General features: G+C 46.0%; 1 protein-coding gene across 1 annotated transcript; it reads left to right on the plus strand.

Annotated features, from left to right (window-relative positions):
* Positions 1-32,341: 32,341 nt before the first annotated feature.
* Positions 32,342-118,391, plus strand: cfap46 (cilia and flagella associated protein 46; the record flags this gene model as incomplete). The annotated part of the gene is made up of 64 exons (XM_079729090.1): positions 32,342-32,566; positions 32,863-33,274; positions 33,408-33,532; positions 46,330-46,650; positions 47,529-47,891; positions 48,183-48,594; positions 48,728-48,852; positions 52,232-52,283; positions 52,402-52,523; positions 53,733-53,864; positions 54,297-54,361; positions 55,362-55,530; positions 56,215-56,306; positions 58,481-58,580; positions 58,978-59,076; positions 59,234-59,433; positions 61,387-61,612; positions 62,236-62,353; positions 63,695-63,815; positions 68,057-68,169; positions 68,924-69,012; positions 69,978-70,084; positions 70,377-70,589; positions 71,163-71,355; positions 71,628-71,690; positions 74,403-74,552; positions 75,659-75,775; positions 76,116-76,288; positions 76,588-76,719; positions 77,752-77,917; positions 78,357-78,360; positions 78,808-78,949; positions 79,420-79,603; positions 80,288-80,447; positions 81,517-81,740; positions 82,026-82,175; positions 82,607-82,774; positions 83,405-83,553; positions 84,058-84,156; positions 84,274-84,334; positions 85,686-85,844; positions 86,311-86,511; positions 86,736-86,842; positions 88,034-88,234; positions 88,649-88,784; positions 92,793-92,990; positions 95,800-96,003; positions 96,670-96,768; positions 97,067-97,249; positions 98,874-99,050; positions 102,086-102,213; positions 102,565-102,641; positions 103,552-103,718; positions 103,915-104,024; positions 104,281-104,378; positions 105,158-105,331; positions 109,739-109,818; positions 110,009-110,069; positions 110,956-110,991; positions 112,858-112,963; positions 113,467-113,579; positions 117,285-117,366; positions 117,878-118,014; positions 118,249-118,391. The coding sequence occupies 64 exons, from the start codon at positions 32,342-32,344 to the stop codon at positions 118,389-118,391; spliced, it is 9,513 nt and encodes a 3,170-aa protein (XP_079585216.1).
* Positions 118,392-144,179: the final 25,788 nt, after the last annotated feature.

The following is a 144,179-nucleotide window of genomic DNA, read 5'->3' on the forward strand; positions in this document are numbered from 1 at the left end:
GCCCTGGATTGGCCAGACTATTTTAAATTGTTCTTAAAATGAAAAAGAAATTTCACCTCTATTGGCCCATAACAAGAATCCTTAAAAAAGTAAACAACTCATTCTTCAATAGCAGTGTTTTTTTAAATTAAGGCTGTCTCCATGCTTTCATACGTGGCACAAAATTATTATTTTTCTGCGTGATCAGTAAGGGGGCCTCAAACAAGTATTAGCCTAGGGGCCAATGGCCACCATGTGTGCTCCAGTTGATCTACAATGACCGTTTCCAACTTATGTTCAAATAATAATATCATAAAAGTTGATAAAAGACCAACTGATAGGCTGACTAGTCTTTCCTGTCTACCCAGTGTGTGTTTATGTACATGTTTTGGGTATAAAACATAGATCGACTTAGAAACAGCTTATGGACTTGTGTCAACCAATTTCATATTGTGACTTCGTAAATATAAGCGTGTGTAATTCAGTTTTTTGTATTAAAGTAATAGTTTTATTTTAGTCATTTGAACTTGACCTCATTATAGGCTTTTTTTAAAGAGCGTAATTGGAACAATCAGGTTGTCCGCGACAACACCACAACACCCAGCGGAACCTCCGGCAGACCATTATGACATCACAATGCCCGCTCCCCTATATAAGTCAACGCTCCTCAGTCCAGTGCTCAGTGCTGATCAGAGAGTCGAGCGTAAGCATTACCTTGTAATCACTGAGCAAGCACAGCAGCGTTTTACCCAGGTAGCGTTTGTTATTGACTATTGAGCAAGCAAACGATGGGGAGGAGACGTGTGAGGAACCGGAAGAGGAAACCCAAACCACAGGACCTCATCCAACAGGAGAGTCTCCACCAGGAGAGCCTCCACCAGGAGGGTCTCCACCAGGAGGGACTCCACCAAGAGACTCTCCACCAGGAGGGTCTCCACCAGGAGGGTCTCCACCAGGAGAGTCTCCACCAAGAGACTCTCCACCAGGAGGGTCTCCACCAAGAGACTCTCCACCAGGAGGGTCTCCACCAGGAGGGTCTCCACCAAGAGACTCTCCACCAAGAGACTCTCCACCAGGAGGGTCTCCACCAGGAGAATCTCCACCAAGAGACTCTCCACCAGGAGGGTCTCCAACAGGAGGGTCTCCACCAAGAGACTCTCCACCAAGAGACTCTCCACCAGGAGGGTCTCCACCAGGACAGTCTCCACCAGGAGGGTCTCCACCAGGAGAGTCTCCACCAAGAGACTCTCCACCAGGAGGGTCTCCACCAGGAGAGTCTCCACCAAGAGACTCTCCACCAGGAGGGTCTCCAACAGGAGGGTCTCCACCAAGAGATTCTCCACCAAGAGACTCTCCACCAGGAGGGTCTCCACCAGGAGAGTCTCCACCAAGAGACTCTCCACCAGGAGGGTATCCAACAGGAGGGTCTCCACCAGGAGAGTCTCCACCAAGAGACTCTCCACCAGGAGGGTCTCCAACAGGAGGGTCTCCACCAAGAGACTCTCCACCAGGAGGGTCTCCACCAGGAGATACTCCACCAGGAGGGTCTCCACCAGGAGTGTCTCCAACAGGAGGGTCTTCACCAGGAGGGTCTCCAACAGGAGGGTCTTCACCAGGAGGGTCTCCACCAGGAGAGACTCCAACATATGGTAATCATCGTTTACCTAAGCAGACCTTTCATCAGCAGACACCTGGTCACAGACAGCGGTGAGGGACTCCAACCAGAGGGACCCCAACCAGAGGGACTCCTACAACAGGAGGGACTCCACCAGGAGGGTCTCCAGCAGGAGGGACTCTACCAGGGCGGTCTCCAACCAGAGGGACCCCAACCAGAGGGACTCCTACAACAGGAGGGACTCCACCAGGGGGGTCTCCAGCAGGAGGGACTCTACCAGGGGGGTCCCCAACCAGAGGGACCCCAACCAGAGGGACTCCTACAACAGGAGGGACTCCACCAGGGGGGTCTCCAGCAGGAGGGACTCTACCAGGGGGGTCCCCAACCAGAGGGACCCCAACCAGAGGGACTCCTACAACAGGAGGGACTCTACCAGGGGGGTCTCCAACCGGAGGGACCACAACCAGAGGGACTACAACAGGAGGGACCTCCACAGGAGGGTCTCCAACAGAGGGGTGTCCAAAAGGAGGGACTCCAAGTGGAAGATCTCAAACTAGAGGTTCTCCGCCAGGAGGGTCTCCACCAGGAGGGACCTCACCAGGAGGGTCTCCACCAGGAGGGACCTCACCAGATGGGTCTCCACCAGGAGGGTCTCCACCAGGAGAGTCTCCACCAGGAGGGCCTCCACCAGGAGGGACCTCACCAGGAGGGTCTCCACCAGGAGAGTCTCCACCAGGAGGGTCTCCACAATGAGGGTGTCCACCATGAGGGCGTCCACCAGGAGGGACCTCACCAGGAGAGTCTCCACCAGGAGGGTCTCCACCAGGAGGGACCTCACCAGGAGGCTCTCCACCAGGAGGGTCTCCACCAGGAGGGACCTCACCAGGAGGGTCTCCACCAGGAGGGTCTCCACCAGGAGGGCCTCCATCAGGAGGGGCTCCACCAGGAGGGACCTCACCAGGAGGGTCTCCACCAGGAGAGTCTCCACCAGGAGGGCCTCCACCAGGAAGGACCTCACCAGGAGGGACCTCACCAGGAGAGTCTCCACCAAGAGGGTCTCCACCAGGAGGGACCTCACCAGGAGGGTCTCCAAGCAGAAGCCAGGCTACCTCCGAGACCGGACGGGACATCAAAGAAGAGCCTCAAACAAATGGTAATCATGGTTTACCTAAGCGGCCCTTTGATTAGCAGAAACCTGGTCACGGACAGCGGTGAGAGACTCTACCAGGAGGGTCTCCAACCAGAGGGTCTCCTACCAGAGGGACTCCAACCAGAGGGTCTCCAACCAGAGGGTCTCCACCAGGAGGGTCTCCAACCAGAGGGTCTCCAACCAGAGGGTCTCCACCAGGAGGGTCTCCAACCAGAGGGTCTCCAACCAGAGGGTCTCCAACCAGAGGGACTCCAACAGGAGGAACCCCCACATGAGGGAACCCCGCAGGAGGGTCTCCACCAGGAGGGTATAGAGCAGGAGGGACTGCTACAGGAGGGACTACTACATGAGGGACTCCACCAGGAGGGCCTCCACCAGGAGGGTCTCCACCAGGAGGGACTTCAACAAGAGGATGGTCTCCAACAGGAGGGACCTCACCAGGAGGGTCTCCACCAGGAGGGTCTCGACCAGGAGGGTCTTCAACAAGAGGATGGTCTCCAACAGGAGGGACCTCACCAGGAGGGTCTCCACCAGGAGGGTCTTCAACAAGAGGATGGTCTCCAACAGGAGGGCGAGGTGAGGAGGGAGAGGACACGTGTACGATCCGCACACACAAACTTTAAGTGTGCAGATGTACACTTTTCAAGATGTGCGCACACACACGATTGACCACCATTACTATCAGTAAAAAACATATAAATATCGTCATGTACATTTTCTTAAATGTTTCTCAATCATACAGCCGCGCCCACACACACTGACACACAAACACACTCACACACACGTATGCACGTGTGGGTTGATACGGGTGCATCCCTAATCTTCAGTGTGGTATTCTGTTTTAACATACGCTGTGATGTGTCCTAGATGGTGAGGACACCGGGGGTCTTGGAGGCTGAGGGGGATGCGTTCGAGCTGGAGATGCCAACTGACCTTGGCAACGACCACGTTGTCGTCCGTCATTATCCCATTGACGCCGTGATCTTGATCCTCAACCAGGATCAACCGGCAGCCACCGCCCTGCCAGGTGTAGTAGAGATCGAGGAGGAACCTTTTGTCGTTATGGGCTGTACAGAACCTGTGGCCCCCCCGAACAACACTGAAATCTCGGTCATACCCGACGAAGAAGGGGAGGAACCTGTACAGGAGCCCAAAGGAAAGAGCCTCTGGTGGAGATTCCTCAATTGGCTCAGTGTGGTGAAGGAGAAGGAGCCCAACCATCAGATGAACGCCAGGACCTACCTGAAGGAGGACAAGGAGGAACACCTCATCTCCAGCAGTGAGTCCTTTTGAATAACCTTGGCTAATTGTGCAATCCAACTCATTTCATGACGCCACTCAGGATGTTGTGGTGTGTGGCACATGCTCTTGCATTCTTTTAAATCTTCTTACGTGTCCATGTTGTTCCACAGAAGCTTCTAAACGTCAGGCAGCTTTGCTCAGTCCAAAGCTCTCCATGGCTGAAGGAGAGCAGATGAGGATGAAGATCTGCAGGGCTGAGCGCCGGGAGCAGAAGGAGGCTCAGAGGCTGAAGGAGGCTCAGAGGCTGAAGGAGGCTCAGAGGCTGAAGGAGGAGCAGCGCTACGAGCAGTGGGCAGCTGAAATGGGCCTTAGCGATGCAGGAGAGGGGCCAGCAGACGGGCCTAAGAAAAGGATGACCAGATTGCAGAAGGTGTCTTTGCGGTGAGTTACTGTCTATTTCCTAATATGAGAAGATATGAGGCTTCAGCGTGAACACAAATCTGATTTCTTTCCACCTTGTTTCACTTGCATTTCCAGATTGGTCTCCCTGTGCCAATAAGCCGATCCCCTCCATCCGGCCAACCCCGGTGCGGGTCACCTGTACATATATACATAGAAGCATAATAAAACTCAAAGAAACACAAAAGAATACAAAAGAACACAAGAAAATACAAAACCGGAAAGGACAACAGGCCAAGCAAAAGAGCATCTCAAGCTGGAAGAACCAACAGTATGTTTCCACTGCCTGTCGTGCTGTGTATTACACTTTTGTATTCGACTGTACTGTTTTTATTCGATGACAATAATATCCAATAAAAATTTCTTTGAGAAAGCTTGTCATCTTGTGTCAGTTTTTAGATGTATTCAAATATCTTTTGCTTAATGGCAGACACACTCTCTTTGACACACACGTGTGCGAGCGTGCACAAACATACACACAAAAGCAGGAAGGAATATGCATTTGGGCCCAACTCCAGATACTTCCAGACACACACACACACACTCCCTGTCTCCATAAGTTTGTTTATTATATGATCTTATTTTCAGTTATTCAAAATGTTTATCGTGCTGTGGGGAGATAGTGTCAATTGGCAACATTAATACAGCCTCAGTGATCCCATGAAGACAGGGCCCTTCAGTGAAACCCAAACCCCCTTTCTCTTTGTCAGGGAAGAAACTATTTTGGTTAAATAACATTTGGATACTGGGGAATATAAGGCAATAGATGGCTACAAATATTGATGAATTCACATAGATTAAAGAATTCATTATCAATCAACCAATCAATTTTCCAATCGAACATTCAATAATAAATGAGATAAAATTGCATGTATTGAAACAACCAACAGTATTTCTTAATGTGTTTATTTTTATAAAAACAAAAACATTGAATGGTTATTGATTAGTTATTAAGAAGTGGTGAATAGTCATAGGTGGTTACCTTTTGGCAATACCGTATGCTCTAGGGAAGAATCATGTTGTTATTCTATAGTTGTACTGTTGATATATCTGTTACATTATTATCATATCTGTTGAAACTGGCTTATGCTTCAAACAACATAAGCCAGCTCCAGTTCAGCATTTCTGTCATTTTTAAGGGGGTGGGATAGTCTAGAAATGGTTATGGTTATGTTAAACCCAAATGGTTCATGATTACAAACTCAATTTCATTGCGCAACAAACCTATGACGCCTGGCTGTCGCTCGTCACATGTATCTGAACATTTCAGAATGAACATGTGCTCAATGACTAAACATATTGATTAAAATAATACTCCAGTATTTGTTCCTTTTTGTGTGAATGACATTCACGCAGAAATATTGAAATAACTAGATGACATCCAGTCGGCCTCATTATAGAGTATAAATACGGTAGACAGTGAACTAAAATAATAACCAATAACCAAGGTCCACAAGGGAGTATGTTTTACACGATGGCCAAATCTGACACATTAATGAGCAACAACTGCAAACAACTAAATACTGATTCACATAATTTCTTAATTACGTAAATCAATTTTCAACACAAGTGTTGTTTTAATAGAAACAAACTTTGATTGGATTGCTGATTTATTTCGGAAAGTGTCAAACTCATTTGCTGAAACATTACAAAACATTTAGTATAGTGCCATTTTGAATCTTTTGATTTACACTGTAAACATTCAATACTAGCTTCACAACTCTGGGGCAATCCATTAATTGAATAGAGAGTGTGTCCACCTTGTACATTTGTTTTACTGATATCATTCTTGTATTATATCAGACATAGCAGTTCAGAATGGTCCTGTTGTGTTACCAATTGTCTGTTACCAATGTAACCCAGTTGAAATTCGGGTTCTGGTTATTTAAAATAATAAACAATATTATATAAGAGTTTATTATTTTTCCTAATGTTTTGTTGACGTTTGTGTAATGGTTGCAAACTTTGTTAATGTTATTTGATGTATTGTAAATGTTGTAGATATCCTTTGCTTAATTGAACTGTTATATGGCCATCCAACCAGGTGTTTGCGGGTGAATGTGGAGAAAGCGGGAAAGGGGAGGAAAGGGAAGACGTGCTGGAGGTAGGAGAAAAAAGGACGTGGGTGGACCCTGTGTCCTTTCCACGGACTTCCACAGGACTTCCACGGACTTCCTCAGGACTTTCACGGACTTCCACGGACTTTCCCAGTACTCTCACGGACTTCCACGGACCTTCAAGGACGCCCATCGCGTTTTACCTGGACGTGTGAGTAGCCGACCGAGTTCTCTTGGCTCGGAGGAGCGAAGAGGACTTCATCAACAGGCCTGCAACGGGGTTTTCTTTTGTAAAGGATTGTTTTATTTTGTTTATTTTATGTGCCGGCTTAGTTAGTAATGTTAATTACTTGTAGCCTGTATGGTAATAAGATGTCCGATATGGGATCTGTGACATGCACTTATATTGTTCTCAAATAAGTAAACGTTTTAACTACTTACCCTTTTGTTGGTTGGCTTACTAAATACGTGTAGTGTGGATATTGTTTGTGTTTAGTGGTTAATATTTAATAAGGGTGCTGGTGTTATATGGTTAGCATAATATAGGAAATCAAAACTAATAATTTAAGATTGATTGAAGAACCTAGGGCCCTGCCCTCTTTATTATAGGGGTAAAAGGGCTACATAAAATGGAGGCCCCGCTGGGATTAGTTTGGGTTTCAAGATGACCAGTACCAGTTAATTAGTGAAATTAAAGCTGCAGTATACACTTTTTTTTTTCTTTTTGTTTTTGACAAATATTTGAGAACGGAAAGTCAAGCTGAGCTTGTGTCAGAGCTAAAGGGCTGGTGCCTTGGAGAAATATTGGATGAGGATCATGCTCTTATGGTTCTCATTCGAGATTATGTGGAAGTGACTCAAATTGAAGAGACCCTGCACACAGTTAAATGTCTGGGCCGTGTTCGTGTCCAAGGTAGGAATTACAAAATGAGGCGCAACAGGTATATGATCCTGTGTGAGTGTCGGGAAGAGTTAAAGAGGGAAAATGTTCCTGCTGAAGTGATGCCTACTGATGGTAATGAGGCGTGGCCTATTGTCATAGTAGGTGGAGCCCTACATGCACCGGTAGATAACTTAAGTGAGTTGTTAGCCGGAGCACAGCAGGCTGAGGAAAGGACAGGGGAGAAACCCCAGAGCATTTCCCCTACTCCAGTTTCCCCCAGTAGCCAAACTGAGTCCATTCTGCGTGCACTTGGTGATTTGCTCGATAAGTCAAAGTCCACTATGGTTAATGGAAGCTATCGCCGCTTACATGTTTTCTCTGGAACCCTGCTGAAGAGCAGGTTGAACACTGGCTAGAGCAAGCACAGCTTATGGTCGAGGAGTGTGACTGTTCTGCTAAGGAGAAAAGGCGTAGACTAATGGAGAGTCTAAAAGGACCTGCGCTGGAAATAGTCAAAGCAGCCAAAGCCGGCAATCCGGAGGTTAGCCCTGAACAGTGCCTTGAGGCAGTTGAGCATGTGTTTGGGACAGCAGAGTCTGGAGACGATCTGTACTTCGCGTTTCGCTTAATGCAGCAGCAATCAGGTGAAAAGCTCTCCGACTTCCTGAGGCGTCTTGAGCGGTCACTAGATAAAGTGATTAAGAAAGGTGGTGTCATGCTGGACAGAGTAGATCAAGTACGCTTAGAGCAGCTGTTGAGAGGTGCTGTGGCATCTGACTTGATGTTGGTCAATCTCCGCCTAAGAGAGAGGAGAGACAGGCCGCCAACTTTTCTTCAGCTGTTAAAAGAGTTGAGGACAGAAGAGGAGTATGAGGCCTCAAGGAAAAGGCTCAACCCCGCTGTGCAAAGTGTTCATGTGAAGCCAGAGATTGATACTAAACAGGCTGAAATCCAGGGCTTAAAGGCAGAACTAAAAGAGCTCAAGGCCCTAGTAGCTGCTGTGGTGACTAGGCCAGATCAGGCCATGCTAGAACATGTTGAGAAAACGCCTTTCAATGCATCTCTGCACAGTGAGCCTGGTCCTGACTCTGAGCTAAAGGCATTGAGAAAGGAAATGAAGCAGCTACAAACAAAGTTCACCCATAAGGCAACTAACCAAGAGAGTGCGGCTGCAGTCTCAAAAGTAAAAGCATCAAAATATGACTCCCGTTCTCCCATTGGACCACCAACGGTTGCAGATGAGAATTTCTGTTACCGTTGTGGGGAGAGTGGGCATTATGCAGGAAAGTGTCAAAACTCTGAAAACCAGGCTAAGGTTATCAAGAGACTGATTCAAGCCCTCATAGTGTCAAAAGACAAGCAACAGACAAGAGATGTCGCAGCTGATGATGTGAACTGTGGGGTGAAGAAGAGTGCAGTGTCTGTGCAGAGTACAACTATCCCTGATGGTTCGGTTGGGCCACATAGGCTCGTCAAGTTGAAGGTTAGTGGTCATCCCTGCACCACCCTGTTAGGCAGTGGGTCTCAGGTGACGATTATATTTGAGCCCTGGTACCAAAAGTACTTGCCAGATATACCCCTTCAACCTGTCTCCGGTTTGGCCCTTGGGGTTTAAGTGAATCCAGCGACAGCTATCCCTACCGTGGCTACGTAGTGGTAGACCTGGAGTATCCTGCAGAAATTGTGGGTACCCCTCAAACTGTGACGGTTCTCGCCCTCATATGTCCGAGCCCCAAGACGGTAGATCAGACCTCTGTCATTGTTGGAACAAACAATCATGTCATGTTAGACACTTAGTGAAGCAATGCAGGGACAGTGGAATTGATGTAACTCAGACCCTGGGCATCAAAGCATATGAAACAGGCGACCAGGCCCCTCCAGAAGTGCTGGAGGAGGGAGGAGATGAGGTTGGCTGTGTGAGGTGGCAAGGACCCGGTCCTTTCACTATACCCCCTGGTGGTGATGTGCAGGCTGTTTGCAAAATCTAGCTCATGCTTGCTGTTGACCAGGAAATCTTGACGGTAGATTCCTCCCCAATAACCCCACTTCCAGCTGCTGTGACATTTCAGCCCATGGTTGTGTGCAGTCAGGCAATGGACATCAATAGTTTCAGAGTATGAATAAATAATGACTCTTTGAGAGAGACAGCCATACCAATGGGAACAGTGATTGGCCACATGCACCTGGTTGATTCAATCGCTACCATCCCTCCCAAAGAAACAACTTCATCAGAGTTTGATGCAAGTATGATCAACTTCAGAGACTCACTAATCTCGACAGAATGGAAGACCCGACTTTGTGAGAAGCTGTCACAAAGATCCCATGTCTTCTCAACGGAAGAGTGGGATGTCGGCCTAGCCAAAGGAGTAGAACACCATATCCGACAATCCGACGCATGACCGTTCCGTGAGCGTTCACGTCGGTTGGCACCGGCAGACATTGAAGATGTGCGCAAGCACCTTCAAGAACTTCTGCAGGCCGGTATCATATCAGAGTCCCGAAGTCCCTATGCTTCCCCTATAGTTGTCGTTAGGAAGAAAAATGGAACCATTAGGATGTGCATTGATTACAGGCTTCTGAACAGTCGTACCATCCCAGATCAATAAACAACACCTTGTATTGAAGATGCGCTTGACAGGAAGCCAATGGTTCTCCGTCCTGGACCTCAGAAGCGGCTATTACCAGATAGCAAAGACTGAAGAGGACAAGGAGAAAACGGCATTCCTCTGTCCGTTAGGTTTCTACCAATTCGAGCGAATGCCGCAGGGCATAAGTGGAGCTCCGGCGACCTTTCAGAGGTTAATGGAGAAGGCAGTAGGTGACATGAACTTGCTGCAGGTGTTGGTCTACCTCAACGACTTGATAGTTTTCGGAAGGACTCTTGAGGAGCACGAGGAAAGACTACTCAAGGTGCTGGATCGTCTTGGAGAGGTTGGACTGAAACTGTCTGTTGACAAATGCCAAGTCTGTTTGCCGAGTGTGAAATACCTTGGGCACATAGTGTCCGCTGACGGTGTTGCTCCTGATCCCGACAAAATCGAAGCGGTCACAACCTGGCCTCAACCAACAAACTTGAAGACCTTACAGTCCTTTTTAGGATTCTGCGGCTATTATCGAAGATTCATAGCCAATTATGCAGCCATTGTTCGACCCCTGACAGAGCCCGCAAAAGGTTACGCTCCAACCCAAAAGAGCAAGAAAACTGCTCATGACAGGAGTAAGATCTATCTGAAAGAGTCAGAGCCATTCGGGGACAGATGGGATCACTCTTGTACAAATTCATTCCAACAGATCATTCACTGCCTGACGCACGCACCTGTCTTGGCATTTGCAAATCCCCAAAAGCCTTACATCCTGCACGTGGATGCAAGCTTGAAGGGACTTGGTGCAGTACTTTACCAAGAGTACACAGAGGGTGGCCTTTGCAAGTAGAAAACTGAAACCGTCAGAGAGAAACTACCCTGTCCACCAGTTGGTGTTTTTAACTTTAAAATGGGCTGTAGTTGACAAACTTCATGATTATCTGTATGGGGCCAGATTAACAGTACGTACAGATAACAACCCTCTTACGTACGTGCTCTCCACTGCAAAGCTCAACGCAGTAGGGCACAGATGGCTAGCTGCCTTGTCAACGTACGAGATTGATTTACAGTATCGTCCTGGCCGTCACAACATAGATGCTGATCTATTATCAAGATTGGCACCAGACGAAGAGAGCTCAGAAGAATGGGTGACTTTATCACAGACTGGTGTGAGGGCCATATGGCAGCGTGTCTGCACCCCTGAGACTCCTACCCATCCCCTGCGGTGTGTTGATCAGTTGGGAGCATCTCCTCGGTGCATTCCAGATGTTTATGCTCATTCAACCTTCTTGGCCTCAGATACCTTGAAACAGATGTCAAGGCAGGAACTTAAGGGGGCACAGTAAGGGGACTCAGCTATAGAACCCGCCATACAGGCTATCAAAGATGGAAAATGGCCTGTAGAGAAACATGCCAGTCCAGAACTCTCACAGTTAAAGCGAGAGGTGGGGAAGTTGAGCATGAAGGATGGACTGCTGCATCGTTTGAGCAAACGATCTTCTGGGGAAATTGTCAGTCAGTTAGTCCTGCCTAAAGAATATCGAGAGATGGTTCTGAGGTCAATGCACGATGAGCTAGGATACCTGGGGGTTGAGAGAACCGTTGACCAACTGAGGAGCAGATTCTTTTGGCCAAAGATGTCTCTAGAGGTTGAGCAGTACATTAAGAATTGTGGTGAGTGTGTCACCCACAAATCTCTTCCTCAGCGAGCTTCCCCCTTGCACCAGATCGTGAGCAAAGGTCCTATGGACCTGGTGTGCATCGACTTTCTCTCGATGGAACCCGATTCGAAAGGCATCAGCAATGTGTTGGTGGTCACCGACCATTTCACACGCTATGCTCAGGCTTTCCCAACAAGAAACCAGAAAGCTCAAGTTGTAGCAAAGGTCCTAGTTGAAAGGTATTTCCTACATTATGGACTACCAGCGAGGATCCATTCGGATCAAGGAAGAGATTTCGATAGCCGACTGATAAAAGAGCTCCTGACCTTGATGGGGATTCGCAAATCGGGGACGACTCCCTAACATCCTCAGGGAGACCCTCAGCCAGAGAGGTTCAACCGAACCCTATTGTCCATGCTAGGGACTCTGGGCCGGGAGACAAACGCAACTGGAGCCAGCATGTTGGTCATCTGGTCCACGCATACAATAGCACAAAGTCTGACGCCACGGATATTTGCCATATCGGCTGATGTTCGGCAGAGAGGCCAGACTCCCTGCTGACGTGTGTTTTGGAACCTCTCCAGATGGCATTGAGGATGGTTGTCATTACCGCTATGTAGCAAAGCTAAAAGAAGACCTTAAAGAAGCCTTCAAGCTAGCATCTGCGGCTGCAGATAAAAGGCACCAGAGAAACAAGAAGGCTTATGACCAAAGAGTCGGAATACAGTCTTTGGAGATTGGCGACAGCGCTGCTCAAGAACTGGGGCCTGAGAGGGAAACACAAGTTAGAAAGCCGATGGAGCCCTGATCCTTATGTGGTGGTGGGGAAGATGCCTAATCTTCCGGTGGTCAAGATAAAACGTGAGAATGGAGGAACTGGCACAGGGACCATTCACAGAGACAATCTCCTTCCCATCGGGCAGTTTGTGAAAATCCCAAACACAGACCCGGTGGTTGATTTACCTGTCAGACCAAAAACCAGAGCTGTGACTAGCCGGAGGAGTGAAATATCCTCACCTGAAACGCAAAAAGTACAAAGGGAGTTGCAGGAAATGTCTGATTCGTCATCTGACCCTGAGTTTTATGCACCTTGCAGAACTTACCCGAGAGAGTTGTTTCACAGAGCTCTAGACAATGGTAGACACAGAGTTGCTGCTCAAGAAGAGAACCATCAGGCAGATGGAAGTGCTGCTGATGCTATATCCTCATCTGATGATGACGCAGAGCCAGAGCGCCATAGCTTGAGAGACCAAGAGTCTGATCGAGAGTTAGCTCCTGGTGACACCAGTGATACTGATTCAGAGTCTGGCCCTGAGCAAGAGACTTTCAATGTGTCCAAAGATGATGGGAGGCTAAGATCCGAGCCTAGGCCAAAGAGAGCAATAAAGCCACCAGTCAGGCTTACATATGATGAGCCGGGTAGATCCAGAGATCAGCCTTTGACCATTGTACACAGAGGTATTGTCATTAAAATTGGACATACTTAAAGCAACATTTGTAACTCTCCATTTCCCTTAGTTTGAGTCTTTTAGTGTTGTATGAGGACATACAGACCTATTAGAAGGCGGAGGGTGTAACCCAGTTGAAATTCGGGTTCTGGTTATTTAAAATAATAAACAATATTATAAAAGAGTTTATTATTTTTCATAATGTTTTGTTGACGTTTGTGTAATGGTTGCAAACTTTGTTAATGTTATTTGATGTATTGTAAATGTTGTAGATATCCTTTGCTTAATTTAAGTGTTATATGGCCATCCAACCAGAAGGGGGCGCAATGAGGTGTTTGCGGGTGAATGTGGAGAAGGCGGGAAAGGGGAGGAAAGGGAAGACGTGCTGGAGGTAGGAAAAAAAAAAGAAGTTGGTGGGACGGAGCACCTGTTTGCGATGGAGTAGTCTTGTTGAAGGCCGATGACATATCAGCAACCCATAAGATTCAAGATTGTGTCTGGTAAATGGAAGTAAAGTTCAACACGAACTTGAAAGCTCCACCGGACCGGTTTACATACGACCCGGTCAGTTAATTGAGAGAAGTAGCTGAACAGTGGCCTGCTAACTAACGCAGCTAGCGACGCTACCGCCACGGGGTTTCCGAGGGACCGCCGTGCGAGATAGAGGGTGTGACCACGCGGGTTGGCTGACAGGGCTCGGGCGAAGGAAATCACGCCACAGTGAGGAGCGCCTGTGTCTTTCCACGGACTACCTCAGGACTTCCACGGACTTCCTCAGGACTTTCACGGACTTCCACGGACTTCCTCAGGACTTTCACGGACTTTCCCAGTACTCCCACGGACTTTCCCAGTACTCTCACGGACTTCCACGGACCTTCAAGGACGCCCATCGCGTTTTACCTGGACGTGTGAGTAGCCGACCGAGTTCTCTTGGCTCGGAGGAGCGAAGAGGACTTCATCAACAGGCCTGCAACGGGGTTTTCTTTTGTAAAGGATTGTTTTATTTTGTTTATTTTATGTGCCGGCTTAGTTAGTAATGTTAATTACTTGTAGCCTGTATGGTAATAAGATGTCCGATATGGGATCTGTGACATGCACTTATATTGTTCTCAAATAAGTAAACGTTTTAACTACTTACCCGTTTGTTGGTTGGCTTACTAAATACGTGTAGTGTGGATATTGTGTGTGTTAAGTGGTTAATATTTAATAAGGGTGCTGGTGTTATATGGTTAACATAATATAGGAAATCAAAACTAATAATTTAAGATTGATTGAAGAACCTAGGGCCCTGCCCTCTTTATTATAGGGGTAAAAGGGCTACATCAAGCCATACATTCATTAGCTCTGCCATCCAGGGTGGCCTACATCATTAATCACACATGGTTGATACATTGGTACTGTGATATTTGTACCGAAAAGAAGCAGAGAATATCCAATGCCTAACCAATAAACCCTATTCCTTTCCCCACTGCAATATGCGTGACAACTATTTCAATGGTAACATTCTGAATATATGCTTGCTGATGTCTATGGGGGATAACAAAAATGGAATACATGGAAACAAATTAAACACAGATCCCACATGTCTCCTGTCCCAGTATAGCAACGGCTTCTAATCCTTTCTTCTTCGTTATTCTCATTCTCTCAATGAACCTGTGTGCGTGTGTGTGTGAGAGTGTGTGTGTGTGTGTGTGTCCTAGGGGCCCAGGTGTGCAAGGGGCCCTGGATTGGCCAGACTATTTTAAATTGTTCTTAAAATGAAAAAGAAATTTCACCTCTATTGGCCCATAACAAGAATCCTTAAAAAAGTAAACAACTCATTCTTCAATAGCAGTGTTTTTTTAAATTAAAGCTGTCTCCATGCTTTCATACGTGGCACAAAATTATTATTTTTCTGCGTGATCAGTAAGGGGGCCTCAAACAAGTATTAGCCTAGGGGCCAATGGCCACCATGTGTGCTCCAGTTGATCTACAATGACCGTTTCCAACTTATGTTCAAATAATAATATCATAAAAGTTGATAAAAGACCAACTGATAGGCTGACTAGTCTTTCCTGTCTACCCAGTGTGTGTTTATGTACATGTTTTGGGTATAAAACATAGATCGACTTAGAAACAGCTTATGGACTTGTGTCAACCAATTTCATATTGTGACTTCGTAAATATAAGCGTGTGTAATTCAGTTTTTTGTATTAAAGTAATAGTTTTATTTTAGTCATTTGAACTTGACCTCATTATAGGCTTTTTTTAAAGAGCGTAATTGGAACAATCAGGTTGTCCGCGACAACACCACAACACCCAGCGGAACCTCCGGCAGACCATTATGACATCACAATGCCCGCTCCCCTATATAAGTCAACGCTCCTCAGTCCAGTGCTCAGTGCTGATCAGAGAGTCGAGCGTAAGCATTACCTTGTAATCACTGAGCAAGCACAGCAGCGTTTTACCCAGGTAGCGTTTGTTATTGACTATTGAGCAAGCAAACGATGGGGAGGAGACGTGTGAGGAACCGGAAGAGGAAACCCAAACCACAGGACCTCATCCAACAGGAGAGTCTCCACCAGGAGAGCCTCCACCAGGAGGGTCTCCACCAGGAGGGACTCCACCAAGAGACTCTCCACCAGGAGGGTCTCCACCAGGAGGGTCTCCACCAGGAGAGTCTCCACCAAGAGACTCTCCACCAGGAGGGTCTCCACCAAGAGACTCTCCACCAGGAGGGTCTCCACCAAGAGACTCTCCACCAAGAGACTCTCCACCAGGAGGGTCTCCACCAGGAGAATCTCCACCAAGAGACTCTCCACCAGGAGGGTCTCCAACAGGAGGGTCTCCACCAAGAGACTCTCCACCAAGAGACTCTCCACCAGGAGGGTCTCCACCAGGACAGTCTCCACCAGGAGGGTCTCCACCAGGAGAGTCTCCACCAAGAGACTCTCCACCAGGAGGGTCTCCACCAGGAGAGTCTCCACCAAGAGACTCTCCACCAGGAGGGTCTCCAACAGGAGGGTCTCCACCAAGAGATTCTCCACCAAGAGACTCTCCACCAGGAGGGTCTCCACCAGGAGAGTCTCCACCAAGAGACTCTCCACCAGGAGGGTATCCAACAGGAGGGTCTCCACCAGGAGAGTCTCCACCAAGAGACTCTCCACCAGGAGGGTCTCCAACAGGAGGGTCTCCACCAAGAGACTCTCCACCAGGAGGGTCTCCACCAGGAGATACTCCACCAGGAGGGTCTCCACCAGGAGTGTCTCCAACAGGAGGGTCTTCACCAGGAGGGTCTCCAACAGGAGGGTCTTCACCAGGAGGGTCTCCACCAGGAGAGACTCCAACATATGGTAATCATCGTTTACCTAAGCAGACCTTTCATCAGCAGACACCTGGTCACAGACAGCGGTGAGGGACTCCAACCAGAGGGACCCCAACCAGAGGGACTCCTACAACAGGAGGGACTCCACCAGGAGGGTCTCCAGCAGGAGGGACTCTACCAGGGCGGTCTCCAACCAGAGGGACCCCAACCAGAGGGACTCCTACAACAGGAGGGACTCCACCAGGGGGGTCTCCAGCAGGAGGGACTCTACCAGGGGGGTCCCCAACCAGAGGGACCCCAACCAGAGGGACTCCTACAACAGGAGGGACTCTACCAGGGGGGTCTCCAACCGGAGGGACCACAACCAGAGGGACTACAACAGGAGGGACCTCCACAGGAGGGTCTCCAACAGAGGGGTGTCCAAAAGGAGGGACTCCAAGTGGAAGATCTCAAACTAGAGGTTCTCCGCCAGGAGGGTCTCCACCAGGAGGGACCTCACCAGGAGGGTCTCCACCAGGAGGGACCTCACCAGATGGGTCTCCACCAGGAGGGTCTCCACCAGGAGAGTCTCCACCAGGAGGGCCTCCACCAGGAGGGACCTCACCAGGAGGGTCTCCACCAGGAGAGTCTCCACCAGGAGGGTCTCCACAATGAGGGTGTCCACCATGAGGGCGTCCACCAGGAGGGACCTCACCAGGAGAGTCTCCACCAGGAGGGTCTCCACCAGGAGGGACCTCACCAGGAGGCTCTCCACCAGGAGGGTCTCCACCAGGAGGGACCTCACCAGGAGGGTCTCCACCAGGAGGGTCTCCACCAGGAGGGCCTCCATCAGGAGGGGCTCCACCAGGAGGGACCTCACCAGGAGGGTCTCCACCAGGAGAGTCTCCACCAGGAGGGCCTCCACCAGGAAGGACCTCACCAGGAGGGACCTCACCAGGAGAGTCTCCACCAAGAGGGTCTCCACCAGGAGGGACCTCACCAGGAGGGTCTCCAAGCAGAAGCCAGGCTACCTCCGAGACCGGACGGGACATCAAAGAAGAGCCTCAAACAAATGGTAATCATGGTTTACCTAAGCGGCCCTTTGATTAGCAGAAACCTGGTCACGGACAGCGGTGAGAGACTCCACCTGGAGGGTCTCCAACCAGAGGGTCTCCTACCAGAGGGACTCCAACCAGAGGGTCTCCAACCAGAGGGTCTCCACCAGGAGGGTCTCCAACCAGAGGGTCTCCAACCAGAGGGTCTCCACCAGGAGGGTCTCCAACCAGAGGGTCTCCAACCAGAGGGTCTCCAACCAGAGGGACTCCAACAGGAGGAACCCCCACATGAGGGAACCCCGCAGGAGGGTCTCCACCAGGAGGGTATAGAGCAGGAGGGACTGCTACAGGAGGGACTACTACATGAGGGACTCCACCAGGAGGGCCTCCACCAGGAGGGTCTCCACCAGGAGGGACTTCAACAAGAGGATGGTCTCCAACAGGAGGGACCTCACCAGGAGGGTCTCGACCAGGAGGGTCTTCAACAAGAGGATGGTCTCCAACAGGAGGGACCTCACCAGGAGGGTCTCCACCAGGAGGGTCTTCAACAAGAGGATGGTCTCCAACAGGAGGGCGAGGTGAGGAGGGAGAGGACACGTGTACGATCCGCACACACAAACTTTAAGTGTGCAGATGTACACTTTTCAAGATGTGCGCACACACACGATTGACCACCATTACTATCAGTAAAAAACATATAAATATCGTCATGTACATTTTCTTAAATGTTTCTCAATCATACAGCCGCGCCCACACACACTGACACACAAACACACTCACACACACGTATGCACGTGTGGGTTGATACGGGTGCATCCCTAATCTTCAGTGTGGTATTCTGTTTTAACATACGCTGTGATGTGTCCTAGATGGTGAGGACACCGGGGGTCTTGGAGGCTGAGGGGGATGCGTTCGAGCTGGAGATGCCAACTGACCTTGGCAACGACCACGTTGTCGTCCGTCATTATCCCATTGACGCCGTGATCTTGATCCTCAACCAGGATCAACCGGCAGCCACCGCCCTGCCAGGTGTAGTAGAGATCGAGGAGGAACCTTTTGTCGTTATGGGCTGTACAGAACCTGTGGCCCCCCCGAACAACACTGAAATCTCGGTCATACCCGACGAAGAAGGGGAGGAACCTGTACAGGAGCCCAAAGGAAAGAGCCTCTGGTGGAGATTCCTCAATTGGCTCAGTGTGGTGAAGGAGAAGGAGCCCAACCATCAGATGAACGCCAGGACCTACCTGAAGGAGGACAAGGAGGAACACCTCATCTCCAGCAGTGAGTCCTTTTGAATAACCTTGGCTAATTGTGCAATCCAACTCATTTCATGACGCCACTCAGGATGTTGTGGTGTGTGGCACATGCTCTTGCATTCTTTTAAATCTTCTTACGTGTCCATGTTGTTCCACAGAAGCTTCTAAACGTCAGGCAGCTTTGCTCAGTCCAAAGCTCTCCATGGCTGAAGGAGAGCAGATGAGGATGAAGATCTGCAGGGCTGAGCGCCGGGAGCAGAAGGAGGCTCAGAGGCTGAAGGAGGCTCAGAGGCTGAAGGAGGCTCAGAGGCTGAAGGAGGAGCAGCGCTACGAGCAGTGGGCAGCTGAAATGGGCCTTAGCGATGCAGGAGAGGGGCCAGCAGACGGGCCTAAGAAAAGGATGACCAGATTGCAGAAGGTGTCTTTGCGGTGAGTTACTGTCTATTTCCTAATATGAGAAGATATGAGGCTTCAGCGTGAACACAAATCTGATTTCTTTCCACCTTGTTTCACTTGCATTTCCAGATTGGTCTCCCTGTGCCAATAAGCCGATCCCCTCCATCCGGCCAACCCCGGTGCGGGTCACCTGTACATATATACATAGAAGCATAATAAAACTCAAAGAAACACAAAAGAATACAAAAGAACACAAGAAAATACAAAACCGGAAAGGACAACAGGCCAAGCAAAAGAGCATCTCAAGCTGGAAGAACCAACAGTATGTTTCCACTGCCTGTCGTGCTGTGTATTACACTTTTGTATTCGACTGTACTGTTTTTATTCGATGACAATAATATCCAATAAAAATTTCTTTGAGAAAGCTTGTCATCTTGTGTCAGTTTTTAGATGTATTCAAATATCTTTTGCTTAATGGCAGACACACTCTCTTTGACACACACGTGTGCGAGCGTGCACAAACATACACACAAAAGCAGGAAGGAATATGCATTTGGGCCCAACTCCAGATACTTCCAGACACACACACACACACTCCCTGTCTCCATAAGTTTGTTTATTATATGATCTTATTTTCAGTTATTCAAAATGTTTATCGTGCTGTGGGGAGATAGTGTCAATTGGCAACATTAATACAGCCTCAGTGATCCCATGAAGACAGGGCCCTTCAGTGAAACCCAAACCCCCTTTCTCTTTGTCAGGGAAGAAACTATTTTGGTTAAATAACATTTGGATACTGGGGAATATAAGGCAATAGATGGCTACAAATATTGATGAATTCACATAGATTAAAGAATTCATTATCAATCAACCAATCAATTTTCCAATCGAACATTCAATAATAAATGAGATAAAATTGCATGTATTGAAACAACCAACAGTATTTCTTAATGTGTTTATTTTTATAAAAACAAAAACATTGAATGGTTATTGATTAGTTATTAAGAAGTGGTGAATAGTCATAGGTGGTTACCTTTTGGCAATACCGTATGCTCTAGGGAAGAATCATGTTGTTATTCTATAGTTGTACTGTTGATATATCTGTTACATTATTATCATATCTGTTGAAACTGGCTTATGCTTCAAACAACATAAGCCAGCTCCAGTTCAGCATTTCTGTCATTTTTAAGGGGGTGGGATAGTCTAGAAATGGTTATGGTTATGTTAAACCCAAATGGTTCATGATTACAAACTCAATTTCATTGCGCAACAAACGTATGACGCCTGGCTGTCGCTCGTCACATGTATCTGAACATTTCAGAATGAACATGTGCTCAATGACTAAACATATTGATTAAAATAATACTCCAGTATTTGTTCCTTTTTGTGTGAATGACATTCACGCAGAAATATTGAAATAACTAGATGACATCCAGTCGGCCTCATTATAGAGTATAAATACGGTAGACAGTGAACTAAAATAATAACCAATAACCAAGGTCCACAAGGGAGTATGTTTTACACGATGGCCAAATCTGACACATTAATGAGCAACAACTGCAAACAACTAAATACTGATTCACATAATTTCTTAATTACGTAAATCAATTTTCAACACAAGTGTTGTTTTAATAGAAACAAACTTTGATTGGATTGCTGATTTATTTCGGAAAGTGTCAAACTCATTTGCTGAAACATTACAAAACATTTAGTATAGTGCCATTTTGAATCTTTTGATTTACACTGTAAACATTCAATACTAGCTTCACAACTCTGGGGCAATCCATTAATTGAATAGAGAGTGTGTCCACCTTGTACATTTGTTTTACTGATATCATTCTTGTATTATATCAGACATAGCAGTTCAGAATGGTCCTGTTGTGTTACCAATTGTCTGTTACCAATGTAACCCAGTTGAAATTCGGGTTCTGGTTATTTAAAATAATAAACAATATTATATAAGAGTTTATTATTTTTCCTAATGTTTTGTTGACGTTTGTGTAATGGTTGCAAACTTTGTTAATGTTATTTGATGTATTGTAAATGTTGTAGATATCCTTTGCTTAATTGAACTGTTATATGGCCATCCAACCAGGTGTTTGCGGGTGAATGTGGAGAAAGCGGGAAAGGGGAGGAAAGGGAAGACGTGCTGGAGGTAGGAGAAAAAAGGACGTGGGTGGACCCTGTGTCCTTTCCACGGACTTCCACAGGACTTCCACGGACTTCCTCAGGACTTTCACGGACTTCCACGGACTTTCCCAGTACTCTCACGGACTTCCACGGACCTTCAAGGACGCCCATCGCGTTTTACCTGGACGTGTGAGTAGCCGACCGAGTTCTCTTGGCTCGGAGGAGCGAAGAGGACTTCATCAACAGGCCTGCAACGGGGTTTTCTTTTGTAAAGGATTGTTTTATTTTGTTTATTTTATGTGCCGGCTTAGTTAGTAATGTTAATTACTTGTAGCCTGTATGGTAATAAGATGTCCGATATGGGATCTGTGACATGCACTTATATTGTTCTCAAATAAGTAAACGTTTTAACTACTTACCCTTTTGTTGGTTGGCTTACTAAATACGTGTAGTGTGGATATTGTTTGTGTTTAGTGGTTAATATTTAATAAGGGTGCTGGTGTTATATGGTTAGCATAATATAGGAAATCAAAACTAATAATTTAAGATTGATTGAAGAACCTAGGGCCCTGCCCTCTTTATTATAGGGGTAAAAGGGCTACATAAAATGGAGGCCCCGCTGGGATTAGTTTGGGTTTCAAGATGACCAGTACCAGTTAATTAGTGAAATTAAAGCTGCAGTATACACTTTTTTTTTTCTTTTTGTTTTTGACAAATATTTGAGAACGGAAAGTCAAGCTGAGCTTGTGTCAGAGCTAAAGGGCTGGTGCCTTGGAGAAATATTGGATGAGGATCATGCTCTTATGGTTCTCATTCGAGATTATGTGGAAGTGACTCAAATTGAAGAGACCCTGCACACAGTTAAATGTCTGGGCCGTGTTCGTGTCCAAGGTAGGAATTACAAAATGAGGCGCAACAGGTATATGATCCTGTGTGAGTGTCGGGAAGAGTTAAAGAGGGAAAATGTTCCTGCTGAAGTGATGCCTACTGATGGTAATGAGGCGTGGCCTATTGTCATAGTAGGTGGAGCCCTACATGCACCGGTAGATAACTTAAGTGAGTTGTTAACCGGAGCACAGCAGGCTGAGGAAAGGACAGGGGAGAAACCCCAGAGCATTTCCCCTACTCCAGTTTCCCCCAGTAGCCAAACTGAGTCCATTCTGCGTGCACTTGGTGATTTGCTCGATAAGTCAAAGTCCACTATGGTTAATGGAAGCTATCGCCGCTTACATGTTTTCTCTGGAACCCTGCTGAAGAGCAGGTTGAACACTGGCTAGAGCAAGCACAGCTTATGGTCGAGGAGTGTGACTGTTCTGCTAAGGAGAAAAGGCGTAGACTAATGGAGAGTCTAAAAGGACCTGCGCTGGAAATAGTCAAAGCAGCCAAAGCCGGCAATCCGGAGGTTAGCCCTGAACAGTGCCTTGAGGCAGTTGAGCATGTGTTTGGGACAGCAGAGTCTGGAGACGATCTGTACTTCGCGTTTCGCTTAATGCAGCAGCAATCAGGTGAAAAGCTCTCCGACTTCCTGAGGCGTCTTGAGCGGTCACTAGATAAAGTGATTAAGAAAGGTGGTGTCATGCTGGACAGAGTAGATCAAGTACGCTTAGAGCAGCTGTTGAGAGGTGCTGTGGCATCTGACTTGATGTTGGTCAATCTCCGCCTAAGAGAGAGGAGAGACAGGCCGCCAACTTTTCTTCAGCTGTTGAAAGAGTTGAGGACAGAAGAGGAGTATGAGGCCTCAAGGAAAAGGCTCAACCCCGCTGTGCAAAGTGTTCATGTGAAGCCAGAGATTGATACTAAACAGGCTGAAATCCAGGGCTTAAAGGCAGAACTAAAAGAGCTCAAGGCCCTAGTAGCTGCTGTGGTGACTAGGCCAGATCAGGCCATGCTAGAACATGTTGAGAAAACGCCTTTCAATGCATCTCTGCACAGTGAGCCTGGTCCTGACTCTGAGCTAAAGGCATTGAGAAAGGAAATGAAGCAGCTACAAACAAAGTTCACCCATAAGGCAACTAACCAAGAGAGTGCGGCTGCAGTCTCAAAAGTAAAAGCATCAAAATATGACTCCCGTTCTCCCATTGGACCACCAACGGTTGCAGATGAGAATTTCTGTTACCGTTGTGGGGAGAGTGGGCATTATGCAGGAAAGTGTCAAAACTCTGAAAACCAGGCTAAGGTTATCAAGAGACTGATTCAAGCCCTCATAGTGTCAAAAGACAAGCAACAGACAAGAGATGTCGCAGCTGATGATGTGAACTGTGGGGTGAAGAAGAGTGCAGTGTCTGTGCAGAGTACAACTATCCCTGATGGTTCGGTTGGGCCACATAGGCTCGTCAAGTTGAAGGTTAGTGGTCATCCCTGCACCACCCTGTTAGGCAGTGGGTCTCAGGTGACGATTATATTTGAGCCCTGGTACCAAAAGTACTTGCCAGATATACCCCTTCAACCTGTCTCCGGTTTGGCCCTTGGGGTTTAAGTGAATCCAGCGACAGCTATCCCTACCGTGGCTACGTAGTGGTAGACCTGGAGTATCCTGCAGAAATTGTGGGTACCCCTCAAACTGTGACGGTTCTCGCCCTCATATGTCCGAGCCCCAAGACGGTAGATCAGACCTCTGTCATTGTTGGAACAAACAATCATGTCATGTTAGACACTTAGTGAAGCAATGCAGGGACAGTGGAATTGATGTAACTCAGACCCTGGGCATCAAAGCATATGAAACAGGCGACCAGGCCCCTCCAGAAGTGCTGGAGGAGGGAGGAGATGAGGTTGGCTGTGTGAGGTGGCAAGGACCCGGTCCTTTCACTATACCCCCTGGTGGTGATGTGCAGGCTGTTTGCAAAATCTAGCTCATGCTTGCTGTTGACCAGGAAATCTTGACGGTAGATTCCTCCCCAATAACCCCACTTCCAGCTGCTGTGACATTTCAGCCCATGGTTGTGTGCAGTCAGGCAATGGACATCAATAGTTTCAGAGTATGGATAAATAATGACTCTTTGAGAGAGACAGCCATACCAATGGGAACAGTGATTGGCCACATGCACCTGGTTGATTCAATCGCTACCATCCCTCCCAAAGAAACAACTTCATCAGAGTTTGATGCAAGTATGATCAACTTCAGAGACTCACTAATCTCGACAGAATGGAAGACCCGACTTTGTGAGAAGCTGTCACAAAGATCCCATGTCTTCTCAACGGAAGAGTGGGATGTCGGCCTAGCCAAAGGAGTAGAACACCATATCCGACAATCCGACGCATGACCGTTCCGTGAGCGTTCACGTCGGTTGGCACCGGCAGACATTGAAGATGTGCGCAAGCACCTTCAAGAACTTCTGCAGGCCGGTATCATATCAGAGTCCCGAAGTCCCTATGCTTCCCCTATAGTTGTCGTTAGGAAGAAAAATGGAACCATTAGGATGTGCATTGATTACAGGCTTCTGAACAGTCGTACCATCCCAGATCAATAAACAACACCTTGTATTGAAGATGCGCTTGACAGGAAGCCAATGGTTCTCCGTCCTGGACCTCAGAAGCGGCTATTACCAGATAGCAAAGACTGAAGAGGACAAGGAGAAAACGGCATTCCTCTGTCCGTTAGGTTTCTACCAATTCGAGCGAATGCCGCAGGGCATAAGTGGAGCTCCGGCGACCTTTCAGAGGTTAATGGAGAAGGCAGTAGGTGACATGAACTTGCTGCAGGTGTTGGTCTACCTCAACGACTTGATAGTTTTCGGAAGGACTCTTGAGGAGCACGAGGAAAGACTACTCAAGGTGCTGGATCGTCTTGGAGAGGTTGGACTGAAACTGTCTGTTGACAAATGCCAAGTCTGTTTGCCGAGTGTGAAATACCTTGGGCACATAGTGTCCGCTGACGGTGTTGCTCCTGATCCCGACAAAATCGAAGCGGTCACAACCTGGCCTCAACCAACAAACTTGAAGACCTTACAGTCCTTTTTAGGATTCTGCGGCTATTATCGAAGATTCATAGCCAATTATGCAGCCATTGTTCGACCCCTGACAGAGCCCGCAAAAGGTTACGCTCCAACCCAAAAGAGCAAGAAAACTGCTCATGACAGGAGTAAGATCTATCTGAAAGAGTCAGAGCCATTCGGGGACAGATGGGATCACTCTTGTACAAATTCATTCCAACAGATCATTCACTGCCTGACGCACGCACCTGTCTTGGCATTTGCAAATCCCCAAAAGCCTTACATCCTGCACGTGGATGCAAGCTTGAAGGGACTTGGTGCAGTACTTTACCAAGAGTACACAGAGGGTGGCCTTTGCAAGTAGAAAACTGAAACCGTCAGAGAGAAACTACCCTGTCCACCAGTTGGTGTTTTTAACTTTAAAATGGGCTGTAGTTGACAAACTTCATGATTATCTGTATGGGGCCAGATTAACAGTACGTACAGATAACAACCCTCTTACGTACGTGCTCTCCACTGCAAAGCTCAACGCAGTAGGGCACAGATGGCTAGCTGCCTTGTCAACGTACGAGATTGATTTACAGTATCGTCCTGGCCGTCACAACATAGATGCTGATCTATTATCAAGATTGGCACCAGACGAAGAGAGCTCAGAAGAATGGGTGACTTTATCACAGACTGGTGTGAGGGCCATATGGCAGCGTGTCTGCACCCCTGAGACTCCTACCCATCCCCTGCGGTGTGTTGATCAGTTGGGAGCATCTCCTCGGTGCATTCCAGATGTTTATGCTCATTCAACCTTCTTGGCCTCAGATACCTTGAAACAGATGTCAAGGCAGGAACTTAAGGGGGCACAGTAAGGGGACTCAGCTATAGAACCCGCCATACAGGCTATCAAAGATGGAAAATGGCCTGTAGAGAAACATGCCAGTCCAGAACTCTCACAGTTAAAGCGAGAGGTGGGGAAGTTGAGCATGAAGGATGGACTGCTGCATCGTTTGAGCAAACGATCTTCTGGGGAAATTGTCAGTCAGTTAGTCCTGCCTAAAGAATATCGAGAGATGGTTCTGAGGTCAATGCACGATGAGCTAGGATACCTGGGGGTTGAGAGAACCGTTGACCAACTGAGGAGCAGATTCTTTTGGCCAAAGATGTCTCTAGAGGTTGAGCAGTACATTAAGAATTGTGGTGAGTGTGTCACCCACAAATCTCTTCCTCAGCGAGCTTCCCCCTTGCACCAGATCGTGAGCAAAGGTCCTATGGACCTGGTGTGCATCGACTTTCTCTCGATGGAACCCGATTCGAAAGGCATCAGCAATGTGTTGGTGGTCACCGACCATTTCACACGCTATGCTCAGGCTTTCCCAACAAGAAACCAGAAAGCTCAAGTTGTAGCAAAGGTCCTAGTTGAAAGGTATTTCCTACATTATGGACTACCAGCGAGGATCCATTCGGATCAAGGAAGAGATTTCGATAGCCGACTGATAAAAGAGCTCCTGACCTTGATGGGGATTCGCAAATCGGGGACGACTCCCTAACATCCTCAGGGAGACCCTCAGCCAGAGAGGTTCAACCGAACCCTATTGTCCATGCTAGGGACTCTGGGCCGGGAGACAAACGCAACTGGAGCCAGCATGTTGGTCATCTGGTCCACGCATACAATAGCACAAAGTCTGACGCCACGGATATTTGCCATATCGGCTGATGTTCGGCAGAGAGGCCAGACTCCCTGCTGACGTGTGTTTTGGAACCTCTCCAGATGGCATTGAGGATGGTTGTCATTACCGCTATGTAGCAAAGCTAAAAGAAGACCTTAAAGAAGCCTTCAAGCTAGCATCTGCGGCTGCAGATAAAAGGCACCAGAGAAACAAGAAGGCTTATGACCAAAGAGTCGGAATACAGTCTTTGGAGATTGGCGACAGCGCTGCTCAAGAACTGGGGCCTGAGAGGGAAACACAAGTTAGAAAGCCGATGGAGCCCTGATCCTTATGTGGTGGTGGGGAAGATGCCTAATCTTCCGGTGGTCAAGATAAAACGTGAGAATGGAGGAACTGGCACAGGGACCATTCACAGAGACAATCTCCTTCCCATCGGGCAGTTTGTGAAAATCCCAAACACAGACCCGGTGGTTGATTTACCTGTCAGACCAAAAACCAGAGCTGTGACTAGCCGGAGGAGTGAAATATCCTCACCTGAAACGCAAAAAGTACAAAGGGAGTTGCAGGAAATGTCTGATTCGTCATCTGACCCTGAGTTTTATGCACCTTGCAGAACTTACCCGAGAGAGTTGTTTCACAGAGCTCTAGACAATGGTAGACACAGAGTTGCTGCTCAAGAAGAGAACCATCAGGCAGATGGAAGTGCTGCTGATGCTATATCCTCATCTGATGATGACGCAGAGCCAGAGCGCCATAGCTTGAGAGACCAAGAGTCTGATCGAGAGTTAGCTCCTGGTGACACCAGTGATACTGATTCAGAGTCTGGCCCTGAGCAAGAGACTTTCAATGTGTCCAAAGATGATGGGAGGCTAAGATCCGAGCCTAGGCCAAAGAGAGCAATAAAGCCACCAGTCAGGCTTACATATGATGAGCCGGGTAGATCCAGAGATCAGCCTTTGACCATTGTACACAGAGGTATTGTCATTAAAATTGGACATACTTAAAGCAACATTTGTAACTCTCCATTTCCCTTAGTTTGAGTCTTTTAGTGTTGTATGAGGACATACAGACCTATTAGAAGGCGGAGGGTGTAACCCAGTTGAAATTCGGGTTCTGGTTATTTAAAATAATAAACAATATTATAAAAGAGTTTATTATTTTTCATAATGTTTTGTTGACGTTTGTGTAATGGTTGCAAACTTTGTTAATGTTATTTGATGTATTGTAAATGTTGTAGATATCCTTTGCTTAATTTAAGTGTTATATGGCCATCCAACCAGAAGGGGGCGCAATGAGGTGTTTGCGGGTGAATGTGGAGAAGGCGGAAAAGGGGAGGAAAGGGAAGACGTGCTGGAGGTAGGAAAAAAAAAAGAAGTTGGTGGGACGGAGCACCTGTTTGCGATGGAGTAGTCTTGTTGAAGGCCGATGACATATCAGCAACCCATAAGATTCAAGATTGTGTCTGGTAAATGGAAGTAAAGTTCAACACGAACTTGAAAGCTCCACCGGACCGGTTTACATACGACCCGGTCAGTTAATTGAGAGAAGTAGCTGAACAGTGGCCTGCTAACTAACGCAGCTAGCGACGCTACCGCCACGGGGTTTCCGAGGGACCGCCGTGCGAGATAGAGGGTGTGACCACGCGGGTTGGCTGACAGGGCTCGGGCGAAGGAAATCACGCCACAGTGAGGAGCGCCTGTGTCTTTCCACGGACTACCTCAGGACTTCCACGGACTTCCTCAGGACTTTCACGGACTTCCACGGACTTCCTCAGGACTTTCACGGACTTTCCCAGTACTCCCACGGACTTTCCCAGTACTCTCACGGACTTCCACGGACCTTTAAGGACGCCCATCGCGTTTTACCTGGACGTGTGAGTAGCCGACCGAGTTCTCTTGGCTCGGAGGAGCGAAGAGGACTTCATCAACAGGCCTGCAACGGGGTTTTCTTTTGTAAAGGATTGTTTTATTTTGTTTATTTTATGTGCCGGCTTAGTTAGTAATGTTAATTACTTGTAGCCTGTATGGTAATAAGATGTCCGATATGGGATCTGTGACATGCACTTATATTGTTCTCAAATAAGTAAACGTTTTAACTACTTACCCGTTTGTTGGTTGGCTTACTAAATACGTGTAGTGTGGATATTGTGTGTGTTAAGTGGTTAATATTTAATAAGGGTGCTGGTGTTATATGGTTAACATAATATAGGAAATCAAAACTAATAATTTAAGATTGATTGAAGAACCTAGGGCCCTGCCCTCTTTATTATAGGGGTAAAAGGGCTACATCAAGCCATACATTCATTAGCTCTGCCATCCAGGGTGGCCTACATCATTAATCACACATGGTTGATACATTGGTACTGTGATATTTGTACCGAAAAGAAGCAGAGAATATCCAATGCCTAACCAATAAACCCTATTCCTTTCCCCACTGCAATATGCGTGACAACTATTTCAATGGTAACATTCTGAATATATGCTTGCTGATGTCTATGGGGGATAACAAAAATGGAATACATGGAAACAAATTAAACACAGATCCCACATGTCTCCTGTCCCAGTATAGCAACGGCTTCTAATCCTTTCTTCTTCGTTATTCTCATTCTCTCAATGAACCTGTGTGCGTGTGTGTGTGAGAGTGTGTGTGTGTGTGTGTGTCCTAGGGGCCCAGGTGTGCAAGGGGCCCTGGATTGGCCAGACTATTTTAAATTGTTCTTAAAATGAAAAAGAAATTTCACCTCTATTGGCCCATAACAAGAATCCTTAAAAAAGTAAACAACTCATTCTTCAATAGCAGTGTTTTTTTAAATTAAGGCTGTCTCCATGCTTTCATACGTGGCACAAAATTATTATTTTTCTGCGTGATCAGTAAGGGGGCCTCAAACAAGTATTAGCCTAGGGGCCAATGGCCACCATGTGTGCTCCAGTTGATCTACAATGACCGTTTCCAACTTATGTTTAAATAATAATATCATAAAAGTTGATAAAAGACCAACTGATAGGCTGACTAGTCTTTCCTGTCTACCCAGTGTGTGTTTATGTACATGTTTTGGGTATAAAACATAGATCGACTTAGAAACAGCTTATGGACTTGTGTCAACCAATTTCATATTGTGACTTCGTAAATATAAGCGTGTGTAATTCAGTTTTTTGTATTAAAGTAATAGTTTTATTTTAGTCATTTGAACTTGACCTCATTATAGGCTTTTTTTAAAGAGCGTAATTGGAACAATCAGGTTGTCCGCGACAACACCACAACACCCAGCGGAACCTCCGGCAGACCATTATGACATCACAATGCCCGCTCCCCTATATAAGTCAACGCTCCTCAGTCCAGTGCTCAGTGCTGATCAGAGAGTCGAGCGTAAGCATTACCTTGTAATCACTGAGCAAGCACAGCAGCGTTTTACCCAGGTAGCGTTTGTTATTGACTATTGAGCAAGCAAACGATGGGGAGGAGACGTGTGAGGAACCGGAAGAGGAAACCCAAACCACAGGACCTCATCCAACAGGAGAGTCTCCACCAGGAGAGCCTCCACCAGGAGGGTCTCCACCAGGAGGGACTCCACCAAGAGACTCTCCACCAGGAGGGTCTCCACCAGGAGGGTCTCCACCAGGAGAGTCTCCACCAAGAGACTCTCCACCAGGAGGGTCTCCACCAGGAGGGTCTCCACCAAGAGACTCTCCACCAAGAGACTCTCCACCAGGAGGGTCTCCACCAGGAGAATCTCCACCAAGAGACTCTCCACCAGGAGGGTCTCCAACAGGAGGGTCTCCACCAAGAGACTCTCCACCAAGAGACTCTCCACCAGGAGGGTCTCCACCAGGACAGTCTCCACCAGGAGGGTCTCCACCAGGAGAGTCTCCACCAAGAGACTCTCCACCAGGAGGGTCTCCACCAGGAGAGTCTCCACCAAGAGACTCTCCACCAGGAGGGTCTCCAACAGGAGGGTCTCCACCAAGAGATTCTCCACCAAGAGACTCTCCACCAGGAGGGTCTCCACCAGGAGAGTCTCCACCAAGAGACTCTCCACCAGGAGGGTATCCAACAGGAGGGTCTCCACCAGGAGAGTCTCCACCAAGAGACTCTCCACCAGGAGGGTCTCCAACAGGAGGGTCTCCACCAAGAGACTCTCCACCAGGAGGGTCTCCACCAGGAGATACTCCACCAGGAGGGTCTCCACCAGGAGTGTCTCCAACAGGAGGGTCTTCACCAGGAGGGTCTCCAACAGGAGGGTCTTCACCAGGAGGGTCTCCACCAGGAGAGACTCCAACATATGGTAATCATCGTTTACCTAAGCAGACCTTTCATCAGCAGACACCTGGTCACAGACAGCGGTGAGGGACTCCAACCAGAGGGACCCCAACCAGAGGGACTCCTACAACAGGAGGGACTCTACCAGGAGGGTCTCCAGCAGGAGGGACTCTACCAGGGGGGTCCCCAACCAGAGGGACCCCAACCAGAGGGACTCCTACAACAGGAGGGACTCTACCAGGGGGGTCTCCAACCGGAGGGACCACAACCAGAGGGACTACAACAGGAGGGACCTCCACAGGAGGGTCTCCAACAGAGGGGTGTCCAAAAGGAGGGACTCCAAGTGGAAGATCTCAAACTAGAGGTTCTCCGCCAGGAGGGTCTCCACCAGGAGGGACCTCACCAGGAGGGTCTCCACCAGGAGGGACCTCACCAGATGGGTCTCCACCAGGAGGGTCTCCACCAGGAGAGTCTCCACCAGGAGGGCCTCCACCAGGAGGGACCTCACCAGGAGGGTCTCCACCAGGAGAGTCTCCACCAGGAGGGTCTCCACAATGAGGGTGTCCACCATGAGGGCGTCCACCAGGAGGGACCTCACCAGGAGAGTCTCCACCAGGAGGGTCTCCACCAGGAGGGACCTCACCAGGAGGCTCTCCACCAGGAGGGTCTCCACCAGGAGGGACCTCACCAGGAGGGTCTCCACCAGGAGGGTCTCCACCAGGAGGGCCTCCATCAGGAGGGGCTCCACCAGGAGGGACCTCACCAGGAGGGTCTCCACCAGGAGAGTCTCCACCAGGAGGGCCTCCACCAGGAGGGACCTCACCAGGAGGGACCTCACCAGGAGAGTCTCCACCAAGAGGGTCTCCACCAGGAGGGACCTCACCAGGAGGGTCTCCAAGCAGAAGCCAGGCTACCTCCGAGACCGGACGGGACATCAAAGAAGAGCCTCAAACAAATGGTAATCATGGTTTACCTAAGCGGCCCTTTGATTAGCAGAAACCTGGTCACGGACAGCGGTGAGAGACTCCACCTGGAGGGTCTCCAACCAGAGGGTCTCCTACCAGAGGGACTCCAACCAGAGGGTCTCCAACCAGAGGGTCTCCACCAGGAGGGTCTCCAACCAGAGGGTCTCCAACCAGAGGGTCTCCACCAGGAGGGTCTCCAACCAGAGGGTCTCCAACCAGAGGGTCTCCAACCAGAGGGACTCCAACAGGAGGAACCCCCACATGAGGGAACCCCGCAGGAGGGTCTCCACCAGGAGGGTATAGAGCAGGAGGGACTGCTACAGGAGGGACTACTACATGAGGGACTCCACCAGGAGGGCCTCCACCAGGAGGGTCTCCACCAGGAGGGACTTCAACAAGAGGATGGTCTCCAACAGGAGGGACCTCACCAGGAGGGTCTCCACCAGGAGGGTCTCGACCAGGAGGGTCTTCAACAAGAGGATGGTCTCCAACAGGAGGGACCTCACCAGGAGGGTCTCCACCAGGAGGGTCTTCAACAAGAGGATGGTCTCCAACAGGAGGGCGAGGTGAGGAGGGAGAGGACACGTGTACGATCCGCACACACAAACTTTAAGTGTGCAGATGTACACTTTTCAAGATGTGCGCACACACACGATTGACCACCATTACTATCAGTAAAAAACATATAAATATCGTCATGTACATTTTCTTAAATGTTTCTCAATCATACAGCCGCGCCCACACACACTGACACACAAACACACTCACACACACGTATGCACGTGTGGGTTGATACGGGTGCATCCCTAATCTTCAGTGTGGTATTCTGTTTTAACATACGCTGTGATGTGTCCTAGATGGTGAGGACACCGGGGGTCTTGGAGGCTGAGGGGGATGCGTTCGAGCTGGAGATGCCAACTGACCTTGGCAACGACCACGTTGTCGTCCGTCATTATCCCATTGACGCCGTGATCTTGATCCTCAACCAGGATCAACCGGCAGCCACCGCCCTGCCAGGTGTAGTAGAGATCGAGGAGGAACCTTTTGTCGTTATGGGCTGTACAGAACCTGTGGCCCCCCCGAACAACACTGAAATCTCGGTCATACCCGACGAAGAAGGGGAGGAACCTGTACAGGAGCCCAAAGGAAAGAGCCTCTGGTGGAGATTCCTCAATTGGCTCAGTGTGGTGAAGGAGAAGGAGCCCAACCATCAGATGAACGCCAGGACCTACCTGAAGGAGGACAAGGAGGAACACCTCATCTCCAGCAGTGAGTCCTTTTGAATAACCTTGGCTAATTGTGCAATCCAACTCATTTCATGACGCCACTCAGGATGTTGTGGTGTGTGGCACATGCTCTTGCATTCTTTTAAATCTTCTTACGTGTCCATGTTGTTCCACAGAAGCTTCTAAACGTCAGGCAGCTTTGCTCAGTCCAAAGCTCTCCATGGCTGAAGGAGAGCAGATGAGGATGAAGATCTGCAGGGCTGAGCGCCGGGAGCAGAAGGAGGCTCAGAGGCTGAAGGAGGCTCAGAGGCTGAAGGAGGCTCAGAGGCTGAAGGAGGAGCAGCGCTACGAGCAGTGGGCAGCTGAAATGGGCCTTAGCGATGCAGGAGAGGGGCCAGCAGACGGGCCTAAGAAAAGGATGACCAGATTGCAGAAGGTGTCTTTGCGGTGAGTTACTGTCTATTTCCTAATATGAGAAGATATGAGGCTTCAGCGTGAACACAAATCTGATTTCTTTCCACCTTGTTTCACTTGCATTTCCAGATTGGTCTCCCTGTGCCAATAAGCCGATCCCCTCCATCCGGCCAACCCCGGTGCGGGTCACCTGTACATATATACATAGAAGCATAATAAAACTCAAAGAAACACAAAAGAATACAAAAGAACACAAGAAAATACAAAACCGGAAAGGACAACAGGCCAAGCAAAAGAGCATCTCAAGCTGGAAGAACCAACAGTATGTTTCCACTGCCTGTCGTGCTGTGTATTACACTTTTGTATTCGACTGTACTGTTTTTATTCGATGACAATAATATCCAATAAAAATTTCTTTGAGAAAGCTTGTCATCTTGTGTCAGTTTTTAGATGTATTCAAATATCTTTTGCTTAATGGCAGACACACTCTCTTTGACACACACGTGTGCGAGCGTGCACAAACATACACACAAAAGCAGGAAGGAATATGCATTTGGGCCCAACTCCAGATACTTCCAGACACACACACACACACTCCCTGTCTCCATAAGTTTGTTTATTATATGATCTTATTTTCAGTTATTCAAAATGTTTATCGTGCTGTGGGGAGATAGTGTCAATTGGCAACATTAATACAGCCTCAGTGATCCCATGAAGACAGGGCCCTTCAGTGAAACCCAAACCCCCTTTCTCTTTGTCAGGGAAGAAACTATTTTGGTTAAATAACATTTGGATACTGGGGAATATAAGGCAATAGATGGCTACAAATATTGATGAATTCACATAGATTAAAGAATTCATTATCAATCAACCAATCAATTTTCCAATCGAACATTCAATAATAAATGAGATAAAATTGCATGTATTGAAACAACCAACAGTATTTCTTAATGTGTTTATTTTTATAAAAACAAAAACATTGAATGGTTATTGATTAGTTATTAAGAAGTGGTGAATAGTCATAGGTGGTTACCTTTTGGCAATACCGTATGCTCTAGGGAAGAATCATGTTGTTATTCTATAGTTGTACTGTTGATATATCTGTTACATTATTATCATATCTGTTGAAACTGGCTTATGCTTCAAACAACATAAGCCAGCTCCAGTTCAGCATTTCTGTCATTTTTAAGGGGGTGGGATAGTCTAGAAATGGTTATGGTTATGTTAAACCCAAATGGTTCATGATTACAAACTCAATTTCATTGCGCAACAAACCTATGACGCCTGGCTGTCGCTCGTCACATGTATCTGAACATTTCAGAATGAACATGTGCTCAATGACTAAACATATTGATTAAAATAATACTCCAGTATTTGTTACTTTTTGTGTGAATGACATTCACGCAGAAATATTGAAATAACTAGATGACATCCAGTCGGCCTCATTATAGAGTATAAATACGGTAGACAGTGAACTAAAATAATAACCAAGGTCCACAAGGGAGTATGTTTTACACGATGGCCAAATCTGACACATTAATGAGCAACAACTGCAAACAACTAAATACTGATTCACATAATTTCTTAATTACGTAAATCAATTTTCAACACAAGTGTTGTTTTAATAGAAACAAACTTTGATTGGATTGCTGATTTATTTCGGAAAGTGTCAAACTCATTTGCTGAAACATTACAAAACATTTAGTATAGTGCCATTTTGAATCTTTTGATTTACACTGTAAACATTCAATACTAGCTTCACAACTCTGGGGCAATCCATTAATTGAATAGAGAGTGTGTCCACCTTGTACATTTGTTTTACTGATATCATTCTTGTATTTTATCAGACATAGCAGTTCAGAATGGTCCTGTTGTGTTACCAATTGTCTTTTACCAATGTAACCCAGTTGAAATTCGGGTTCTGGTTATTTAAAATAATAAACAATATTATATCGTCACCCTCTTAAAGTAATGGCCTAAGTCACCTTTTTGCCAAAATGATTTTCTTGCCTAAATCAGCTCTTTGTGATGCTAGCCACCTCTGGTAAAATCCCCAACATCCTCAGTTGAACAGATCATGTGATCCTACCCGTTTAGTGTAATGGCCTGTGTCAAGAGTGTGAATTAGGCCAATTTATTTTGCCTAAGTCACTAGACAAGAGTGACTTAGGCAATTTTATGAGCGTTTCAAGATGGCGGCCACTGTTTTGCCTCACTTATTCCAGAATTAATTCGGCCCAAGTCAGGTTCAAAATTTAGTAAATCACAAAGGCATGTTCATAAATTGGCCTAAGTCATCTTATCCTCTTATGTTACACAATTGACTGACATCATTATTTGTATATCAATAGTAATCTATTGTCATAACCTTTGTGTTTGAAATGATTCATAAATATCATATACTCTATATATGGTTCAGTTTTTTCTGTTTTCTGAACAACTTGAAAATATGACTTAGGCCATTACTTTAAGAGGGTGACGATATAAGAGTTTATTATTTTTCCTAATGTTTTGTTGACGTTTGTGTAATGGTTGCAAACTTTGTTAATGTTATTTGATGTATTGTAAATGTTGTAGATATCCTTTGCTTAATTGAACTGTTATATGGCCATCCAACCAGGTGTTTGCGGGTGAATGTGGAGAAAGCGGGAAAGGGGAGGAAAGGGAAGACGTGCTGGAGGTAGGAGAAAAAAGGACGTGGGTGGACCCTGTGTCCTTTCCACGGACTTCCTCAGGACTTCCACGGACTTCCTCAGGACTTTCACGGACTTCCACGGACTTTCCCAGTACTCTCACGGACTTCCACGGACCTTCAAGGACGCCCATCGCGTTTTACCTGGACGTGTGAGTAGCCGACCGAGTTCTCTTGGCTCGGAGGAGCGAAGAGGACTTCATCAACAGGCCTGCAACGGGGTTTTCTTTTGTAAAGGATTGTTTTATTTTGTTTATTTTATGTGCCGGCTTAGTTAGTAATGTTAATTACTTGTAGCCTGTATGGTAATAAGATGTCCGATATGGGATCTGTGACATGCACTTATATTGTTCTCAAATAAGTAAACGTTTTAACTACTTACCCTTTTGTTGGTTGGCTTACTAAATACGTGTAGTGTGGATATTGTGTGTGTTTAGTGGTTAATATCTAATAAGGGTGCTGGTGTTATATGGTTAGCATAATATAGGAAATCAAAACTAATAATTTAAGATTGATTGAAGAACCTAGGGCCCTGCCCTCTTTATTATAGGGGTAAAAGGGCTACATAAAATGGAGGCCCCGCTGGGATTAGTTTGGGTTTCAAGATGACCAGTACCAGTTAATTAGTGAAATTAAAGCTGCAGTATACACTTTTTTTTTTTCTTTTTGTTTTTGACAAATATTTGAGAACGGAAAGTCAAGCTGAGCTTGTGTCAGAGCTAAAGGGCTGGTGCCTTGGAGAAATATTGGATGAGGATCATGCTCTTATGGTTCTCATTCGAGATTATGTGGAAGTGACTCAAATTGAAGAGACCCTGCACACAGTTAAATGTCTGGGCCGTGTTCGTGTCCAAGGTAGGAATTACAACATGAGGCGCAACAGGTATATGATCCTGTGTGAGTGTCGGGAAGAGTTAAAGAGGGAAAATGTTCCTGCTGAAGTGATGCCTACTGATGGTAATGAGGCGTGGGCTATTGTCATAGTAGGTGGAGCCCTACATGCACCGGTAGATAACTTAAGTGAGTTGTTAGCCGGAGCACAGCAGGCTGAGGAAAGGACAGGGGAGAAACCCCAGAGCATTTCCCCTACTCCAGTTTCCCCCAGTAGCCAAACTGAGTCCATTCTGCGTGCACTTGGTGATTTGCTCGATAAGTCAAAGTCCACTATGGTTAATGGAAGCTATCGCCGCTTACATGTTTTCTCTGGAACCCTGCTGAAGAGCAGGTTGAACACTGGCTAGAGCAAGCACAGCTTATGGTCGAGGAGTGTGACTGTTCTGCTAAGGAGAAAAGGCGTAGACTAATGGAGAGTCTAAAAGGACCTGCGCTGGAAATAGTCAAAGCAGCCAAAGCCGGCAATCCGGAGGTTAGCCCTGAACAGTGCCTTGAGGCAGTTGAGCATGTGTTTGGGACAGCAGAGTCTGGAGACGATCTGTACTTCGCATTTCGCTTAATGCAGCAGCAATCAGGTGAAAAGCTCTCCGACTTCCTGAGGCGTCTTGAGCGGTCACTAGATAAAGTGATTAAGAAAGGTGGTGTCATGCTGGACAGAGTAGATCAAGTACGCTTAGAGCAGCTGTTGAGAGGTGCTGTGGCATCTGACTTGATGTTGGTCAATCTCCGCCTAAGAGAGAGGAGAGACAGGCCGCCAACTTTTCTTCAGCTGTTGAAAGAGTTGAGGACAGAAGAGGAGTATGAGGCCTCAAGGAAAAGGCTCAACCCCGCTGTGCAAAGTGTTCATGTGAAGCCAGAGATTGATACTAAACAGGCTGAAATCCAGGGCTTAAAGGCAGAACTAAAAGAGCTCAAGGCCCTAGTAGCTGCTGTGGTGACTAGGCCAGATCAGGCCATGCTAGAACATGTTGAGAAAACGCCTTTCAATGCATCTCTGCACAGTGAGCCTGGTCCTGACTCTGAGCTAAAGGCATTGAGAAAGGAAATGAAGCAGCTACAAACAAAGTTCACCCATAAGGCAACTAACCAAGAGAGTGCGGCTGCAGTCTCAAAAGTAAAAGCATCAAAATATGACTCCCGTTCTCCCATTGGACCACCAACGGTTGCAGATGAGAATTTCTGTTACCGTTGTGGGGAGAGTGGGCATAATGCAGGAAAGTGTCAAAACTCTGAAAACCAGGCTAAGGTTATCAAGAGACTGATTCAAGCCCTCATAGTGTCAAAAGACAAGCAACAGACAAGAGATGTCGCAGCTGATGATGTGAACTGTGGGGTGAAGAAGAGTGCAGTGTCTGTGCAGAGTACAACTATCCCTGATGGTTCGGTTGGGCTACATAGGCTCGTCAAGTTGAAGGTTAGTGGTCATCCCTGCACCACCCTGTTAGGCAGTGGGTCTCAGGTGACGATTATATTTGAGCCCTGGTACCAAAAGTACTTGCCAGATATACCCCTTCAACCTGTCTCCGGTTTGGCCCTTGGGGTTTAAGTGAATCCAGCGACAGCTATCCCTACCGTGGCTACGTAGTGGTAGACCTGGAGTATCCTGCAGAAATTGTGGGTACCCCTCAAACTGTGACGGTTCTCGCCCTCATATGTCCGAGCCCCAAGACGGTAGATCAGACCTCTGTCATTGTTGGAACAAACAATCATGTCATGTTAGACACTTAGTGAAGCAATGCAGGGACAGTGGAATTGATGTAACTCAGACCCTGGGCATCAAAGCACATGAAACAGGCGACCAGGCCCCTCCAGAAGTGCTGGAGGAGGGAGGAGATGAGGTTGGCTGTGTGAGGTGGCAAGGACCCGGTCCTTTCACTATACCCCCTGGTGGTGATGTGCAGGCTGTTTGCAAAATCTAGCTCATGCTTGCTGTTGACCAGGAAATCTTGACGGTAGATTCCTCCCCAATAACCCCACTTCCAGCTGCTGTGACATTTCAGCCCATGGTTGTGTGCAGTCAGGCAATGGACATCAATAGTTTCAGAGTATGGATAAATAATGACTCTTTGAGAGAGACAGCCATACCAATGGGAACAGTGATTGGCCACATGCACCTGGTTGATTCAATCGCTACCATCCCTCCCAAAGAAACAACTTCATCAGAGTTTGATGCAAGTATGATCAACTTCAGAGACTCACTAATCTCGACAGAATGGAAGACCCGACTTTGTGAGAAGCTGTCACAAAGATCCCATGTCTTCTCAACGGAAGAGTGGGATGTCGGCCTAGCCAAAGGAGTAGAACACCATATCCGACAATCCGACGCATGACCGTTCCGTGAGCGTTCACGTCGGTTGGCACCGGCAGACATTGAAGATGTGCGCAAGCACCTTCAAGAACTTCTGCAGGCCGGTATCATATCAGAGTCCCAGTTGTCGTTAGGAAGAAAAATGGAACCATTAGGATGTGCATTGATTACAGGCTTCTGAACAGTCGTACCATCCCAGATCAATAAACAACACCTTGTATTGAAGATGCGCTTGACAGGAAGCCAATGGTTCTCCGTCCTGGACCTCAGAAGCGGCTATTACCAGATAGCAAAGACTGAAGAGGACAAGGAGAAAACGGCATTCCTCTGTCCGTTAGGTTTCTACCAATTCGAGCGAATGCCGCAGGGCATAAGTGGAGCTCCGGCGACCTTTCAGAGGTTAATGGAGAAGGCAGTAGGTGACATGAACTTGCTGCAGGTGTTGGTCTACCTCAACGACTTGATAGTTTTCGGAAGGACTCTTGAGGAGCACGAGGAAAGACTACTCAAGGTGCTGGATCGTCTTGGAGAGGTTGGACTGAAACTGTCTGTTGACAAATGCCAAGTCTGTTTGCCGAGTGTGAAATACCTTGGGCACATAGTGTCCGCTGACGGTGTTGCTCCTGATCCCGACAAAATCGAAGCGGTCACAACCTGGCCTCAACCAACAAACTTGAAGACCTTACAGTCCTTTTTAGGATTCTGCGGCTATTATCGAAGATTCATAGCCAATTATGCAGCCATTGTTCGACCCCTGACAGAGCCCGCAAAAGGTTACGCTCCAACCCAAAAGAGCAAGAAAACTGCTCATGACAGGAGTAAGATCTATCTGAAAGAGTCAGAGCCATTCGGGGACAGATGGGATCACTCTTGTACAAATTCATTCCAACAGATCATTCACTGCCTGACGCACGCACCTGTCTTGGCATTTGCAAATCCCCAAAAGCCTTACATCCTGCACGTGGATGCAAGCTTGAAGGGACTTGGTGCAGTACTTTACCAAGAGTACACAGAGGGTGGCCTTTGCAAGTAGAAAACTGAAACCGTCAGAGAGAAACTACCCTGTCCACCAGTTGGTGTTTTTAACTTTAAAATGGGCTGTAGTTGACAAACTTCATGATTATCTGTATGGGGCCAGATTAACAGTACGTACAGATAACAACCCTCTTACGTACGTGCTCTCCACTGCAAAGCTCAACGCAGTAGGGCACAGATGGCTAGCTGCCTTGTCAACGTACGAGATTGATTTACAGTATCGTCCTGGCCGTCACAACATAGATGCTGATCTATTATCAAGATTGGCACCAGACGAAGAGAGCTCAGAAGAATGGGTGACTTTATCACAGACTGGTGTGAGGGCCATATGGCAGCGTGTCTGCACCCCTGAGACTCCTACCCATCCCCTGCGGTGTGTTGATCAGTTGGGAGCATCTCCTCGGTGCATTCCAGATGTTTATGCTCATTCAACCTTCTTGGCCTCAGATACCTTGAAACAGATGTCAAGGCAGGAACTTAAGGGGGCACAGTAAGGGGACTCAGCTATAGAACCCGCCATACAGGCTATCAAAGATGGAAAATGGCCTGTAGAGAAACATGCCAGTCCAGAACTCTCACAGTTAAAGCGAGAGGTGGGGAAGTTGAGCATGAAGGATGGACTGCTGCATCGTTTGAGCAAACGATCTTCTGGGGAAATTGTCAGTCAGTTAGTCCTGCCTAAAGAATATCGAGAGATGGTTCTGAGGTCAATGCACGATGAGCTAGGATACCTGGGGGTTGAGAGAACCGTTGACCAACTGAGGAGCAGATTCTTTTGGCCAAAGATGTCTCTAGAGGTTGAGCAGTACATTAAGAATTGTGGTGAGTGTGTCACCCACAAATCTCTTCCTCAGCGAGCTTCCCCCTTGCACCAGATCGTGAGCAAAGGTCCTATGGACCTGGTGTGCATCGACTTTCTCTCGATGGAACCCGATTCGAAAGGCATCAGCAATGTGTTGGTGGTCACCGACCATTTCACACGCTATGCTCAGGCTTTCCCAACAAGAAACCAGAAAGCTCAAGTTGTAGCAAAGGTCCTAGTTGAAAGGTATTTCCTACATTATGGACTACCAGCGAGGATCCATTCGGATCAAGGAAGAGATTTCGATAGCCGACTGATAAAAGAGCTCCTGACCTTGATGGGGATTCGCAAATCGGGGACGACTCCCTAACATCCTCAGGGAGACCCTCAGCCAGAGAGGTTCAACCGAACCCTATTGTCCATGCTAGGGACTCTGGGCCGGGAGACAAACGCAACTGGAGCCAGCATGTTGGTCATCTGGTCCACACATACAATAGCACAAAGTCTGACGCCACCGGATATTTGCCATATCGGCTGATGTTCGGCAGAGAGGCCAGACTCCCTGCTGACGTGTGTTTTGGAACCTCTCCAGATGGCATTGAGGATGGTTGTCATTACCGCTATGTAGCAAAGCTAAAAGAAGACCTTAAAGAAGCCTTCAAGCTAGCATCTGCGGCTGCAGATAAAAGGCACCAGAGAAACAAGATGGCTTATGACCAAAGAGTCGGAATACAGTCTTTGGAGATTGGCGACAGCGCTGCTCAAGAACTGGGGCCTGAGAGGGAAACACAAGTTAGAAAGCCGATGGAGCCCTGATCCTTATGTGGTGGTGGGGAAGATGCCTAATCTTCCGGTGGTCAAGATAAAACGTGAGAATGGAGGAACTGGCACAGGGACCATTCACAGAGACAATCTCCTTCCCATCGGGCAGTTTGTGAAAATCCCAAACACAGACCCGGTGGTTGATTTACCTGTCAGACCAAAAACCAGAGCTGTGACTAGCCGGAGGAGTGAAATATCCTCACCTGAAACGCAAAAAGTACAAAGGGAGTTGCAGGAAATGTCTGATTCGTCATCTGACCCTGAGTTTTATGCACCTTGCAGAACTTACCCGAGAGAGTTGTTTCACAGAGCTCTAGACAATGGTAGACACAGAGTTGCTGCTCAAGAAGAGAACCATCAGGCAGATGGAAGTGCTGCTGATGCTATATCCTCATCTGATGATGACGCAGAGCCAGAGCGCCATAGCTTGAGAGACCAAGAGTCTGATCGAGAGTTAGCTCCTGGTGACACCAGTGATACTGATTCAGAGTCTGGCCCTGAGCAAGAGACTTTCAATGTGTCCAAAGATGATGGGAGGCTAAGATCCGAGCCTAGGCCAAAGAGAGCAATAAAGCCACCAGTCAGGCTTACATATGATGAGCCGGGTAGATCCAGAGATCAGCCTTTGACCATTGTACACAGAGGTATTGTCATTAAAATTGGACATACTTAAAGCAACATTTGTAACTCTCCATTTCCCTTAGTTTGAGTCTTTTAGTGTTGTATGAGGACATACAGACCTATTAGAAGGCGGAGGGTGTAACCCAGTTGAAATTCGGGTTCTGGTTATTTAAAATAATAAACAATATTATATAAGAGTTTATTATTTTTCATAATGTTTTGTTGACGTTTGTGTAATGGTTGCAAACTTTGTTAATGTTATTTGATGTATTGTAAATGTTGTAGATATCCTTTGCTTAATTTAAGTGTTATATGGCCATCCAACCAGAAGGGGGCGCAATGAGGTGTTTGCGGGTGAATGTGGAGAAGGCGGGAAAGGGGAGGAAAGGGAAGACGTGCTGGAGGTAGGAAAAAAAAAAAAGACGTTGGTGGGACGGAGCAACTGTTTGCGATGGAGTAGTCTTGTTGAAGGCCGATGACATATCAGCAACCCATAAGATTCAAGATTGTGTCTGGTAAATGGAAGTAAAGTTCAACACGAACTTGAAAGCTCCACCGGACCGGTTTACATACGACCCGGTCAGTTAATTGAGAGAAGTAGCTGAACAGTGGCCTGCTAACTAACGCAGCTAGCGACGCTACCGCCACGGGGTTTCCGAGGGACCGCCGTGCGAGATAGAGGGTGTGACCACGCGGGTTGGCTGACAGGGCTCGGGCGAAGGAAATCACGCCACAGTGAGGAGCGCCTGTGTCTTTCCACGGACTACCTCAGGACTTCCACGGACTACCTCAGGACTTCCACGGACTTCCTCAGGACTTTCACGGACTTCCACGGACTTCCTCAGGACTTTCACGGACTTTCCCAGTACTCCCACGGACTTTCCCAGTACTCTCACGGACTTCCACGGACCTTCAAGGACGCCCATCGCGTTTTACCTGGACGTGTGAGTAGCCGACCGAGTTCTCTTGGCTCGGAGGAGCGAAGAGGACTTCATCAACAGGCCTGCAACGGGGTTTTCTTTTGTAAAGGATTGTTTTATTTTGTTTATTTTATGTGCCGGCTTAGTTAGTAATGTTAATTACTTGTAGCCTGTATGGTAATAAGATGTCCGATATGGGATCTGTGACATGCACTTATATTGTTCTCAAATAAGTAAACGTTTTAACTACTTACCCGTTTGTTGGTTGGCTTACTAAATACGTGTAGTCTGGATATTGTGTGTGTTTAGTGGTTAATATTTAATAAGGGTGCTGGTGTTATATGGTTAACATAATATAGGAAATCAAAACTAATAATTTAAGATTGATTGAAGAACCTAGGGCCCTGCCCTCTTTATTATAGGGGTAAAAGGGCTACATCAAGCCATACATTCATTAGCTCTGCCATCCAGGGTGGCCTACATCATTAATCACACATGGTTGATACATTGGTACTGTGATATTTGTACCGAAAAGAAGCAGAGAATATCCAATGCCTAACCAATAAACCCTATTCCTTTCCCCACTGCAATATGCGTGACAACTATTTCAATGGTAACATTCTGAATATATGCTTGCTGATGTCTATGGGGGATAACAAAAATGGAATACATGGAAACAAATTAAACACAGATCCCACATGTCTCCTGTCCCAGTATAGCAACGGCTTCTAATCCTTTCTTCTTCGTTATTCTCATTCTCTCAATGAACCTGTGTGCGTGTGTGTGTGAGAGTGTGTGTGTGTGTGTGTGTCCTAGGGGCCCAGGTGTGCAAGGGGCCCTGGATTGGCCAGACTATTTTAAATTGTTCTTAAAATGAAAAAGAAATTTCACCTCTATTGGCCCATAACAAGAATCCTTAAAAAAGTAAACAACTCATTCTTCAATAGCAGTGTTTTTTTAAATTAAGGCTGTCTCCATGCTTTCATACGTGGCACAAAATTATTATTTTTCTGCGTGATCAGTAAGGGGGCCTCAAACAAGTATTAGCCTAGGGGCCAATGGCCACCATGTGTGCTCCAGTTGATCTACAATGACCGTTTCCAACTTATGTTTAAATAATAATATCATAAAAGTTGATAAAAGACCAACTGATAGGCTGACTAGTCTTTCCTGGCTACCCAGTGTGTGTTTATTTACATGTTTTGGGTATAAAACATAGATCGACTTAGAAACAGCTTATGGACTTGTGTCAACCGATTTCATATTGTGACTTCGTAAATATAAGCGTGTGTAATTCAGTTTTTTGTATTAAAGTAATAGTTTTATTTTAGTCATTTGAACTTGACCTCATTATAGGCTTTTTTTAAAGAGCGTAATTGGAACAATCAGGTTGTCCGCGACAACACCACAACACCCAGCGGAACCTCCGGCAGACCATTATGACATCACAATGCCCGCTCCCCTATATAAGTCAACGCTCCTCAGTCCAGTGCTCAGTGCTGATCAGAGAGTCGAGCGTAAGCATTACCTTGTAATCACTGAGCAAGCACAGCAGCGTTTTACCCAGGTAGCGTTTGTTATTGACTATTGAGCAAGCAAACGATGGGGAGGAGACGTGTGAGGAACCGGAAGAGGAAACCCAAACCACAGGACCTCATCCAACAGGAGAGTCTCCACCAGGAGAGCCTCCACCAGGAGGGTCTCCACCAGGAGGGACTCCACCAAGAGACTCTCCACCAGGAGGGTCTCCACCAGGAGGGTCTCCACCAGGAGAGTCTCCACCAAGAGACTCTCCACCAGGAGGGTCTCCACCAAGAGACTCTCCACCAGGAGGGTCTCCACCAGGAGGGTCTCCACCAAGAGACTCTCCACCAAGAGACTCTCCACCAGGAGGGTCTCCACCAGGAGAATCTCCACCAAGAGACTCTCCACCAGGAGGGTCTCCAACAGGAGGGTCTCCACCAAGAGACTCTCCACCAAGAGACTCTCCACCAGGAGGGTCTCCACCAGGACAGTCTCCACCAGGAGGGTCTCCACCAGGAGACTCTCCACCAAGAGACTCTCCACCAGGAGGGTCTCCACCAGGACAGTCTCCACCAGGAGGGTCTCCACCAGGAGAGTCTCCACCAAGAGACTCTCCACCAGGAGGGTCTCCACCAGGAGAGTCTCCACCAAGAGACTCTCCACCAGGAGGGTCTCCAACAGGAGGGTCTCCACCAAGAGATTCTCCACCAAGAGACTCTCCACCAGGAGGGTCTCCACCAGGAGAGTCTCCACCAAGAGACTCTCCACCAGGAGGGTATCCAACAGGAGGGTCTCCACCAGGAGAGTCTCCACCAAGAGACTCTCCACCAGGAGGGTCTCCAACAGGAGGGTCTCCACCAAGAGACTCTCCACCAGGAGGGTCTCCACCAGGAGATACTCCACCAGGAGGGTCTCCACCAGGAGTGTCTCCAACAGGAGGGTCTTCACCAGGAGGGTCTCCAACAGGAGGGTCTTCACCAGGAGGGTCTCCACCAGGAGAGACTCCAACATATGGTAATCATCGTTTACCTAAGCAGACCTTTCATCAGCAGACACCTGGTCACAGACAGCGGTGAGGGACTCCAACCAGAGGGACCCCAACCAGAGGGACTCCTACAACAGGAGGGACTCCACCAGGAGGGTCTCCAGCAGGAGGGACTCTACCAGGGCGGTCTCCAACCAGAGGGACCCCAACCAGAGGGACTCCTACAACAGGAGGGACTCCACCAGGGGGGTCTCCAGCAGGAGGGACTCTACCAGGGGGGTCCCCAACCAGAGGGACCCCAACCAGAGGGACTCCTACAACAGGAGGGACTCTACCAGGGGGGTCTCCAACCGGAGGGACCACAACCAGAGGGACTACAACAGGAGGGACCTCCACAGGAGGGTCTCCAACAGAGGGGTGTCCAAAAGGAGGGACTCCAAGTGGAAGATCTCAAACTAGAGGTTCTCCGCCAGGAGGGTCTCCACCAGGAGGGACCTCACCAGGAGGGTCTCCACCAGGAGGGACCTCACCAGATGGGTCTCCACCAGGAGGGTCTCCACCAGGAGAGTCTCCACCAGGAGGGCCTCCACCAGGAGGGACCTCACCAGGAGGGTCTCCACCAGGAGAGTCTCCACCAGGAGGGTCTCCACAATGAGGGTGTCTACCATGAGGGCGTCCACCAGGAGGGACCTCACCAGGAGAGTCTCCACCAGGAGGGTCTCCACCAGGAGGGACCTCACCAGGAGGCTCTCCACCAGGAGGGTCTCCACCAGGAGGGTCTCCACCAGGAGGGTCTCCACCAGGAGGGACCTCACCAGGAGGGTCTCCACCAGGAGGGTCTCCACCAGGAGGGCCTCCATCAGGAGGGGCTCCACCAGGAGGGACCTCACCAGGAGGGTCTCCACCAGGAGAGTCTCCACCAGGAGGGCCTCCACCAGGAAGGACCTCACCAGGAGGGACCTCACCAGGAGAGTCTCCACCAAGAGGGTCTCCACCAGGAGGGACCTCACCAGGAGGGTCTCCAAGCAGAAGCCAGGCTACCTCCGAGACCGGACGGGACATCAAAGAAGAGCCTCAAACAAATGGTAATCATGGTTTACCTAAGCGGCCCTTTGATTAGCAGAAACCTGGTCACGGACAGCGGTGAGAGACTCTACCAGGAGGGTCTCCAACCAGAGGGTCTCCTACCAGAGGGACTCCAACCAGAGGGTCTCCAACCAGAGGGTCTCCACCAGGAGGGTCTCCAACCAGAGGGTCTCCAACCAGAGGGTCTCCACCAGGAGGGTCTCCAACCAGAGGGTCTCCAACCAGAGGGACTCCAACAGGAGGAACCCCCACATGAGGGAACCCCGCAGGAGGGTCTCCACCAGGAGGGTATAGAGCAGGAGGGACTGCTACAGGAGGGACTACTACAGGAGGGACTCCACCAGGAGGGCCTCCACCAGGAGGGTCTCCACCAGGAGGGACTTCAACAAGAGGATGGTCTCCAACAGGAGGGACCTCACCAGGAGGGTCTCCACCAGGAGGGTCTCGACCAGGAGGGTCTTCAACAAGAGGATGGTCTCCAACAGGAGGGACCTCACCAGGAGGGTCTCCACCAGGAGGGTCTTCAACAAGAGGATGGTCTCCAACAGGAGGGCGAGGTGAGGAGGGAGAGGACACGTGTACGATCCGCACACACAAACTTTAAGTGTGCAGATGTACACTTTTCAAGATGTGCGCACACACACGATTGACCACATTTACTATCAGTAAAAAACATATAAATATCGTCATGTACATTTTCTTAAATGTTTCTCAATCATACAGCCGCGCCCACACACACTGACACACAAACACACTCACACACACGTATGCACGTGTGGGTTGATACGGGTGCATCCCTAATCTTCAGTGTGGTATTCTGTTTTAACATACGCTGTGATGTGTCCTAGATGGTGAGGACACCGGGGGTCTTGGAGGCTGAGGGGGATGCGTTCGAGCTGGAGATGCCAACTGACCTTGGCAACGACCACGTTGTCGTCCGTCATTATCCCATTGACGCCGTGATCTTGATCCTCAACCAGGATCAACCGGCAGCCACCGCCATGCCAGGTGTAGTAGAGATCGAGGAGGAACCTTTTGTCGTTATGGGCTGTACAGAACCTGTGGCCCCCCCGAACAACACTGAAATCTCGGTCATACCCGACGAAGAAGGGGAGGAACCTGTACAGGAGCCCAAAGGAAAGAGCCTCTGGTGGAGATTCCTCAATTGGCTCAGTGTGGTGAAGGAGAAGGAGCCCAACCATCAGATGAACGCCATGACCTACCTGAAGGAGGACAAGGAGGAACACCTCATCTCCAGCAGTGAGTCCTTTTGAATAACCTTGGCTAATTGTGCAATCCAACTCATTTCATGACGCCACTCAGGATGTTGTGGTGTGTGGCACATGCTCTTGCATTCTTTTAAATCTTCTTACGTGTCCATGTTGTTCCACAGAAGCTTCTAAACGTCAGGCAGCTTTGCTCAGTCCAAAGCTCTCCATGGCTGAAGGAGAGCAGATGAGGATGAAGATCTGCAGGGCTGAGCGCCGGGAGCAGAAGGAGGCTCAGAGGCTGAAGGAGGCTCAGAGGCTGAAGGAGGCTCAGAGGCTGAAGGAGGAGCAGCGCTACGAGCAGTGGGCAGCTGAAATGGGCCTTAGCGATGCAGGAGAGGGGCCAGCAGACGGGCCTAAGAAAAGGATGACCAGATTGCAGAAGGTGTCTTTGCGGTGAGTTACTGTCTATTTCCTAATATGAGAAGATATGAGGCTTCAGCGTGAACACAAATCTGATTTCTTTCCACCTTGTTTCACTTGCATTTCCAGATTGGTCTCCCTGTGCCAATAAGCCGATCCCCTCCATCCGGCCAACCCCGGTGCGGGTCACCTGTACATATATACATAGAAGCATAATAAAACTCAAAGAAACACAAAAGAATACAAAAGAACACAAGAAAATACAAAACCGGAAAGGACAACAGGCCAAGCAAAAGAGCATCTCAAGCTGGAAGAACCAACAGTATGTTTCCACTGCCTGTCGTGCTGTGTATTACACTTTTGTATTCGACTGTACTGTTTTTATTCGATGACAATAATATCCAATAAAAATTTCTTTGAGAAAGCTTGTCATCTTGTGTCAGTTTTTAGATGTATTCAAATATCTTTTGCTTAATGGCAGACACACTCTCTTTGACACACACGTGTGCGAGCGTGCACAAACATACACACAAAAGCAGGAAGGAATATGCATTTGGGCCCAACTCCAGATACTTCCAAACACACACACACACACTCCCTGTCTCCATAAGTTTGTTTATTATATGATCTTATTTTCAGTTATTCAAAATGTTTATCGTGCTGTGGGGAGATAGTGTCAATTGGCAACATTAATACAGCCTCAGTGATCCCATGAAGACAGGGCCCTTCAGTGAAACCCAAACTGCTGGCTGTTCTCTCAAACCAGTGCTTCATCCATCAGAAGATCAAAGAGATCCATTATCATCATAATAATCATAATACAACAATAACATCAATTTGAAACTTGTGACTTTGACAGACAAAAAAAAGATGCTGAAGTAAGGAACAAACAGATTGAACAGGACAAACAGTATAGATTATTAAGTGGCCCTGTGCCAGTACTTCGCAGTATTTCAACACAATGTAAAAAATAAATAAAACAAGTGGCCCAGTGATCACGGACATATACACACTATACACACACATAGACACACGCACACACACAAACTAACCCACACAGTAGTCTATCACTGTTTCCTGGATGAGACACGTTAATCTTGTTAGCATATGCACACATCTCCCACTTTATTTGTGCTCTAATCTCTAAATACAAGAATGGATCCACTTTACACAAATAGCAAATAGTAGCCCCTAATTAGCATTACACAGTGAAAACATTACTCCTGGAGGCAATAATTGCCAAATATTCCCTCCGCAGTATGCACGCTAACTAGGTTCAGATTTGAACCCCTGGCATGTGTGCAAGTGAGTGTTAGGACTAGACCTGCACATTGGGGCCTTGACCTGAATTTCTAGTAAGCTTAACCAGAGAGGTGAGTGTAAACCTGCGCTGCAAACCTTATGAGTGTCTGAATGTCAAACCCGAATGGCTGCAGTAATTTTGCTGAGAGCTTGAAAGCTCTTCACTTTGAATTCAGTCCAAGAGTTGGAAGGACAGGTGCTTTTCTGTGTGGGCCATGTAGCCGGCAGGTAACCACTGTTATGAAACGATATGAAAGTAAAAAATCACTGAACTATCTACTAAACCAGGGGTTGGCAACCCTAGGCACGTGTGCCACCACTGGCACGGGGCAGCATAATCATTGGCACACTTAAAAAAAAAACTAAAAAAAACGTATTTTTAATTTTTATTTTATTATTCTTAAAAAAAATCACAGCACAATGCGGCAGTATAATCATTACTACCGATTTTTTTTGCACTTTATTCTGTTTCAGGCATTTCTTCCCAGTGCAAATATGTTTAAATTAGTTACAGAAACCAGTGTTCTGAAATGGGATCAATTAATAGTTTTTAAACCTATTTTGCGAGTAATAGAGAAGAAAATATTTAAAATATTGTTGCAAGTGGCTTTTATGCATCGCCTTCACATGGTTTTGCAAAGTTGTACATGTCTTAAAGATATTGATGTGAATGGTTCCAACATTCTCATATATTCTCGTTTTTTGGATTTATCACAGTGCAAATATGTTTTTGAATGAGTTTCTGAAAATGGTGTTTTAAGATGGGACATATGTAATTATAATTTGTAAGCCCATGTTGCAAATATAACAACCAAAAAAACATTTAAAATGTTGATGCATGACTGTGGACTATATGGAAATAGTTCAATTCCAGGTCTTCTGGAAATGTTTTTGGTCGCTGTGTCATAATTCATCTTAATTTTTTATATATTGTTGCTTAAGGCACACTCATTAACGAGAAAATGTAAAACTGGCACTGCAAGTTGAAAAGGTTGCTGACCCCTGTACTAAACAGATGGGGGCAGGGCCTCTGCAATCATTATTTGGTTAAAACTTATGCTGCAAGAGTTCCCAATCGTTTGTGAATATTGATCAATACTAAATTAATTGAACATATTTTGTCTTCCAGATAGGCTAATGCAACAGTATGCTACCCTATCCCAGTATGCTAGTCTATTGCATTCTTTGCATCTCGTTTGGGTGAGTCGTTAGCATTGCTGACACTCTGTGAAGGACGTTTAGGTGATTCATGTGTTGTGGTGTCAGGTGCAAAGTTACCTTTGCTCTCCTACAAGTGCTCCCATGCGGCGGGCAATGATCTGGATTAGAACGAATATTAGATGTGTTATTAATAAGAACAGTATTATATAATATTGAAATATATTTCAATTTTTAAAGAAAAAGATTGTGCGGCTACACATATGATTTTCTATTTGAACAATGTATACTAATAATAGCCAGAAATAACATATATGCTTGTCTATAATCCAGGGGAAAGGGTTTGAATGTGTTGACTAGAAACATTTTAGTGTCACCAATAAATCTGGTTGTGTTATAGCCTGTAAATGGATCATTGGAACTAAATTTATGACTGAGATTACCAATATGACCAATATGTTGTGAAGTATTTCTTTATAACACATTGAAGATAATACGGAAGTGTCAGACGTACAAATCTGGTACCAAAGTTGAACCTTTCTGCCTGCCGTAGTTTGCTGCCCGTTGCTAAGTAACGCTAACCATGACAAACTTGAGGTCTGTTTAATAGCTATGTGAATGTGCCCGATGTCTAAACGTGTTTGAGGATATATTCCAAGACCAGTCAACATTGTGCGGGTAGTCAAAAGTTCGCTATGTCAAGAAAAGTAGCTTAATAACCCTACCTGAATAAGAGTCGTTCAAATACAGGTAGAAACACCTTTAAACAGCAAGAACGAACTATTATCAAACTTTCCACGGCACAGGACATGGATCTGGATATTAGAAAGTATCTGAACAGGGCGAGGGAACACAAAGGTATGTCAATTTCACGTTTTGATGAACATGTAGTGTAGTTTAAAACACGTCGATACTGGTTTAAAAGCTGTTTTTGAAAGCATGACCAGACGTAGACGGCAGTGTTATGTGTTGGTAGATGTTGAGGCGGTGCGGCTAGCATACCAGCTGATCACGGACGCGCTCCCAGATGGAGGAAGCGCGCGCCGGCCCTGCTGCGCCGCGGAGCTGCTCGTGCTGTGTGCAGAGGAGGCTCTACAGGTGAGCCGGCGGACTCACGGAGATAACCGTGTAAACCGTATCATCACCTTGGGTTTTATCACGGCGTTGAATCAGCCGAACAAAGTTAACTTGGTGAACTGAACTTCATTGCTAGACCATGAACGTGAACTGTATACCAATGATTAGAGAAAGAGAGTGATGGCATTCAAGGCATAACAACCTCGATTTGGTAGGTTGTTATCCCTTTAATGAGTGATGTGATTCAGTGAATGTGTTACTATTGCTATCATAGCCTACATATAACGAGTAACACATTCACTGAATAACGTGGAGAATCACAATTAGACTACTAGATATTTAATCAATTGATCCCAGCGACACAGTTATATCATAGATGAGGTAGTGAAAAGCTGCCAGTGAAGGGATTTGAGGAATGCTGTGGTCTGGTGTGATATTTTAAAGGGGACATATTATACCACCAGGTGTGAATGTGATTAGCCGCGTTCACACCAAAAGACACATTTGTCGCCCGTTCGCGTTGTCGCCCAAGTTTTGTCACGCGACAAATCATAATCTGTCGCTGTGCAAGTTTTGTGCAAGTTTTGCAGTTTCGAAAATCTGCCCTATATGACATCACTAGTGGGCGTGTCCACCTAGATCTATGCTGGATAGATCAGTCTACCAGCCTACCCAGTGGACTGAAGTAAACCTTGCTCATCTTTGCAGCACAGATCTAGGTGGACACTGACTGTACGGCCTCTGTATGAGACTATTTAGATTTTAGACCGCTCTTGCCACAATTCGGGCCAATTAGGGAATCTTTTGGGTTTGGAGTATCCCTCTTGCTTGTCAATCACAGGTGTGTGAATGCAACACTTCTAAATTATTGAGAAACATATTGACTTTTGCTCTTTTCTGCCCCCTCTCTCTTTACGACTCTCAAATCGTACTAACATCAGCTTTTAGCAATATAATTATGATCACTATTATCATTTACTGACACAATTTCTTCGACATGATATAGTTTTGAGACACATTGAAAGAGTTGTTTCCTTGTTGATTAAAAGCATAGAGAGAAGAAACCACGGCAAATAACAAGGTACACAAAGAAAGATGAAAACAGACACACACCATGTCTTTCCCAAACATTTGTATAATGTGTTTTGCCTCATGGCAAACTAGGACTACAAAGAGTTGAAGGTGGAGAGTTGAAATTTAGATTTTGTCACATGTGCTATGGCTTTTCAGTTGGGTTGCTTGGAGATAAGTGTGGCGTGTCTAAAGTCGTACTTTGAAGGGAACCCGGCGACTAATCAGTTCCTGTGTCGAGCCTACCTCTGCAAGGGCCAGCTGAGGTCTTCAGCAACCAGCGGGAATGCGGTAAAGACAGCAAATTGATCTCAAGAGCTCACAACACTTTCAAGTGTGTGTGTGTGTGTGTGCGTGTGTGTGTGTGTGTGTGTGTGCGTGTGTGTTTGTGTGTGTGAGTGTGTGTGTGTGTGTGTGTGTGTGTGTGTGCGCTTGAGCGAAAGAGTGTGTACTCAGTCCGTCACAACAAACAAATACACCAAAAAAACGGCTGTAGAGATATATCTATTTCACACCTGTTATAGATAGACTCACCCAGCTTCATAGACAACCACTAGCTATTTGACATTTGCCAATAATGACTGGGTAACGGCACCCTCGTCCACCATCATTAGCTGTAGGCATAATACACTTGATCACTCATGAAATAGTAGCCTGGATTGATTTCCATGTTGGCCTTCATCATCTTCCCCACTGTCTCCTTTAACATTCCTTTACTTTCAGGACGACTTTGAAAGTGCGCTGCTGTATTTTCAGAAGGCCATTGAGATTTCGAAGAACAATCCGAGGTATGAAATCAGTCTTAAGTTTGCCCCCGTGATCCCACCCGCTTTCAGTTTGCTTTTCTTAAAGTGGCGTGGAATGGGAATCATTTATGATTATGTATATCCTCATTGATATTGTCTGGCAGTAGGCACAATAGTACCAATGCCAGCCTGTAACCAGCCAATATAAAAGGGAAATATTAAGGCTTAGGAGGCGCTGCATCATGGCACTCAGTAGGAGCTTATGCCGGGTTGTATCCCAAAAATACTCATGATCTTCTTCTAAAAATGTGGTGTATGGCAACGACACTGGAGGCGTAATTCATATTGGATCGGCCCACTCACCTAGTCCACCCCAAGCACCCCTCGCAATTCCCTCGCGTTGTTCCCCCCACACTGATTATGCCCCCTGAGTGTTAGACTGCACAAAGGAGTCTCATTGGGGGGAAAAGGGTATGGCATGTAGATGATAAACAAAGGATCAGAAAGGCTGTCTCTTTCTCTTCGGCGGCTTACGCTCTTAAGAAGACGCGTCTGGAGACTTGGCTCTCCCTGTGTCGCTTATGATCTCATAAGCGCTCCATCAAGGAGCACAAATCAATGGTCCCAGTAAACACCAAAGACTTAGCCCATCGAGTAGCGCCAAGCTCAGACAAGTACACGGTCTCTGGTTAATAAAAGCAGCACTGCGCTGTAATACCACCCCCCCCCCTCCGATTCCTAAACACTTTTTCTCGTACAGAAATGCATCCTATTCCCCTGTGATGCACTATTAATATGTTCTCATTAAACGCACACTCATTAGCAAGTCATAGGTTTCCATGGATCCATATTTTGGCGTGAATTCCCTCCCCACTCGACAGAGGGCCTTAATCTAGACGTTGTGCGAGACGGAAGATATACGAACATGCCGTGTGAATTATTCATGTCTCTTTTCGTCCTCTTTCTGCTCTCGCTGTTGGGGCCCCCTGGTGGCCCCTCATTGTCTTTAATTAATCCTCTGACAGATTTTTTTTGTGACCAGATACCACTTCCTGGTGTTCAACACTTCGCTGCGCTTCCTCCAGGCCATGCGTCCGCTGCTGCGGCCGGGTCTGCGGGGCCGCCTAGCGCCCTCGCTGGCGCTGTTGGTCTCAGCGTTGGAAGAGGCAGCGGAGCCCGACCACAGCTGGAGGGCCGAGCTCATGATGCAAGCACACACACACACACACACACACACACACACACACACACACACACACACACACACACACACACACACACACACACACACACACACACACGCGTTTGCACAGGCACACACACACACGAGTACACTACAAACACAAATGCATGCAAACGTGCGCACACAAACACATGCAGACACACACACGTGCACATGCACACACCAACACAGATACACACACACACACACATCAGACTCTATCTCTATCGCGCTGTCATCCCCGTCTCCACCTTAAGCCAAAAGATTTAAGGGGATGACTGCAATCGAAACTGTCCCCCTCCACACCAACGAAATACAATGCCTCAAAAACCAACACAGCACCCATCCCAACCCAGTCGCCTCAATGCTCTTTCACCCTACCCTGTCCTCTCCCTCCAACCACCCATAATGTAATTCTTCTTCAAGCATTGACATTTACATATGACCTCATGCCGCTAGGTCTCTGTCCACAGACATCTGGTGGAGTGCCTTGTGGATGCTGGGAGGAGGGAGGATGCTTGCAGATATTCCACCGTTACATCAGAATTTGTCGCGTCACACGCCCCTCATCTGTATCCAAAAGTCCTCACCCTCATGGTAACATAAAGCCTTGAACCATGTGACTGTAGTGAGTGACATTGGCGGTGTGCTAATGCTTTTCTGCTCTCCATAGGTTCGGTACCAGCTGCTGGGGGACAGTAGCCCAGATATGACCACACACGCTCCCAGTGGGGCAGTTCTTCAGAAAATACTCAAGCTTAAAAAGTAAGTTATTTTTAATGTGACGTTTAAAAAAGAAAACAATATCTATTTAAACTCATTTTAGATGCATTTCTATTGCTTACAAAAAGATGAAAGATGCTTTAAAATGTTTGAAGGATTGTGAGAACCTCTTACGTAGACCTCTTCCACCCAGCATTCCAAAACAAGCCGTACTTCAATCAATATCTTGTTTCCCAAAGCAGTCTTCGGATGGGGGGGAGAAGAGCTTGATCAGCTTTCGTTAATGTTTGCTCTTTCAGCAAGTGCTTCAACTGTTTTGAGGGTTTTAAAATACAGTTTTGAAAAGTTAGACAAATAAAGTTGGCTTTCATTCCAAACGCAACGCGGTCATTGCTGATGATTGATAGCGATTATTGTGATGTGATTACTGTGATGGCATTGGAGCACTTTCTCCAATGCCATCACAGTTTATTTTTACCAAGTGCATTTGTACTTTCATGCCTATACTGAACCTGTTTGATCCGGCTTAATCTCAGACTCTCCACCCTGAGTCATGGTAGGTCCTCTATTACAGAGAGTAGTAGTACCAACACACAGTTATACACATTACCACACTGCTCGTGTGTAAGGCTCATCACTCCCTGCTTCTCTTGATCCTAAAGCTTATATTATTGTGTCCTCACTGGACTTTGGGGGACACCATTCTGAAACCCACTAGCTAGACCCAGATCACTGGGTCAACGACCTACTGGCGCCTGGCCCAGCAACAAGCTGGGGGGTCAGGAAGTCATTCCGTCCCGGGCGGGTTAGCTGGTCGGGGGCATTAGCTTGCAGTCTCGGCAGATGGTCGGATGACCCACAATGCGATCATGTACCCGATGTGTCACAGCTAATTATGGCGCAGTAGCTCTGCTATAGGCCGCAGCAGCAAAGGCAGGGTGATTCACCCCGAGCCCCCAGCTGTGTTGTCCTTATCTTTATAAGTTGTACCAACCCGGGTCCGTCCAATGTTTGCTGTGTGTGCGTGTGCACAGAGCAAGGGCGGGCAATAGGGTTGTTAGGATGGATGGGTGGAGGGAGGAATGGAGAGTGGATCTATGCACGGTTCCTGATGGATCTTCTCTAACTCGCTTTCATTTTTACACACACACACACACACACACACACACACACACACACACACACACACACACACACACACACACACACAAACACAGACACACTTTTCACTTCTTCATCGTCATCAGCAGGGTGGAGGGAGGAGAGAGAGAGTCGTGTCTTCTCAGCCAGGAGGATGTTGTGGAACTCAAAGAGGTTTTCAGTCTGCTGGCTGAACACGCAGTAGGACCCCATGCTGTGATGCCGGGGGAGACTCCAACTAACAGAAGCCAGACCTCTGCACCCATCCCCCCTGCTGAGAGGTGGGTGCCCCCCCCGCCCCTTGCTGCCCAGCAATCCCTGATCCATAAAAAGCAAAGGCACCATTCTATGTTGCTTCTCAAACTTCTCAATAAATAAACCCCCACAAAGATTTTATGCATATTCTGTGCCAGAGCACATACCCAATAGAATGGAGACCATCCTGGTGGATGTGGGCCGGAGTAGTTGCCTTGACAGACAAACTGCTTCAGCCAATCAGCGATGCAGGATGTGATGTCATGTGATAAGGATGGTCTCCAGGCTAATGCCAGCTTCAGAATTATATTCCAGAGAATAATACCATGAATAATTTCTGATCATTGCCCCTAGGGCAACGATTTCATCCATAGTAAACATATGACTCACACGAAAACCCTTTTAAACAAGTATTTCTGTCTGCACTGCAGGCTCTGAGAGACTTGAGGATCCCATAGTCTATGTTGCATGACCCGTGCAAGAATAATTGCTGTGGGCCTAATTTTTATTTAAGTTTACACGTCATGCATTTTAATAACGTTGTTGCCAACAAACTAGAGATACAGGGGTAAATAATGTAATAGGTTTATACTGAAGCGTAATCCAGGATCAGTAGGTGAAATAATGTCTTCTGTGTTTGTAATGATTTAAAGTATGCATCTGTGTTTTTATGTTTTAATTAATATTGTCAGTGACAATGCTTGGATGTAAGAAACATGTCAGACATGTCGGACAATAAAGCATTATCCTATCGTATCGTGACGGTGAATACTATAAATACTCTGCCGGAATCTCAGACAGTTTGAATCTGTGCTCTGCAGAGTTGTGTTGCTGCTGGAGCTGGCTCTGCTGGGCCTGCAGTGGAAGCAACAGGAGGTGGTCGCCGGCTGCTTAAAGGAGCTGAGATCAGCCAAAGAAACAGTGAGATATCCAGGAATAAAATATGCACACCAGCACCGCACTTCTCCGCACGCCAATTGGCATGGCCCTGCGTGATAAAGAATTACATGCATGCGATCTGAAGAGCTTGTGCTCAGTGGGGCACATGCTGGGAAACCGCCGGGTGCATATTCGTTGAAGATGATGCATTAGCTGAATTAATTAAGGGATTCGTCTATGATTTGCCCGCAGTGATGAGCTCCTATAGAATTTCACAGCTATACTTAAGATAAAAAGCATCCATGACTTACCTGAAAATCATTCTAAACTCTTTTGGTAATGCATCATCAGCGCCCGTGTGTAACGCTGATACGAGTATTACCTTGATGCATGTACCATGACCCAGGGCTGAGATCATGTCTGTGCTTCTCAACGCTAGACGGCCAGCCAACACGTCATGCTGGAGTGCTTCCAGTGTGAACTCAACGTTCTGAGGAAGCAAGAGAAGATGAGCGTCTATTCCAAAGCCGGCATCGAGGTGCTTTATCACACACCACCAGAATCTCATCCATGACCCCCATTATGTTACACAGTCCCTATCTCTAACCACACCCCACCCCAATCTACATTCAGCTTCCTGTCACGGTTTACTGCGGGATAGCTTATCTGGTTCTGCCCCGTCTTTGTCCTTACAGGCGCGACTAAAGGAGATAGGGAAGCTGGATCGGTTGCTGAGGTGCGTGGCGGCGGCGGCGGGCGAGGCAGACCCCAGAGCGGTGCAGGCGGTGTGTGCCACCCAGTGGAGCGTCTGCCTGCCCCTGCTGCAGCGCAACCTCAGGAAACGCGTCCGGGCGGAGCTGCAGAGGGTGGCCCAGGCCCTGGAGGACATCCACAGGTGCCCCAAATGCCCCGCAGGGTTTTGAGTTTGTGGTGTGAAAAAGCAGGAGCAGGAGGTTTGTTTAGAAAGAGAAAGTATGGGGAAATTAAAGGTGACATTTTATACCACCAGGTGTGATTGTGATTAGCCTCTAATACCGTTTTGAAAATAGGCCTCTTCTGATTTCACGAGAGGGCGTTTCCACCTAGATGTATGACGGATAGATGAGCAACGTTTGCTGCACTTCACTGGGTAGGCTGGTAGACTGATCTACCCAGCACACATATAGGTTTACCTGCCCACTTGTGATATAAGAAGAGGCTGATTTTCAAAATGTCTCGTAACGACTAATCACAGTTACACCTGGTGTTATAATACGTCACTTTTAATGCACAACAGTATAAATAATTTTAGGTCAGAAAGGTTAATGGGGAAACAGATGACTTGCCACTAACATATGAGGTAGCGGGTACATGCGATCACTGCGTCACCGTGACAGCAAATAGCAGCTCTCTGGCGGTGTCTCCACGCTTGTCATTTTAACTGCTTTGCTAATGAGGAGATTGTTATCAGCTGGCCCAAGAGGCTCTGCGTGTGTAATTAGACCAGCTGTGCATGATTAGGGTTTGGCACTCTGGCACCACTGGCACTCCTGTGTAGACCCTATTAGGATCTCACAAACCTGCCTGACTGATATCAGTACAGAACTGAAAGTATTTTTTCGGTTGTGTTGAATGCTGTCCCTTACAAATGACACGTCTTCATCTTCTCTTCTTTCTCACAATGGCATTTCCAAAGTGGACCCCCCGATTTGAGGGTTCATTGTTTTTTGTTGCCGTCCCATCAAAAGCTTTGTGTGTGTGTGTGTGTGTGTGTGTGTGTGTGTGTGTGTGTGTGTGTGTGTGTGTGTGTGTGTGTGTGTGTGTGTGTTTGTATGTGTGGTGTTGGGGGGCCCATGTTACCATGTTGCCCACAGAGGAGGCTTTTGTCAGAATTTGTCTTAAAATTGCCATTGAAAAATGTAGATCACAAGCAGTCTTGATCATCACAGCAACAGCAGGCAATCTGCAGCCAGATGGTAATCTCTGACTCGATAGTCCATCATTTAACAGAAATTAAGATCATCACAACAAAGATCCCTAGAGTTGTTCTAAATGGTTGCTTCTAAAACTCATTACAGCTTTTTTGATTAAATAATTCCTCACTGTATTTATTATCCATCTTCCAGCGATTGGCCTGATTTAAGTTTTTCCACTGTTGATGTGCGTGAGGGTGGTCTCAAGCCTCCACTCACTTCTTCTAACAAGCTCCTGTAGCGATTACCTGAATTCTCATTGACTTGAACACATTAGCCTCAACCGAGAGGCTAATGTGCTAATGTGAGAAAAGGAAATTGGCAACATTCCCTCAATTCTTCAACCCACTTTCCTGTCTTTCTTCATTTTCCTGTCCTTAAAAAAAGAGCCCATCAAATATATTAAAACAAAAAAGGAAAGACAGTGAATTAAAGTCTTCCATTAAGGAAAAATAGTGTAAACGCTCTGTTCACTACAGAGTTTGCTACATGTATCTCAAACTGTGAAATCTCCAGTTATTTTGCCACTTGGGTAAAGTTGGTTTGACCAAAATACAAATGCAATGTTTTCTACATTTTACCTGTTGAATCCCAGCTACTTACAACATGGAATACAATTCAATTGCATTGATTTACAATTTGGTAAACTACCTATTGCTCACTATGATAGCCTGGGAACAGTTATCTGTAACGGTGATGAGTGTTGGTCATATAACTCAGGCTTCTACTCAACGTCATCATAATTCTTACATCATAACTGAGCGTTTTTCAGACTAGAGACCAAGACCAGACCAAAACCAGACCAGACCAAAACCTCCTTGGGTGGGGGGTGGATATCCCTGCGTGGGCACCGCCTTGTAACCCGATTTAACATATAACCTGCCTCCCTGCCCCAGCATGCTGCTGGAGACCCGCTGTGAGGTCCACCAGGAGCTAGCCTTCCTGGAGGAGGAGGAGGGCTGTCTGGAGGCCTCCCTGGGGCACCTGGAGAGAGCCGTGCTGCTGGCCGACGGGCCGCGCAGGGAGCGCCTGTTGACCACGGTCCACCGGCTGCGCCTCAGAGCCACCCTGTACAGCGCCCCCAGCAGGCCGGAGGACAGGGCCGCCATGCTGCTCCAACAGGTTCCTTTGTCCAGTTTTATTCTTTCCAATGATTAACCAAGATGAGTTTCTTGGTTTGGTACTTTTCCCGTGTGTGGTACCTTGATGGTGGATCCATGGTTCTACCCCGAGCCAAACCAGCTGGAGAATAACTAACCCGTGTTCGGAAAACCAATCAGAACCTGACTGAACAGAACTGACTGACTAACCTCTTTATTCTGTCTAGTTGGAGCACTTTTTGGAAGTTATGGTGTTTTTTCTTTTCACCGTGTTAATGTTTCCTATGATGTTCCGTGTCAGCAGCCAATCTACTGGAAATGTGCCCATGACACGTTTCATGGACATGGCATTGCCTTTAGGCCGTGCTTAATACATTAGTTCCATGGAGATATCCAGACAAACCCTCCATAATCAGTGTATTATGTCTTCATGTAACAAGAACAAGAACATACGGCTCAAACGTATGTTCTCATTAACAAACCGTGGCTGCTTGTCTCTGGGATGGGTTGTTGGGGAAGCAGGGGTCAAAGGTTGCACCGTCTGAACCACCGGGTGGTACAGCCTGAACCACCGGGTGGTTCAGGCTGTACTAGAAGAATTGAATAATATCTCTCTCTCTTGCTCTTTTCCATCTCTTTTTGCAGGCAAAGGACAAGTCCCCAAAGGACAGCACTGATATTCGTTCCACACTGGTCCAAGCTGGTCTCCTCCTGGCCCCTGATGCTTTCCAGATAGTGCTGGATGCGGACTGCACGCCTGAGAGTACGACTTCCACTCTACTTCCTATTCTTTCTGACCAAACACCTCCCGAACACGTCGTTTTGTTCTTAACAAATAGACCTTGATGTCCCCGGCCGGGTCACGGGGAAGTCTGGATTGAAATGGAAGGGACGTGGGTCTCAGATATCTTTTATGGTTAACATACGACACTTGGGTGGGGTTGGGTAGGCTGGGGTGGAGGCCAGGGTGTATATTTTAATAACAACACCAACGGTAGAGGACAGGGCAGCCTTCTGGCGACGCGGGGGGGGGGGGGGTAGTTGGCTTTTTTGGTAGTGGCTCCTGTCTTTGATGTGCGTGAGCCCCTCCAGTGCTCTCTGCTGCTCCGGATTAAATGAGCGTTCAGCGCTAGCGGCCCGCCGACGCATTCGCCTGCTTATGCAGGACGAGGGGTTCATGAGGACAATGCCATAACTCACCAGGGACCGGGGCAAAAAATCCATTTAGGTTCCTTCGCGGCAGGGGCAAAACACATGCATGCCCGGCTTTGCCCATGTACCTTTGTCAACGGGGAGTGAATGTTTCCGAGGGGGAAATGTATTCCTTTCTCTGCTCTCAAAAGGACCATGGTGATTGGTGAAGAGCCCTTCTCATCATCTCATGATCTCAGAGAGGACATGTCCTGCTCCCTCTGGAGCAGCGATTGGCAGCTGTTCAGCAATAAGGAACATGGCATATGTACGTTATATCCTGTGCCGCCATTGTTTATATAACCAGATTAGGTGGCTTTGCATTCATGCATTAAAAGGGTTGGAACAAATTTTTGTGTCACTGGAAAATACCTTTTTTTTATGTTCAATGCCTCTGGTTGGCATAATAGGGGTGGTTGCATAAGCATCCCTGACCCAAATGGATACCCCTTCCCAGGGTTCCTGTGCACATGAGTGGACATTCCTACCATGTTGCATACATTATAGAGGCGTACTCTCAATTGGTTTGGGAACATTACTAAACTGACCGCTTTTAATCTTGAAAGTTAATGTGGGTTATTTATGGGGATGGAGTATATTGTCCATCCCCACAATATACGGCTTAGCTTGGGTCGGCTTAGCTCAGGAGGTAGAGTAGTTGTCTCGTAACCGAAAGGTTGCTAGTTCGATCCCCAGCTCCTCCTAGCTGAGTGTTGATGTGTCCCTGAGCAAGACACTTAAAACTAACTGCTCCTGACGAGCTGGCTGTCGCCTTGCATTGTTGACTCTGCCGTCGGTGTGTCAATGTGTGTATTAACCAATGTAAGTCGCTTTGGATGAAAGCGTCTGCTAAATGCCCTAATTCATATTGTGTGAATATTATTATCTGTGGTTGATCTTGTCATTTGTTTAGGCAGTGATGGGACTGTTCCTGCACTTCAGCTGTCTGCCAAAGCCCAGCATCACTCTTGGTCGGTCCAGGGGGTTAAGGGACATCTGGAGAGACTGGCAGATGACAACAACGCCACAGAGAGGTGCGCATGGGGGGTCCAGTTGTCTACTACTTTGTTCTAGCATAACTTCTGGCGGTTCTGAGATGGCACAGAGTCTGGGCCGGAAACCATAAACTGAATGGGGCAGAGGTACGCCTTGTTTCATTACAGAGATATTCAAAAAAGTAAAACTACTTTGCACAAGTGGAGGAAGCTTTCAGAAGGAGAAGTTTATTTTGAAAGGGCCAGTCTGCACGGTGTTGATTTTAAAACTTCATAGGGCTTCTTTAACATTCACTACTGTTGGCCAAGTTGCATGATTGGTTGGAAAAAATATGCAGCGAAAGTGGTGTGAAACGCCCCGTGCTCCAAGCTCGTCGGCCATCAGTCTTTAGATGCTCTTATCTGAAATCTGAATAATAAATCGATTTTACTGATCAGCTAAGTGCTTCAGGTCCTGTCTATGAGCCTTAGACGCTGCTGTGTTCTATCTACGCCTTTTAGTTTCCCCTCAAGGTCTCTCAATCCTCCCTCTCAGCTTCTCCCTGGTCCACGAAGGATCACCCAGCCGTGTGTATTATGAGCTGCTTATACGCCGATGTCACAAGTGAGGCACCAATCAGTGTTTGTAGAGGCACCAGTGCTTCTTCTTCCGTCTCTTTCACTCTTATTCGTCTGTACTCCACGCCGGAGCTCACCCGGTCCATCCGAAACTGATTTACTCCAGGATACATAAATAAAAGAGAGAGTTGAGGGATAGGCCGCATTCATGATAGGGAGGGAAAACATCGCTTTTACTGCTGAAAGGCCTTCCAAACGGTACCATTTATTATTTATGTCCACCCAAACAAAATAACATTTTCAGTGTGTCTTCAACTGTATGCTTTACTACACAGCTTTCACCGCTAAGGAAAGCCACAATCTCAGCGTGCATTTTGTTATTTTCATTATTAATCCTAAAGGTACGATATGCAACAACAACAAAACACTCAAACACTTCCTGTTATGTAGACATAACTTTAAGGCTACAGGGACCAAGGTGAAGTCTATGACTCTGCAGCATTGAGAGACATCTCATGTAAAAGGTCCCATTGCATGCTACTTTATGGATGCTTTAATATAGACTAAAGTTTTTGCGCGTGCGTTGCGCACACTCAACCTCTAGTTTTAATTAAACCTATAGCAATAATATGGAAACCCCAGTCGATAATGTAACAAATTTCTGAGCGCACAATATAATAACATTTTGCCTATAATTGTACAATGTATAACATTTGTTCACCACAAATGACTCTTAAAAGCAGTGCCAACATTTTAATATTTTTTAACCATTCAGCGAACAAAAGGCAACAGGCTGATTATCATTTAGGGGGCAACTCAATGACATGCAGAACTGTCATCAACACGCCCACTGAAGTGGTGTGAGAAATACAGACTTTCTACTCTTCATTCACATATAAGGTAATTTACATTTCCTACAGAGAAAATACTACCTCAGGGGTAGTATTTTTCAGGGTAAAAATGTCAGGATATGCTGTTCACACATACGGCCCATCAGGAGAATATCAGGACTTACACGTGTGTCTGACAGCAGCTAGTGTGTGAGCATTTGATCACATTATAAAATTGGTCAATTTATGGTAACAGGGTTAATTGTTCAATGGAAAGTGTAGTATACTATGCATGCAAATCAATTATTAAATAGCTTTTACTGTTATTCAAGGCTGAAAAGTGCATTGACTTTTTAAAATGCAAAGCAACTTCTATTGGTTAGTTGAAAAATAATAATCATCATCATTGTGATTAAACATCTCTTCCAGTATCCTGGCCAAGACAGGCAGCAGTAGCCTACAGTCACACATAGCATACACACAAAACATAAGAAAAATGAAACAACTAAAACAGTCCACGTGGGGGGGGGGGATCGCAAGACATTTGGGGAAGCTCAAGGAGGGGAGTAATTTTAAGTTTGAGCAACAAAGTGTAAAGACATTTTGGGAGGCTAAAGGAGGACAGTAATATTACATTTGAGCAACAAAGTGTAGTCTTGTGGTGGACTCTTTAGACATAATTCACCATATTGTGTTATTGACATGTTTTCGTTCCGTGTTATACGGACGCTGTCTCTTTAAGAATCACGTGACTTCTGTGTTGATATGCCGGTCGGTCCGATGTTTGAATTTAACAGTTTTTATATGACAAAATGAACGACCCGCCGTTGCTTGTCGAGGTGAGAAATTGTCTCTTCCCTTATTTTATCGCGATTTCTAGTCTATAGACAAACGTGTTACCTGGCAGAGTTTGTCGACATGTTTAAAAAACGAATGTCTTACCTGGGCGAGGATCGCTTCGGTGTGTGCGCGTGCGTGTGTGTTCTTACCTGCGCGTGTGCTGATGGCGGAACCGTTAAACGTCTTTACCTGTGCGTGCGTGCGTGCGTGCGTGCGTGTGTGTGTGTGCGCTTACGTGTATGTTTCGCTGCCTTTGTGTTGACGTGCGGTGTGTGCATGTGCTTGTGTGTAGTATGTGCGCATGTGTGTGCGTTTCCGTGTATGTTCATATGCATTCGCGCTCGGCACATGCGCACTTGAGTAACTTGAGTAACTGGTGCGACAGGCCTGCTATTATAGTAGTAAGATATTAGTGGGCCCCTAACACAGTATTTGAAGAAGTTCCCGAAATTCAGCCGTGGTGCAGAATTACAGCCAATACTAGCCAGTCGCACATTGAGCTTTCCCAAAATGCGCCGTTTCGGTGTCTGTATTTTTAATGCAAATGAGGAGGAGAGAGGCAGATCAAGGAGGAGGGTGGGGGTTTGGCCCTGAGCAGCTTGCGGCCACGGTACCATGCGCTGTTTACAGTAGTTGTATCGTGTTCTGTAAATATTCTAGAACACTCTGGGTGCTCCAGCGGGAGTCCTAGAGCTCTATATCTAAATAATATCATATAATACATATATATCTATATCATATAATGTATATTATCACGGCCAAAAGCTGTGTGCGCCTCCAGACGATATTATGAATCACAAACGACTGCGTTGGGTTCTCCGATGTCTCTGGTTCTACCACTTCCACATCAATCTGAAGTAGACTGAACCGCGCGCAATCGTTTGTGATTCATAATATCGCCCGCTGGCAACAATCCCTTTCTCCTCCATGTCGCAGTTCATGTACTTCAGGGAGTCAAAGCCAAAGTTCCTTTCCCCCAATTCCTTCTCAACCATTGCTGAGATAACCCCAACTACAGTCTCGTTGAAATACCAGAGACGCCAAAGAACCGACGTGTTATGCGCCATAACACCAATAGCAGAACAGTTATCCAAATAACAAAGAAGTGTACAACACTTGCGTTACAGTGTGTGTAGTCACACACAAGCATGTGGCGCTCGCACGGTCATAGCTCATTGTCTCATTGGCGGGCCAAATTCTCTGGTTGGCAAGGCAGAGAAAGGGGAGGTACTTGGCCCCTTATGACGACATATAGGCCACATTCCAAATCAGCGCGCCTGAGCTTCCATTTTTTCAAAGGCGAGCAGAACACCTAGTGCTCGTTTTACAACGAACGCAAGTTTTAGCCAGGGGGGGACGATAGGCAGGCTAGGGGAAATCATATTAATGTTAGAAAACCTCATAAAGTGAGATTTTCATGCCATGGGACCTTTAAATCTCTCAAAGCGTGCCTTTTTTTTTGAGGCTCGACAGGTATTGAAGAGAGTAGGGAGAGGTGAAAAACAGAGTGTCTGGATGGATTGAAATCGCAAATCTTGCATATTGTACCTTGCATAGGCCTGTCACGATAACAAATTTTGACCGGCAACGTTCTATACATTATCCTGCTTATTACACGGCCACTTGCCAAAACGAAAAAATTAATTCACATGGTGTGTCTTTTTACAATTCATTCGTTAGCAGCATTCGTAGTGTTGATCAGCAGAGAAATAATCCGCCAAAGACGTTGACGTTGCTTAGCATCCGAAGACGCAGGGGTTGACAAGTTACCAGACTACTACCCATGCAAGTGAACGGAGCGTTCCAAGGCATTGAGAAGACCCGTGTAATAAAGGCCTATAATATTTCTGTTTATGGCATAGATTTCTTCTCAGATTAGGCCAATAAAGCAATGATTTAAAATGATTGATCAATTAATTGATTTATTGCTTATCGCGACAGGCCTAACTTTGCATCCTATTATTATCATCTTAATTAGTATTTTTAGCAAAAGTAGCGCTACTTTGACTATTATTGTCACTGTGGTTCATAATTCCTACTCTGTGTTTCCAGGGTGCATGTGTGGGCAGTGCTGGTGAAGGCTGCCAGGGGACATGAGGTGTGGGACGTATGCAGAGCTGCTTGCCGCTTCTGTCTGCTCTACGACGATGGCAGATGGACTGAGAGTAGGTCTTGGAAGTCATGGGAAAGGGATCCTGAGGGCTTTCTAATTAGCTGTCCGGTAGGGCCAGCATGGCAAAAGACCATTTTCTTTCCTGTCAAGAAACAGACCACACTCAAAATGATAATCCTAACTTTGGATATTAACTGTTTTAATGTGGAGATAATGGTTTGTGTGCTTGGCCGAATGCTTATTACATGTGTTATAGAATGTTGCCTCGAGAAAGTGTTAATAAACTGCATTTATTCATATTATTTTATTATTATCATTATTTTTTAATCGCCTAGTTTCTCCTCATATATACAAAGTGTTCAGATTGAATAGAAGGATTATGACAGATATAACTGCTATAACTGCTACCAGTGAACGCCACGAAAGGTTTTTAAATGAGTTGAGTAGAATTACCTTCCGTGCATCACTCCCACTCCCTCAAAGGGAATGATGTAGTGTATTCTGACAGTTTCCCTTCTAGCTGTCAGGTAACACAATTAACCTCAAATTCATGGTTCATTGTCTAAATCGGTTTGATTTGCTGTAATGTCCTGTGCAGGTATATTGCTTCACCAATTGGCTTTAGGGGTGTCACATTTCCCTCTGTGCAGAGCCACATGATAGCGATGGCATTTACATTTTAAATGAGTTGTTTTCTAATTATGCGTAATTTGTCATCGATATAAGATAAATTGGAACCCTGTGGAAAATGAAAGGGACGTTGACTTCTGTCATCGCTTTAAAATGGGTGATGTTCTCTGTTCCAGAGGGTCCAGAGCAAGGTTCTCTCCAGGTCAACGCCTCCTCCAGGGACGTGCTTCTTCTCCTGGCCGAAATCTGCTTCATCAATGCTGAGGTGTGTGCTCTTCATCTTTAGGCCTTCACCCCATACACACACACATACTCGAAATACAAACAACAGAGTGGAAAACATACTTTATTTTAATTGGTCTGTGGACTCATCCTAGGCGAAGCTAATCACAAGCTATTAACTGAATATGGACGTTGAATCAGCAATGAACAGAGAAACATACTGTGCTTGAGACTCTCAGATATTCTCAGATATATTCTCATATTTTTCTGGGATTCTGGGACCCTGTTTATGTCATGGTTTCATCTATAAGTTGTTTACTTTTATGCAAAACCTTCTTGAACTGTTTCAAAGAAAGCTTGTTAAAAGTTAATGGAGATTGTATGTGAGAATTTTTTCAACGTATACTAATTTTTGATCCAGGTAGACTTGTCTTATTGAGATAGGAGTTAAAACAATTACAAAGCTCTCCGCCGTCAGCATCAGAAGATGAGCTTCATAGGATTTTCTTAACAAGCGGCCATGGGGGAGGAAGCTGATTGGGTGGAGTCCTGGGCTTGTTTGCTGTGCTGTGTAATCCACCTCCCATCAAGCTTTTATTAACCCCCCCCCCCCCCCCCAGACCGAAGGAGATTAGCTCGATAGCACTTTGAAGAAAAGCGGTGACAACAGATCCTCACCGCGTGACCTTGCAGGAGCCGTGGAGGCGCCTCTGTCTCCAGTGTGTTACTTCCTTTGTTCTGTGACAGTCGGCTTCCCTTCAGTTTGATCACAAGTCAAGGAAATCAAAAGGGATGAACGAAATTGTGGAAAAAAATAATGCTAAAATGTTATTTCAGAATCTCGGAAGTCAATGAAAAAGCAAAAGCCGTTGCCAACGTTTCCTCAACAACCTTTGATGTGCCATAGCTAAACTAATTTAAACTACTAATACCCCTTTGTTTTTATAACTTCCTCTGAAGGTTAAAAGCCTTCTTTATGTGATGGAGAGATTTCCCTTTCCCTCATAGGCCACCGTCCAGAAGCTGCAATCGGAAGGGGTGGAGCTTAACAGTCCCGCTGTCCTGCCCCAGGACAGAGGAGGCCCCGCCTCTGAGGACCACTGGGTGGTCTACAGGTACCACAAACACACATACACACACGCACGCACGCACGCACGCACGCACTAAACAATGCAACGATGTTGGAGGCAATGCGAACTGAGCGTATGGGTTGCTGGGTTCCAATCGCCTTCCAATTGCAAATTTTCTGCCCCCCAGCTGTTAAAAAGTGTTATGTAACCCCTTAAAGTGTTTCCGAGCATCTTTCTAAGTATAAAGTTAAATCATTTAAACTGGATGTTTCCATTAAATTCTCTCTCTCTCGATCTCGCTCCCTCTTTCTTTGTCTCTATCTCTTTTGCTCTACAGGGACTGGATCCAGTCTCTGTCGGCCTATGCCACCGCTGGCTTCCTGCGGGGGGGGGAGCTGGGGGCGGAGCTTGGCGAGTGGTGGATGGTGGACAATGCGGCCGTTTACCTGTGGAACTACAGCCGGCCCCTGCTGGCGGCCTGCGAGTATCGCACCCTCCTGCCCACCTTCCAAACGCTAGTAGACACGCTTAGACGAACTGGACACTGTGGGTAGGTTCTGGAGAGAGTTGGGAAAGAGCATGTGACGAAGTCTTGCAATACATTGCAATATTTATAATTGTAATGAATTAATGATTTGCATCTAATTAATATAATATATAACTCACTTTTATTTAAGTTTATATATAAGAAGTTCTGAAGAAAAATTCCCTTTCGTCAGTTTACTGCAATACGAACCATGCTTTTAAACTCAGGATACTGGGTCATTAAGTCCCCAGTAGATACATGGATCATTAAAGAAATTAAAGGATTTATATTCATGTTTTTAACAACATTTGACTTTAATACCGTGGTGTGTTTCCTAGTCCAAACCAACAGCAACTTTAGAATGGCCAGAAACAAACGTACTTTTAAAATGATTTGGCAAGCACTTGTGGAGTGGAGTATTCACCACAAAAAAAGATTAAATGATCCTTGGGCTCCGGTGTTTTCCCCAAAAACGCAGCGACAACAACAATAACAACAGCTCAAACTCTCGGTCCCTGGGCCAGAGTTTCACTTTAACTTTCACTACGAGTTCCACCACCAGATAGTGGGTTACATCTGCTGTGTTGTGTTGCACAGGGATCAGGCGCTGTTGGTGCTGCTGTGTGACTGCGTGGCCCGCGGGCTGCTGCAACCTCTGCTTGGCCGAGACGGAGTAAGGACCAAGAAGGGAGTGGGGAGGACCCCGGACAAGGCAGGCTCCACCACCCATGTTGGGGGAACCCTGGCGATGGAGCCGGCCGCCCTGAAGGACCTGAACAAGGCTCTGGAGGTGTGGGTGTGTGTGTGTGTGTGTGTGTGCGATGCATCTGGGCGTGTGATGCGTCTGTGCAGTAGTGTTGGAGTAGTAGTGCTTGTAGTTAGTGCATGCTGCTTGCTACTCTCTGCTTTCAGCTACTGCCACCGGATAGCCCTTTGTTATCAGGAGCGAAAAGAGGAGCCGAGTGTGTAAGTCTCCTCAGTCGGTACATAGCCTCTCCACTGCCAAGATCTCGTACACGCCTCCCCGTGGCACACATGGTAACTGGTCCCTTGTGGTCCCAGGCTAAGTTGTACAGGATCTCGGAGCAGCAGTGGGCCCCAGAGACGTGGCATGCAGGCCCAATGGTGAGTGGAAATGCGCTGTTGCCCGTCAACCGCTGTCCCAGTTATGGGTAAATAGCCCCAGCTTGAGTAAATAGTGAAGACCCCAACCGCGGAGCAGGCGGAAAATGGTCGGTGTGAGAACCACCACAACGGCTGGGAAGGCGGAAGAAGGCAATCCCATAGCCACGTGGGTTAACTCGGGAGGTTACAGTGGCTAAGGGAGCTAACCCGAAAAACAAACCTGCACCTGGGGACAGGCTAAGGCGGAGTCCAACTGACCGGACCACCGGCAGCCCCCTGAAACTCCTGCCAGAAGAAGGTCGTCATGGGTTCCCTCATGCCACTGGAGGTCCATCTGGTAGGAGTGAAGATGGTGGGAGTGAGGTCTGCGCACCCACACCTTCACCTAAATCCTCCCCTATGCGCAAGCTTCTTGCAAAAAAAAAAGAAGTCCTGTGGCGTTGTGGAATGGGGGTGGGTACAGGCCAAGGATGTGGCTGGGAGTGTCTAGCTAAACCATGCACACTGGCGGCAATAGAGTGATGGTCGTTAACATTGTGAGATTGAGCAGCGCGTCTTATCAGCAGCTTTCATTGCGACTGAGCAGCCCCACACTGCTCACCCCTGAGATGGGGAAGGACCTAGAAAAGGTGGTCCAAAAATTGTCTGCTCCCCATGCTCTGGACGTTAAGCCGCAACCGTCGGAGCATCCCCCCTCGTGGTCAAAAAATAAAAGATAAAAATAAGCTAAGCATTGCTTCGTGGAACTTTCGCACACTGCTGGACCTGGCTTGAACTCCTGACAGGTCCCACCGCAGGACAGCACCCCCGCCCCCACCCCCCCGAGTTTCCACATACACGGTATTCCACTTAAAACAGTGGATCACTTCACTTACCTTGGCTCCACTTTGTCTTCATGCTGCTCCCTTGACACAGAAATACACACCCGGGTCAATAAAGCCTCATCATCATTTGGACACCTACGCAGCAGGGTTTTTGAAAACCGTAACCTGAAGGTCAGTACCAAGGTTGCTGTTTACAACGCGCTAGGTCTCGCCACTCTGCTTTATGGGGCAGAGTCATGGACCCCATACCGCCAGCAAATCAGCAACCTAGAGGCCTTCCATATCCGCTGCCTACAGAAGATCCTCGGTCTGTCCTGGGAAGATCGAATCCCCCGTACAGACATCCTCAGCAACACCGGCTCAATCTGTATGGAAGCAGCTGTGGCCAAAAAACATCTGCGCTGGATAGGGCACACCATACGCATGCCTGAACACCGCCTGCCCCGCCAAGTCCTCTACAGCCAACTAATGGTCGCAAAGCGCTCCGCTGGAGGGCAAAAGTGGCGCTTTAAGGACTACACCAGGGACCTCCTAAAGCGAGCGAACATCCCCCTCACACATCTTGAAACTCAACAGATCAGCCTGGCAGGTAACTTTGGCCACTGCAGTTTCTGAAATACACCAAACCAACCAAGACCGTCGTTCCGAGAGGTGCATCCAGAGACACCAGCTGGCGGCTGGTACCTTCCTGGCATCTGGTTTCCCTTGCTCCATCCGCGGACGAATGTGCGGCTCAAGGATCGGACTCTACTACGCCCATGAGAAGTGGCACCAGCGGTGTTTGGTCTGGCTCGAGCTGTAAGCCTCTACCATGGCAGCCCGCTGAGTCTTACATAGCATGCTGAGGATGTTGTCATGTTGTCGTGGTTGTGCTGAGGTGACTGGCGGGTGGGTGGTCTGCAGGCTAACATGAGGAGACGCAAGAGAACACAACATGCTGGGCTCACATTCACGTTTTTTTTCAAAAGACACTTTTATCCAAAGCGACTTTAGATAAGTGACCTCAAGAACACACGGGTTATACGGGTAACGGGTTGGTGTTAGGCATCTGAAAGATGCACACAGGTAGGCTGCGGACATGGGGGATTGAACATAGGACCTTCCGGCTTAAGGTTTAGCGGACCAATCATAGCCCTTGCTGCTGCGTTGCCTCGACGTAAGGTTTCAATTTTTTGGAGGCGCACGTCAGGCCAATGCGGTGGACACAAGAAGAGTCCGCAAGGACGTAATGGGTCCGTAAACGCCCTTGCGCTGCGTTAACGTAAAACCATAACTATGCCTTTAGAGTTGCCGCCCTTATCAGCGGTATAGCCCAGCTCAGTTATGGCTCCCATTCCCACCGCAGACAGTACCCTTATGGTAGGGCGGGGTTTAAGCCGTATGGCAATAGCCACGGCATCTACGTTATCGTGGTCTCATAGCAGCCCCACACAGTGTAGCCTGCTAATAAATCAAGGAAAGAAAAAAACAGAAGAATGCGCACAACGAACAAAGAGCAACTATGTAGGACGTCCAAGAAGGACGGCAAACTTTTGTGCGACATTTTCTTCAATAAACAAAGCTTTCGCCGTTGTCGAGAAATACCTTGCAGGTAATGTGTTTGTTTGTTATTATCCCCTTTGCACGCAAGTGTGATTCTGTCGACCAATCAACTGACGGTGTGTGTAGCTCCAACTTGCCGGCACCCTTTCAGGCGTCTCAGTACCCCAACAGAGGAGTACTGTGGGACGAGTACGGCTAAATAGGGCTCGGTCCGGATCACACCCACTTTTGGCTGTGGAAACGTGACCCTTGCCGCACCTCTGCAGACTGAACCGACCCACACCCTCCGGTGGAAATGGGCCATAAGTAAGGGAATCTTGTCTTCCATTCCATCGTGTCTTTTCAGGTGTGTGAATTCGCCCTGCGTCTGTCAAGCGTGGCCGTCCCTGGAGGGACCGTATCCATGGCGACCAGGAAACAGGTGCTGGCCACCTGGGTTCAGATCAAGAGGCTCTTGCAGCAGCCCGTCAGCCAGACGAAGGACATTGAGGTAGAGGTACCCACCGCCCACCGCCCATCTTTACTTGTCGTTGGCCGATGGTTTATTTTGCTCTAGGACACCCCCCTAAGTGACAATGAATAGGATGTACCGAGTTCTAGAGGGGGAATGGTTATTGTACACAATCATCAGCTATTCATGTACAGGGTAATCTGTGCATGAGATTCAATCTGCAACACATTAACTCACTAACACATTACTGATTTCCATATTCAATTTGTCACATGTCCATACATAACTATGAATCTGTATTCCACGATATTGTGAACATATATCCTTCTACACAAATGAGTTCTTCTGTCACAAAATAATATAATACGGGGGAAAGCCCTGCTGGAATCCCTTTAATCGCCCGCCGGAGGGAGCAGAAAATACTGCCCGGTCACGGGGAAACCTCTGTGACTCAGTGTCGCGGCGACATGGGCTTTTAATGGGCTGTAACGTGTTGTCAGGCTAACGGTGCAGTCACTTGGGGCGTGGCCTGCACACTCATCAGGCCATGACATTTTTTAAATAGACATTCTCCTGCTGCAGGTTATTCTCCAGTAGAGAGAGTTGTCATAATAATGAGAACATATGTAAGGCAAAACCCCGGGCTCTGCCTTTCGATAAGAGCACAATCCTTTAAGCCTTTAGATTACTTATTTCCTGTCCACTTTAGGAAATAATAACAATTGTTATGCATACACACACGCAAATGCTCACCGGCCCCCTGCCTTAACAAGGCCTCAGTTAATATGGCTATGACTTATATCTCATTAGGATCACTAAATCATTCATCATCTCATTTCCTTCATAATGGAAAGTCATTTATTATCGAGGAGAGAATCTAAGCTGTAACTGGAGCGCACAAACATACATGCTTTGTGCTGATTAAACATTACAAGAGCTATATGCATGATTAACTAGATAGTAAATCATTACAACAACAGCTTTCTGCCTCCAATAACGCCGCACCCTGCAGTGAAGGGACGATGAAATATTTAACGCAGGTGATTTTAGCACCACAGGCTATTTGCCATCCCATGATTACATAAGTTTGTGTGTGTGTCGGTGTCGGTGTGTGTTTGTATTTACGATCCTCCAACTGTGTCCACCGACAGTGTAAGGGAGACGAGTCCGCTGCGGCCATGACACGCGTGCTGGTTGCCGTGGAGATGCACCTGTGTTGCCACAGAGACGGTGTGCAGGTGGAGCCCGCGGTGCCTGGCCTCTCGTCAGTGAGTACCTCCGCCAGACACCCCCCTAAACCCACAACTCCTCCCTGCTCCACCTGCGTACGGACATAACAAAAGATAAAAACAGACTAACCAAGTTTACCAGTGCAATGATGGAAGGCTCACCGCGCCGCAGATGAAGTTTCTTGCGACAAACATTTCTTCTTACTTTCACTTAAAAGTATGGTTTGCCTTCAGTGCTCTCCAATTCCCTCCATAGCCTCATCTCTCACCATCTGCACAGCGCCTCACTCCATCCCTTCTGTTGTTCATCATCTTCTGTCCCCCTCTCCCCTGTCGTATCTTTATTTACTCCCCCCCCCGACCAACGTCTTGCTCCTAGCTCGTGCGCGCCGCGTCCGACTGTGCGTGGAGCGACGCGGCAGCGGAGCTGCAGGTGTGGAGCCAGCTGGCGTCGCTCTGTCACCACGGCGACGACCACGACCTGGTGCTCCACTGCACCCAGGCTGCAATGCTGCTGGAGGGCGCCGCGTCGAGGGGCGGCAGTGGTTCCCTGTGAGTGTGTGTCTGTGTGTATGCGTGCTTGTGTATGTCCGTGTCGGTGTATGTGCACTCTCGCCATCTTTGTTTGCCATCTTTGGCGGAGCCCAAATTATTTATGTCGTACCTTGACTTTTTTAAGCTATGTAAGAAACTGCTGACATCTAGTGGCGACCCTTAAGTATTACAGTTAATGCAAAGCTACGTAGGCTTAGCTTCAGTAGATCCTACCCCTCATGTGATTTTGATTTTGATTTTTTTGTATACTAATTGATTGATTGAGTCGATCTGCTGTCTGATTCTACTCTTTACAGTTATGGGCCCAATGCAGTGAATGAGATGCTGAGCAGCGTGGCCTGTCTGAGGGGCCTGAGCCTGGCACACCAGTCCAGCGGAGACCTCCACAAATACAAAGAGGCCCTGCAGGTCCTGCTGTCCAGTGTCAGGTACTCCCCCTGAATCATCATCATCAGCATCATCATCATCATCATCATCATCATCATCATCATCATGTTTGGAAGAAAAAGCGCCACAGTTCAGGAAATTGTTATAGGAAAACTCAATCTTCCTCTCTGTTACCTCAGCTATCTCTTACCTCTTTCATGCCCTTTGCTATTCAATAATTTAGCAGACACTTTTATGAGAAGCGTCTCACATACGAGGGGGAATGGAACACAGTACCCTCATGCTGGGAGTCAAACAATTTGTACTTTCCTCCCTCTTTTTATTTCTTTATTTCTTATTTCTTTATTTCAAGCATAGCCCCTTGAGATGTACCATCTCATTTTTGAGGGGGTCCTTACAATAATGACAGATAATAAAAAGATAGTACAGAGTAAGTACTAAACATAAATCCAAACACATAAGCACAAGGACAAACACACACACTCACACACCCACGCACACTCCCAACAATGCTCCCCAAAGATAGCCCCCCCCTCATCACCCCCCACCAGCCAGTATTACACACAGAATTACACATTCGATTGAGTACAATCAAATACATTACATTAAATACATTTTCTTGCATGCACAACTAAAGTATACAGTACATATTTGTACCCAGATACACACATATATATACAGTATAGTGGACAAAAGGAAAGCAGGTATGAGTAGAATGAGTCCTAGAGAGAAAAAGGTAAGATAGATCAGAAACAATAGCAGGATGTTTTATAATGTGTAACTAAAGATGATTTGAAGATATGGAAAGAAGTGATAGACGTAAGTGAGGAAGGAAGGTTGTTCCAATCTGATGGAGCTTTGAATTTGAATGCCCGACGACCAATTTATTTTCTGATTCTAGGTGTAACTAGAAACAGGTGGTCCATGTGCCGTAGCCTGTATTGAGAAGTAAAAGGGATTAAGAGTTGTTTCAAATATGAAAGGGAGTTGAGATAGATAAATTTTTATTTCAGGTGAACATCTGTCTGGAGTCTTCATGGCTCTTGTCTCTGTCTCTGTTGTTTTCGACACAGCCTTGCAGAGAAGGCTCAGAGTCTGACCCTGTGCAGGGCAGCGGCCAGACATTACTGGAACACCTGCCTGCCACTGACCCGGGCCCCCGCAGACCGACAGCAGCTCCAGGGACCCCTGGAGAGGATCTTGAGTGCCCTGTGTCGCACCGGGCCCCGACAGACTAAGGTGCTGATTTTAATTAGGGAAGATAAAAGCTCCTTTTATTTTATTTTTTTACTAAATGTTTGAGAAATATAAAATAGATCACAAAAATCAGTTGTGCAAAAATGTTCTATGTCCTAACAATAATCAATATCAATTGTACTATTGATTCTGGTGTCGCACTGCATTGTTGTTATACTATACTATATACATTATTCATACGTTATTTTACTTAAGCTCGAGGAAGAAGGATGCATATGTATACATTATAATTTTGCAAAGTATGGCCATATATTCCATCATAATCTGTGTTCTGTGGTACGAATGGTCCTGGAAGAGTGTGAGCACTGCTTGGCCAAAGGACCTTCTGTAGCCTCCTCTCCTTCTTATGTTGCCTGCACACCATGCTATTGTTGACCTGTACAAGCCTTCTCCTTTTCTTCCTTTCTTCTTTGCCTTAAAGCAAGGTGAGGCAAAGGGTAGGGTTGCTGCGACAACCACGGCTAAATCGGAAGAACTGACAAGTGAGTTCTGGAACAGAGAATAAATAATCCCCTTTCTCTCTTTCCCTTCTGCAAACTTTTCAATGAAAATGTTTAAAGAGTCATTTCAACGGATGTGGAAAGTGATCCCTGTGTCCAAGCTAAGCTGTGTATAAGAAAAGAACGTACATGAAACAATGACTTAGTCTTCTCCCTTGGATGAGACCCCCTTAGATCAGAACCAAGGAGTGCTTTGCTGTCCCATATTCATGGCGTTAATCTCACATCCTCTCTGCTCACACAGGCTTTATGTATGTGAAATATTCATCATCAACTCTATGCCCCACGGCTTTATGTGTTTTACCCATCTTGTTTTGCGTGTGTGTGTGGTAAGGTTGTGAAAGTGTGTTCTATGTGTTTGTGCGTGCTTAGACGATGGAGATGATGAAATAGGCCTACGAGCGGGCATGTACCAGATGCTGTTTCGTATCCACGGTGATCAAGGCGATTGGGACAGAGCTCTGCAGGTGCTGGACAAGGGTGTCAGAGAGCTGCCTCGGACCCAACACAGGCTGTGAGTGTTAAGTCTCGATGTAGGGGCGAGAAGGAGGGTCTGTTAGAGGGAGAGAGGAGGCTGGGGAGGAGGAGGATGGGTAGTGGTCATAGCAATGGGTAATGAAGGAAGGGAGGGGGAGGAAAGAATTAAAAGAGACATGTAGGAGAGAAGGGAATTAGAAAGCAGAATAAGGAAAAAAAAAACGATGGTGGAAGGAAGGAATGAATGACGGAAGGAAGGTGGGAGGGAGGAACAGAGAGGGTGAGAGGGAGTCATGGAGGAAGTAAGGGAAGAATGATTATCGACAGAGCTAGTTACCTTCCAGCCTGCTGATAGTAAACCACTCTTTTTAAAGTGCTGCTCCATGACTCAGTTTGTAGTCATTATCCCTATTCGCACTCTGCAGGGGGTTGCACTCCACATCCTCAATGTTTTACTCACACTCTCTATATAAGTGTCTGAGAACGTGCGCTTTAACTGCCCCCTAGGCTCCTGTTGCAGCAGCGCACGCTGGTCCGTGCACGGCTGGGCCAGAGCGTTGGGACGGACATGCAGAGGTTCCAGGAGGAGGGGGAGCATGTCTGTTCCACTGTGTGGCACCATGTGGCGCTGTGTTCCCCCGACACCCAGCAGCAGCTGGCCGGCTTCCAGAGCTCGGTGGCCAGTCTCTCAGTAATACCACTCACATCTCACATCTTCAGCCGCTTATCCGGGGTCGGGTCGCGGGGGCAGCTGCTCGAGCAGTAATACCACTGTTTATTGTTACTCTTTAGTCATTTAGGTTTAGGAGAGGCTCCCTGATCCATGGCCACTCTCTCAGTAATACCACTATTTATTATTACGCTTAAATTAATTGAGTTTAGGAGATTCTCTTGTCCAAGGTTGTGCAACGTCATTGCTTCAACCCATACTCTATTCTTTAAATAGGACATGTGTCAAATATGATCAAGATTAGGCTACTTCTTGCGGTTGTTACTTGTTTTTGACAACAATTATAGCAACTGTAGCACCATCTTTTGGATGAACCGGTTTATTACAGCTATATTTTCCATTGGCTGAATGTTTTTATTACATGATGCAAACAGAATAATGCATTTGTGCGTGTGTACATGCATGTGCCTTTGCCTGGCGGACACAGCATTTCATTGCTTTCACTTCATATTTGTTTTGACCAATTATATTGGTGCTGGCTTGGATGTGTAAGCTCGTAATTGGCAAACAAAAACTTAGGTTTGTGTTTGGTATAATTGATGACCGCGGCCCTTTCAGATTTTGGTTTCCGGGCAGAAGTTCTGCTATAACCCAGTAGGACTACCGGACCCCGGATCACGCTGCGTGTGACTCCTGTGTGTACAGGAGCAGGGTGCAGAGGGCCGGTGGCAGAAAGCAGACCTCCTACTGGAGTTTGCAGAGTGGCTGTACGGTCAGAACCATCCTCTCCAGACGACCCAGCACCACATCCACTGGGCCATAGACCTGCTGCTGCAGCTGGACCCTGGATCGGCCCAGGAGACAGGTACCCCTGGCACTAATCTGTATCACACTGTCCCCTCGTGTTCAACGGTGAAGGGAAAATATTCACCCTGTGTCCTTCACACTCTTTTCAACAGCTTTGTTCGGAAAGAATGTTGGCACGGACCAAACACTTGTTTTACATATTTTAATTAGGTATTTATTTTTTGTTCATCATATTGTTTAATCCTGGCACATTGCCCCATTTGCTCTTGTGTCGGAACATGCAATCCATTAGTTAACTCCAGGCTAGCGAGCAGCGCTGCCTTTGATCATAATTGCTCTGTGTTGTACAGGGGGAGGGGAAGTGTTTTAGACTTAGACGGCCCGACACCATCAATGAACCCCATTGTCTCTCACGGTAACCCCGCTGTGCTAAACAACACGCGCCTCGTTGCTCAGGGGAACTAGTACCCCACCACGGCCATGACACCAAAACAAGGGGTTCTAAGTAGGTGATCAGGGAGCAACCTGCTGAGGGCTCAGACAGTAATGTTGCTTTTGTTGTTGTCGTTTTCTGAAAATACTGTGCGCTGTACTGTACTCATGTTTCTGGGGGACGAACCACCTCAGTTAACACACCGGTGCCAAGTCAAAGAAGCATGTGTCCTCCTGAGCTGTTCTAGGAGGGTTCGGGTTAGTCAGGCAGGGCATGAACTAGCATCCCTCCTCCTCTCCTTTGAGAGTTACAGCCTGACTCTTTGACCGGCTGCTGGTTTGATTCCTGGGCTTCTCCTGGTGTGTACGTGTATAGATTGTGAGCTTGAGCACAAATGGGTGAGGTAATGAATCCAATTAGTTCAAAGCCAAAATAATGCAAATGCTGTATCAGCCATCCAATTAATATTAAAATGTAAATCAACATTTAATAGTGGCAATTAATGCTTCCATTTAAAAACATGAGCAGTTCTGCTTGGTTAGCGATAGCTACATAAATAATCACCTCCATCTCAATATAGTCATTGTTACCTCATACAAAGACATCAGACTCATCAGCGCGGCCAGCTGTATCCTACACCACACAGTAAAACCAACCTTGTGGTTAAATCATTGTATGTGTTTTGCTCCTCTAGAGGAGCCATCCAAGGACAGTGGCCCCGCTGACCCGTTGGGGCCGGATCTCCCCCAACAGGCGGTGGTCAGGGGGGCCTCCAGTCTATCGGCGCTGCGGGAGGTGAGGCGTCTGGACGGGCTGATCAGAGCGCACACCCTGCTGGGCTTCATGGAGCCCAGGACCTCCCCGGGCCACCAGGAGAACCTGCTCCGGGCCTACGTCTTCGTCCTGCGCACCTGGAACGTAATGACGCGAGCTCTTGACTCTTCCACTCTCTACCGGCCGTCGGCTTTCTAATCATTCTATTCTATTCATTATAGAATAGAAAAAAAAAGAATTGCCCTACATTTGATTTTAAGGCTCACCGCTTTTCAGCAGAATTTTTAATTAGTGGTGCGTGTAAGAAGAAGGCATGCTGTACAGAGTAGAGGCAGGGGGTGCTATCTCCACACACAAACCAAGTCAGCTTAAACACGCTGCCTGTGTGTGTGTGTGGGGGTGGGTGTGGGTGTCTATGTGTCACCACAGGTGTCCATGGCAACGGTGCGTGAGGTCCTCAACGAGATGGCGAAGGCTCCCCCGGTGGAGCCCCCCAGCTCTGCTGCCTCCAGGAAGGAGAAGAGTGTGGTGCGAGATAAGGGCAAGGGGAAGAAGACCAAAGAGGCACAGCAGACCCCCGTACGTTTCCACCCGCCTCTGACCACGCCTGCTCTGTATACGCCACAACACACAACACACAAACACGTCCCTCTGCCCTTCCAAAGTACCCTCATATTGTAGTTTCCAGGTAGGCAGAGATGTTTTTTCCCAACTTTTAGTCGAAATGAAAGCTTATGCCTTCATACATAGACAATGAGGCATTTCAAAAGACAGATCTAATCTCTATATTTAAATCTCACTAAATTTTTGTATTAGCCTCAACATTAGCATTAGTAGCCCAGCCACATTTGACATTTCTTCATTTTTAGACATTTTACAATGTAAATCATTATATTACAATAATTAAAATAAGAAAGGACTTTACTTTTACATTACTTGATAATTATCACCTGACCAAAGTAGGCTTGATTCCATAATGATTCATATTTTCCTCCTCTGGACGTTACCAGCACCCCCCCACCGAGGAGAAGCCTAAACAACTGTTCCAGGAGGAGGAGCTCACCCTCCCTTCCACGCCTACAGAGTGGGCGCGCTACGTCTGTCCCCACGCGGTGCGGGAAACCTTCCGGACCAGTGGCGCCCACCACTGCATCAGCAAACACAGCTTCCCCAAACAGGCAAGGCTGGGACAATGTAGAAACAAGTGCTCTGCCTGCCGATTGCCCTATCTCTCCTAACCCCCGTGTTTATCGGATGTACGTTAGGTGTACACAAATTATTCAGTGTTGTTTCAAAGCTTTCAGGTAACCTTGTGTCTGTGCTAATTAGCACAGACATATGGATATTAGGTCATAATAACAACTCAGTTCAGTCAGTCAGAAACATGACAGGACATGCACACTTGACAGCTGACCTTGAATTACCAATGCTTTCGATGAACTTGCGAGGGCGGGGCGAAGGACGGAATCAGATTATGAATCAATTGGATCGGTATTCATTTATGTCGCGAGCACCTCGGCATTATGGGAAACTTAATTTGATGTAATTAGTTAGTCCTGTTTCAAAAGCCTTGGAAGTCAGGAAAGCAGGGCGAGGAAATAGGCCAATTTGAGCGCTGCACACCACCAATTCAAGATCATTCTGTCATTAACTCAAAAGCAGTCCCTAGGCCACTACCATAATAATGATTATTACAGTTTATTTTAAAACCGTATCAAGAGTTTCTTGCTCTCTTCTCAACTGACGTGTGTGTGTGTGTGTGTGTGTGTGTGTGTGTGTGTGTGTGTGTGTGTGTGTGGTCGTTGCAGGCGCAGAGTCTGTTCTACCTGGATCTCCTGGTCAGTGAGCTGACCTCCCTCTCCCTCCCCCATCTGAGCCTCCCTGTGCTGCACCTTGCCGAGACCATCGCCCATGACCTCCTGGGCAGGAAGGGCGTGTCCGACCTCTACCGCCTCAGGTGCTCCTCAGCAGCAGTCCTTTGGTCTCTGTCTGCCTCACTTTGTTGTGTCACTAGTCTTTCGTTCTGTCTCACTCCTCTGACACACTCCCCCGTCTCATTCCTTGCACTCATGCATTCGTCTCTCTCCTCTGTGTCACTGTTGTATCTCACTCATCTGTAGCTCTACTCCTCTCAATCATCTGTCTCACTCTTTGGTCTCATTCCTAAATGAAACTCTGACAGCTCACTCTTACATCTCACTCCCACAGCTCCCTTCTTCATCTTGCTTTTTTTTTTGTCATACACCAACATAGATGTCAGATTTGATGCAGGCCTGAAAGATGGTTTTGTTTTGGACATCCCCACAATGATAATCCAATACCCAGAGTCATATCTAGATGAAGGGGTTGATTAATGAGCAGGCATTCAAATATAATGCTCAATAAGGGAATGAATGACAGTAAAAGGAATGATAACATGAAGCCTTCCCATGTGTCATCTACAATGTCCCCACACATCCAGGATTGTGAGGACCTGTTGTCAACTGGGTATGGAGACCCATTCTCCTTACCACGACGAGCTGTTGGACCTCAGTAGCCTCCGGGAACAGGAACTAATTGAGTAAGTTCGGCCCCATGATAATGCAGAGAACGTAGATACGTTCTCTTTATTATTAGACGTAGCTACGTTTTGTTTTGAAGCTATTTATATAACAGTTATGATTCTACATTCTTCCAGGTCTCGAAAGGCAATTTTTATAGCAAGGCAGAGGAGGAGCCAAAACATGCTTCCAAAACAGGTCAGTACACAAAACGTCTTTATTATTATTATAGAGAAAACATAAAAGCTACATTTATAGTTTCTTCATGGCTGAATGCTTAGATTGTTCTGTGCCTCTTATTAAGTTGCCGTGGCATCTAGAACCAGTCGATCATCTGTAAATTGGGAGAGGAAAGGGGGTGGACATTTAAATATGAGACCCGATCAAATGTAAGTCAACTGGAAATATTGCCTCAGCTCAAGAAGAAGAATTTGTATTGCGTTTTGATAGACCATCTGGATTACTCATTGTTGGAAGACTTTGTCTCTAAATACATTCAGAGAGCGAATGTCATCTTAGAAGGAGAGGAAAAGCTTGGCTAACATTGATCCATGTCCCAAACTGAAACTAAATGGGTTTTTGCTTTTTTATATAAATATAGTATATATTTATATAAATATAATAATACTGTAAAATATATAAACTAATGTTACATAAAATACAAAATAAAATATTTACTGCTTTTGATCTGACAAAACAAATCAACTTAAAAACAAGCAATATGATGCCAGCCAACAGCCATATTCACGGAAGACGCCTGTCGAATGAGGACACCAACATCTGTCTACAAGAGACTGACTTTGTTTGAATACTGTGTACCAGGGTTTTATTAGATGTAGCCCGGCAGAGGAATGAATGACCCCTTTTCTTTCTTTCTCTTGAAGTGATGATTGCAAAGCGCTGTATTGGTGAATTGCATCATGCATTGGACTTCAAACCATTTGTGTGCACGCATTCCTGACAAGACGTCCATATCTTTGTGTTCTTCTTGGTTCAAAAGAGCTTGATAACTTTTGATTATTTGATGGTGACATCAGTGACTCTGCATAGCAATGATTCATGTTATTCACTGTGAAACTTTCTCATATTTACTTTTTTCCTCCATTTTGTGTTGAAATCAGTTTAGCTCACATGGATTTCAACACAGGGATGTACGTGCAGGAGAAGTTTCAAAGCATGTTTAAATTCTGTTTAAATTACCAATATCTCAACGTTACCACAGCACAAAGATATGTAGTTTTCTTCACATTGATATCAGATGTAAATTCTAACCCCATTACAACCAATTCACTATTAAGGTCCCCTGCAGACAGCCGACATACACATTTATTTTCATAATAACCAATATCGGCAAACACTTATGTGCCTGGGTTGCAAAAATTAGGGTTAGGGTTAGGCATTTAATGGCAAGTTAATTGAACCAATCAGAAGCTGCCACTACAATAGTTGATTTAATCAAGGCAGTGCCATCCCTGAAGTATTTAGTTACTCTTTAAACCACAAGCTATATCTCAAATGAAAGCCATACGACACAATCCTTTCTTTTCAGGGTTCCTCAGCGGAGCCCAGGCCGAAGGTACGGGTCCACCAGCGGAGAGCAGAGCTGAGCTCTGAGGGCATATGGCTGGACAAGGCCGAGGTGTGCCTCAGCATTGGGCTCTATCCATCAGCCAGATGGCTTCTGGTCGAGGGCCACCTGCTGGCCAAGGTACCTCCACAACAGGCTGTAGACAGGGAGGAAAAAGCCATTTTTCAGCCTGGTCCAGAAGGGGATGCCTTGTCCAAGGGGTTCTGCACCTGAAACCATTTTAAACTTGTGCTAATTACTTTGAGGAATTCATTTACTTATTGGTCTTCTCGGTGGGGTGATGAAGAGAAAGGGTTAGAGCTGCACTGAGCATATGTGTTATTTCTAGTAATAAACTTTTGTTTCTTAATTTCATCATTTACTTTCAGTTCATATATTATAGGTCTTAATAATAATTTAGAAAAAACAAACTTAAATCTTAATCTCAAGCAATCTTAAAGATTGCACAGTTATATGTGTATAATACTTAACACATATGTTGTAATATCATGCTTACAATCTAACAATGATGTGAAACATGACAAAAGTTCTTCTTCTATTTTCGACCCCCTTGTGCTGACAGTATCTTGTCTCTTTCCCCCCCCAGGAAGTGGGTCAGCAGGAGGCCGAGGCCAGGGCTCTACTGGGTCTGGCGGGTTTGGCCTGTGCGGAGGGTGACCATGGCCAGGCCCTGGAACTCCTGGACCGGGCTCAGGACCTGGGAGGGGACGAGGAGTTCTGGTACAAGCTCACACTGACCCGGGTCCAAGCCGCGGCCAGCCTGGGAGACCAGGAGGCGGGTGTGAAGGTCTGGAATAATCCCCTTTAAAAGACATTGACATTACGCCAGGCTTAATCAAAGGCATCTTACGAGTTAGGGACGATCAGAACATACAATCAGAATCAAAGTAGCACAACTGGGCAGAATAGCAATATGATATGTGATTGTGATGTAGGTGCTATTGTTTATTCTTCCCCCCTTGATAGATTGTTCCCCATCCCATCATAGTAACACCAGGCTTTCCTCCGTAGGTTGATTTGGTTATACAGCAGGGCTGTGCAGTTCTCCGCTCCGTTCTGGGCCAGCGACCCAACCGCGCTCTAAGGCTGCGCCTCTGGATCGCATCCCTGGAGACGAGGTACCACACGTCTCCTTTGGGGGGGGGGGGGGGGGGGGGGGGGGGGGGGGGGGGGGCGGGCGGGGGGGAAGGGTTTAGAAGGGTCTCACACTCAAACCCCTTTTAAACTTTTAAAGTGGAAACAGACTGTTATTTTGAAAACATGTCTTGTAACACTATCAAGATTCGTTTATGCGTTCTCCAATTTTTTCCTACACAATGAGAAACGCATTTGACCCAAAGGTCAGTCAGGGTTCTGTATGTCTAACAACCCAGCTCAATATACCTTTTAAACAGAGGCATCATTGTAGGATAAACACAGTTGTCGCTCTTAAAACAAATTATTGATCTATTCTTTTGAATGTACAAGGGTAAGGTTAATATTCTAATCTTTACTAGTTCAGTCTACTCATGGCTCCTGGTATACACAAGGAGCAGACCCATAATAAGTGTTATGACACCTGTATTTGTCCTCAAGTGACTCTGTGAAAAGGGATCCATGACTGGACAGCAAAGGGGGATGGATGATACAATGAAATTAACCTTTAATTTAAGGGCAGCGTATTTTTCAGTACACCAGAAAAAAAGTGTGGAGGTATGTCGCATGTATAGCCAAACCTCAGTCGAAACCAAAGCAATAGCAGCCCAAAAAATACTATTTCATCCATTGAGATTAGTTTGCTCCTTGCTCCTCTTCAGTAGCAGGTGTGGACATTTAACCTAATGGCCTTCCACACTCATGACGCAGCAAAGCAACCAGAGGTGGCTAGAGGGATGTCATGAAAAAGCAAAGCCTCACAAACTCAATCAATTACCAATTCGCTGTAAGGCCTTTTATCATCCAGCGATGCCATGGCACGTAAGACCCGCGTTCTTTAGCCATGGGTCTCAAGAAGTGTCGGTGAACACAGCTATTTTTACCAAAAAAGCATAATGTTTTTAAACAGAGTAAATTCTATATAAAATACCATTGTTCGCCACTTCCAACTAACCCTCAACACCTGGTTGTAGTTTCCTATTGGCTGCGCATCCTTACTCGAGCAAGTGTGGTGTGAATTTTTGAACCACTTGACAATGCCCCTCGCACTTGCCCATGTGAAAGAAACCTCTTCAACCTTTTTTTTAATCGACTGTTGGCATGTTTTCCTGCTAAACCTTTACCCTGCAAAGGCCTTGTGTCTCATGTGTGGGTGCTGTGCCTCCTGCTCCCAGACGTGCAGCGGAATGCATCCGCCTCGTGAGCCACCGGGGGCCCGGAGAGACCCTCTCAGCCGGGGAAGCCCTCAGGCTGACCCAGGCCTGCCACGCTCTCAGAGACGCTGCCCGGGAGAGCACTCAACTGGGCCACGAGGAGCAGGCTGCGCAGGCCCATCTGGAGCACGCCACGGGACTCAGGTTGCTACTCAGTGGACTGTAATGCATCTGTACATACGCTGGCAGGAGGAGAGCTGACGTTGACTTACTGCCCGTGATTGATTGTTTGGACTGATGTTCTGACCAGTGAGGAACATTCTCACCGTTCAACGGCATGGACAATTTTTGTAATGTTAATATTTTTAGCTGTAAATAAAGATGTGTACTTTATTCTTGAAACCCTTAATTTATTTATTAATGTTGCTTTTGTTATTTATTTCTTCTTTCTTTCTTAAGTTTCATGTATTTTTTTCTCATGACCTCTGGCAAAGTTCTATGTCATAGTATCACTTTAACCGATGTAAGTCGCTTTGGATAAAAGCGTCTGCTAAATGCCCTAATTGTAATTGTAATTGTAATTGTATCACAAACTGTTACATATATATAAATACATATATCGTTCTTTTCTCTCAGAGTCTTGGCCAGGCACGCTGGCAGTGTTGACGAGGAGAAGCGCCACCTGCTGGACGGTGTGTGCAGGCTGCAGGAGGCAGTGTCCTTGCAGGAGCATGCCCTGCTGAGAGCCTGGAGCTGGGCCCCCTCGCAGGAGGTAGGTCAGACACACATCCGTCTACAGAATCCCCCCCTGTGGAGCGCGTGAAAACTGAAGCGAAGGCCCCAGGGGCCCATGTCCTCATCTGTGTGTGTGTGTGTGTGTGTGTGTGTGTGTGTGTGTGTGTGTGTGTGTGTGTGTGTGTGCGCACATGTACGTGGGTAAACTGGGACCGGCTGTGTTCTGCTGTCTATCATTCACACTGGTATTTCAACCGTAACCCAATTACCCAAAGAACTGCATTTCGTTGCAAAGTCAATACACAGCTATGGTCTACAGCAGGGGTCAGCAACCTTTTCAACATGCAGTTTGACATTTTCTCGTTAATGAGTGTGCCTTAAGCAACAATATATTAAAAACTAAGCTGAACTATGACACAGCGACCAAAAAGATTTCCAGAAGACCTGGAATTGTATTATTTCGATATAGTCCACAATCATGCATCAACATTTTAAATGTTTTTTTGGTTGTTGTATTTGCAACATGGGCTTACATTTTATTCATATTATTATTATAATTACCTATGTCCCATCTTAAAACACCATTTTGAGAAACTCATTCAAAAACATATTTGCACCGTGAGAAATGTAAAAATCGAGAGTATATGAGAATGTTGGAACCATCTACATCAACATCTTTAAGGCAAAACCATGTGAAGGTAATGCATACAGGCCACTTGCAACAACATTTTAATATTTTCTTCTCTTTTACTCACAACATAGGTTTAAAAACTATTAATTGATCCCATATCAGAACACTGCTTTCTGTAACTAATTTAAACATATTTGCACTGGGACAAAATGCCCAAAACAGAATAAAGTGCAAAAAAAAAACGGTAGCAATGATTATGCTGCTGCATTGTGCGGTGAAACTCTTTAATAATAATAATAAAATAAAAAATACGTTTTTTTTTTAAGTGTGCCAATGATTATGCTGCCCCGTGCCAGTGGTGTCACGCGTGCCTAGGGTTGCCGACCCCTGGTCTACAGTTACAAAAAACACATCTGGTTCTCCTCATGAAGGAATCCCTGTTCGGCCAGTGTGGAAATTGTGTTATCGGGGTCTTTAACTCCCCCCAACCTCCCGTCTCCCATCATTGGGCAGGACCGGTCAAGTAGGACTGGTATTGGCAGCACGGCATTGAACCGCGGCCCAGGATGTGAGTGAGTGACAGACAGCCGTAAACCCTGCTAGTTCCACAGAGGGCACCCAACACCGACGTTGTTTACCTGCGCACGTTTGTTCTCTTCAGCCATGTGTGCAATCGCTCTGTTTTGCCATTTTGTTCCCCCCTCAAACAATCATATTAAAGGCTTAATTTGGATGCCACCGCCAAAAATAGTGAACAGCTGAGGATTAAGTGGGTTCATGAGGTTTTGCATGTACTCTGCCAGTGTTATAATCAGACTGCCTCTAATTGAATGCAGGGGAGTAAGCCAAATTGATGTTTTGTTTGTGACAGTGTGTATGTGTGCGTGTTTATGTTTGTTTTGCATGTGTGCATGTGTGTATGTGTTGTTGTGTGTGTGAGTGTGTATGTGTTTTTGTGGGTGTGTGTGTATATGTGTGCGTGCGCACGTGTGTCTGTCCGTGTGAATCAATTGTGCCTTTCTTTCCCCGATCTCTACACTGTTCTGACAGAGCCAGATAAAGCCATGATTAACCTGTCAACAGCAGATGGTTAGATTTCACACGCGCACGCACACACACACACCTTCTCGACGCACTCTAGAACATTATGCAAACCACAGGCTGAGAGACCATGGCGAGCCCGGAGAGCAAGCCCCTGGCCCATTTAACGTGCAGTAGCTTCATCGTCTAATCTGTGTGTCCACTAGTGATGGGTCGGTCGCGAACGATTCCGTCAGCATTAACAAATCCTGAAGGTGAACGACGAGAACATATTCCCAAAACAAGAGAACTGATTATTTTTTCTTTTTTTTAAAACATATAACAAAAATATGGTCACGTAAATAAAATATACAAACGAACAGAGCTTTGTCTCCCCGCGACCTTATATTGATTGAGTCTAAAACGTTCTCATCAATTCAGCCAATGAGAGCAGATAGCAATCGCGTTGCCATGGCCAGGGGCGTAGGAATGAGTTTAACATTTGGGGGGACACATATCGTAAACCTGACAGATCCGGTATAATTTTTAGGTGGGACAAATGCGCCTGTCTCCGATATTGGAGGGGACACGTCCCCTCCGTCCCCCCTGGTTTCTACGCCCTTGGCCATGGCCCATGGGTAAACAAATGATAAGGCACCACCACACAAGTTAACGATCGCTGTAGGCTTCAATATCATGCAAGCACTTTATGTTTTCTTTTCATTTTGTTCTACCTTACAATTACATGATTTAATAAAGTATTGTTTTTACCTACCACTACGAGTCTCGTTTGGTCTAGTTGCTAACGTGCTTCTCTGCTTATTAGCGCTACTTGGAAGACGCCATATAATTCTTACTGCACCCTATTATTTATTAAGGATATTTATGAAAAAAAAGGCACGTATGTGCTTTATATACGCTTAATATTTACACTTAACCTGGGTAATTTCGCCAGAACATTAGAAAGTAGTAGGCTACATGCATGTTGATTAACATTTATTCCATGATTTCCAATTCCCTGGCAAATGACGTAACAGACCATGTGACTTAACGAACGAATCAAACGAACGAATCGTGATAGCGTACGGAACTGAAAGAACGGATTCCCGGAAAATAATCGTTTTGCCCATCCCTAGTGTCCACTGAGCATACGCTCCCCATGGTTCATGTATGTTAGCAGCTAGAGACAGAACCAACGGACGGTGTGATACCCAGGGACAGTCTGGTGACTCTGGGGTCTGGTTGTTACTGCCAGGCTCTGGCTTTTCGACCGTCACATTCTTTTCTTGAATCCGTCTGAACCCCGTCTGACTTCTCTGATGAGATTGCTTTGAAGGAAGCGGTGTTACGCCGCGCTGCCACTTGGCAAGCCGTCAGAGGGCATGCATCTGTAACCTCGTCATCTCAGCAGATGGTGCTGCTGCCCTGTTAGTTAGGGAGCTAGCCAGGGTACCGCAGTAGTCCAACACATGCCTCCCCTCCCTTGCCCTTCCCTGTCTGTCGCCTGCCTGTTTTATTTTGGACTGGTCTCTTTAATTTAACATTCAAATGACTGACGGCAGGAGTTGGCCAATCTGGGTGAACAGGGCATTTCAGTTTCTTCTGCTTCTAATCATTTTTGTTGTCAAACCAAGTGGCTAGAGGCAGGGATCTGTAAGCATGTGGTTGGCGAACACAAACTCGGCCAGCAGTACTACACTATATAAAAAAAAGTGAATGTAAAGTTTCAAGTCGGCACTGTATAGACCAGTGTAGAAATACACTTCTTAAAATCCCCTTCTCCACAACAAAACATGAAACGAGTCCTTGGCACATTGCAGGTTCTGGTTCCAGCCCAGGCTCCTTACTGTCTCCTCTTAGAGGTTCTGCCAGAGTGTATTAGGATCACTGGATCCCAGATTAAATTTGGCTTTGCTGGGCTACCTTTCCTCCCATACTATACTATCCATTAATTATTAGGGTTAGGTTGTTTTTTTTTTGTCAATTAGGAGGTGATGACCACAAACATTTCTGACTGTTAATTCAGTCGCATGTAAGTAGTGGCCAGGCATCTAGGCTTTGGACATGGAGGATAAAACATATCTCAAAGTTACAAACCGAGACACTGCTCCTGCTATAAATATTCATACTATTGCTTAAAATGTCCCAAACGTCTGACCCACAGAAACTCTTACTTGACTTTCTTGTTCTCTGTGTTTGTGGTGGAATGTGTGGGTATGGATGACAAGCTCCGTTATGGCATGGATGTCTTCGCGTTCACATGCATGTCTTTGTGTGCGTGTATCTTAATGCGTGTGTGTGTGCGTGAGTGTGTGCGTGTGTGTGTGTGTGTGCGTGTGTGTATGTGCGTGTGTGTGTGTGTTTGCTTTAAACCGTGCTCTCTGCCCTTCCCAGAGTCCCGGCCTGACATTGGTGTCCATGCGACGGCTGGGGCGCCTGCGGCTATCTCTGGCAGAGCTGTGTCTGGCCACGCTGGAGCAGCTGCACACGGAGGAGGAGGTCCAGGCCCACGCCCGCCGAGCCAAGACCTCCGCACAGAGAGCGCTGGAGGACTACACCTGTCACACACCGGAGCCGGGCTGCCTAGACCAGGTCAGACTTCCCAGACCCCCGGATCCACGCTGAACTCGCCCAGACTGTGACGTAGTCTCGCACGCACGCACGCACGCACGCACGTGCGGGCGCCCACACACACACGCGGGCGCCCACACACACACGCGGGCGCCCACACACACACGCGGGCGCCCACACACACACGCGGGCGCCCACACACACACGCGGGCGCCCACACAGCATTGGTTCTGTACGGAGGCCAACTGTTTGTACCACTGACAATGTGCTGTAAGGTCAGCCACCCCACAAAGAGGATGAAACAGCATCTTGATTAACTCATTGAATATTCAATGTTCAATGTTCAATGGAGGATATTTTACATCGAGCTTAACCATACGTTATGCTCGGATATGCATTCTCTCTCTGATAATGGATTAGTTGATTATTATGTTGTTGTTTTTTTAAGGTTTTGACTTTGATGACTTTATTAACTAATATGAACCCCCAACTCTCGCCCATTCGGGCTGTTTTGTGGTGGTATATTTCAGGCTATGTGAGTTAGAGTTTACACTCTTTTAAAAGCAGACAATTGCAATATAAAATTGTATAAATTAGGAAGGACAGAGTCAGATAAATAAGTATATCTTGTTCAGGAACCTCTACAGAGGTTAGAGTAATTTTAGTTGATTAAGTGTTGTGCTGAATGGACAATTTAAACGAGATAAAGCTGTTTGATGATCTGGCAGGATTTGAATAATCTCATTTATTTTTTTAAATCAACTATAGCTGCAAGAAAACCAGATAAAAAAAACAAAGGTAATTTCACAATGGTTTCTTTCATTTTCAGCGGGCGTATTGCAAGTAGACCCGTGTTTGGATAGAAACATCTATAATGGTGACTTGAGCGATTCCCTCGCTCTGTGAATTTGAAATGTGCTCATCTAATATGGATGGGGCTCTATGATGAAGGGGGAAATGCGCTTTCTTTTGTACAGGGCTTGGAGAACACCACAACCCATCATGCCTCACAACCCCATCACCAGTGGTTTAATCATGTATCGCAGACGGCTAACGGTCTGAAAGCAAGATGTCTTTCCATCTGTTCTCATGATCCCTTTTCCTCTTTGGAAACTTCTTGCTCCTCGCTCCACACATTTCCCTTGCGTCTTGTCACCTGCTCCTCCTCCACCTCCACCTTGTTTAAGCCTTCAACTGTCACTTCTTCCACTCAATCGCCTATGGAACTTTCTGGATCTTTGTGTTACACCTGTACGTGCCATTCTATGACCTACTTCTGTATCTTCCCCCCATCTCTCTAGCTCGCTATCTCGCTCTCTTGCTTTCTCCCTCTCTCTCTCTCTCTCTCTGTCTCTCGATTTTTCTCTGTCTTTCTCCTGTCTCTCTTTCTCTCGCTCTCTCTATCCCCGTCGCTGACTTTTTCCCTTTTTTCTGTATAAATCGAATGCACATGGAAGGGCTGATACAGGTTTCACAATGTAGATGTTAACAAGCAATGATTGGCTTAAAACGAAAACCTTGAAGTATTGAAGGAACACCCCTTGAGTTGAACCATTTCGTTATTCGAGGGGGTCCAGAAATATGTGTCTTTCCACGAAAATAAATGCGTGCAAAAAAACACCTAGGATGTTGCATCAAACAATGTAAAAGAAACATGATCGTCAGGGGCACTTTCTCCTTATTTCTCTCTCAGTAGTTTCCTCCCTTTCCCTTACCATATTCAATCTTTCAGAGCCACGCTGAAGAGATCGATACTTGAGCCGATGCAACATGAACCCAAGTCCTGTCTTTTTGTTGTTACCTGTGATTTACCCCTGCCATCTGCCCATACCTCCATCCGTTATTACGGACAGGAAATACTTTGCCCTACAAACAGAAGAAAACAACCGGATCTGCCATTACTTTATTTGTCACCCCTGGCACCGTTGGGCTTATGTCATTAAATCATGTTCTTCTCTATGAGCTCGGATATCAATCGACGCTGCGTCCAATTGTTCAAAGCGAAAGATGTAGACTCAATCGACAAACTTGTTTGCAAGTTGAGGGAGGTGGGGGAGCTGATCCCTTTTGATGTCACTTATCAGGTCCATTGTGAGCTGATGGATGTTTTATCTAGAAAATAATATCTGATGTCACCCATCCATTTGGCACAGTGTGTTTGGCCAGGGATGAAAGACATGCTCTGGCAAACAAACGGAGAGATTGCATGGGCGAATAAAGGAGGAATATCTCCTGTACACAAAAACACAATTCTATGTTTCTATATTTGTTTCAACCGCTCGATGCTGAGATTAAAATTGAATTTCCAGAGAGAATCTATAAAAACTGCATCAGGCAACTCTTGACGATATCACGACCAGTAAGAATTGGATGCATCATTCAAAAGTAAGTGAGGTACGTTGTGCATCTCTTATTGATCCTCACGAGGAGGTTTCCCCTCTCACTCATCCATGGCAAGAGTATTTAGCTAACAGACACAGTGCACAGGAACTGCGGTGAGACAGTAGTGCAGACCACCACCATGCCAATCCCATCCTGTCGGGTTTCTCATGACACATCTCTGCCTCTAGGCCTCTTCTAGCCTGGGAACCTGACATATCTGAGAGCCCATGTTTATTTGTTTTGCCAGCAGACAAAACACAGATGTATCTTGTTCTATGCCTGTTGCTAACACACCTTGGAAATCGAGAAATTAACTTAGAGGCTCCGGCCTAAAACGCATATGCAAATGTATCAGGAGATGTCCCTCCTTGCCGCTGCATATCCAACTCTTTCTCTTCTTCCTCTCCTATCAACCTCATTGGATCCACCCTTCCCCTGCTGCTTCTAGGAATGGGCCAGTTCAGGGCCTGCCCTTGCGCAGGTGGCCCTGGGTCAGCTGGCAGCCGTCCACACTCAGTGCGCTGGCACCAGAGCCGGCGGTGACGGGGCCGACGGGGCCCTCTGCTCGGCCCTGACGGGGAAATGCCTGAGGCTGCTGGCCGCCCGGAAACACCCCCTCTACCCCTCCGACCGATGGGATCCAACGGGACAGGCAAGTCGGTGCCACACCACATACGCCGGAGCTAGGGACAAGATTAAGGGACTCGGTGGCACACATTACTGTGGTGTGTAGTGTAGGGCTGCAACTAACAATTACTTCCATAGATGCTTTTCGTAATCATTTAGTCCATAAAATGTCCAAAATATTTTGAAATGCCATCACAAGATCTGATGTTTTGAATGTGCCTGCTTTATCTGACAAGCAGCCCAGAAAACCTTAATTATTTATTTATTATCTTCTATAGTAATCCATGAACCAAATATGGATTGCTTGTTTTGTTATATGTACTTGATAAATGACTAAAACTATTAATTAATAATCCAAATCAGATTTGATCCATTTTCTGCCGTTCATCTGATCGATGAATCGACTAACCATTTCAGCCCTGTTGTAGCATACACCTGGCAGCCCCCACCACATGATAAGGAAGTCCCAGCACGGACGGGGAAAGCCGCCGGAATGTATTAGCGATTAGAGAGGGCTGATTGGATTCAAAGAGCGAGAGGCTGGTTTTCTTCACGGTCGGCGATCACAGTGATGGTGGGGGTGGGTTAGGCGGGGGGATTTCCAGGAAATCATGTTCATTACTCTGTGATCTTGCAGGCAAACCCCTACGTGCAGATGGAGGGAGAGCAGCGAGGAGGGCGGTCAGGCAGAGAGGGAGAGGAGAAGGAGGACAGTAAAGCCACCTCCACGAAGAGGGGAGATTTGAAGGGAGGCAGAGGAGGGCGGTCTGCCAGCAGCAGCGATCTGCAGGTATGTGCTCCCCACTCCCGCCCCCAAGCTTGTACAGATCCAGGCTCTGATGGCTTAACATCATGGGGAAACAACATAATATCTCCAGGAAAGAAAGACTGTCTCAGCCCACCCTCTGAGCATGCTGTTGTTCACCCCTTCCAATGTTGGATCAATGGATCAAATGTCCTTGGAACAGTATCCGGACAAACATCCTATTTTTTTTGTATGTGTGTCTGTGTGTGTCTGTGTGTCTGTGTGTGCATGCATACGCACGGTTCTCCTGGTGACCATGTTGTGCTGTGTTATTACTACGCAGCGGAAGCATACTGGATCCGTGCAGGTGTTTTCCCAGGCCAGTGAGGCGCTGGCCCGGGCCATAGGCCTTTGTCTGCAGCACGGCCTGCCCTCCCCCATCCTCGCCGAAGCCTCCCTCAACATGCTGGAGTGTCACGGCAAGCTGGACCCAGCCATGACGGGTCAATACCTAGCGCTCTACCAGGTATGCACAGTCGCTCATCATGTCTTCGGTTCGGCGTCGCATAGTAACAGTAGAGTAATCAGAGATCACTCTTGCTTTCCACTGACATAAGATTACGGTCATCGGTTCACATTCTCCCTCTATCCGATATCTCTTCTAAGGGGAGGGACTCAAGGTGTGTGCTACCTTTTATTCTATCATCTTTGGCACCGAAAAAAATTATATCTGTTTTTTCCTATAGTCTGTAATTCTGGAACATCTGGTCCTTGGCCGGCTCTATGAACTGGCAAAGCAGATCTATAGGACAATAGTCAGTTGGGGATAGGGCTATATAGATTTAACAGCGGTAAGAAATGTTGTTATTTTGCCTTATTAGGCCTAGGGGGAGCATTTAGAGATTGAAAAAAGATGGTCCTAGGATTGAACCTTGGGGACTCCACACGTCACCTTAGTTAGTTCAGATACATAGTTACCAATGGAGACAAAGTAGTCCCTGCCAGAACCAGTTTCAGACTGTGACGGAGAGCCAAACCCAATTTTTCAATCTGGCCAAAAGCATGGAGTGGACACAGTGTCGAATGCAGCACCAAGGTCCAAAGCATCTATATAACAATTTTGCCAGAGTCTTTGTGATGGTTTACAACTTTATTATCAGCAGTTTCCGTGCTTTGAAGGGTTGAAATCCTGAGTGGAAGTTGTTGAGTCCACAAAATCATTGCTGGAGGACAACTTTCTCTATGATTATACTTATGAACGGTTGATTTGATATTGTTTTTTAATTGTTCCGCTTTTTTAAAAGGGGTTTAATAGTCCATTTTTCAGGCTCTTGGAAAGTTGCATGATTGGAGAGAGCTGTTCACTTTTTGTATTATGTCCTGTGCCAGGGAGTGAAGGACGCTCTTAATGAAGCTGGTAGGTTAACCAGAATGAAGTTTATTTCCTATGGTAAAGATGAGGTCTATTTCTTATTTTACCTTTGTGGCGTGTTTGTTGGGTATGGCTACTTTAGCGACGGTGGGTTAGCTCAGGAGGAACCAGTAATGACTTTAAATAAAAGCCCTTTGGAGACTGGATATATTTATTTGAATAACAGTATAAAATCAATTCGAAAAATGTACAGATGTTTTTACAGAGTCTTATGGAGAAGCAAAGAGAAGATCCTCCAACAGTTTATCTTCTGATGGAGGGAGCTTGCAGCACGCCTTCTTTGTCCTTTCTTCCTTCATTGGAAAATCACTCCCAATCAATGATTCCTTAGATTCACCAGCTTTTATAGGGAAACGCAAGAGCATATTCCAACATATAAATATCAATAAGTCTACATTTTCCATTGTTATAACTGTTTGCTCAGCCGAAGTGGTGGTTCCTAGTGTGGGCGTGTGTTGTTCCAGGCCGGGAGCCTCCCTCTAGGACCCCATGCATGATGTGAAACCGTATTCCATTACACTTCCTTTGGGTAGTCTGTGTGATAACCAAACTCCATTCTGGAGTCCTCTAACATGGTCTATATCTTCTAACATCGACTCAGGGAGTTTCTGCTATTTTCTTTGTGTTCCTGTTGTGGTTCTATCCATGTAAACACTTGGTATCGTGGTTTGGCAGGTAAAAGTGATAAATAAAGCTTGTTGGGCTCTGTGTTTCCCAGAGTTGCCGCAGCAGTGCTGCAATGGCTGAGGTCCTGGGCTCAGCGTCTTCCGGGGCCTCTGGGGCCTCATGTCTCTCCTCCTTCCTGGGGCTCCTGGATGACCTGCAGCACTCCCAGGAGGAGACCCCCAGCAGCAGGCTGAGAGCACTGAAGGATCATCTCACCACTCTCTCCCAGGTATGCTCCCTCTCCCACGATGCACAAACCTCCTTTTAGAGCACTCTGTATTAATGAATATTATTGAGCCACCAATTGAACCTTTTGTAGGACTGTGTGTGATTTGCTAGAGTTCTGGGTAAATTCTGGCATTTAACTCCCCTGTGAGTGTAGGTTAGCCATTGAAAAAACTAGAATGCAATCACACTTCTTTAGCTTTAGCTTGTTTTTTCAGGTAACCACTTAGATATCTGATTTGTGTTGGATTCTTGTGGACATAGAACACATATGTCTAACCATATTTTACAGGCAAATCACACAAATGTGGTCACACAATTAGTACATTCTAAAACATAATTAGTGCCCTTTAAACCCTTACCCTGAACAACCATTACCTACACGCACACCTAACCCTAATAAGTAATTAGCCTAATAATCTGAAATTTCTTACCTAACTCTAGATGTAATCACGTAATACCACAAACTCGACCTTGCATATGATGCTCTGAAAATTATAACAAGATTAGGTTGTGTTATGACGTTTTATAGCATCATGACCTTTATGTTTAAAGGGATACTTCACTGGTGGAGATATGAAGGTTATATGAAGTAAATAATTCTATGTATTATAAATGTGCAAAAAAAATTGAAATCGGTTGATCCTAGCCTGAGAAAAGGCAGAAAGTGTATCTCTGACTCAAAAGTAAGAAATCCTCTAACTACCACAGTGCATTGCGCTCGCTGCACCACCCGCCTGTTTCAGTTTGGAGGGGGAAGGACCCATGGTCCTAGCACGGGTGGTAGCGCGAGCAAACTTTGTGTAAACATATCCCTGTGATACATTGACTAGTTAAGACTTCTGCCCTCGTTTTTGTATATTACTCTACAGCATAAAAAAATTTGCTAATTACGGTAGCTCAGCATATCAAGTATTTGTACTCAACCTTTTCTCCCCAGTTGATATAAGTGTTTATCTTATACAGTAGGCCTACTTTAGTATAACAGCACTTAGGTTAGTAAACAAATCACAACAATCAACATGAATTTGAAGTTTTATTCATGAAAACATATGAACTATTTGCAAAAAGAAAACGTGTAGGGTGCGTTTGCTAGAGTCAAAATAGGTCAAAGCTCATCTTGAGCATCTACTGTCTCCTGGTAGCCATGGTACTTCCCATCTTGTGCTGGGTAATTAGGTCTGATGGCCTGGACAACACAGAAAGCCGATACTGTCTAAGAAAGAAAGAGAACAACATTAGCAAAGCAAGATCAATTATGCCTTGAATAGCCTATACAGCATTACACGGACTTCAAGCTAACGTAACGTAGCCTATGCTTTGCCAATAAGATCGGCTACTTTCGGATAACTACATTATCACGTTCCCCAGGACTCAAAACTATTGTAGCCAATGTGTTAGTAAAAAAAAACAAACACTTACTTTATGCTCAGACGTCTGTTTCTCCCGGCGGGCTTTGGCTGGCGTTTCCAGTTCACTTTCTGGGTCCGGAAATATGTATCCAATACCCAACTGTTCAGATGAGGCGTGAAGCCTGGGTGAGAGGTTACACACATGGCCCCATCCTCGCCAGATTCAGCCATTTATTCTAGAAGAAACTGGCGTCGCTGAAATTCGCTGCAGCACAGGGACTCTGTGTTAGTGTCTATAGGTGACCAGAGCAAACCGGCGCGCTCCGGCTGCTCGTCCTCGGCAACAGGCATGGCTTGTTCAGCTGCAGCCGCAGCAGCCACCTCTATTTGTGTCAATTCTTCCTGGCTGTATTCTGGCTCGTACTAATAGCCCTGAATGTCCAAATCCAACAATAGATTTTCTAAAATCACTTTGGTTGTTTCACATTGCAAATTTGTTCGCTAGCTAAGTGGTGAAGAAACATGGCGGACATTGTGTTAACATCTCGTACGCGAGCTCCCGCCCCCCCTCATTCCTTATTGGTGGGCTCACAAATTTGCGGTACCAGTGGTTTGTAGTCCTCGGCCCTTCTAGCAGGCAAGCAAAGAGAAAAATAGATCAGGAAAGCTGGGCCAAGGGAAGACTGGGTTAGACTGAGGGAAAAAAAAACTTTTTTTTATATTACAATAGCGATTTTATAATGATAGAACGCCGGTTCTGAATGGGTGAAGTATCCCTTTAAGAGCCAGGGGGCCCACTGTTTCAGATGGAATTCAAACACTATGAGTTCCCCTAGCCTGCCTATGGTCCCCCAGTAGCTAGAAATGGCGTTAGGTGAAAAACAAGCACTAGGTACCCTGCTCTGCCTTTGAAAAATGAAATCCGATTTCGAATTTGGCCCCATATGTCGTCATAAGGGGCAAAGTTACCTCTCCTTTATCTGCCTTGGCTGCCCAGAGAATTTAGCCTGCCAATGAGACAATGAGCTACAACCGTGCGAGCGCCACGTGTGTGTGTGTGTGAATTCACACACTGTAACGCAAGTGCTTTACACACTTTGTTATTTGGAAAGCCGTTCTGCTGTTGGTGTTATGGAGCATAACACGTCGGGTCAAAAGCTGTGTGCGCCTCGCCATTGCGATACATCCACTCTAAACACTAGCGCATGGTATCGTGGCCGCAAGCTACTCAGGGCCACACCCCCATCCTCCATCTTGACCCGCCTCTAGAAAACTGTAAGTTTGTAGAAAGCTCATTGTGGGACTGGCTCGTAGTGACTGAAATTCTGCACTAAGGCTGAATTTCTTAAACGTCTTCAAGTAATGTATTAGGGGCCCGCTAACAGCTATATAAAAGCATTCATAAAGTAGCATGCCATGGGATCTTTAAGCAATAAGCAATATTGTCTATGAAATCCAGCACATACCGTAGCGTTAAACTATAGGTGTCTGAGAACCTTACTCTCGGACGCGGATATTAAACAAATTGCTTCTCAGACGGAGCTTCCCCATCCACAAACACTGTAGCATTAGACTATAGGTGTCTCAAAAGCCCTAACTACAGCACAACTGTTACGATTGTGGTAAAAGATTGTGATGTAATATTAGATCAGAAATGTATTTCCCTGACCATTGCTATTGTGCACAGGCGTACCGCCACCTGGCCATTAACCCAAACCACCTTAGCATTCTGGGAGAGCTGCCGCCAAACCTCACTCTCCTGCTGCTGCAGCACAACCAGGACGGGTACTGTCCGGCTCACTCCCTCACCCTAGCTGAGACGCACACACTCTTTCTCTCTCTCTCTCGTCCTCCACACATATAAACACAGCACACACTCTCTCTCTTGCTCGCTCTCTCTTGCTCGCTCTCTTTCTCTCTCATTCTCTCGCTCTTTCTCTCTCTCGCTCAGACTCTTTCTCTTTGGCCCTCCATACGCATTAACAAACACATAGTCCTCACAGACACATCTGTTTCTCTTTCATACACACTATAGAGCTGATAGCTACACTGGTACAGACATCATTAGGCAGCCCTGCACTGTGCAACTGTATTTGGAATTAATCATGAAACAATGAACTTGTGTGTGTATAGTCAAAAAGTCCTCTGTGTTTTAATGTGTTTGAGGTCCAAACTTTATGGAGCACTGTATGAAAAGGTCGAGCCTATGGATCATCAAAAAGGCAAGGCAGCGCAATCTACAGGTGAGACATCACACATTACATCATTCTCTCTGTGGCGTTGGCCTGGAAGTTGCCCCTATGAACTGCAAAGCAGCCCTTTAAGGAGCACTCCCATCCATCTTTGTATGTGTGCATATGGTTCAAATTGTTAGTTCACTTTTGTGACCACAAACAAATGAATGCCCTGCATGCGAAAGCTGTTTACAGCATTGGAATAGAACGAGGGGAGATTAGCATGCCCTGCTTTTCTGCCTGACTGAGATGTGTGAGGTAAGTAAGGGGAGAGTTCACTCCTAATGAAGACACAAGGTCCTGGGGATGAACTGTGCGAGCACCAAGGCATGCCGTTCTCTGTAGCACCTTGCGCTGTACCACCAAATTGCCTGTCCATGGAATCCAATAAGCAGTCTACTGGTACTCCCTGAGTTGCAGATCTGCTGATTTATTCAGTGTTATGCTCTGAAACAGAAGGATAAAATAATGAATGCAGTGCCGAATGTGGACATGCACATCTTTTCACGTTTTCCACTTGTTTTTGATTCCGCTGAAATCGAGTGCCACTCTGGACAGGTGCTCGTATGTCATTTCCTCTTAAATGAGGATCCATTTGTGCTTTCAAATTAGGATCTCCTTAGTTAGGTCCTCATACGACAGGTGCTTATAAGACAGATGCTTAACATGCTCAGTGCGAGAGCTACACAAATTCAGACCACATTTTCTGATGTGGTCCCCTTTATCTCTGTTCTTTGGGCGAGTTTCAATTAAGAACAGCAATATAATCTTGAATTGTTGGATCACAAGTAGAATATGGGTAGTGATAAATAGAAGAAAGCAATGGCGAGAAAAGAGAGAATCTTGAGGGACAATTACAAGGTCTGTTTGTGTGTGTGTGTGTGTTTGTGTTTGTGTGTGCATACTGTTGTCACAGCAGCGGTGCTAACATGCACTAGTGTGGCTAAGGTGCAGGTCAGCCCAGGGATGCTGCTGGCTTTGCGGGGAAATATTCGGACCTTCGCCAGACAGACTGGGGAGGTCCTCTTGGACGAGGCCCGTCGGCACCGCAATGAGACAGGGCACGGCCCCCAGTCTTCCAGAGCAGTAGGGTTATTTTATTTCTTTAAAGAAAACTCTGGCGCCCTTGCGATCTTTTTTTGCAATGGCCATGGGTAAGGTTTCGGAAATATCTCTTTCACTGTCTCTCTCTTTCTACTTACTTTTCTCTCTCTCTTGCTATCAGAAGCCTTTTTGAAGCGAATCCTTGCTCTTCATGCTGTCCATCTCTGTGACACCACAGAAAACCCTGAGTGAAGAACAGGAGCAGGTGGCTCAGTTCAGAGCTGGCGTGGAGGCGATGGAGAACTATCTGCATCCCGTCATCTCTCAGTTGGACTGTTCCCGCTTCAGGTGCGTGATGTAGTCAGTAGACACAACTACCCTGGCTGGCTGACCCATGTCTGTTCTGAAAAAGAATCCATGCAAAACAAAGCACGACTCTTCAATGTGTCACTAAGTGTATTTTTTTTTTACTTGAGTAATTTAAATTGGATGTTTTAAGATTGTCATCTGAAAACCTAATCTTTACTGTTTTCATGCCTTGCAACATGGGGGACCCCCTATCCCCTAGTCTTTCTGTCCTTAATGTCCCCCTCTCTTACCCCAGTAACCCCAGGAAGAAGTCTCCTCCTTGGCCCGCCCAGGAGTCAGAGAGACTAGGAGAGAAGGTGGAGAAACAGAAGGGATTGGCTAAAGATCAACCTGGTATATGTTCCTCCATGGCAGGAAGGTCACATGGCCATGAACACAGATACGCATATTCATACACACACACACACACACACACACACACACACACACACACACACACACACACACACACACACACACACACATACACTTTCAATCACATTGACATAAACACACACACACACACACACACACACACAATATCATGTACAAATACATCAACAATGACAACACACACACACACACACACACCCACACACACACAAACACACACACCCGTCGAACAACCCCTCTCCATTCCGTTGAGACTCTGCAGCAATCTATACCTCATACACCGTATAGATCAGGAAGGTAACCCCCACCTCCCTTAACCACCCAATCTTTGCATATCAAAGTCAATGCGTCATACAGAAAATTTATTCCAAGGTTTTCTTTGCCGTTCGATGCCACCATTATAATTTCCGGACCACTTCCATACAAACCCCCATAGCTTAAAGCCTGTGTTGCTGTCAGTCAGTCATAAACATTACATGTTATCCGTTCTCAGGGAACATGGTATGACCGCCGTCAGCTGTTGGGTTACCTGCATTTTCTTCGAAAGACTATTATCAGGCATGGGAAGTACTCCAATAAGTCTACAATCACAAATCTGGCATAAAAGGGAAGTGTGTGTGTGTGTGTGTGTGTGTGTGTGTGTGTGTGTGTGTGTGTGTGTGTGTGTGTGTGTGTGTGTGTGTGTGTGTGTGTGTGTGTGTGTGTGTGTGTGTGTGTGTGTGTGTGTGTGTTGTTGGCAGCCTGCCCTCCCCAGGACCCGGGGGAGTATGTGGTGCTCCTGGCTGACCAGTGGCTGCAGGAACTGCCGCTGGAGGCCCTGTCCGTCCTGCAGGGCCGGGGGGTCGGCTCCGTGTCCCGGGACTTCTCCCTGCAGCTCCTCCACGCTCGGCTGCACCGGGACCAGCCCGAGAAAGGTAATTTAGGCACATACACACACAGGGTCATGTACACACAAAGCACACATACACCAATAAACACAAATGCACTCGACCAACAGTCACACTTTATTGAGACTGACACATAAACAATCATATATTCACAGATAGTTCAGCCTCTCTCTCTCTCTCTCTCTCTCTCTCTCTATCTCTCTCTCTCTGTCTCTCTCTCTCACTCTCTCATATACATGCTTACTCTCTAAACTCACTATAGACACACAGATAGATAGATCAACACAGGTCAACACAGCTACTAACCTCAGGGGCACACACACATGCATGCACACACAAACAAACAGATATTAAAAAAACATCAGTGTATCTCTAATTTGGTCAACACAGCCACTAACTATAGGCAGCACACACACACAGAAACACATCTAAAATCATTGACAAACAAGCTCAAAGTAGCTTTGAGCATGAATTAGAATGCTCATGTGACTAGGAGCCTATTACGTGTGCAATGTTTGTAAACTCTAAAATGTGGGAGAGCAAATAAGCTCTCCAAATTGCTTGGCTGTCGGCCATGGGGTATTTATGTCACATTAAAAACGTTTGAGTGCGCTTGCTGCCCTAAATTTATTTGACCTTATTTCTCCTTATTTCAATCATTCTCATATTCATCGCTTACTCAAAGAATAATATACTTGAATTATTGCTTAAAGACTTATTTCGCAGCCTTTAGTCTGAGAAATGCTTATTTGAACAGCTTTGTTATGGTTGAGATTCACTTGTTTTGGACTCCTTTAATCCACATGAAAGGATTGGGCTGTTCCATTTGTATCTACTCCATATCCAACTTCACAAGTTACATTAATTTGTTCCTGATCCTTCGGCTTGGTTTGGGAAGAAATCTAATTTCGTATAGATTATATTATATTATAGGCAATGAAACAAGTCCAAGAGCTGTCCTGTTGCCTTGATCAGCATAATTGATTCACTTTATTCACTTGGCTATTGTACTTCTGATGTCCTATAACAGTGATTCTTAAACTAGGGGTCGCGACCCCAAATGGGGTCTCCAAAAACCTCTGTGGGGTCGCCAATTATTTTCTGTATTCAGTCTGAAATTATTATTATGCCAGGTGAAACAAAGGAAAATAATATTGGGGAAAATCTGCCTTTTTCTTATTTACACACAGTTAAGAGAAGAGGGAAAATGTGTTTTCGTCTTTCAACGAGATCTGGTTCAGCCTATAGGCTACTCCGCTGATAGAAACAATGTTACTATCTGCCCCCACTATATGCAAACTCAACTTGTTCCCGCTATTTCAAGTAAAACAAAATAAAAAGACATAGGTAGCCTACTAGCCAAAATGGAGAGGTGGCTGCTTAAAAAATCGAACAAAAGCTCGGAAGTGCCAGCTACCAGTGCGTCTACTCCTCCGCGATCCTCAGATGGGACAAGTCTACAGGCCGGTGAGAATAAAAAGGAACAAACGAGGCGTCGGCATTATCAGAAAGAATTTCTGAAATATGGATTCACTTGCCAAGTAAAAGATAACCTCGACCACCCACAATGTGTGATTTGTGGCATTGTTCTGGCGAGAGCTTAAAACCTGTCAAAATGAAACGACATCTCGAAACCCGCCATCCCGAGGACGCTACGAAACCAATGACTTTCTTTCTGCGAAACGAAGCTGCCCTGCAAGGGCAGTAGACCGTAGTGCATGGGCAAGCTACCTTGCCCACCAAAGCCTTGGCAGCTTCCTACAAAGTGGCCCACCTTGTGGCAAAAGCACAGAAGCCACCCACAATTTCCGAAAGCCTCATCCTCCCTGCAGCAATTGCGATGACCACCGCAATGCATGGTGAAAAGAATGCAAGTGCGCTCAAGCAAATCCCCCTCTCCAATGATACAGTGTCCAAGCGCATTATCAAGATCGCTAATGACATGAAATGTCAGATAATCGAGAGAGTAAAAAACTGCAGGTTTTCTTTACAGTTAGATGAGTCTACTGACGTGGCAAGTGTCGCGCAATTATTGGTGTTTTTTTCGCTACAGTTATGAAGGAAAACTTCCCGAGGACATGCTGTTCTGCTCTCCGATGGAAGGAAGGTGTACCGGCAGTGACATTTTTAATTGTCTCAATGGTTGGATGGAAGACGCAGGGCTGCAATGGGCCAACTACCTAAGCATATGCACAGACGGTGCGGCAGCTATGTTGGGGAAAAATAAAGGGCTGAAAGCAAAGGTCCTTAGCGTTGCACCACATGCCAAGTTCACCCATTACATTATCCACAGAGAGGCCCTGGCATTCAAGCACAGCCCGAGCTTAACAATGTTCTCCAGACAGCAATTTAAATGGTGAATTTCATCAAATCTCGCCCACTCAATACTAGACTTTTCACCCTTCTCTGTCAGGAAATGGGGTCTACACACAAATCCCTTCTTTTCCATTCTGAAGTTAGGTGGCTTTCACGGGGCAAGGTCCTTACACGCCTGTTTGAGTTGCGAAGCGAGGTGCGCACCTTCCTCTCAGACGCAAACTCCGCTTTTGTGCACCATCTCACTGACTCGGAATGGATAGCCCTTGCTTATTTGTCATGCATATTCCACAAATTAAATATGCTCAACCTGTCACTACAAGGCCTCAACACTAACATCCTCACCCTCTCGGACAAAGTGAATGCTTTCACAAAAAAGCTGCAGCGTTGGGCAGTCCGTGCGGAGAGTGGGGATTTTGAGATGTTTTCGGAGCTGCATGACTTTTTGGAGGAGGATGACGTGTGTGTGTGTGTGTGTCTGTGTGTGTGTGTGTGTGTGTGTGTGTGTGTGTGTGTGTGTGTGTGCTTGTGTGTGTGTGCGCGCCACGCACATAGCGTTCGGATCTGATAGCGGCAGCCTACACTTCTACTTTTCTACTTTTTCTACTTCTACTTTTTCTTAAAGTGTTTCTACAACTCCCCTGATGGATTGAGTAGTACACCTCATATAGTAGTGAACACCAATACGTGAACGGAGAGAGTATAGCGCAAAATAATCATGTCATCGTGTTTCACCAACCCACCTGCGGCCAACTTTAACTACCCTCAAAGTCCATGCAGACCTCAGTGAAGCATAGCCACCATAAGCCTCAGCGACTTGATTTAAGAAAATGCATGTTCCTCTAGCATATCGTTATTACAGCATGGAGCTGTGGAATGACAAAGTCATGTAAAGGCTTCTTGCGCATTTACATGAATCACTGCCCCCTACTTACAGTGTATCTGGTCGTCTATTAAACAGCAGATTACCATTCTCAATAAATGACGACATGTACTCGTTTCCGCGTCTATGGCAATTACCAAGTCCACTTGATGACTTGATTAGTAGTTCTGCCGTTAAGAGTCAGGAAAGGCGCAGCCGCGTGCAAAGCATTTCTCCTCTCCTCTGAGTGAGATTTTAGAACGGGCAGAACACTATTAACGACGTGAACACTATTTGGATTTGCAGACGGCGTTACCTTTTTAAAGGTTGTAGAATTTGCATAACTTTGATGCGCTTTCAAAGGTTACAGGTAAATTAGGTAATGTTTGTCTGTCTGTCTGTGCGTTTCGGTGTGTGTGTGTGTGTGTGTGTGTGTGTGTGTGTTTGTGTGTGTGTGCTGTGTTTCCATCTTTCAGCTTGTGTGTGTGTGTGTGTGTGTATCTGTGTCTGGCTGCGTGTGCGAAGGCTCAAATTCACATATTTGAACTTTTGTTTGCATATATAACACAACCACAGAGAGGTGCAGATATGTAGCGCCTTATCACACATCGTCCCAAAGCAAGGATAACAATGGAAAACAAAAAAAACTAATCCCTCCCCTCCCATCCCGTCCCCTCCAACAAAGCATTACCATCATTCTGACGTCTACACTTTACCATTGTGTCAAGAAGATGTACTACCTCAGGCCACTTCCGAAGGTGCTATTTGTTATTCCGCGCGGCACTTTGCATGAAACATGCCACAGAGGAATCAGAGCTTGCGATGGGAAGCTCACCCACAAACAGGTGCAAAAGCTTACTTTTGTTTTTTTGCAGTCTTTTGTGTCATAACCGCGATCTGCTGGGACACAAAGTGTCCCACAAGTTCTAAAGGACCTGGAGCAAGTCCTGCCTTTTACTCCGTTTGTTTCCTCAAGCAATCCTCAAGAGTGTTTGCTTCCAAATGAGTAGATCACACCATTTTCATTCCCCCTGAAGCGTGCAAAACAGCTTTTGGAATCACAGTGGCGATGAACTTCCTGAAAGTGCACCACAAGAAGGAATGTAACTTAAATGCCAGGTCATCATACTGTCTCATCGGATACATTAAGCAGAGTTAGATGTCAGGTAGTCATAAATTGAATCCAACCCTGTAAACCGAGTCTCGCCCAGAAGGGTGTGTGTGCTTGATTTGTTTATGCATCCTGTTTGTGGCAGTTGAAGGTGACAATAGGAAGGAGACCAAAGGAGCCAAGGTGGCCAAGGGGAAGGGAGATCAAAGCAGAGCCATCAAAGTGGTGAGTTCAGTCAATTAATCTGCCTTCGCCAGATACCTGCTGTCTGCACCGGAAACTATTTAACTTTCCCTTGGCCTCGCTTTTAAGTGTGGCTTTTTAATCGATGACATAATGTTGTTTATTATTCTGTGTGATGATCTGTATACTAATATAATAATGCATATTTGGGGGGGGTTGTGTTTTCTCCAAGCCTCCAGTAAACCGCGTGCTGCCTCCCCACGCTTTCCCGGTTGATGCACGGGATTTTAAATGTATTCTTTTTTTTAAGAGCTGTTGGTTTCAAATAATATTATGCTTATTATGTGTTGGTCCTCACACACTGTAACTTCAAGCAAGTTATAGTATGCGTTTTCTTTTTCAGTGTCCAAGCCTCTACGCATTCCAGTGTAACCGACCTCACCGCACTGGCACAAGCAAACTCTCTCTCTTACAAACACTTCAATCACGTAGAAACTTGAACTTGCTCAGTGGTTGATAACTAATTGTTGAATGATGGGTTGTTTGACCTCATATTGAATTGGTTCTCAGACATGAGCAGGGCCATGGAGTGTAGTTAGAGTAATGAAATGCTTGTTGAATGGCTCGCGTGAAAGGAGAGAGTGAACACTATGACCTTTGAAGAAGACGAACAGACAGACGGACGGATGGAAAGACAGACAGACAGATGGACAGACAGACAAACAGACGGACAGACACAGAGAGAGAGAGAGAGAGAGAGAGAGACGGACGGACAGAGAGAGACAGACACACAGAGAGAGAGAGACGGTCAGAGACAGACAGACGGATAGACAGAGAGAGACAGACAGACAGAGCAAGACAGACGGACAGAGCAAGATAGACAGACGGAAGTGCAAGACAGACAGACAGAGCGAGACAGACGGACAGAGCGAGACAGACGGACGGACAGAGCGAGACAGACGGACGGAGAGAGACAGATTATGTGTTTGGTCGACCTATGAATTTAGCCTAAAGGATGTCAAAAGGCCATTCGTGCCTTATGCTCTCGTAACACCATTGAAGGTAAAACATGTCTTTTATCACAATGTTACAAAAGATTGGATTGGTGCAAACTATTTAGTCACCCCCTAGGGGCATACATTTCCTTTCCATGGAACATTCTTCTTAACTCCACCTCAGATATTGTCGACCCCTACAATGACTACAGCAACTACGGTGAGTAAAAATGTATAAATCTCATAAAATAAATTGCACTTTTATCCGTTGTATTGTAAAGATCACTTTGCAGCCAGCACACAGTGAGCGATTAATTACGTTTATTACAGTGACAGTGAGGAAATTAAAACCAAAGTTCCATTATTAGTGAAGTAGATGGCAGCTCTCCCAGGTGATCCCAAAGGGAACGCTGTTGCAGAACTCTCCAAAGTGCTCCCCAAAGTCTTCACACTTAGACTACACACACACACACACAACCACATACACACAACCACACACACACACACACACACAAACATGGTTCCATTGCCATCTTTGTGTACGTGTACGTGTTTGCATTGCACTGGACGTAGAACGTTTCACGTTATAAAGTGTGGAGAAGACAGCCACTGCTTTTTGACAAAATTTGTGGACTAAAATAACATTGAATAAAACCCAATGCGTTTATTTTTATGTGCATGAGTGTGTGTGCATGATGAAGTGTGTGTGTAGAAGTTTGTCATTTGCACACTTCCGTGTCATCTGTGTCATATGCGCCAGCTACTGCCCTAGGGGCATGTGACTGTAGAGTCCTTATGGCCTACTTTTTTTTCAGGTTCTCAGATTTAGCGCATGATGAAAAGAACTAGAAGAACGCTAAATGTGTACGCCCCTTTTTAATGTGTCCCCCGACAATGTTCAAAGGACACCTGGGCCGCTAAATGGAGGGGTAGGGTGGGGGCTGAGCAGAGCTATATGGGTGTTCGGGACGGTAGGCGCTGAGTGGAGGAAGAGGTGAGTGGAGGAAGAGGTGAGTGGAGGAAGAGGTTTTGCGGCAGGGAGGAGTGGGTGGAGGGGAGGGCTGGGTAGAGGGGAGAAGGGGAGGGAGGGCAGGAGTGGAGGGGAGGAATGGGTGGACGGGAGGGGTGGGTGGAGAGGAAAAGTGGGTGGAGGGGAGGGGAGGGTGGAGAGGAGGGAGGGCAGGAGTGGAAGGGAGGAATGGGTGGAGGGGAGGGGTGGGTGGAGAGGAAAAGTGGGTGGAGGGGAGGGGAGGGTGGAGAGGAGGGAGGGCAGGAGTGGAGGGGAGGAATGGGTGGAGGGGAGGGGTGGGTGGAGGGGAGGGGAGGGTGGAGAGGAAAAGTGGGTGGAGGGGAGGGTGGAGGGGAGGGGTGGGTGGAGGGGAGGGGAGGAGTGGTTGGAGGGGAGGGGTGGGTGGAGAGGAGGGGAGGGGTGAAGGGGAGAAGTGGGTGGAGGGGAGGGGTGGAGGGGAGAAGTGGGTGGAGGGGAGGGGTGGGTGGAGGGGAGGAATGGGTGGCGGGGAGGAGAGTGATGGGTGGATGGGAGGGGAGGGCTAGGTGGAGGGGAGGAATGGGTGGAGCGGAGCAGTGGGTGGGGTCCGGGCCGGCGTGGCGGCAGTGGGCGGGTGCCTTGCACCCGGGGAGCAGAGGCAGGAGGTCCTTCTGATGGCCAGCGGGGGGACAGAGCCGTGAAGTGATTAATGTTCTGCGGTGGTGGGGAGAGTCAGTTCCCCCACACGTCACCTGCCCCCACCCCTACCCACCACACTCTGCGAGGAGCCCCTCCGAGTATCGTTCATGTAGTGAGACTTAGCTGGTCAGGATTTGTGTACTTCTTGTCCCCAAAGTTTGGTTACTCTTTTCAAGGGTCTTCACTTTGCACTCCATTACGCTTCAGATGAAGTCTTTCTCTCTCTCCCTCCATGTGTTTGTTTGTTTATGTGTGTGTAATATGTATGCATCTATTCATGAATGTGTGTGTGCATATGTTTATGATTTTGATTGTGTGTATGCATATGCTTATGATTCTGTGTGTGTGTGTGTGTGTGTGTTTGCATGTGTGTGTGTGTGTGCGTGCGCTCGCACACAGAGGGCGGCAGTCTGGCTGAGAGGATGCAGGTAACTCTGGACGACCACAGCCAGCAAGGTGCTTCTCTCTGGGACGGCTTCATGGGCAGCAGCAGACACACTCCAAGGTAATTCACACTGAGAGAGGTGTTCGGGGGTCAAAGGTCGCGGGTTAAAATAATCAACCACACGCCATAATGTTCCACTCTGATGAAAGTGTGTCAAGTAATTTATTACTCACCATCCTTCCTGCTCATGATGTCACAACACTCCAGATAAAGGGAGTCAATGGGAATTGCACCTGGAAAAGCACCTGGGTTCTGTTTTTATTTTATTTTTGACCATGGCATGAACAACGCAAGCGCAGTTAGAAGACAACATGATTTGGATTATCTGATTGTCTTGCAGTCATTTTATCTCAGCTATAAACAGTGGTCCCCCGCAACACTGATATAAGCATTGCTCAATCCACTAGTAACCTTAAATATGCAACCTACACAGATATAGGGTTAGGCTTAAATATTAAGAATTTTTTATCCACTATTTCAATGTCAACCTTGCATAATGGGATATGCCATGTTCACATGCCATGTTCCCTGTGTACGCTCCACGCCTCTGTCTGCTGGTCCAGTCTGGCCCAGATAGAGCAGCTCCTGGCCGGGTGCAGCGGCTTCATCTACCTGGGGACGGAGCGCTTCATGGCCAACGTCCCCCCCGTCAAGCTTGCAGCCATGGATCTCTCCGGTACTCTACCCCACATTTATTCCACCCACAGAATCCTTCACACCACCCACTCACTCAACCACCAATCTGAACGCCATACCCCCTTCTCTTCGCACTGAGATCTGTATTTGCATACCAAAACTAAAACTCCATCACATCCGGTGACTGTATGTCACCTGCTAACGTTTTCAGGTGACACAACCCTCCGCAGGTGACCTCAAGAGCCTGTGAATGCATTCATACAGTGCCTCAGTAACCTTTGATACCACTCCCAACCACTTATGGAGTAATGACTCACATTTGTCGTTCCCACCAAGGTGATGTGAACCGGGTCAGTCAGGGCGAGGGGACCTTGTCCAAGGACTTATTTAGTGCTGCCACGGCGGAGGTGTAGTGTGTTGCTTTTGACCTTCAGTTGTTTGATTTTTAAAATACATTATGGAGAATTCCCAACGCAACATTCAATAGTTTCCGTTCTCGTGCAGTCTAACAGCACAGATACAAAGCAGATGTAGAATTGTCTTCACCCATCAGGTCTATGGCCGTCAAGGCAGTTGACATTGCAGTTGTTCTCGGTATATATGATACAATACAGTATTCGATGCGTGTCGCCTTGCCTCAGGAGCTAAAGTGCTTTACATGTGAGCAACACAGAACAAGAATACAATGGAGTAAAAGAAAAAAAAAACGTACGTGACATTAACATTTTATAGCAACAGAACTGTCAACAAGGTCTCACTGTTGCACTCTCGATAAACTATACTCTCGCAACAATATTAATGGAATTTTAAAGTGGCGAAAACTCATCATTTAGAGCATAGGTAGGCAATTTTGGGAACCTAGCCAGAGTAGGTTAGATTTGAAAAGTGTCAAATCCAAAAGCTACCAAACCTCCCTTCAAGCCTCCCTACCAAGATACATGAATAGCTCACAAGCTTTAGCAAAGGGTCTGCCAAGCCTTGTGGAAGACTCATGTGCATGGGCAGAGTGTGCGCAGGTGGCCGGCTAGGTAAACAGACAGGAAGTTTGTCCAATAATTCATTTGGAGCCGAATGCAATGACTGGACGGGCTTGTTACAGGCCTGAGATATTCACAGAAATCCGATTCTTTTTTATCAGAGCTTTATGTTGGGATGTAAAGAGAATTTCAGCAAATGTGTTTTAAAATATATTGCCTACCCTAGCTTTAATGAGGAATTGTGTCATGCCGGCTTATAAAAATAATAAATGGAGCACAAGGCTTAGATTCTCAAACCCATCCGTTTTTCATCCTGTGTATGCATATATTTCAGTTTATCAATACCGAATCAAAAAGATTACTAGTCTGCTGGTTTTTTTTTTAACGGCGTTAATCAGACTTCCCAAATCCTCCCATTATCTGATCATCTTCTACTGAGAGTAACAACATAAATTTGATCTCATTCAAAATATTTCTTAATATAATCAGATAAAACAAATATACAACATACCGGAATTGCCGCAACCTATATGCCTACATGAAACTATTAGATCCAAGCCCCAGGCCCTATATGGCCCGACTTCCCCACAGCTTTGAACCCATCTGAAGTGCCTCCAATAGAATTTCCTCCTAAATAAATTACGACCTGGACTCCATATTCCCTGTATGTGGATCAAAGGTCAAAACTTGTTTCTATGATCGCAGTGAGTACAATTAGATTTGTTATTTGATTACATTTTCTTTATTGTATTTTGTCTCAACTACCTGAATACCCCAATAATGTATTGAGGCTGGCTGTAATTGGTAAACGGACAGCATTTATAAAGAACACTTCAGACGTGTGGCCACTCAATACGCTTTCGCTATTATTGCCTCACATTCATTCATTCACACATACTTTCCAACACCGACGAGGGTGTGAACCCTGCATGGCAATGGCTAGCTCCTCAGGACCAGCTGGGGTTAGGTGTCTGGCTCAGGGTCGGGGTGAGCCGGGGTTCGAACCAGCAACATTTGGGTTGCCGGAGAAACCGCTCGGCCTCCTGAGCCAATGCCGCTATGTTGCAGCGTAGCAAGGTTAGCCGGGCTGCACAGATAGCTTGTCTTTATTTGATCTGACTGACAAGAGAGATCTCTCTGGCTCACACGCGGTTGCCCCAGGCCAGACATATGCGCCTGCCGGTAGCGCTGCTAACTATAGTGCGACTGACACCCTGTTCTGACTACCAGCTGTACTTTATAGCACAACAAAATATTAGCCCCACGGTCGACGGCTGCCCCTCCCCCACTATCCTGCTGCCCAGCAGGAGGCTGATTGTAGCTGACCAATGGCATTCTGATATTCACTGTAGGCATCACCAGCTGGACAAAATGACCCAACATCTGAGAAGCTCAGGTCACCGACACTAGCGGCCCCAGGGGATGTCTGGGCACCATGGTTACCACCTGGCTCCATGCATCCGTCCTGGCTTATTCCTCAGCCACAGTTGCAGACGCCCCCCACACACACACACACACACACACTTGTGGTTCTGCTGTGCAATCCCAGACCTATCTGTGGCCAGATATAAACACCTTCTTCTGAGCGGAAGGCAGGTGATCCAGAGTCCTGCCCATCCTGCTTCTCCGAGTAGTGCTTTTTCGGGTCCAGCACCTGCCCTCATCTGTCCCACCTTGTACCCTCCTTCGTAAGCCAAATCACACCAGCCACCTGGCACACTTTTGGGCTTCGACTGCCAGGTGAAAGAGGAGGCTCATCCGAGAATTCTTCAGCTGAAATCGATCTAACCTCACACTCTACACTCCCGGACTCTCTTCTTCTGCAGAACCAACAGCACGTTTTGGCAGCTGTTCATTGTTTCAGAGTCAGATGAGAGCTTTATAGTCTCAATCCTGTAGGTCTTGTCTAATCGGCTACCAGTCTACTTTATCACTAACACTATCAGTCTGCTTATTTCCATTAACCATTGAAAACAGGTACATAGCGTCACCTAATAATGGCATTGGCCTCCTTGTATATTGGTATTGTGCTGGTATATCGGCCAATGACAAGCTGGACCCCAGAAGACGCTGACCAGCTGTGAAATGCGCGCTCCCCTAATCAGAGAGCCTGGCCTGCATCTGCATTTTGGTCCAAGCTAAGTGCATTGATCGTTCTGCACCTCCCTGTCCGACTCTCTCGTCTCGCTCTACCGTAAAAACCCTCTCGCACCCTCTAACAGTCATTCCCGGGACAAAATACTAGAGTAAAAAAAGATAAGATGTAAACTGCGGAACACTTTCAGTAGCCTCCATGCTGCATTCTACTTTAAACGTACCATGTCTCCAGTGCTGCGTTCAAGGTCACGAATGCTCATGACCGTGAAATGATCAAAAGAAGAAAGAGTTTCCCCATTGTTAAGAATACAACATGCCATCAGGAACATTTTGAAAGGTGAGACATCTGCAGTTTAATTGTGCTTCAGTTTGGCTTTTATTTAGGCCAGTGCATGGTACTTTCATGGTTATTCACTTTGTGTAGAAATATTGACCAAACGATAGCTATATAGGAGTGCTCCTGGCAATTTCCCTTGGAAGCCCTGTCTCCTGGGCAGCTATACACCACTTTTCACCACATCAGATACCCTCTCCGCCCCCCCTCACCCCAGGTCAGCTATCACAACAAATCTAATTTTAATTATTTGGAAAACACTGTCTCTACTGGAGTGGTGGCAGTCATTCTTGGAGGCTGTTGGCCAATGGATCACTATTCCCTCTCTCTCCTCCAGAGTGCCACTTAGCGCTGATCTTCGACCTGCTCCAGAACAGAGCCAGTGCTGCACGCCAGTCAAACCTGGACCTGCAGAAAAGGTAAGGACAGTGATTTGAATGTCAAGGAGTTACCATCCTCGACTTGCACCCTTCTCCCTTCCTTAACGGAGATCCTGAAAAGGCTACAATTTGATGGCACTGATGGTTTGCAGAGTTGTGTGCGAGGTGTCTCTTTTTGGAATGAAAGGGGACCCTTGGACTCTATATTCATCGCTTCAATACATACTCTTTATTGCTCCACAATGCTCTGCCTCTTCTCTCTCTTTCTCGTTCTCTCTCTCTCTCTCTCTCTCTCTCTCTCTCTCTCTCTCTCTCTCTCTCTCTCTCTCTCTATGGTGCATTGCAGGTATCTATGGGCAGCTGCTCAAGGTCTTACTTTATCTCTATTTGTATGCCTATTATATTTGTATCGTAAACATCTTGGTCTGCGTCTGTACTCTTCCCCTGACTTGTACCTCAAGAGTGTTTCCTTTTCATTGCTGTTTCTGCGGTGACACCTCAATGACCCTCCGGTGACCCATAAAGGTCTATCTTATCTCTGATCCATCAGTGCAGGGCGGCTGGCCCTGGAGGGGCCCGTGGAGACGGCCCTGCTCCTGAGCCTGTGCGGGGTGCGCTGCGTCGCCTTGCACCAGTGGCACAGCTCCCCTCGGACCCACGCCCTCAACGTGGCCGCCCTGTTGGACGGTAGGTGCGAAGAGATTCAACATTCAAGAGTTTTATTGGTCACATTAAATGAAATGTGATGATGAAAAGAGAGTGAAGAGTGAAGATGAAGTGTACATGCATGCCAGCGAAGCATTGGCCCCTTTTGAAATGTCACGTCTAGCGTGGTTCACATTAACACCGAAGCACACTTTGGTTGAGGGCTTTGGGTTTACTGGGGACCAGCAGGATGTGGACTGACCCACTGTGTTGCAGGTCTCCTGGCGGAAGGGCTCTCCTCTGGCCAGGCGCTCCACAGCCTGAGGAAAGGGGACAGAGGCCCCAGTGGGGCTCCCCCGTCTAATGGTATGACCCAGTTGTTCCAGGGCAGACCCCAGTTCCACAAACTTGAAGTGTAACACAGAACAGAACACATTCACTGGAACTCTCCGTTTGATATCGGTGTACGAGCCCATAGTAGTAAGCAGTTGGCAACCAAAAAATAATAAGTAAATATTTTCCAATATAGTATTAATGTCATTATAATGTATAAAATATTATTATAATATATATTTACGTCCACTCTGCTCTCTCTCGCGTTTCAGAGTCTACAGCCAGTGGCAGTTTGGCTGGTGTGTACCAAAAGGCAGATGTTTCACGGGCATCTTTTAACTGTATTCTGTATGGGATTCCTAACTTGGTAATTGAATGACACACTTGAATCCCCTCCCTAGATGAATTCATGTTTATTTATGGAATAGGTGCTCCATGTTTTTGCATGAAAAAAACATGTACACACAGAAATGGGTTTTAGCAAAGTATAACAGTTCATAGTTACGATCGTTCACTAGTTAGTTTAGTTTTTAGAAGGCCTTTAGCTGATAATCTTTAAGTGTTCGTCATGTGCCTTTTGATGTTTGATGTTTTTGTTGTTGTTCCTTATATAACCTTTTTTATACACAAATGTAAAATGTGTGTGACAAAAAACAATAACATTCCAAATGCAAAAAGTGTGGTTATTTACCAAAGAGGTAAGAAGATGATAGGATGCAGCCTTCCTATTCTCAGGGGTCTTCCCTTACCTAGAAGGAAGGCCGCCTACCAGGAATAAAGGTGCCGACTGTAGGGATATTTAAAGTGACAGATAGTTATAGTGTTTGAATAAGCCTCCTTTGAGCCCTTTTATGATTGTAATTTCCTGTGTTCATCTGTGACATTTTACTTGATCTTTGATACCTCAGTATTTTACGTATAATTATTTTTCAAATCTAAGAGGTCTCAAACGTTCCAGAATGGAAGACTGTTTCTCAGACGCGGTGTGTGATGCTGATGGTGAGCATTCAGGGTGCAAAAGCTCTCCCACTGGCCTTTCAAAACAACAGATTAGCCATTTAGGCAATGCCCACATGATGGTTTAATTTTCCTTTTTTTTCATGGATTGGGAAATAAAATGCAGAACTCAAAGCAGGTGTGTTGTGTTTGCTGGTCCACCTACAGCCCGGGGGGGGATCAGATAAACCCCAGCCTCAGTTCTCATGATATTCACTTTGTGATATTTAACTCATACCTTTCTAAATGTTGATACTTGTGCTGCAACACTCCTAAACAGGCCCTGTCGCATCAAAATGGAGTCAACATGCACACCGCAAACCCGGTTCATCACAGTGCATCACTCGAATTAGACATGGCTCACTTTAATTCCATTAAGTCGATTTGTTAATATTTTTAATTTGGGAGGAGATGTGGGGTTATCAGAGTATGTAATTCCAAACATAGTCTGATAATCCTCTATATTCTAATGGCGGAGGTATTATCCCCACTGAGTTTTAATGAAAGACATTTTACCGTGGTAAAATATGTTGCCACATTGTTCATCGATGACATGGACCAGCGATGCATGACAGTTTTGTGCAACAACCAAATCGATTAGAGTGAGCTTCGAATTCCAACCTTTATACATTAAATACCTGTACCTTAGTGGTGCGGTTCCACCTTGGGCAGGATTATTGTAGAGCTCTCTCCAAATGGGAAGGGAATGGAGTCAGGCCCGCCTCAGCTGTTGAGGGTCTGAAAGGTCATCCCCTCAGCAAACAGATATTTCCTGCTGGATAATTGCTTTTTCTGCTTTGCTTCTGGACAATTAAGCTCATTTGGGCGGAAGAAATTTCCAACCTTTCTGAGTCCACAGAAATCCCAATCCACTGTCAAAGGTGCGGGTGAGCTGTGAATCCTGATGATGTCACGTACGGAGCGTCTTGGAGCTGGCCATTTGCTCAGCGTCGGTAAGGAGAGGCAGATTCTCACATACCGTGTGGATTGGATTTTGGGGCTAGAGAATAGGATTTGTGGGGGATGGGGGATCTGCCTTAGATCATAGTATTTTATTATTTATTGTAGTAATTGAGTATATTAAATCCTATTGGTAGCGAAGGACACCAACAAGAAGCCTTGAAGTGACTGAGCTCAGCAAGGCCCACTGAGGAAGACCTCTGTACCTCTGTAAGGTAAATAACACTCGAAGGTTGGCCTTTAGGGGGATAGGAATGTTAAAGTAATGCATGTTTGGTATTTTAGAAAGGGTCTGAGGAAGGTGTGCGCCACATAGCAGCATAGATGCATAGTACTGCTCTGTTTAAATCATTCGCCGGATGTTTCCTTCCTCCAATATCTACAATGAGATTGTGGAGCCCTTTGTTCTGTGATTGCAAAGTGCTTCCGTGCTGCTTATGATTGAAGCCCAACCAGCAGCCTCCAAACTAACCGCTGATTATCAACCCACATGCTATGAGTTATGCTATTGAGGCGAAATGAACTCGAGCCATAGGGGTTATTTTAGTTCAAACCTGCGTCCCATAAACAGCGTAACCCCAGGAGGGACTTTTATCTTGACACACACAAACAGCTCATCGACACAGTATTTAGATTGAAACATAATTGTCTGCGTCACTATCACGTCGTCATTCAATCAGTAGCGCTGTCCGTTTATAATGGTCTGCGTCACAGAACCTTCAAACCAACAGACACAACACTATAGCCAACAATCAGAACCCTTTACGCACTACAGTCCTCTTAACACTGAACAACCCCTAAGTAGCCTGTGCACCATCCCTGTGTGTGGGTCGCTTTTCTGATCGAAAATGCCGCAGAATATAGGTAAATATAGTATATATAGGTTCTTTTCAATTATCAAGGACGTTGTACTATCTGGACTTGCTTATTGAATTAGGCAATTTTTCCATGAGCCAAGAGGCGTGAGATGATGTAGCAAGGATAGACATCCAGGGGAACGATGAGCCCAGGGGAACAAACCCTCTAGAGCAGGGGTCTTCAACGTTTTCCAGGCTAAGGACCCCCAAAGTGACGGAGATGGAGCAGGGACCCCCTACTAATATATTGTATAAAATTGTGTTTTATATTAAACTGGTCCTATAGTGCCATGTATAAATGTACCTTGTTATTTTGCATTCAACACTAAGATATTCAAATAATACACAGGTTCATATATTCATGTTTTTATTTTAAACATGTGCAAGGTACAGTGAGTAGGGTGGCCATGCCACTGCCATTCATAAACATAACATAATAAACTGATACCGACCAAGATCAACAATGTCTGTCAATTTCATGTGATCATGCATAAAAGCTATTCAAATGGACATTTTTAATATATAAATGTGGAAACGAAAATTAGTGATGTTTGTAAGTGTCGTTTAATTTGCTGTAGAGCAAATTAAACATGAGCTCGCATCTGGTTCCCAGGCTCGTCTTCTAATTGGCTGAACACAGACATCTCTCATTCCGGTAACACTTAACAATAAGGTATGCAAAAACGTGGGTATTCCTGAGCAGCGAATGATGAATGACCAGGGCCCTAACTGGGGCCCTAACGGGGCCCTAAGTGACAGTTACTCAGTAACTACTGAGGAGTTACTGGTAACCAGACTAGGGGACTACTGTATTCGTTACTGAGCAACGAATGATGAACAACCAGGGCACTAACTGGGGCCCTAAGTGAGTTATTCAGTAACTACTGAGAAGTTACTGGTGAACAGACTAGGGGATACTGTATTGATTAATAATTCTGTGAATTAGCAAACTGACCAATTGATTATGAAAGCAACTAAATTTTCCTGGGATTTAATAAGTTATTAAATTAACAGTGCACAGACGGGATGATTATCATATTTTAATAAAGTTATTCACAATACATACATAAATATTAACATTTAAGGTTTATTATGTGGCATTAGTAATGTTGAAGGCTTAAAGGGGACATATTATGGAAACAACACTTTTCCTGGGATTTGGGGTGTTGTTTTTGGTCTCTGGTGCTCCCACACGCATACAAACTTTGAAAAAAGTCTGTACATGATTTTTTGAGTGAGCTATGCATTTCTGAAAGTACCCCGCCTACAGTTACCAAACGAGCGAGTCAGTTTTGGCGGCCCCTCCTACGTAGGAAGGGGGCAGTTGACTATAATGGTGTGTTCCTGAATCCTTGGATGCCAGCCTTCCGAGTTGCACGTTTGACGTCACTTCCGGTATCGGAGCATTCATAGCCTTCCTGTCCGTCTTTATGTTTGTGGCATGAAATTGGCTAGTCGCTGTTTATTGTTAGCTACATTAGCCTCTTTAGCAAACCAGCCCGAAAACAAACGACACACCTTTACATTGTATTGCACGTACAGCAAGACCATGCAATGTATTAATTGGTGACCGGAATAAAGTAGTAATGTAATCAAGTATGTAAGAGCATTTAAAATCGACATTAAAATGACCTACGTGGTACAAATACAAAAAAGAAAAATCTCTTCACGGCCGCAGCCATTTTGTTGAGAGCGTCATAACTGCTCTCGGTCTACTCTCAGATTTTCGAAAGATGAAGACAAAAAGGGGGCGTGCCTTCGAGAAATGCCGCAAGAAAGCTGGGAGATCTTCGACTTTCGACTCGGAAGTCTGGCGTTCGAGGATTCAGGAACACAACATACCTCCCCTCCAATCAGAGCATAGCTACGATTTTGTGGACCAGCGGACGAGCAGCTCCGGCGGGGGGGAACTCGGCGGCAGCCCTGCATAGCTAAACTCCGGGATTACAATCCCTTCCTCTGCCGTACAATCCCTTTCTCTGAGGAGAGATGGAGGAGAAAGGGATTGTACTCCCGGAGCTGAGCTGCCGGACTGCCGCCCAAGCTTCGGCAGCAGTCTGGCCGCCGTCAAAGCCGTCCGGCTGCTGCCCTCGGCGGCAGTCTGGTGATGTACTCTGGGAGCTGAACTGCCGCCGAAGTTGGTAGGTCCGGCGGGGGTAGGTCTCGGCGGCAGTCCGGCAGCTCCGGCGCGGGAAGCTCGGTTGCAAGTCCGGCAGCTCAGCTTCCGGAACATTCCCTTTCTCCTCCATGTCGCGGTTCATGGACTTCAGAGAGTCAAGGCCAAAGTTCCTTTCCCCCAATTCCTTCTCAATCATGGCTGAGATAACCCCCACTACGAGTCTTGTTGTGGAAGTACCAGAGACGTCAGAGAACCCGACGTGTTATGCGCTATAAGACCAACAGCAGAACGGTTATCCAAATAACAAAGAAGTGTACAACACGTGCGTTACACACACACACACACACACACACACACACACACACACACACACACACACGTGGCGCTTGCATGGTCGTAGCTCATTGTCTCATTGGCGGGCCAAATTCTCTTGGCGGGCAAGGCAGAGAAAGGGGAGGTAACTTGGCCCCTTATGACGACATATGGGGCCAAATTCGAAACCGGAGCATCTGAGCTTTCAGTTTTCAAAGGCAGGGCAGGATACCTAGTGCTCGTTTTACACCTAACGTCCTTTCTAGCTACTGGGGGACCTTAGGCAGGCTAGGGGAACTCATTTTAATGTTAGAAAACCTAATAAAGTGCCATGGGGCCTTTAAGGGAGCCTCGTGACACCCTAACAACCCTCCCTCCGCCCAAATGGCCAGAACTTGATTCAGTTTGGACACCATTAGCACATGTCATAGGTGCTCTATCTTTGCTCTTGGAGGTTGTCATTCTTCTGTATTACATTTCAACACAAAGTAAACACTCCCTGAGTTAGGCTTGTTCATTTCCCTCCATGTATGTTTATGATGTTCCATATTTTCTGTTTTTACAAGCACCGAATGACTTCTTGATGGACTTAACCTTGACATAGGTGAATTTCTCTCTCTCTCCCACACTCCCTGTATCTCTCTCTCTCTCTTCCACAATGCCTGTATCTCTCTCTCTCCCACACTTCCTGTATCTCTATCCCTCTCTCCCCCACACTCCCTGTATATCTCTCTCTCTCTCTCTCTCCCACGCTCTGTATCTCTCTCTCCCACTCTGTATCTCTCTCTCTCTCCCACACTCTCTGTATCACTCTGTCTCTCTCCCACACTCCCTGTGTCTGTCCTCTCTCTCTCTCTCTCTCCCACTCTCTCTCTCCCACTCTCTGTATCTCACTCTTTCTCTCTCAGCACATGGTATTAAATGCCCTCTGGCCAGCCAACAGATGTCGCTCTCACTAATCTGCTGTTCTGTAGGCCTAAAGGGGTAAAAACACAGCCAAATACCCTCTTATGTTGTTTACACAGCCGGAACGTCAAAGTGCACAAAGTTCAAGAGGGCATTTGGTTTGTCGACTATGTAGTGTCAACCATCTAGACTTGCTAATTGAATTGCACTGTATGACTTCTATGACGGGTGAGTTGATCTAGTTAGGATAGCCATTCAGGGGAACGATGAGGGTCAAGGGTTCCAGGGAATGATTCCCTGTGAAGGTACAGCAACAGTACATTAGATCAATCTGTTGTAATGGGCAGAGGGGGCTCCGCAACACACCTACACCATCCCTCCCCGAACGGGCAGAACTTGAGGCAGTAATTAAAGGCACACTATGCAGGATCGGCTATTCCTTCGCTGTTTGCTCGGTGTGCGCTCGCGTTTTTCTCTACAGAGCTCCCCCTACCGCTTCGGAGTAGATATTTACAACACTGTCTTAACATCTCGTTGACGACCCTTCCCCATCCAATTCTACGCTAGCCATGTGCATTTGTTTCAAAGAAGCCGACGAATGCATGGAGCCATGTCCGAGGTACGTGTTCATAAAGAGTAGACACGGTTATACATATTGAAATCATGTATTTGTGTTGTGTTATAATAAACATAAACCCATCCTTTTTTACATTTGACAGGGAGATGTTATATCCTAGATGAGAATTGTTTTATCTTTGGTTGTTAAATAGAACGGTCAGTGTAAGAGTGTTTGCCAACATAATACGTAACGATAGCATGAACAATTTGCGCAGCAATCGTACATTTATGTATCTGATCAAGTACGTCACTGGTAAACTTGTTGGAATTGCAAGGAGATGGATTCCGACATCGAGAGGGTATGCTGTCGCCAGTCCCTGCAGCAATGCATAAGTACCATGGCGGAGCAGAGACAATTCAGGCACTCGGCATATAGACAATTTGTGTTGTGGCAGCCTGTGTGGGAAGGAGAGTTGTCATTCTGCTGCTGTGTCTGGACATTAGGGACACATTTCCTGACCCCAGGGCCCACTACACAGACTTCATGGTGCGCCGCCTGGACATGTAGATGTTTGTAAATAAACATTTTAAAGAAAAAAAAATTGTATATAGTTTTAAAATGTTTCCCTTTTTTTATATAACAGATGTTTGCACAGCCACCAATAATACACACTTTTTGGTTAGAAAAACATTTATTTGGGATATTGAAAAAAATGCGAATGCAACTTTTTGCCTTACGGCTATTGTGTAGCATCTTCTTGAGGGTTCTCTAGATTAAGGTTTCCTTGTGACACTTGTACCCGCACAAGCTTGGATGTGGGTGGTGGCTATAAAACAGGCCGAAACGTCTTGGGTCATCAAGCTTCATAACGTTCTTGCAAGGAAGGCCTGTTCCACTTATCCTCCTGGCGAGGATGGCCATCTGGATGTCACATGTAGAGATTACAAATTGCCTGCCCCTAATCTGGAGAGTGACACTTGTCTTCGCCAATGTCCAGGGACTGCATTCTACAAAGAATGAATAAGTAACTGTGAATATACATACATTATTATGAGGAAAGACATGCAGGCTACCATGGAATGCACTTACCTTGACTCCAAAACACCAACTGCTCCCTCTTCATCAAGTGGCTGAACACCAAGTTCAGGATTGGCTAACTGTGTTTCGCTGTGTAAAAAGATGGTCGTCCATAAACAACCATGTGCAACATAATAATAATAATTTAGCTAGTAAACTGAGTGTATTAACACAAGCTAGCTAGACTATCATACACTTTAAACACTCAGTTTACTAGCTAAATTCAATACAATACAAATATAAAGTAAAAACAAGTGTTATCTGTATTATGTTATTTCGTCTTTGGCAACATGAGCGTGACATGAATGTTTTTTGAAACCTGCCTGGCAACGGACAATCGCGTCGAACGATGACGTAATGTTTCAAACGCGGATTACGTAGGCGGTACAATTTTTCAGCGTTCCAACTTCCTCTTGATGGGCCTCACCTTCTGGGCGAGCAGAACCTAACACTCCATGCCCCCCCCCCCCCTCCCCCCGCTGTCTGGCTCGGGTCAGACTCGGTCAGCGCAGGTCTGGTGAGTGCCAGAGGTATCTGCTGCTTGTGGACTACTGCATTCATAACCCCCGCCCCCTCCCCCCACAGTGAATTTCCCAATGTCAGGCGACATCACCGGGGCCCGTAGGCGGTGGGACAGGCCGGGCTGATTGATGCGGCCTGTGTGAAACGTCCACGCAGAACCACAGCCCGCTTCACAATTCAAGGCCTGTGCTTGTGTCTGTGGCGCTTAAACGCAGCCCTGATTTATTGGAACACTTCCTCTGATGACCGCCTTTGCTTCGGCAAAGCTGGCCACTTTGGCTGTTGTTTTTTCGCAGCCGGAAGGTAGTATATCCACGACACAAATGCTCTTTATTGAGTTTGGGAGGTGCCGTTGTTGGAACTAACCACAAAGGGGAAAAAAAGAAAAGGTTTCCGGTTATTGGAAGTTTGATAGGAAGACAGGAAGGAAAATGGCCCCTCCTTTTTTTTATAGGTTAAAACACTACTTTCTGTCCAAGTACTTCAATTTTTACTTCTCTCCATGGTTTTGAATGTACCCTCCAGCCGAATACTACTGAAACTGCCGCCTTCTCTATTGCAAGACCACCATACACCTCCATCCTGTCGCCCAAGATGGAGCCCGGCATGACCTGACTTCCCATTGCCTATTGTCATCCAATAATCATCATTACACCACAGTGTTGTTGAATACTTGATCCTCAATAACGAACCAAGGGTGTGAATATTTGGCAACAATACAACACTCAAACAGTTCAAACAGTTACTAATCAATGCGCAACAAATCAATGCACACAATCCAACAAAAACAACAATGATCAAATACGACTATCGACTGACACAACTAACGCAAAAACAATATGCTCAACATGCCGCCCAAGAATCTTTCACCTCAGCTGATTAGGTTGGAGGCTGGTCTAAAAACATTGCTACCTGTTACATTTATGTTTATTTAATTACCAACCTGTTCTAGGTAGTACTTTGGTATCCTTTGGCCTCTTTCAAACATTGATAGCTGCCTGCTAAATATGTTTGTTATTAAAAAACATTCTAAGACCATTATCCCCTCGTTTGCCGCAACAGCTTCTGTATACAGAATAGTGGGAATCTTTTCATTGAAATCTAAAACCTGGGGAGATCACCAGAACATTTAGGAATAAGAATATCCAAATATTCAGTGTGTTTGTGTGTGTGCAGCACAGACACACAAACACACGTGTGTCAATAAAGATATCCATTAGCAGAAGCCTTTAAAGGCTTAAAGGGACAAAAGTGCTTCTGTCAAACTGTGGGTTGATATTTGTCACCCGTGTCCTGGCAGATCGATTCATGTTTTGACAACAAAAAAAGGCCAGTATTTTTAGTGTGAATATTTTTTGTACGTAATGTGTCATTACCATATCAAAGTAAGCAGGGGTTAAGCCTGCCCTCGGTTTTACCTGTCACCCAGCGCACATTAAAAATGAAAGCTTCTAGACACATCCAGGTGGCTGATGACATACATGTGCTTCCATTTTCGCTGGAAAAGGGCTCTTCGGCTGTAAAGGCATATTGGCCTTTTGTCACTTCTAAGTGCTGCGAAGAGAACATGGCGTGTCAGACACGGTATCAACACAAGGAGCTGAATTATTCAAAAGAAATCATTTTCCTTTACCCCTAAACGCCCAATTTCCATAATCATCTATCTCAATAGAGGAGCGCATGGACCAAAACAATGCACTGCTGTATATTTGATGTTTGAAGGACATCTCAAGTGCATGTTATAATATGAGTCCTTTTCCTTTTGACATGTTCAGTTACGTATCTACATCCTGCCAGCCTTTAGTATCTACGTATCTACATTAGCCAGCCCTTGGCCCCTAACAACAGAAATATCGAAAATCCCAAATAGTGGGAATCACCGGGGGTGGGGGGCTGCAGAGTCCACGTGCCCAGGGGCCCGATTAGATGACCCGTCTATGCACCTGGTGAGTGCAGAAGCTGAGCTCTTGACAGTTTTGCGCACCCACGCATATCTGCCCCCCTTCACACTACCTGTGCACTATATCGGTCTACTGCCTCATCCACCTACATGTCTGACTCCGATAAGCCAAACGCACACTTAAACAGATGGTGCCAATCTCTGCTAAATGGGATGCTTCGTTGTACTCGACTGCGCATACTGCTAGGTATACTCTTAAAACTTTTACTGTGTAAGCATCAAGGTGATTGGCCGACACCTTCTAATACACCTTTATCTCCATCGGCGTCCTTGATAGCATTCAGCTTGCACAGCATTTCCACTGCTCTGACCACTCATGGCTGTCTGAGACTGATTGGAAGGCTCCTACTAAATGGCTCAACTGTAGGGTATGACTTCAAATCAATGGAGAAAGGAAATTTGTTAATTAGCCAAGGTCTCCTCAGGTGCTCTGGATACACTTACAGCTTCATTATGCCTTTGATTATTATTATCGTCAGTCAAGATCAGACCTCCAAATACTTTAAACCAACCTAAATCTCAACAGCACCAGGTCTTCCTGAATGTATGTTATACCTACAGTGTTGGGATTCTTTATTGTCTCCTCTGAAGGACACAAATGAGTGTGGTCCTCAACGGGGTCGCCCGGGCCTGCGATGTGAGGTTTGTTTGTCACAGCTTTTTATGCTGTATCTCTAAAGCCTTGTCCACACAGGAGCACAGCGCAGGACACAGCTTAATAGGGGAGCATACGTCTAGTCAGGCATTGACAGATAATGCTCTACGCTGGTGAATAGTTAATTTTGTCGCTTTGCATCCGGATGGACTACAGGCGAGGTTGGTACATTTGAATTGTAAGTTTTAATTTCAACCCAACACATCCAAGTAGCATGCCATCTCAGAAACTTCATTGGGGAAGTGTCACGGGACACGTTGTCAGGGTAGTTAAGTGTATATTCAGTATTCATGTATTCATCGCCAAATGGTATTCCTGGAATTGTCACTCCACCTCTCCTTAATTTGATCACGCCATGATCACTCTCACACACCTTGGTGGTCAAGACCCACCACTCAAATCCACCTAACTCATTCCACAGCGCATACGTGGGTGCTCATATTGTATGGGCCAGTCAGGAATCTAAATAACATTTGTTTGCATTCCTATTTTATTGCAGATAAGGACGGAAACTTATGATTGCATGGTTTGTGGCATTAAGGGAAGTAGAATTCCATCTGGAGTTGGGATCTAGAATCGCCAACTTCATTGTCTAACTGACCAGTATATTGGGAAATGGTCGTCCACGATAGGACTTGATGAGAATATATACTGTATATAAATGTATATACAGTCACAAGGTTGGGAACCACTGTAGCATAAGGCACACAAACTCATATAATATAAAGTTCAGAAACTGGTAGGAGGAGTCCTGGCAAAAACATAGGATTTTACTCTCCTTTTTCTTATTATTTTTCTTTTATGTAACCTTGATAAAATGGCAAAGATAACTTTTGTGGGGATGAATAAGACATGTAAACACGCGTAAGAGAAATGTGTTCAATGCCGCTTTAATATAAAACTAGTAGGCAAAGTTTGCTGAAGATTGCAAAATAAAAAGCCCCTTAATGGGTAAGATAAAAAATGTATAAGATCATATCATTGAGAAAGAATGCAGAGGGTCCACAGCTGTCCTTTTTTTAAAGAGCTACTACCGGGGTTACCAGACAACATTGTTCTGACACCAGTCATTGTAAATTAGTGGCGCCTAGTGGCCATTCTAGGTACTGCATGAAAACAAGTTCCCACATGGGTTTCGGCCGCCATTTTGTTTTTTAGTTACTGCAGTTGTAATAAGCAGAATCCACACAAGCTGAATGCAGCTCCACACGTTATTCCTCACGTTTATCCTTGATGTAGATCTGTCTAATGTGAGGGAATATTTTGTTGCCTGTATTAAGATAGGTTAAATAGCTGTTGAGCTACTGTATGTCATTAAGCTAACGTAAACACATCTTGCAGACATTTTGGTGCAATTTATTTTTATTTCTTTCATATAGCCTACGTCATGCAAACACATGTAAGGAGTATTTTGTTGGTTGCACTTATTGCATTTATTTTAAGTTGTGTAACTTGAGCTGTGTAACTTATGTTTATTCTTTTCTGTGTGTTGCAGTTTCACAATACTAAATTCAGTAAAATACGCTTCAGCATAAGCAACGCCTACTGGATTTCTTTTTGTTAACTATCTGTATATTGGATGCAAAGGGACGCATCTGAGGGGACAGAATAGTGAAAAGACATTACACAGCAGGAAAAACAGCGAATAACTGTATAAAGCACACCACGCAGCTAAGATGGAAAAGCAGGATGAACGGAGCCTACAAACAAGGTCCCGAGCCTTAAGTAGCAGTCTTCTACAGTTTCGAGCAGGTCGTCGGCTAGCATTGCTGCCACAAAGTTTAGAGCTAAGGCTGAAGCAGCCAAAGTCAAGGTGTCCTTCGCAGAAAAGAAAGCAGCCATGATGAAGAAGAAAGCGGAGGTAGAAGCCAACCTCCATGTATTAAAGCAGGAAAAGCAAGCCGTAGCAGCATCTACATCGGCAGCAATATTTGAAGCAGCGGCAGACATGGAGGAGAGTCATCTTGAAGAGCTGCAGGTTTTAACGCAAGAAGATCCAGCAAAACGCACAGCTGAGAACATAGAACAACAGGCATTTGAGCACAATACTCAGAGACAGTGTCAAGATGATTCCAAACACCATTTTCCAAACGAAATCACACAGCAGCTGACTTCTCATTACAATGACCAATGGTTTTCAAACCAACCACCCCCTACCAGCAGTGCAGCTAATGCAATGTTAGGGCCTCAGGAGTGTGCAGATGGAAAGAAGCCCACTCCTAACAGACACTATGCAACTTCACCTCTCTCTCTCCATTCCACAGCAACACACCTTTGCAAGCCCACATAACCCTGACATAGCCAAATACCTGGTTCGAAAGGAAATGGTGAGCTCTGGGCTCCTTGCCTTTGATGGCTGTCCAGAAAATTACTGGGCATGGAAATCATTTTTCCAAGCAGTTATAAGAGAGCTGGATTTGACTGATCAGGAGGAGCTCAATCTCCTAGTGAACTGGCTTGGACCAGATTCAGCAGATCGAACTAGGCCTTTTCTCAGACGCATCTAATATGGCAATAGCTGCTGTAGCTTACCTACGTGTCCTGGACTCCGATGGGAAATGGCATGCTGGTTTCGTCATGAGCAAAGCAAAGCTGGCTCCTTACCCAGTGCACACCATACCACGGCTGGAGCTGTGTGCAGCGGTCCTAGGAGTTGAGCTGGCAGGGCTGATCCAATCTGAAATAGACCTGGAGTTGGATGCAGTCAGGTTCTACACCGACAGTCGAATTGTTCTCGGATATAATTACAACAGTTCAAAGAGATTCTACACATATGTAGCCAACAGAGTGGCTCGTATGAGAAGCTCCACCAAACCGAAACAGTGGAACTATGTGAATACTGAAGAGAACCCTGCAGACCACGGAACCAGACTTTTTCCAGCGGCTCACTTGGCTCTGTCCAGTTGGTTCCATGGCCCATCGTTTCTCACCAGATTCAACGTCAGGTTACATCTTTTGCCACCAAGATCACAGAGCAGCATCTTGGATCCCAAAGGTTCGAACATTTCTCTTCTTGGAAAGCTCTAGTTAGAGGAATGGCAACTCTCATTCATGTAGCAAAATCTTTCTCCAGTGAGAATCAGCATAAAGAATGCAAGGGATGGCATCAATGCAAACTATCACGTGCCTCAGAGATTTCTCAAGTAAAGACAACCATCTTCAAGGCAGCACAGGGAGGTGCTTACAAGGAGGATTTAGAATGTCTTGCTCAGAGCATTAAAGTTCCCTGTCACAGCACTCTTGAAAAACTTGACCCTTTCCTTGATAGAGATGGATTGATAAGAGTTGGAGGTCGCATCCAAAAAGCAGATTTGGACAATCACCAGAAGCATCCACTCCTTTATAGACTGTGATTTGGAGAAAAGTATAGATTATATCGAAAATCTATTCTTTGTTAGATGTTTGAATGAAGGTTAAAGGTTAGAAATTGACCAAGTTACGAAGTATGAAGTAGTGGAAATGTCACAGAATTGGCCATTGACTTCCATTGTAAAAAAATGGAATTGAGTCTCTAGGTGAAATATTGTGGAAGGAGATAGGTCCAATAGTTGGTCAAGAAAGAGAAAGAAAGAATAAAACTTAACAATAGTTCAGCACTGCATGCAGCACTCACCTAATTAGTACTATTGTATGAAAATAATTGTGGGTCTTGTTGATTATTTCGTGAACGGCCAAATGCTGGAACGCTTTAAATGTTCATTCCCTCCATCCTTTCGTAAAGGATGGTCAAATTGATGCAACCAAGAAAACAATGTAGCTGAAATAACAAACAAGCCATAGCTGTCTTGGAATAATTGTACAAATTTTGAGTTTCATTATGTAATTTGATTCCAACACAAAATGTGGTCTATTTTCCATTTGTGTGAGGAAATAATTTAGTTAATTGTAGCAAAACACAACAACAAAAATGAACATCCTTTTTTGTAGTTCTCCTCAAACCCCAGGATAACATCTCATCCTCATTCACCCCGGAGAAATGCAATAACTTCCTATCATTTTTCCACTCCAAGATATAAATCATCCACAACCAGCTTGCCACCTCCTCTGCCACAAGCCTTGACTCAGAACCTCCACTCCCTTCAACCCTTGACCATTGGCTTTCCATCTTCTCACCCATAACCACAGCAGACCTCTCCAAAATACTCCATGAAATCGAAAATGACCACCATGAAATCTTCCACCTCCCCCCTGGACCCCATGCCTTCTGAACTCGTCAAAGCCTGTTTCACCGCTCTCGCTCCAATCATCACAGACACCATCAACTCTGGCACCGTTCCCCCACCTCTTAAGCTTGCTGCCGTCACCCCCCTCCTTAATAAACCTGGCCTTGACTCCGACCACCCCAAAAACTTCAGACCCATCTCCAACGTCACATTCCTCTCAAAACCACTGGAAAGAGCCATCGCAATACAACTCAAGCAATACCTCCTCTCCAATAACCTGTACGAAACATTCCAATCCGGCTTCTGACCCCACCACAGTACTGAAGCAGCCCTACTTAAAGTCACCAACGACCTCCTACTCTCCCCTGACTCCGGCTCCCTCACCATTCTCCTCCTCCTCGACCACAGTGCTGCCTTTGACACGTCAATCACTCCATCCTCCTCAGCCGTCTGCAATCCATTGGCATCACTGACTCTCCCATCTCCTGGTTCACCTCCTACCTGTCTGAAAGATCTCAATACATCTCCATCAACAACCACAAATCCCACACCATCCCTGTCTCACACGGAGTCCCCCAAGGCTCAGTGCTTGGCCCCATCCTCTTCATCCTCTACATACTCCCACTAGGTCACATCATCCGCCGCCATGGTCTTCAATTTCACTTCAATTTCACCACTCTCACCAACTGTCTCACGGATATCAAAACCTGGATGGACCACAACTTCCTCAAACTCAATGGCAATAAAACTGAAATTATCCTCTTCGGCCCAAAAAACATCATCCCCACCTCCCAGAACTTCTCACTTTGCATCGATGGTCACTCTGTCACTCCTTCCCCCCTGGTCAGAAACCTCAGCATCATCATGGACCCCACGCTCTCCTTCAAGTCACACATAAACAGAAAAACATCCTTCTTCCACCTCTGCAACATTTTATGCCTTCGACCCACTCTTTCATCCTCAGGTGCCGAAACACTAATCCACTCCTTCATCACTTGCAGACTCAACTATTGCAATAGCATTCTGTATGGCCTCCCCTCCACTATTCTTCAAAAATTGCAATATGTTCAAAACTCTGCTGCCCGACTGCTTACTAACTCTCCCTCCAGAGAACACATTACTCCCATCCTCCGTCAACTTCATTGACTTCTAATAAAACAACGCATCAATTTCAAAATTCTCCTCACCACCTACAAAGCGCTAAACAACTTTGCACCCTCGTACATAACAGATCTCCTCCATCGCCACTCCCCCACTCGCCGCCTACGCTGATGCCAACCTTCTCACCTCCATCACCAAGACCAAATATTGCACCCTGGGGGACAGAGCCTTCGCCATCGCCGCCCCTACCCTCTGGAACTCCCCCCCTCTGGCCATCCGAAACTCTGACACACTGTTCATTAAAAAGTCGACTTAAAACCTATCTCTTCAAGACCACCTACAACATTTGACAAATCATCCTCCGCCATCTTCCACTCTCTCCTGCTCTCTTAATGTGTTGCCTATTGTTGTGGTGTTGTTTATTTAATTATTTATTTGTATTTTTTTTTTTGATTGTCTGTACTGTCTGTATGTTTTCCTTTCTTATTTGTAAAGCGTCTTTGAGTACTTAGAAGAGCGCAAAAAAACTGATCAATTATTATTATTATTATTATTATTTACCATAAGCATTTTAGAAAGTAGATATCTAATGTGTGCTAACAAACTGATCAGTGCAATGTATTGAATTGCAGTTTATGTCCCATCCTGCAACATCGCTTTTTCACAATGCCATCAGAAGGCCAAACCTGTTGCAGTTATGGAAGAAATTAACGATCACATTTTATGGCAAACTATGATTATTATTAGGCCTATATATCTAATAGTAGAAAGCGTCTAAAACACCTCTGGATTCGCAGCTTAGTGCTTGACACAGCGCCAGAGAGTCTGGGGTCAGCGCATAAATTAGAAGTCGCCACAACGCCAGAGGCTCTGGGGTCAAGGCGTGCTGACCTCAACCTGGTGTTTTAGATTAGTTGTTGTTGACCACATGCTTAAAGGAATTTATGAATGACCGGCTGTGGGCGTACATCTCATATGGGAAACAGCTTTGTTTGTGAGGATAAAAAGAGGCCGGGATCTGTTGACCGGCAGTGCTTTGCAAACTACTCGGCTTTGTTGTTGCTTTTTTAATGATAAAGTCTTTTTGTCATACTTGCTCCGGACCCCTCGATTCCTCTTGCTCTCTTAGTTAGTGACTGAACATGGTCTGTGACCTTCTTTGAGGTGTCTGTTACTTTGATTTGATTAAGCGTCATGTAGCTCATTCAATAATGCCTTGAATAAGCGTTAAATGTGCTTTGAATCAAGTTGACCACTTTCACCACCAGTGCCATTCCATGAGAAAAGTCCACGACCTTCCCAGCCAATGCCTGCATATGAATCACACAGTGATAATTCACTAAGTCAGGAAAACCAGGCTCATTACGGCATAGTCCTATAACGCCAAGGTGCACACGGCACATACCCCATGATAGGAAATGCCACCAGTCACTCATTCTCTCCTTCAAGTGCAAAATAGTGAGGAAATCCTCCTTTGTGTTGACATTCTGACAAATACAAGCAGCTGAGCTTTGTCCATCACATCCAGGGATTCGTGGAACTGTAGTTAAAAATATTCAAAGAGTGACAAGCCTTTCAACAGTTGTTCATCCACGTCCTCTGACAGTGGCTCCACCCTCCTCGTCACTGTTGCAGGGCCAAGCAGTTCATGACAGAGTGTGATTTTGACTTGGTCTTTGTTTTGAGGTCGTTGAACACAGTCTCTGTGTCAGCGGCCAATGCTTCCTTGATTAAATCGCCATCGGTAAAAGGCTTCTTGTGTTCAGCCAAAAGGTGTTAGCTGTCTTTGAATTATTGTTAATCTGTGTTGTGGTTCCACCCCCGATTTCCTCTTTTTAGACAGAAGCTGAACTGAATTAAATCAGGCATAATGTATTTGTGTATTTGGTTTTCTATTATTTTTGGGAGCTACAGTGGAAGTCTCAAAGATCTACCAGTGGATCTTGAGCGAGGGGTAGGCGCCCACTGCTCTAGACCTAGTCCAGGCTGGAGGTCATCGCTGCTGTCAGGGCCTCTCGCAACACCTTTCAAACATCATGATTTGGAGTCGCCAATATGTCTAAATATTTAACCTGCTATATCAGTGGGTTTTTTCACCGCATACCACCTCAGAAACTATCTGGCTCTCCAAGTACCACCATTATGACCGACACACACACATACACACCCACACACACACACACGCACGCACGCACACACACGCACGTACACACGCACGCACGCACGCACACACACACACACACACACACAAACACGCAAAGCAAGTGAGAACATTAAGAAAATAAACTATATTTCATTCTCTCACACACACACACATACACACACACACACACACACACATACACTGCATGGGAGGACATTAAGTATAACAACTGTATTACATACAAACACACACACAGCAAGTGAGAACATAGGAATAACAAATATGCCAAAAACCTTCCTCGGCTAAATACAAATAATATTAAAAGTTGGCCAGCATGTTGACAGCCTCGAAATCCATAAGCCTAATGAGAAGGGTGCGCCTGCCTCTGCAAACACAGTCCTGTGATGTCTGGATCAATCAAGGTCAGCTTCAGACTCAGGTCTGGCTCACCATCCATCCTGCATCTGTATTTAGTTTTAATGACGGCAAGTGAAGCAAAGCCTTTCTGAACCATTCAAAATTTTAGCTCTTATATCTTGCCGTCACAGTTTAGCTTGTAATCCTGGATGTTTGTGAGCGCTATAGCCTGACTATGTAACAGGCTGATATTGAAACAAAAATATTACAGGAAAAGCTAAACCTATTTTAAATGCCATTTCAATGATCTCATGGTTCAGGTATTTTCATTCGTAGTACTATAAAAAATATTATTAGTATTATGTTTTAAAATTAATTTTATTTATTTTAACAATGGTACGCCTACCTCCAGTTTGAGAACCAATGTGCTCGAAAATGTCCAAAACTTCAAAAATAAAATTCAAAAACTTGTCGGCGACTGAAAAATCGGGGGTTGCGTAAAGAAAAGCGCATGTCCGTACAGCTTGCAAGACGGCAATGGCGGAGTATTGTACCAGAGGCTTACAATTGTTCATATTTTTTTACTTTTTGACACGACTTTTTGACACAGACTACAAATGTAGCTACACTGTTTAAAATATAAATAAAGAATTGCTGATGTAGAGATGCTTGGAAGGGGGTTGTTTTTCAGGACTCATAAAAATGGACCAACATTGAAAACTAAAGCTGCTGACTAAACTGAACGCTATTCTATTGAACTATTGCACCACGAGATTTAGCCTGTTCAGCTCCTTGCAGCCATGTTGCGTCACCTGATCTGAATAATGCGCGCTGATTCTCCGAGCAGATTTATCGGGTTGCGTTCAAGAACAGCACTGGCGTTGGACGTTTTTTGCTGTTGGACGTGCCTTGACAACGTATAAGGGCGTTTGTTGCAAAACTTATTTGGGTTCAGAAAGTGAGACAACAGTCCTTTCTTTTTTTCCTTTTTCCCAAGGATGGTGTTTATCTTCTTTTTGCAAATAAACTCCTATGTATTCTTCATCCGAGGCTATAAAGACTGTCCTCCACGGGTGAGGAGCCCTCCATCAGCAGACTGTATGCAACCCACATGAGTGGTGGATGAGAGACCGCCTGGGGGTTCTGCCTGGCCGACCGCCTGTCACTCATGCCTGTGAAGGGACCCGGTTGACATATCGCGGTTGACACAATTGGGATGGAGGAGTGGTCCAGGGCGAAAAGCTGCACTAGGGGACACCCCCGGAGGGTGTCAGGCGCCAGGTGCCCACGTCTCTCTTCCCTTCCCTCTCTCTTTCTCTCTTGGTCTCTCTGTTTCTCTCTCGCGCGCTCTCTCGCTCTCTCACTCTCTCTCTCTCCGTCTATCTCACCCTGTTGATCTCTCTCTCTCTCTCTCTCTCTCTCTCTCTCTCTCTCTCTCTCTCTCTGTTGATCTCTCTCTCTATCTGTGCATATCTCTCTTTGTCTCTCTCTGTTGATCTCTCTCTGTTGATCTCTCTCTTTCTATGTATCTCTTACTTTATATATACCTTTCTCTTTTCTCTCTCAATGGCTCTCGGTGTCTGGGGAGGTGGGCGGGGGACAGGAAGGGGGCTTCAGGAAATGGAGCAGGTCTTGTTTGGGCTTTCAAAACACTGTAAGGAAGGAAATAAAATACAAAACATTGGAGTTACTTTTCAGGAGCAAGTGCACCTTTTCAATATGAATGGGTCTTATATAACATCACTTATAACTTACAATTGGAGCAGATCCACGCCACGTTGAAACAATCAGATAAAAGTTAATATTCGGGGCTGCTGCTGGCTATTTTGTATTACTGTAACGGTTTTATATGTATGTTTTTTCAGGCGGTTAATTGTTTGAATGTGGACTGTATGCTGCATTCCCGAGAAGGCACATACAAATCAAGCACATGTGGAGCTACCTGGAGTGTAGACTGTATAAAATAGACACATCTTTGATTCAAAATAACCTGTTGGACATTGCACAACATGCACTGCAAACATCAATTTCCCTGTTAACTGACAAAGAAAGAACATTGCAAACGACATTGCAAAAATTACTTGAAAATTGCTTTCAGTGTTTATTTTTTCTTTCCCAATCCATTATCAGGGGGATACATTGTATGTATTTTTTTTTCATTCTATGTGGTCGTTTTTTGTTTATTGAAAACTTAAATTAATCCTCTGGGCTTTTTGCAGACACAATATGAATATAAATTAAAATTGGTCTGTAGGCAAAAGGTTGATAATTATAAAAGTGTATGTAAAGGTGTTGTTTCTTTCTACTCAATACTAAAACGTTAGCATAGGATTTGGGCATCAATAATAAACAAGTGTAACACCTATTTTTGACATAAAATCTTTATGCTGTACACATATACTAGATGCAAAAGTGCCATTCTTAAGATTTATTTGCCATTTATCATATTTCACCAAAAACAACATCCTAACGGGTGAACAGATTTTAAAAGTGCTAACCGTGTTCTTATGAACTGGGAACAAGGCACATCTGTGAACTCATGTTTTATCTGCTCTGGCTGCTCTCCTCTTGGGGCAGATGTCCAGCAGACCTGGCCCGTGCCCGTGCCAGGTCAATCACACAACTGATCGAATATGGTCAGGTTTCAGGTTTTGACTGCCCCTGATGCGTCATACTTTTTGACACTCTGATTGGTTGTAGGACTATCCAATTGTGTTCAGAGGCCTTTATGTCTGCAGCCATTAAAAAAACGCCTTGGAATTATGAATGAACTGAGAAGTGGCCTAAATGACCTACTTATGTCACTGTCAGCTCACCATAGGCCTGTCTTATGTCGATGGAATGATATTGTCGTGGCTCGGGTCCAAAATTACTTTGGGCTGATCGGTAAATAAGGAGACACACGTCTGACGTTACGTGTCATAACATGTCATTTTGTCCCATCGGCCAGTACTGTCTGGATTGGAGTGGCCATTCGGGACTCTTCCAGATCAGCAGATGACAAGTGTGTCCCTGAGTTTCTCCCTCTCTCTTTCTTTCTCTCTCCCCCCTCTCTCCCTCCCCAAGGGTTTCAGCTGAAAGCTGGGAGTAGAAGGAGGATTGACTGTAGTCTCTCTCTCTCTCTTTCTCTCTCTCTCCTAGGAAACCGTAGAAACAGGACAGCAAAACTGTGCATGAGTGTTTTTTTATCTGTGTGAGTACTACGCATACTGCTCCTAGTATGACCAAGAGAGAGAGAGAGATGAAGTGTGTTTGTTTTGAGTGACTGATGTGTTTGAAACAAACAAAGGGCTTCTTAGAAACATTTATTCTGGTAAAGAAGTGTGTTTGTTAATTTATATTGAAGATGCAATGAAGTCTGTTGACTTGCTTCGATTTGTGTGTGCGTGTGTGCATGTGTGTGTGTGTGTGTGTGTGTGTGTGTGTGTGTGTGCGTGCGTGTGTGTGTGTGTGTGTGTGTGAAAATGGATTAGAGAGAAAGATGGTGTGAAATATACTGTTTTGGCGGATGTTTAGGCAGCCTCTTCATTTTGTGTTTGACATTGTTTATCACACGACACAAATGCCCTCTCCTCTTCCACCTCCTCATCAGTTTAATTGAAAGGTATAACATCTTCCTATTAAACGCTTTGATACATTTTACCAAAGCGTCCTGAGGGGCTGAAGACCTCGCTACCGGACGCTGACAGGACAGCTGAGGGCATCGAGGATCAAACCGTTGATCAAGAGATAATCGATTAAAACGCAATCAAATGTTGCTGAATCTGTTCCAGTCATCACCAACACGATATCCATCCTCTACATTACATGTCCATTCGATGGAGCCCTCTTTTGGAATTGAAGCTCTGAAACTGATAACGGTGACCAGCTTTGCTCTGCTCAGCAGTAGTTTCTGCCCCACTGAAATTTAGGGTCACCGCACGCTACTGGCCACAAAGGCAGGTTGTAATTGGCATTACAATTCACATGACATTGTTACATTTCTAAAAAAAAAAAGACAGCTGCATTATAATTTATATTATAATTCACATGACATTGTTACATTTCATAAATGTAACAATGTAACAAAAACATTCAAAAAACATTTGAATGTTTTTGATTTGCAAAATAAATACATCACATTTAAAAAAAAAAAAAAACGTGACGGAACGTCAATGTTGTAGGACTTGGTCAACGGTCAATTTCACAGTGAAAATGGAGAAACGTGTGGTAAGCGGGTCGGCATAGCGTAAAAGAAAGAAAGAAAAAGACGCTAAAGTACTGCCCTGGTACAACAAATACCGTCCATCTCAACATTTTCACTCGTTAATTTGTTAGAGGAAGTCAGTAGGTGCTTTTAAAGCCATGAAATTAACCTGACAGATTCCATGTTCTGCTGTTAAGACGAGCAGCTGGCACTATGCTCTCTCTCTCTCTCTCTCTCTCTCTCTCTCTCTCTCTCTCCCTCCCTCTCCCTCCCTCTCTCTCTCTCTCTCTCTCTCTCTCTCTCTCTCCCTCCCTCTCTCTCTCTCTCCTGGCTGCGCGCTGCATTATAATGTGTGTGATTGTGGATTGCATGAGTTATAATATGTGACCAAATTCGGTGTGCGTGTATTTGCGTGTTGATAGGGGTCCATGGCTGGTTTGTGTCCAGGGCCCGTGGTCATGGTGGTCCCTCCTTGCAACCTGCTCAGAGGTTGTCAGTGGCATTATAATTCAAATGACGTTGTTACATTTCTCAATTATTTCATTTTAATGTTGTCAATGTTGACAAAGCTTTCCTTGGGCATCAAACCCATGGCCCCAGAACTGATCACCAACAGCTCTCTTAACCCCCCCCCCCCCCCCCCACACACACACACACACACACACACACAGGTTTTCATGTATATAACCACTGACCACTAACCACTAACATTTTCCCACATTATTCTCATTTGGTCTCCATTAGATTCTTCATGCGGTGGTCAGGAGTTTATAATTGACGTTACAACTCACTTGGCATGGTTTTGAAAAACTCATTAGGTTTCCAAGAAGAGCATGCTTGGCGGGAGTTGAAAGATAACCAATAGCTATGTGTACAACAGCAGGTGGAGGCGGTACAAACAGCTCCGCAGTGTGCTGGGGCTTCTCCCGCGGCGTGGAAGTGCTCATTTATTAACACGGGGGTGGTATAGGCTCTGCAGGCAGGCGCTCTCACGCTTTACACTTTGCACACTGGTGTGCTTAGGCAGTTAGCGACAGGTATATTATGTCACATCTCTATGAGTTGTGTACAAATATTTTCAACTGCGCGGTGATGTTATAGAGAAGACATACTTTCGTGTTCAATGTATTGCAGGGGAGACTTATGTCAGCATTGGTAGTGCTGCATGGCACTTCATGAAAGACCAATGCTTTGCCGCCCTGTGTTTATTTTCATGCCACGAGATGCTTAACGGTTGCTCACATATTGATATGTGTGATAAGACAGATGATTGATGAAGGCTTCCTCGTAACGTATGGCTCAGGAGATATGAGGTGAAGATGTGGAGAATCTGCAAGTGAGTAACTTTAGTTCAAGGGCAAAGCTGTCTCCAGAGTATTCCTATTAGTAGGCGTTGCTTACCTTGTTAGTTATTATTCCATGGCTTCATTGCATGCTGTTTTCCTTTTTTCCTTTTTTTATGTCAGAATGCGGGATGTCCTAAAGGGAATACAGCTTGAGGAGGAAAAATAAATTCTGTATACATTGATATGATTTTTACTATTCTGGTGAAAAGATTTACTGCATTTCATTATGAAGCAATGCTATGATTTCTGGAAATATGTTGAAAAAATTTAAAGGGGTTTAATTGATTAGTTAGGCATAGACAGTCCTCTATATGTAATTTATAAATAAAGTCCTTAGTTTAGATCTTACACAAGTCATAAATATTGCTTTCTCACTACCTGAATTGATCAATCCAGGCTTTTATATATTTATAAATGCTTTGCAAGGCACATATACTTCAGATGAGCTCACACAAAGGCCTCACTAATGCTTTCTAAACAGCCTTTACTAATCACAAATTGCAGCATTATTTTGAGTTGATCAGTTTTTTACATTCAGCCTTCAAGACATCTCCTTGGATGTAACACAGACAGCAATATTCTTACCCATCCCTTCATGCGAGAAGTTACTACAAAAAAGGGGAGATTTAATGATGCACTAAGGGAGCCTGTAGCTTTTCAAGCCAATGTTTGCGTCGTATTCGGCAGTAGTCTGATGTCCGAATACATACAGCTCTTTAAAGGTTTCTGTGCCAAGAGAAAAGCCTTGTTGGGCATTGATCGGATATCAAAATTAGCACAATTGAGCACCGAAAAGACCTGCCATGTCTATGGATTTATCTATTGCATGCTTAGGCCGGAATAAAGCCCCCTGCACAATGGTGAACACGAATATACACTTGCAACGCAACACACACACGCACACATACACACTCTCATACAGTTGTTGGAAGGTGCACAACGATTGCATGTCCATAAGCAATTTTGGGGCTGAAGATTCAATTGATCCTCGCATTCTTATCTGAGGCAACACATTAACTGTCATGGATGTGGAAGAGAACGCAAAACTGAAAGCGGTTTTCGGACAGACTGCTTGACTCATTTTAATGTTATGTCCATGCATGCTCTCGCCTGCCAGGCATGTCTTTATGTGCTTTCTAAAGAAATCTGCCATTAATGGAGGAACCTTTTAACCCATATGGACAAAATGCTTTAGCTGGAGATTTTGGAGGTTCAGTGACGGAATTGATCTATATCTTTGGCTGATGATTGATTCGGCTCTTCTGTTTGCACTACTGATTGAGAATGCTTATAATGCCAGTAAAATTACTCTTTCTCATGGACATCTGCCCTACTCACTGCCCCTCTTCTGATCCCTACTCACCTGCCTGTGCCTACCCCTTCGCTAAGTGCTCGATACGCCCACTCAGAGGAACTCAAGAAAATACAGAGGATGCTGCAAAATCCCTGAGAGCGTACGAATCAACTACAGCTTCAGGTCCAACGCCAGAGACGACAGACACAACACAGTCGATTAAACTGCAGGTTTCATCGTCTCAGCCCTACACTCGACGGTACACCATGCAACATTCAATGAGACTCATCAGACAAACTCAGGTACAGAGACTCTTACTATGAGCCTGACTGCTAGTCAAAGCATAGCCCTTCCTATAGAG

This window comes from Pollachius pollachius (assembly GCF_949987615.1).
Source record: "Pollachius pollachius genome assembly, chromosome: 2".
Classification (NCBI taxonomy): domain Eukaryota; kingdom Metazoa; phylum Chordata; class Actinopteri; order Gadiformes; family Gadidae; genus Pollachius; species Pollachius pollachius.